Source organism: Haliotis rubra, unplaced genomic scaffold (genome assembly GCF_003918875.1).
Source record: "Haliotis rubra isolate DU_JTF1 unplaced genomic scaffold, ASM391887v1 Scf1056, whole genome shotgun sequence".
In the NCBI taxonomy this organism is placed as follows: Eukaryota; Metazoa; Mollusca; class Gastropoda; order Lepetellida; family Haliotidae; genus Haliotis; species Haliotis rubra.
In genome coordinates this window covers 107,147-251,325 of record NW_025764955.1, presented here as the reverse complement: position 1 = coordinate 251,325, position 144,179 = coordinate 107,147, and the positions used below count along the sequence as shown (strand labels likewise).

Below are 144,179 nucleotides of genomic sequence, written 5' to 3'. Positions count from 1 at the left end.
TCTTTTATAGTGCCCTGAAAAAAGAATGTGAAGTTTCTTTTTTGACTCAGTATATATTCATTTCTTAACTCACCATATTTGAAAAAATAGATGTTAATGATAACCAGAATCATGAATACAAATACAAAGACGCCCATCTGTCGCTCTTTTATAGGAAAAGCCATCATTCTAGAAAATGTCACATAACAAAACTTCTCAAACAATCAAATCGTTTCTGCCTGTCAAGAACCTGGGGAGGTAACTCCACGTTACACTTGAAGGATGGGTGTTAGTTTCGTGTGATTGTCAGAGAGTGGCTGAGGCGATCGTAAAATGAAAAACGCTGTCGCGGCCATTCTGAAACTCTGACCAGACAAGGCTGGGTCTTAATTCTCAAATTTTATGAGTTTTTTGTAACGATACACTGCTCGCATCAATTGTCAGATTAAATGTGTTCATCATGCGTTCTCTCGATATATTACGAACGCCTCAGCCATTTTCTGCCACTGAAAGTCACTACAAAAATTTCCACCTCAATCCTAAATAACACTATGAAGTGGTGAATTTATTTTTTACCACACAGTGGATGTTAAATAGTAGAGTAGAGCAGAGCAGTACATAGGCATGACTTTGCAACTACTTTCCCGCTGAAAACTGGCAAGTGAGATATTTGCAAAAACAATTGTAGTGTTTTTGTTTTTGGTCAGTATTTGAAATGTACAGTCTACTGTTTGTTTGTATGTTTTGTTTTGGTTTTGTTTTTGCTTTTTTCTTGTTTTGTTTCTTTTTTAGTTTTTTTATAGTTTTGTATTTATTGTTTGGGTGTTTGTTTTGTTTTTTTGTTGTTGTTTTGTTTTGGTTTTTTTGGGGGTCAGGGGTGCGTTATTGCTTTTTATAATGACAAAATATTTCCATTTTATTCATTGAAAGTATGGTCGGCAACGTGTGTTTCGGAGATAAGGGGAACATGATATATGCCAAAGCAATGTATTTCATAACAGCTTTCTTGTTCTGTCACAGTGGGCGGCATTTGTGAACAAGAGGGTGGAGAACGGTTCTGTCAGGTTCGACGGTCTTTGTATCCAGTTGTTGCAGGAACTGGCAAAACAACTCAATTTCAGGTTTCAATGTGCAAACTCTATTTGCGTGCACATTTGTGAGTGAGTGAGTTAATATTTATCATCACATCGGTAATATTTCAGCCATACCGTGACGAGAACAATCAATTATCATCAATATATTTATAAATTCAAAAACCTCTTGACGAGGAACAGTAAAAATACTAGGTTATCACAGGGAATATTAAACTAGCAGGTAATCATAAAACGATATTATCATAGAGAACAATGCAAAATAAAAATGGGCTATAGATCACCAGCAACTGAAGGTAGATCACCATACTAGGGACCATGGGGACCGTGCACATTTGTGTTTATGTTTGTGCTATAATGAAGTGTGGTATATTGCCTCCTAAATAGCACTATTAATTTCAATAAATTAAATCTACCACATCAGAAAAACCCAAAGGTTCACCCCTACTTGTTTTGTTGTGACTCAACTATACCTGTGTTTGTTAGCTACAACCTTGGTGGAGCCAGAGGACAGAGAGTGGAGTCGGATACTGAACGGCAGTTGGACGGGGCTGGCCAAGATACTCGTCAATGGGGTATGTTACAGTCAGATATAGTGTGACCTAAAGAGTCTCTTCAGTGTGCTGACATGAATTGTTTACACACCATTCCTCCATTGTGGTAGTGAACACGGGTTCTGATTGGTACGTTATTGAGGTCCAACATGATCGGTCACTTTCCTTATTCTTATCAACGACAAGCAGAAGAATCTCTGCTCTTGAAATCAGCAGTCGTAATTCAAAATGCACATATCGTATTTAATAGTTCAAACAACTGTTCAAACAGATGTTTCCCAGCTATTGAACCCTTCACGCAAAATCGGTTGTTTGGGGCTGATATTTGATACTGGTTATTTTCTTGTATTGTTTTACACATCGTTAAAATTGTCAGTGTACCGAAAGTTCCAGCCAAGTAGCATCAAGTCACATTCTCCCCATAACATGAAATTACACACAGTTTCAGTTGCCTGAATATTTAGGATTTCATATTTTAAAGAACTTCAAATTATATAATATAGGGAGTTGCAAGTAGCAATTGTAAAACTGAAAATTGAACGACTTGTAAGGACTGCTAATGTGACCGAACATTGTCCTCCTTATAACTATGCGCATTTTAAAGATGGCTATGTCCGTACTTCCAGGAAGTTGATATGATTGTGGCACCAATTACGATGACTCAGAGCAGAGCCACAGTCATCGATTTCACTGTGCCATACTTCTACGACCATTCAGCTCTTATTCTCGGCAAACAAGATCCCAACAGCAACCTGACCCTACTATACCTGTTCCGCTGTGAGGTTCTCATCTGTATCGTCGCCTCACTCATCTTCTCCACTGTCTTCCTCTTCGCCATGGAAGAAGTGGCACCAGTCCGTTCATGCACGGACGAAAGACCCACGGATATGCAAACCAGATATGGAGATATATTCTGGTATCATTTTGGAGCTCTTGTGGTGAACGGTAAACCAGCATTGTTCAAGAATATTGTAAAATGACAAGAAGTGTGCTTTGACTTGTTATATTTACTGAGTAACAACATATGTGCATGTATACAGTGACGTTAAGGTTCTAAAAAAGTAGCCGTTTTAATTATACTATTCAGCAAAAGAAACGTCAGTTTGGACTTTTCCTTCGCGGAAACGGATAACTGTTAACTCATTTAATGTGTTGATTGTACATTTTTGACAACATATCCAATTTTACCTGAGCAAAGACATTCCTTCCCAAACTCAGAATTGAACCCAGGAAATGGTCTCAAAACGCAACCTTACCTCGGAGGGTACGGTGTTCTCCATGATTTTCATGCAATTCATGCTGCACGTGCTGTTCATAACGACCAGCCCTATTAAATGCACCCCCAAACTTGGTTGAAACATTCACATTACAAGTCTTTCTAGCGCATGGTTCCTCTGAGCTGTCGTGAGTTGCTGCATCCGTGATAATTACACGATCTTTTGGAATTGGTCCGTATATAGCCTTATAGTACCAACACCAACGATACTGACTGTGTCGTTTTTGTTAAATCCAAAGCGATCATTTGCAAATGCACTTGAAATGCAATTAATACGTGGAACACGAATACGAAAACTAATACTGACATCCCAAGATCCATGTTCTCGACTCCGAATGTTCTCGCTGCCTCGGTTCGTTGGTACATCCCAATCTGCTGACTGATATTGGGAAAGGTCAGGCCTTCTGACACTTTGGGTAACGCAGAGGATTGCAGTCTGGGGGAGTCGTCACATCCTCCGAGGCGTTCTTTTGTGTTCGGCGCCAAGTCCCATTCACTGTCTTCTCTGCGTGTAGTGTTGGCAAGGGTTCTGACTTTGTGATGAGCCTTAACAGGATCATCCGAACCTTCTTTACATATATTTCTTTTAGTCCTTACATAATAATGTATAACTACACTTGTGCATTGATTGTTCAGTACATCTTCCACTATTATCCAGGAGTAGCATATATTCCCACCACTGGTTCCGGGCGTACAGTGCTTGCCTGCTGGTGGCTTTTCGCAGTGATACTGGCTTCCACATACAGAGGAAATCTTGTTGCGTTCCTTGCCGACAGACGAGAGAAACCCCCCTTCTCCAACCTGGATGAGATGGTGCAACAGGACACGTACAAGTGGGGTTTTTGGGAGGGACATTACTGGATCATCTCTTTCAGGTCAGTATGAGTGCGATATGGGTTGAATGGGTTTATCGCAGATTCTACCATGACCATGAAGCATGATTCTGCCCCTGTCTACTTTAATTTGGTGAGCGAGTTCACTCAATGACTTTGATTAATAAAATTAGTTCACATTTAGTTCACTCAATCCATTAGTAGGGAGTTATTCATTTTCTTGCATAAACTTGCATGCTATAAGAATGTTGGAAATGACAGTTTTCATCATAATTTCAACTACTTCAGTTATGGCAAATGCATTATACTTCGAGTTTCTTCTTACTGTTCGCGGTGAAGGATACCTTTGTGTAAATGGTTATATTTTCATTGTGAAAAAAAAAAAGGAAAAGGGGAGAATTGATGTCGTGGACATGCATTCAGAAAGATTGCAGATCCACAGTCTCAACTGTGAACGACATAATTTGTAAAATACCTGGAGAACACAACCACGGACCTGTACACAATGAGTCAAGGTAAATCATTTCGACTGTAAAAAACGATAATTTTTAAAAAGATAAAAAAAAGTAAAAGCAAAATCAATCTGGAATATATTGTGTATTCCTCATTGCCTAAAATAAAGATTACTTTAATACATATTTATACTTTGGATATTTAATCGTTTACCGTTTAAAGAACCACTAAACTTTGTTTTTTGTTACTCTTTTAACCATTACATATGAAAGATTTGTGGTTAGTCTTATGCGGAACACCAAATTTATTCTTTAAAAACTTGTGGTTAATTAATACCGAGCGATTAAAAGTGGCCAAAAAGTCGCCTGCTTCCCTCTCGCCCGCCAACGAAACCACAGACAGGTTACGTAACTCTGTCGCCAGAGCACTGCAGTGACGTCATATGAGGAACGATTTTCAGTTAGTTGTATAGAAAGTGTGTAGCACGCTCATCATTTTGATGATTTCTCGACATAAACGACGACATGCCGAATCGTTGCTTTGTCGTCAATTGCTTCTAGGGGTCGGGTGATGGTGTCACCATGCACAGATTTCCACAGGACCCCGCAGTTCGTGCTAAATGGGTTATGTTTGTGAGTGCGAAGCGAGCGTTAATGGAAGCCTGAAACGATATCTTACTTGTGTTCAGATCGCTTCACGGAAGTTAAAGAATCAAAACTACTTACTAGTTATAGTAAAATATGTATATGATTGATGACCATAAAGATTTTCCATAACACAACTTGTAACATAACGATTTCTTCCTCGGAAGTGAGGTTGTGGTCGAAGTAACAATAATATTGTAAGTAGTATTATGTTGACACCCACCTCGCTGCCAGGAGAGAAATTGTTATGTTATACGCTATGTCATGCAAAATCCTATTGGCCATCAATGAAATACATATTTTACTACCAGTAGAAATTAGTTTTGATTTTGTAACTCGGTGAAAACAAACCTAAATAGCATTTATCCACAGACTGGCGGATGTTCCCGACAGGGCGCCGCCATTTTTGAAAATCGATAAGTCTGTTAGAATTAATGAGATTATAGTTTGTTTTCATCAAGTTAGAAAATCAAAACTACTTTCTACTCGTAGTTAAATATGTATTGGAATCATAACCAAAAGGATTTTGCATGACACAACTTATAACATAACGATTTCTTCCACGGAAGCGTGGTGGGGGTCGAAGTCACAATACTGCGCGATAAATTTCTTGCTACATTCACATGGTTAATGTCCACTCACCAGTATGTAGATATTAGTCAATGTGCGTCTTTATATTTGGTCTTATAATCCTAATTAGTTTATTATCATACTTTTATGCATTTTGAAACTAAATAAAAAGCTGACGATCTGCTGATACTTACAGTGAATTTATAACAGAACTGTAATATCTAGACATTTTATAGTTTGCCAATGTGAATCATAATTCGCACACACACCCTAGTGTATGTTGTCTGTCTCATTACACTTCACGGCGAAAACAATGATTCTGTTGAATGCTACGACAAATGAATAAAAAACAAAATGCAAATATTAAAATTAAAACAGATTAAAGTTATAGGAACAATATCAGGCCATTACCTTGTTTGAGGAATGTATCCATCAATATCCACAAAACCGTTCCAAATGATTTGTCTTTTAACAGTTTAATATACGAAAAAGTGATAAATCTTTTCAGGTATTGGTGTATAGTCTCATTGGTCACCCAAGATAGCACACCTGGCAACTAATTGCATAATGTCCGCCTTTCATTAAAAACAGTAATGTAGTTAGCCAATAATGGGGAATCAATCAATGTATTGCCGGTTAATCCTTTGAAAGAAGGACGTTGTTTTTACGCAGACACCGACACGGCAGAGTGTATTCAGTATAGATTAGTAAATCTACATACATAAACACTACCTTTTGACAAATCCGCTGTGTAAGATAAAAGTAATTAATCAATCAGCGTGTTATCGGTTAATCCTTTGATCGATGTTTATAATGTTGAATATTTACTCCAGACACAAGAAATGCCAAATGGGAACCTTTGTCGGGTAATCTAAGTGTGTTACCACTAATTATACCTGTTATAAATTCATTAACTGACCATCAAGTGAATGATGACAAATAACATGTGTAGGTTTATACCAGCTAACACGGGTTACAACAAGGGACTATTAATTGCTGTATTGCATGTGAAAACTTATGGGCCGACACTGTTTTGAGAATACAAACAGATTTTACATGACATGATTAAATATCGAGGTAAAAAAAACACAGAAATGGGATCAATTTGGATCAGTCATTATACAAATAGGGCCTAACGACACCAATCAATTGTGACAGAAGCGTCTATGAAAACAAGTTGTAACTCGGAAACTAGGCAAAGCAGGAGACAAAATTAAATGCCAGTAGATTGTGAGAACATATAGCTTTCATTTTCCACAACAATTGTCACGATTTCAGGTTTATACAAGCCTGTAAACAAGATAATTTACCCCTAAAATGTAGATGAATTCTGCATCGGCCCCCAAAGCTATTCCTCATATGACGTCACAGAGTCGCGCCGCTCTGATTGGTTGAAATTTCGTTCGCGGGTGAGAATTGTGCACTGTTGTCAAAAAGGTCGATTTAAGTCAATTAAAGGTCGAAATGAGTAGTTTTAATGACGGGGTTTCATTTATAACGATGCCAGTTAGTGATTTATGTATTTTTACCCCCTAGGGTTTATGTGACCTTTAACCCATTTATTCACGTAATAATGATGGGGTTGGCAAACAAGCATAACCATGCTTATATCAATGCCGCTCCCTAAAAGAATACAATTATATATATGCAACTTGTCGACCTTAACGACATACCGCAGCAAATCGACCAGTTTGTTTTTACATCCATCCAATGTCGTCAAGGTCAACAAGTTCTTGACAATGGGCAGTTAATGTTTTTACAACGGTACGGTTAATACTAAAATGTTCACCGAAAAAAAACTGAACAAGAATCACGCTGTATAATGTCATTTCTATTTGTACATTCATTCGGACAGTAATTTATACTAACTACTTGATACATAATACACATACATAAAACACAATATATATAAATAGGCTATAGCTCTAAAATAAGCATCTTTTATTTAAACATTCTTGATAAACATGCATTGTTAACGTAAAGTTGATAGGTGTCATTAAAAACCATGACATACAATACACAATCTAACATTATTTACATAAGATGTTTATAGCACTACAAATGACCATTTGCTTTTGAGTTAGTGAGTGAGTTAATATTTAACGTCACATCGGCAATATCTCAGCCATATCGTGACGAAAACAAATTATACAACAAGTGAAAACATATTCTCAACGTCATTGTTGATTCTTGTTGATGGTGCTCTGCAGAAATTAGCGTCAACCAAGCGACATGCTGTATTTCATGTGATCAACAGCTGGTGGCTGCATCCAGTTTATGTGCAGTGTGTTGAGAATAACAGCTAACATGCATCCTTGATTGAGGCCTTCACTTGCATTAATTCGTCTTGCCTAAAAAGTGCAACAGAACGCCTTTCTCTGCTGTCATTTCCCATATAGAACCGTCAATGTAGGTTCTTGAATCAAAATACAGATACCCTTAACAGTGGATGAACAGGGATGGCACAAACCATTTCTTAGCCAAAATGACTGTGTGGAACTAACCTTCTACAGCCATCCTTGTTGTTTAGGCTTGAGGGTCTTTCCAAAGTGCTACCAAAATATGTATGGGGCGTCATGGAAAATGAAAACTAGAAATCCTTGGAATTAGCCCGTATAGTGAGTGAGTTAATATTTAACGTCACATCGGCAATAGCTCAGCCATATAGTGACGAAAACAAATTATACAACAAATGAAAACTTTTTGAAGAGTAAAACCTGTCGACGATAGACAGTACAAATACTAGAGTATCACAGATATGAATATCAACCTAGCATGTGCAACATTTTAATTAAAGAAGACAATACAATATAAAACACGGGTTATAGATAGAGGTACTGAAGGTAGATCACCACACTAGGAACCATGGGGACTTACATTACTTCTGCTTCCTGCATGGACCCAAATTGGACCACTTTCTTTTGAATGTGATTGATCATTTCACTTAAATTAAATAACTTTATCATATCTTTGCAGAACTTCTCGTAATTTACCTACCTTAGTTCTACTGAATATGCTTATGTCATGAGCAGGTAACACACTGTTTACAAATCAAACTACACAAGAAACTCTAAGTGTATGTGCGTGTGTGCAGGTTTTAAGGTCCTAGTTTACGTTCGCGATCGGTCCACCACATTCTTGAAATGTTTAATTGTGCCTTTTTTTAAATGTTATATACAACATATATGGCATGTTTTCAGGACTCCAACATTTCCGTCTATCACAAGCTATGGCATGGTGTGGAGGAGATAATGGCAAACGAACCTGATTGGTTGAGTCTGGGTGGAGACGAGCACATGCGCCGGGCGGTCGAAAACCAGTACGTCTACTTGGCAGAGGAGTCTTCTTTGGAGATGTGGGACGACCCACGTCGGTGTGATTTGCAGATGTTACATGACAACTTCTATTTTCATAAATACGCAGTTGGCCTTCCCAAACACAGTACATACGCACAACTCTTCTCCAAACGGTGAGTGAAGTATTTTCTGATACTTTGTTTAACTATCAAGGTTTTCAAGGTGTGGGTAAATGCTTTGCACTGACCTAATTATGATGAAAAACATTTTCCATAACAGGTGCTGAACCTACCATGCTATGATAACGATGACAACGTTGGTATCAAATGATACCATAGTAAACGTTACGCAAATAAATATTAGCATGTATATCATTTTACTGTTTCGAACATAAACAATCATATCCATAACACGTGCAAAATGACTGACTGTGTAGAATATACTGTGCTATCATTACGGTAACAACGTTGGTATCGAAAATGAGCAGGTGCTCCAGCAAGTGTCACACCTGAAACTCTCTGTGGCTTTAGGCTTTCATAGGCATACATTCATTTAAAGAGTGTCTACGATATATGACTACGTCCAATATATGTGGGGAAATTGTAACAGCTGTAACATGAATTTTTGCATGGATATAATTTTACTGAACCCGAACAGATGATGCTACATTCGTGTCGAGGAGAAGATAGTACCTATCTTGCTTCACTCCCTTTTTTCCAGAATATTGCGAATATACGAAAGCGGCCTCCTGAATCTGTGGTGGGATCGATGGAAACCGAAACATCAGTGTCCACCTCCAAGCAGAAAAGCAAAGCGAGTCGACGTATTAACCTTGCAAAGCGCCTTCTATGGCGCAGGGGTTGGCGTGGGCATGGCACTCTTAATACTTGTTTGTGAAATAATTCGTAAGCGGATATGACGAAGACAGTCTGAGAGTGTTGAAGTGTCCATGATGTCTGATGCTAACTTGATAATATTGCTATATAGTTTTCAATATTTTCTTCTTGTCGTTTGGTTTTGTTTGTATAATTCATTCAGATAAATCATACGTTAGATATGTTTATTTTTAACAACCTGAGAACGATAGAATTACATGATGCTCTAATGGTTTGACTCTTCATTGAATAAAACTTTAACAGTTATAAGTGTCGGTTTGTCTTCTGTCATGTTCTGCTATTTACTCCACTTTTTCCAGCTATAAATGTCATGACAGGGGACACGGGGAATTGTCTGGGTATCTCAGTGGCTAAAAGAGCGAACACAATATATGCTCTTCCCTAACCTAGCACCTGACACTTTCTGGAAGAAACTTTGATGTTAACAGAGCAAACAACATTATGTGTTGGGCAGTACCTCAAGTTTCCTTCTGGTACAATCTTCTGTTTCAAGAAAACCTTGAGATGTTCTGAAATTATATCATATGGGCCGTTATAGTTGTTCTACGAGTGGATGCTGAAAGGTTATTTACATCAGCTTTTTGTAGCATATTCCAGATTGTACTATCTAAACATATTACAAGGTCTAAACATAACATATCACTGTTCCCCACTTACTCTACAGGTACAAAGCATAACAGTTTAAACATTGTTACACAAGTTAAAACGCTGCCTCATAATAGGGATGCCTATCCTGTCAACGAAGGACAGTAGTAAAATAACTAGAGGATCACAGATATAGATATAAAACTAGAATGAAAAGTTAAAAGCTTTTAACTATAGAAGACAATACAATATAAAAACAGGCTATATATTGCCAACAACAGAAGGTAGATCACCATACTAAGGACCATGGGCAGTTAACTGAGAAAACAATATGGGAAATGCTTGGATTTTCTCATACAATCGAGCAGGCTATATTTATCAAATAACGCAAGAGAGGAAACGTAGAGGACATTTCCAAATTCGACGTGTCAGGTCAGGTGAACACCTGACTAGCCTTTGAATGTGTTTATGACTCTTGCCACTCGTAGGGCAGAATACGCTCATGATCACCTTTTCGCGAACACAGGTTATCATCCCTCTCTGATGGTGTTTCATAAACATACCGTCGTAATTGTGATGACAACTCTACTTTGGAGACATTTCTTATGGATGTGGAGAGGGTTTTGTCGTGTATATTTACACTGAATGACACTGCCACAGAACAGAAGCATATGCAACATTTAAGTTATAATTAAACAGCTCAAAACCAAGTTTCGGGTGATCCTGGCGGTTCAAGTTAACAAAAACCTTTGGGATAAAGGCAAGATAGTCCAACGCTGCTGCTATCTACATTACCCCGACTGCCAAAGGCCTGTGTTCCTGGCAGTAAACCCGGGTACTCCCCCCAGTATCAGTCAAGAGATTAGGAGGTACCAAACCCTATGTATCTTGGTCAATAGGGATTCACACGACCTGGCACTTTTGATGTAGTCGCGACGTACGCATATCTACCCAGTTTTTCTGCATCTTGTCGCTCAAATTAGTGTCAAAAGTGACAGAGATTGCAAAGCATGGCACAGACGGTAATAGAAAGATGGAGATATTGCATAAAATAATGCGTGTGTGCCATCCCTGGACGTCCGCTGACAACAAAGTCAACATTGACACTGAGTTTATGTTCAACATTCTGGATCAATTAGGTAAACTGTTGAATGCCTTGTTTTCTCAACAGAAATGTATACATGTTCATATTTTGATACACGTGCATGATACAAACTGTCACGGTGCTGGATCTGAGCTATGATATACTCACTGGATACATCAGTTACAAAACTAATGTCATGTCATGTCTATCAGCTAATTCTTTTGCATTAGTCACACCCCTTTCAAAATCACCTAGAACCAGTTTTCTTTTCTCTTCTGCTGTCAAATCTGCCATGTCAACAAAGGAAGCTTTCCGCTACACCAGGGGAGATAACTCTTGATGTAGTAATGTTCATTCTTAAGCCTACAAGAGTTGCCTCGCATATTGAGTACCTTTCTACATTAAGGAACCTTTTCAATATTTTACTATCAGTATTAGGAAGCAAGGATTTTCTCAATTATTTCTAGGAAAACTGTAGTGATGAGCCTATTACAGTTTGCCTCTTAGCAGCATATAGTTCTTTAATCTCTAAAATTGATGTATGCATGTAATGATGATATTTGTGAGAGGTATAGAATATTTGACAATGATCTGAATATGAGAAAAGAGAGGTCAAGTAGACCATTATCTAAAAGGGGAAGACATATTAAAACTAATTATTAGCATTCCGATGTTTACAGTGTGTATGAAACAATGATATGATGATTATGACAGTTGTAAGTCAGTAATACAGACCCTTATGAATGACAGAAATGGGTCCATTAATTGTGTGTATTCCTATGTTTAACGTCCGATGATGCTATTAGGTTCGAGTATGCAATCAGAACACTTTTTTCACTAGATATCTTGCTGAACATCAAGGCCTATGAGAAGTGCCTCACATCCTGTTGTGAGTCAATAATGAGTTAATGGTGACCAACTGGTTCATCTCTGCTGGGGAGCAATTTGCTGCTTCAAAGACGGGTAATATTTGTTCACTTGGCCAACAGGCGTAATTCAAACTTCACATTATCGTTTAGTTTAAAGAAAATCAATAAATACAGTTCCAGCAAAGGTTATCAATTACAAACAAATTATATTCATTGATAAAACGGATAAAATTACTTTCTAAATATTTACGGGATTTACAGGGTATGTTTATCCTTTTTTGCTAACATCTGTTGTCATTACATATTTCCCGTTTTCCACTCGGGACTGCTTATCCTCTTTTGTTGACTTACGAATATAGGCTTCTGTGAAATATCACTACGTTTTCTCTAAGCATGTGTACCTAAAGCACATAATACATACATCTGCATTTATTTCTCTGCACTTAGTTTAGTCTGTGGCATTTGTCGCTTAGTCTTGTGACCAGATGGTCTTTTTCCCCAAACGTCAAAAACAAATGCTTACGAGGCAAAACAATGTGGATCGATGGACTTTCTCTTTGATTTGGGGGGGGAGGAGGGAGGTGAAAGACGGGGATGAAAGTTGGAGATAAAATATCTGGCAAGACGAAGAGGTGAGGTGAGGTGAAATTGGGTTTAACGTCGGGCTTGAGAATATTTCGCTCATATGACGACGGGCATGCGTGTGTATGTGTATGTGTGGTTGCTTGTACTAGTCCAGACTGAAGCTGGTTGTATAGTGCTAGCCCACTGACATACCACGCCGCAGTGAAGCATGAATACCCCACTCAGACACATTATACTGACTCCGAGCCGACCGGTCCTTGTTGTACCCATTAATGCCGAGCGCCAGGCGGGGACCAACAAGTAGCATATTTTAACGTCTTTTGGTATGACGCGGTCGGGGATCAAACCCGCGACCTTCCGCTCTCCGGGCGGACGCTCTAACCACTACACCACGGAGGCGGTCGCCCTCGACGAGGGTTGAAGTACCGTTAAATCATTGTCCCCCTGAAAGAATATGTTAGTCTATGTCTCTCAAGCTCTTTTTATATTTACCAGTTTTTAATCGTAGTATTTATGCTATTTTAATTTATGGCTAGATTCGTCTACAATTGCTAACATCTGAAGGGATGGTGTAAGTCCAGTTAGGGTCCATACAGGAAGCGAATGTACTGAAAGTCCCCGCGGTCCCTAGTATGGTGATCTACCTTCCGTTGTTGGCAATCTACAGCCTGTTTTATATTGTCTTGTAATCTGTAGTTAAAATATTTTCGATTTAATCACTAGTTTTAAATTTATATCTGTGATATTGTACTTGTTTTTGGTTGACAGGATTTTATAATTTACCTTTATTTATTATGAATCTATAACTTGTTTTAGTCACGATATGGCTGAAAAACCGTCGGTCGTCATTATTCAACGTACTGATATACAAACCCATGATATGACATTAATCCCATCTATTCTATATGAGAACTAACTCCTGCAAATACCTGTCCATAAATATTCACATCATCTCGAACAATACTGCATCTACAAACTAGTTACAACTATATATTTTTCTGTGGCCTAGTTTCAGCAGTTACACGTTTACGTGAGATCAGTACATGGTGATGTCATGATGACAACATCTCTCTTTTCTGTCAGCATCTCTTCAGTCCCACCTCCCACAGGGACGACTTCAACATCAGAATCTGTTTCTTAGTCTGTCCTATCCAGCCACACAATATACATGTATATATCATCCAACGTGACAAACACAAAACAGGCCTACTTTGATGCTCTTCAGACCCAATTCCACTGAAGTTGCCATGAGAGGCATTACTCCAATGCTCAGCAAAGTGAAGTGGAAAACGTTGGTTGTTGTAACTTCATCTTATCGAGAGAGGCAATAGAGCACTCCATGGTATACAAAACCCTGATGACAACGATTAAGAAACACGATCAGATTATACACAATACATGTCAAAGCTACTTTGTATAAATGACACGATAATAGATATACAGGCAACATACAAATTCGAATACAACAGTCAATTTAAGATATTATATACCTTTTCGTAGTCAGTGGTCAATTATGAATAGATCAATTATGGGTTCCGTACTCAGTAGCAAATTAATTGTATAAGCGACAATTTAGGATAACTTTTCATAAAACAATGATACACCAAATACAATAGTATTTGCCTTATTTTACCACTAACTTGAGTCATTCACTATCTAAATGCATGATCAATTGTAATAGTTTCCACGTTTGGTGTATGATTGGTTTATTGAATACGTCACCGACAGCTGGTACCTTACGTACTAGTACAAGTTTATTTATTTGTGAAATAGTTTTTACACCACAGTTACCAAATAACACATATATGTATATTCTTAGCAAAATAAAGTTAAGTACCACTAGTTTTCGGGGGGATGGTGTCATTATTTTCCAAGGTTTGAACTTTGAAATTATGGCCCCAATCTACCACCATAGCTATCTTTCTCCACACTGCTTGCTGACCATGTTGGACGTGAAAGTTGTAAGATGATTGTTATAAAGGAAACACACGGATTTCCACAGACAGACTTTACATGTTAGGGTTGCTATAGCGTACACAAATCACATTGATTGACCGTCTTTTAATCAGCTGTGTTCTGTAAAACATTATCAAACTGCAAAATGCCCATCAGAAGACACTAAACAACAGAAGAAGCGGCCCTTTTTCTTTTGGACGCCGGTCTTTCCTTAAGAAAGTCGGCAGACGGGTTAATGTCAGTCAAAGCGTGTTCAGGAGACCGGATCAGTTAAGGAGAGAGCAAGAAGCGGACGTCCTAGGAAAACGACTCCACGCCTGGACCGACAAATGGTATGCATTTCCAAAAGGGACAGACTGAAATCGGCAAAAACGATAAATTTCTGAAGTCATAAATGTGTGTGGCATTCGGACCTCTGATCAGACCGTTATGAATAGTCTTCAGAACCACATTTGCGAGCCCGTAGACCAGCCGTTTGTCCTCCTTTTTGAAGTGTATCACAGAAGAAATTGACTTGAATTTGTACGATCGCATGTGAATGTGGATAGGGCTTCATAAAGGAACATTTTGTTCACAGATGAATCCAGATTCTGCCTTGACTTTCATGATGAAAGGAGACGTGTGTGGAGGTCGAATCAAGACAGGTTTGGTAGACAATCTATTATGGGGGAGGGACATCACTTGATGGCTCCACAGACCTGTATGTGGTAAGGAATAGCAGTTTGAATGCTGTGAGATATCGGATCGGGATATTGAATCCCATTGGCAGGCCATTTGCTCGTGCCATTGGCTCGTGCCATTGGCAGTGATATCATCTTAATGGATCACAATGCTCGAACTCACAGAGCAAGAATCAATACCTATTTTGCGAAAGAATCCATTATTCTCATGAACTGGCAAGTCTACTCACCAGACTTTAATCCTAATGAACATTCTTGGGACTTGCTTCAAAATCGGCTTTCACTTACTGAACTCGCAGACGCCCTTGTTCATGAATGGCAACAGATTCCCCATCAACTGTTTCAGAACCCTGTCCTTAGCTTTACAAGACAGTGTCAAACGTGAATTATGCACTAGGTGGGTATACACGCCATTGATGTGGCTTTTGCTCGGGTTCCATGTGGTTCAATAAAATTTGGTTTCCGAGATAAGGTACCTGTACATTTAATGACATCAGTATTTTTCTGAACACATCTGTATGTTCATTTTTTTTTCATTTTTTTTATGTCCATAAGGTTCATCAGCAAATTACTCAAAATGAAATGTTAAAGACACATCATTATGAAAGGTGGAAAACAATCTCATAGTCCTAAGGTTTTTTGCCGAATATTAGGTTGACCAAAGACAGTAAATGCTGTAAGTGAATGTCTCATCCCATTATCAGTAAGAAACGTTATTTCCCATTAATGCCGAATGACGGTTTTCACAACACTGTCTGGAGGCCGGCTACCGCTTTATATGATAGATGCTCCCACCAATACACTTGAAAGTATTGACCTCACCGGCGTCCACGAGCTGCCTCAAGTGAATGACCTCAGCCTTTTTGGGATGTGTCCCTCGGACTGTAAACAGAAACTCTTGAAACTGCCGGATAGATTTACTTAAACCGGTACCACTAAACGTATTTTCTGCGCATGATCGGAAGGAAGCTTAAGGTCAGGGTTAGGGTTAGCAGGGTTAGGGTTAGGGTTAGACTTCTATATACAACAACCGGAAGTAACCGGTAGAAGTAAAGTGCTCCGTACTACCCTCCACATGGAATGAATTGTGGAAGCCGCGGTGGCTGAGTGGGGTACATGACCTACTTTGTGTACTGGTGTACTCCGAGATCTTCAAGGATTGAACTCTAACACTAACACACACACTAACACACACACACTAACTAACTAGAATCTGGAAAATGTAATCCCAAATTTAACATTTGTTACAAAACAATAGGCTACATCGGGCAAGATGATGCAGTGGAGATAAAGCATCAGTTCTATCATGGAGGCAAATATAGATTTCACATCCGAACGTTAATTGTCGGGACTCGGGAGGTATTTAAACTGCACTTCAATTCTGTGTTGCTTTGTTCTGTTGTGTTTGTTGTAGACAGTGCACTTGAGAGAATCATTAATATTCTGCCGTTCGTTTAACATACATTCATATTCTGTGTGGTTGAATGTAATATATTGATTTATTCATGTCTTGTCAGGATCGGATTCACTGAACATATAAACATAGCTAGCTCTGTTGAGCAGCAACTGGGGATTGGGGGGTTGGGGGTGGTGATTTCAGCTTGCTTTGAACCATGTTTTAGTACGGGCATTAACTGTAAGAACGGAACAGTTTGGTGAATGCGCTCGAAAACATACCAAGAGATAGCTTTCTTCTGAATATGTATTACCATTGCCTAACCCGAGAATATGGTGTCAATGGTGTTCTCTAAGGGTAGGAAATTTGGAGACCTATTCAGCAATTAGACCCCTGGTTCTTATGTTGAATTCCTTTCTTAACCCTAAGGGGTTTCCCATATTTCCCTTATTTCCCCATTTATTTTCCAAATGAACCATGTGCTAGCCTTTTCACATGATTATGACGTTCCTCGGGTTGGGCAGTATGCGCTCACCTTTTCAAGATCTGTATGATAGTGATTCATAAACACAAGCATATGCTTTAGTACGCCAAGCTTTGAGGAGAGATTTCGTCTGGATGTGGAAATGGTTCTGTCGCTGTTATCACAATATTGGAAGGGAGACCATGAGTAGCCTACTGCGCTTTTGGTAGACTGAAAACGCCTCACAGGAGGCAAATACAATAGTGAAACATAATTATATGTACGTGCAGAATGGTGCCCATCCTTCACTTCGCCCAGGACAGCTCATGGTGTTGATTTCAGTGTTGCGATGTACCTAGCTGTCAATCACTGTCGCTGGATACATGGCAACGCTGTAGTAACGTTCACATGGCTTTGCGTGGTTTGTATTTAATCAAATTTCTGTCAACATATTTATATATGTGTATTGTTACCAATATGTATCCATGTATATTATTATTGTATATATTACATGTATTTACATTAATGCACGTTAAAAAGTGGGTAAATATTCTGCAGGTCTTTTTATTGATGAATGGGTTAGCAGGTATGTATTCACTGTGCATTATTTGTTTAATACAAGGCTTTAGGTTGACACTTCTGCACTCAGTTATTCTTATGACTGACAGCGGTCAACTGTGACCTAAGTCTGGGGTTATAAGTTATGTGTATTAGGTTTTTATTATTATACAAGGTTTTAGGTTGACACTTCTGCACTCACTTACTCTTGTCAAGACTGACTGACAGCGGTTAACTGTCACCTAGGCCTGGTGTGTATATTATTTGTTTATTATTTATATCCATTTGGTAAGTGTGGTAGCTTGTTCAATATGTTAGTGTTTATTTATTTGTCATTTTTATAATCATGTTTATGCCATGTATGAAATATGATTGTGTTATATTAGCTTAGGTCAAACGTTAGATTGTGCAAATGTTTCACCCTAGTGTGGCCAGGTTGCATTTCAGCATTGAACGCCCGCTGACCGTACAGATTATTTCGAGGTATGCCATTTGCCTTAGTTTACTGCTGGTACATTTCTGTTATCTTGCCTGCAATGTAGTGTGTGTGCATCTGTAAGTCTGGTAGTGTTAGATAAGGGTAGCTTACGCTTAGCGGCTGAGTTGCCTGTCCTCCGGGGAACGATATCGTTCACTTGGTTCTGGTTTGTGAAGCCTGTAAGTCCGGTTGCTGACAATATGCCGTCCATTTTAATGCTCTGTCCTTCATACGAACGGCAACATTCTACTGGTCCGCAGTCAGTATATTCGGCAACGTGGGGCATTCTTCACGATCAACTGGCGCTCTATCCTTCTTCGGACAATGGGCATCGCATTCTGCTGCCGTTGCCTCGCCCTGTCAGCAATGTGTAGCACAGTGTTGTTTGGGTTGGTATCAGTTCTCTATCGGTGGTGGCTGTGGTTGATCGTATGTCTCGGGTCTTCTCTGCCGCTCAGGTGTAGACTCGTCACATGGGCTCTAACCTCCACTTTCTATCCTTTGACACATATATAAAGTTTGTCTTATCCATAATAGTGGCAACTCTTTAGCTAAGGTTATACCGCTACCATATACGTACCTATAGGTCAGCTTGGTCTTACCTCAGGTTGTAGTACAAGAGCAAGAATACTGCAGGGAAGGCTCGAACACTTATGTTCCTTTCCCAACTGTATTCGTTCCAAAAATTGGGTTATTTATAACTTGTACTAACTTATCATATATTAAGTATGGTTGTTGGATTATTTCAGATAATCCAATCATGCCACCAGTATTTATTAATCTGTGCTCTGAGGAGGAACTCAGGCTTATTACGGGAATAGGGATGAAACTGGCCCGGAAAATTGTGGAACTCAGAGAGACCCTAGGTGTACTGACGGAGGAGGATTTCAGTAATCTCCCCTCTATCAGGAACCCTGAACAGGCTCTTAGCGCCATCTCCTTTGCTGTGGAATATCCTGGTATTTCAACTGCAGGCTCTTGGTCTCCGAGGATGGTGGAGCAACGGGCTTCAGGGCAAGCTGCACCATCCCAACCTAAATCAGTCTTTGGACAGTTTACTCCTGTCACCGAAGGTACACCAGGTAGATTGTCCGATACTGACCAAAGGTTCCAGAAACCAGTCACCATTACTGATGCTGATGCTATTCAGTCCAACTTAAGACAGTTGGAACATGCGGAAACCAACTTGCAGGCCAGGCGTAGAGGACTTACTCCAGAAAGTCATAGTGCTCTCTATGACCAGTGGCAGGCGGCCTCTTATGATTTCAACAGGGAAATGGAAGCTTTTTCTGATGTTCTTGCCAATCTGGAAGTCAGTGGCCCTAAAGATCCGGTATCTGGTCGTCTTGCCAAGGCACCCATGCCTAACCCTCATTCTGTGGTTCATGGTATGGACGTGTCACGGCAGAGTTCAAGGACAAAGCCCAATACTGAGGAGATCGACCCTCGGGTCCTCCAAGGTGCTGACGGGAATGTCCATCAGAGACATGATCTAACCCCTGGGTATAGGGAACGGAGGGGGATAGGCCAAACCAAAAAAATGGCACCTCAACCAATCCTATTTAACTCAACCCAGGAGATAAACACACGTGAAACCCCATCCATCTACGCTTACGAAGCAAGGTAAGCACCTTTCCCTAGCACTAGGCTTTCACAACAATGGCGCTGTGAACATGGCGCTGTGAGGGAGATATCATTGCTGATGAATGTATTCCAAAAGCCTCTACAGTCCCACACATTCGTAAACCATGGTTTAACATTGACTGCAAACAAGCTATACAGGCGAGAAAGAAGGCGGGAAAATATTTCCGTCGACATCCAACTGTTCATAATTTGAACCAATTTAAAATTTCGAATGCCAAGGCTCGTCGCACATTTAAGCAAAATAAACGACAGTCATGGCAAAACTATATTTCTAAAATCCACTCACGAACACCAATTTCTAAGGTTTGGAATATTGTGCAGAAAATTAAAGGCAAAGGATCCAAATGTAGTGTCCATCATCTTAAGGAGGGTGACACTCTTCTAACTGAAACCTCTGGTATTGCAAATAAAATTGGTGAAACGTTTGCTAAACATTCCTCCTCGTCTAATTATTTACCAGCCTTTAAGAAATTTAAAGACCAACAAGAAAAAAAGAAAATTAATTTTAATTCAGACAGCGGGGAGGATAATAATGATTTTTTTTTCCATTCATGAGCTCCATACTGCCCTTGGGCAAGCTCATGACACTGCTTCAGGGCCCGATAATATTCATTATCAGCTACTTAAACATTTACCTGAATCGTCTTTAGAAACATTATAGCCTATCTTTGACACTATATGGACTTCTGGTCATTTCCCATCATCATGGCGACATGCTATTGTCATTCCTATCCCTAAACCTGGTCGGGATCATACTGATCCTTCTAACTACCGACCAATATCACAAACTAGCTGTGTTTGCAAAACTATGGAACGTATGGTTAATAATCGCTTAGTTTGGTACCTGGAAACCAACAACCTCCTCAGTAACATTCAATGTGGTTTCCGCAAAAATCGAAGTACCATCGATCATTTGGTACGTTTAGAATCTTTTATTAAAAATTCCATGTTAAATAAACAGCATGCTGTATAAATTTTCTTCGACCTTGAAAAGGCATATGATACGACATGGAAGTATGGAATTCTAAAAGATCTCCATGACTTTGGTTTGAGGGGCCGTTTACCCCAATTTATATCTCAGTTTTTAGAAGATAGACAATTTCAAGTCCGAGTCGGTTCTACCCTGTCTGACCATTCCAATCAGGATCAGGGTGTCCCACAAGGAAGCATTTTGTCTGTTACCTTGTTTAGCGTTAAAATCAACAGTTTATCAAAGTTTTTAAATGATTCGATTGATGGATCACTTTTTGTGGATGATGTTAATATTTCTTGTCATGGTAAAAACATGAATTCTATTGAAAGGCAGTTGCTGTTGTGTTTAAATAAGATTCATAAATGGTGTCTTGAAAATGGTTTTAAATTTTCAAAAGCCAAGACCAACTGCATTCATTTTTGCAGAAAATATAAGCCACATAAGGACCCAGATTTATTACTGGATGGAGCTCCTATCAAAGTTGTGAAAGAGGCCAAGTTTCTTGGTATTGTTTTTGATCAACACTTGACCTTTCTACCGCACATAAAACAGTTAAAGACTAAATGCCTGAAGGCACTGGATTTACTCAAAGTAGTTTCAAATTCCAAATGGGGAGGGGATCAGAAGACCCTCCTCCAACTGTACAGATCACTCATCCGATCAAAACTTGATTATGGCTCCATCGTATATGGTGGAGCCTGCAAAAGCAACCTAAAGCTATTAGATTCAGTCCACCACCAAGGTCTAAGACTTTGTCTTGGATCTTTTAGAACTTCTCCTATTGATAGTCTCTACGTTGAGGCAGATGAGCCATCTCTTGCACAACGCCGTATAAAACTATTTTTACAATATATTACAAAACTGTACTCTAACAAACCTAACCCTGCATATAACTGTGTCTTCACTCCCCTCTATGAGGATTTATACAACCAGAAATCTTCCCTTGTTCCGCCTAAACCATTTATTGCTGCTGCCGGAATTGAGCTGGAGAATATATCTTCTTTCTTCTCCTCCTAGGCAATTGGTGAGGCCAGACGTTGACTTAACATTAACCATATTTAAAAAATCCGAAACTAATGATTTACCGTATAAACAAGAATTTAGTCAATTAAGAAATAAATATAATACATTTAAATCCTAATTTACAGATGGATCCAAGGATGGTGGCGCGGTGGCTTGTGCCACTGTCATTGGATCCAGAACAATATCTTCTCGGCTACCAAATAATAGCTCTATTTTCACAGCAGAAGCTAACGCCATATTAACAGCTCTTAAATATATAAATAAACGCCGTAAATATAAACAATACATTATCTTTTCTGATTCTCTTTCGTGTCTTCAGGCTATTAAAAATCTTTCTTGTAAACATCCACTTTTATTAGAAATTATTGAATTGTATAATGAGCTTGCTACTGGCCAATGCGACATCGTCTTTTGTTGGTTACCCAGCCACGTTGGCATTTCTTGGAATACACTGGCTGATCTTGCTGCTAAGGCAGCACTCAACAAATCTGTGACACCACTTCTTATTCCATACTCTGATTACAAAGCTGGCATTAGAACTTACATCCGGGATCTGATGCAAAAGAAGTGGGACACCCAAGTAGGTATTAACAAATTACATGAAATAAAACCCCATATTGGTTACACCTGGTTGGGTTGTCAATCCAGGTTTGAAGAGGTCATCATGCGACGATGTCGCATTGGCCATACAAGATATACTCATGCTTACCTATTGAAAGGTGAGGATCCTCCGTTTTGTATCCCTTGTGATGAGAGAACCACGGTCAGGCATGTCCTGCTTGACTGTGTTGAATTCTCCATCATAAGGAATAGATATTTTAATGTCAAAACAGTAAAGGACCTTTTTAGTAACGTTAATTATCATTTAATCATTGATTTTTTAAAAGAGATAGATCTGTTAATTGAATTTTGATATATGTGTTGTAAATAGATAAGGTTTTATAATTGGTAGTTTAGATTATCAACTTCGATTGTTAGTGGCTGTACCCTCAAAGGGGGTTGAAGTATTGTACAATTATTGTCCTCCTGAGAGGGTACATAAGTCCTGTAACATTTAGAGTAAATTTAAGCTTGCCACGTTTTTAATCGTAGAATATGTGTGCTTTTAGTTTATGGCTAGATTGCTCTTCTGTCGCCAATGGCTGAAGGGATGTTGTAAATCCAACTAGGGTCCATGCAGGTAGCAAAAGTAATGTAAGTCCCCATGGTCCCTGGTATGGTGATCTACCTTCAGTTATTGGCGATTTATAGCCCATTTTTATACTGTATTGTTTTTTCCCCCTATAGTTAAAACGTTTTAGATTTAATTACTAGTTTTACATACATATCTGTGATATTCTAGTTGTTTTACTGTCCTTCGTCGGCAGGTTTTTTATAAGATACATATATTTCATTTCAATATCAAATGTTCTCGTCACGATATGGCTGAAATATTGCCGATGTGACGTTAAATATTAACTCACTCACTCACTCACTGTGAGGGAGAAATGGTGTATATACTGGACTCTTAGTTCTATATGAAAATCAGGGATTGTTACGTGTTGATCTTCTCATAAAAGAAAAGACAACACGAGGCATGGAATCCGTGGTGGTTCCGAAATCATTACAGCAAGAAGTGCTAAGGTTAAACCATGATATAGTGGCTGCAGGACATCTTGGAATGGCAAAAACTATCTACAGAGTCAATACCAGGTTCTACTGGCATGGCCTGTACCGGATATCAAATCGTATGTAAGCACCTGTTCAGCATGTAGCCGAAACAAAGGACCTGTACGACATGCCCGGTCACCAATGATCAACTGTCATGCAGGGGCACCCATGGAAAGAGTTCATCTTGATTTCATTGGTCCCTTGCCCAAGAGCAATTTGGGTAACCAATACATCTTGATGATGGTTGATCAGTTCACCAAATGGGTGGAGTGCATAGCTTTGCCTACCCAAACGGCTGAGGTGACAGCCAAAGCTGCCGTAGACGGTTTTTTCTCCCGATTAAGATGTCCTTTCCAAGTATATACGGATCAAGGAAGGAATTTTGAGAGCAAATTGTTCACTGAGTTTTGCACATTACTTCAGATACACAAAACCAGGACAACCCCTAATCAACCCTCTGCAAATGGACAAGTAGAGCGATTTAATCGCACTCTCTTGCAAACCATTCGTTGCCACACTGACGCAAACCAGACAAGGTGGGACGAATTTCTACCACAACTGGCAGGAGCATTGAGATCTGCAGTAAATCAACAAACGGGATATACCGCCAATATGCTGATGCTAGGGGCACATTTCCCAGCTGTGCCAGATTAAAGGTTGGCCATTACCCCTAGACGCCACCAACCTGTCCTTGAAGAGCTCGGCTTGCCTAATTCATTGGAGGATCTTGGCATCATTGTTAAATATTACATCTGAAATGGTCAGGATCCACTTCAAGAACTTTGGAACCATCCTACCACTGGCCAGTCCATCTCCGGTTGTTCAAGCCACACAATCAGCAGAGCCTTCGGAGATGCGGACACCTCCACCTCCACAATCCGTACAACAACGGCACAAGCCACCAACTCTGGAGGGACTTCCCAGGGGTATTGACACCCACTTCCGTCCGGACAGAATGCGCAGCAGGCTCCACCTGGAGGCTGCCACGCCCCTGGAAGAAGTCCTGGATCAAGCAGGTCAACCGCTAGACGAATCCTCCTTTGATTTAGTTAGAGCAGTCCTCCAACTTGGCCCGAAGATCCAACCTTTCATCAATGTTGGAAGATCGCCGTTGGATTACATCCAAAAAATGTGAGCTCCCATCGCTCCAATCGACTAGACAAACTCCAGAGTCTGCTGTCCTCGCCGAATGTGATCGCCCTTGGAGAAGTTGGCCTTTATTTCACAGCAGGGAATTGGGAACAGCAGGGCAAAATTTTGGAAGAACTTTTCAAGATGGCTGACACCAACAAACCAATTATCCTTCACCTCCGTGGAACAGCCGAAGACAGGTATCAAAGGGCCCCACTTGAGGAGTGTATTAAGATCGCACATGTAGCAGGAATTCAACCTAACCAGAAGTTCCATCTACACTGTTTTTCGGGATCCTGTAAAGAGATGGCCCTTTGGACTAAGAACTTCCCGGAGACGTGGTTTGGGTATACAGGAATGGTCGCCAGCTTTAATGAACGCCAGCTTTCAGCCCTACGGTTCCTGAATGCAAAACGGTTTGTGCTGGAAACCGATGCCCCCCTACCTATGGCCTCGCCCAGGTCACCGAGGGATTAACAGCCCAAGACTACTCGGTGATGTTGCAACTCTGGTGGCTGAGGCTCGACAGAGTATGGTAGCCAATGTCCTAGAGCGCGCCAACATCAATGCTAGGCAGCTCTACAGGGTATAAAATGAACACTCTGTGAAATGGGATTCCCTGACTTGATCAGGACTGAAAATGAGTCCATCGATCCGGTTTAGATTCTAGGACTAATAGACTAATTAATTTATCTAATAAGTTATGTGAACCGACTCGGTTGCCACCAAACAACCTGGTTGGGGATTTTCTTATTTAGATAAAATAACCCTAAAATAACCATGAGTTACGTGAACTGTCTCGGTTGATAGCACAACACTGCTGCCCAACCCTGCAGGGATTTTCTCATGTCCTGATGAGGTCACCTGTTGGATCCTCCCTAAGCCAGACCGACTCACTGGATTCCAAGTGGGGATGCAAGTCTAGAAAAGAGGGAGGAAAGTAGTGATCAGTGCTTCCGCACTCGTACACCGGGTTTCATCGGATTGGCCATCCAGTGATACTCGCATGTTTCCGGGTGTGATCGGGGCACGTGATCAACTTACTCGCCAAATCTGACAGGTGACAGCTGACAGATCAAGACAAGACACTGACCAGAACGGACGCTAATTGCAGAACTGACAGAACCCTTCATCTCCCCATCCATCTACGCTTACTAAGCAAGGTAAGCGCTTTTCCCTAGCACTAGGCTTTCACAACAACATCACGCCAAAATTAAGATCGTGTCTGTGTGGACATATTTCATAATTCAAATGACAATGTTTTGTCATGGCCTTTTAAACATCCGGATCTGAGCCGGATAGAGCATTTTGAAATCGATACATAAGAATTTATGACAATTAAAATAATTTACTACTTTCAGTACTAATGCAGAAATGATTCATTTTTTACAAACGGATGTGAAAGTAATCGATGTTCTGATTTAACATATTTACTTAGCAATACTATTGTGTGATCTGCACTCCTTTGTTGATGACACGAGTGTCCATGAAACAACGATATGTTGAATTCAAGCAATTATCACTTCTTTATGTACACAAAAATACCTGAGTAGACACCTGACAACACCAACGTGTCGTTAACGTCAACAAACCTCGTCATAACTCTGTTTCAAGTGGGTAACCAGCCTTACTACCGAGGATACAGGATAATAAAAATGATCCACCGCACTAATGGACGCTGCACATACTGACGGATGTCAACATGGAGGTGTAAAGTAGGTATATGTCTGTTTGTGTTTGAAAAAAAAAAGAATCAATTTTCAGCATTGTGTTCTGTAAATTAAATTGGGTGTTTTCATCTTGTCTTTAATCGACTATTTTGTGAGTATATTTACTGACAGGCTTCCAGTGGGGTATTCCAAGAACAGTAGTGGTGACTTTATGTAAACAGGATGTCGCTATGCAACGGCGATGTCAAATCACTGCATCGCATGCTACGGTCATTATCAAGTATCAGACTTCGTCCAAACACACTGCTTCTAAAACGGCCGTACGCGGACAGTAATGTGTACCATGCGCAGAATCATCTTACTGACGTACACATATTCGTATGTTTGGGCTCTGTCTCTGGGTGAGTTAATTCATAATGCCACTGTTGATATAGTTTTATTTACACGAATTGCGTATTGGGATCTTTGAACTATTTAAGTGCACGAATAAACGATATGATATATATATAATGGCATGTTTCTCAGTTGTCATTGTACTTTTAAACAAACCCCATAGCCAACCATGCATACATGTACCATTCGTTTAAGTATTTTGACAATTTGTAGCTAAATATGCACGGTGATTGTTTTCCTGATTTTTGGCGTTCAACGTAAAGAAAGTTCTTTCATAAGCTAGCCTGTTTTTATATTGTATTGTCCTTTATAGTTAAAATGTTTCATTTAATTAATAGTTTTACATTTATAGCTGTGATTTTCTAGTTGTTTTAATGCCCTTCGTAGACAGATTTTTATAATGTATCTTTAATTATTCTTAAAGTATAACTTAATTCAGTAACGATATGGCTGAAATATTGCCAAAGTGACTTTAAATTGTAACTCACTCACTCTTTCATAAGGGCATTAGGATTTCCAGCATGAATATATGACATACAGCATGGTGATTACGAGCTTTATTGAGTTTAGGTCAGATTGTACGAGGAAAAGGAAGTAAGCAATATATTTAAAAGCTAATTGTGTATAATCCTATGTTATAGGTGAGTAAAACTTTCGATGATTCTGGTCTGAATCATGTAACCAGTTCGCTTTTCTTACCAGATATTTTGCTGAACATTGAGAAATGCCCACATCCTGTTGTGTGCCATAAAAATGACTGGGTCAGGGATCAGTTAAATGTGACAAATTGGCTGATCTCTGCAGGGGAGCAATTTGCTGTGTCGAAAACAGGTAACGTTTGTCACTCATCTGGAAACTCAATAAAATATATGCTAACAATATTTCTTTTTTAAATTTTTGATTCAATCTGTTAATGATTTCTTTTCATCCATTTCATTAAAATCGTTTTGTGGTCCCTACCGCTCCAAGACAAAATGTGGGAAGATCCGTTTACAAGTCATGTCAGAACGTCCTTTCATTCGACCAACCATAACGTTGTCAATAAGATCGTGAAAGTAGAGGTCCTAGGACTGTTATTCTAATCATGCTACTTTAAACAGGTTATCGTGGGCCTTTCCTGACTGATGCCTTCCAAACAATCGTCTGTCTCACTTCAGTGCGATTCAAAAAGACACGCTGGACGTTTTGGTTTAGTTTAGTTTACAGTTTTAATTGTGAATTTCGTCAAAAACCTTTAATTGGTAGCCTGGAATTGATGTTTAATGCTCCAGAATGCTGCTGTCTGACTGGGTACTGTCGACTTCCCGTCGATTTCATTGTCTGTCACACTGAACTCATCAGGGGTTGTCCTTCATTGTTGTGCAGTGCTAGAGAGATTTTCAATCAGATAGTGTATTCATATATGTTTTATTCATTTGTCGTTTTATAGTGTTATTACTGAACTTTTGACAGTGTGGTGACAAGATATGTATTTACATGTCCTCGTCGAAGATCAAGAACAAGTTTTATGGGAGGGCAATTTGGGAAGATATACAATATATATAAATTTAGGCATTAGCACCGGTTGTGCATCCCTTCAAGCTGATTTGTTTCTTTTTAATGAGGAATAATTTCTTCTCGAATTTGGCGAAACGTTCACAAGGGCATTACGTATAGCTGTAGGTATTTCGATGATCTGACACCAGTGAATGATTATATTGATAGCCCCCTACCAATCTGTCCTGTTGAACTAGTGAAAAGGGGGATTGATATCTAGATCCTTTTTTTCCATGTTAAACATGTGGAGGACATTACTGATGTATCAATAACAAAATTGATGTCCGCCATTCCATTCTCCGACTTGTACCATCGGTTCCCATGTGTGTTCAGTAGTACAACTGACTTGCATTTGCTTGTACATGTCACTCATACACAGGTTTATGGTATAGCAATCAGGAAGGGTTCGTTCCTTTGTTGTTGTCTCTTTCTGTTGCTTTGCGAAGCGGTGGAAGGCGAAAGGTCAGAGAAACAAATATCATTTGGACAAAATACTTTCACTGGCATTGCAATGGTGGGATTTTAAAGTAACCATGATATATTAAATGCATATTTCCATCTATTTGTTTTATGTATTTTAATGTACTAATAACTAACTGCTTCAATATGGATTCGGTGTATATCAACATGTTTTAGTTTAAAAGTGAATGTTGTTATAAACTAAATACAGTGGTAAATTGCTCCTAGTGACGATGTTATAGCAACACCGTGTTTTGAGTTTCAGTGAGATCGGTGCATGGAGATATGGTGGTCCTGGCATCACTCTCTCCCTGCCAGCGTCACCTCAGTCCCTCTTCCAACAGAAATGACATCCCTATCAGTCTTTGCTCCATTGTCTGCACGACGTTCCTATCCAACCACACAATATATGTCCAGTCAGTGTTAAACGTCACAAACACAAGGCAAACCAACTTTGATGCCCTCGTCAGACCCGATTCCGTGGAAGACGTCATGAGCGGCATCACCTCAATACTCTGCTATTTGAAGTGGAAGACGTTCGTAGTTATAACTTCATCTTATGACGGTAGGATATAGTATACCCCGTATTACCCAAGCCCTTGAGGATAGTGATAAAAAAACGTTGAAAGCAACAATTTGTGAACATGCGATTGCAAAACACAACAATCAGCTACAGCCATACTTTAAAACGTCAGACACAAGAACCGTGGCACAACTGACGACTGTAATATACAAAAGGATACAAAAGTCTATTGTTGATATAACAGATAAACATGAATCTTGTAACTGAAGACCACCATTCAATGTATCAGCAAACAAAACTATAACTGGTATTATGCTCACTAAATGGCGATATTTACCTTTTTGACTGCTCTGTTAACAATTTGCATCAACGAACGACAATCAAGATAATATGTGAATACCCCATCAGCACATTAGTAAAATATCAGCCTAAACGTTCATATCCCGTGAACTACTTTCCAAATGTCTTTATTTACAGTTTTGACAACACTATCTGGAGGTAGACTGGCTTCGATCAAGGTACTGCTGTACATGATAGATGATCCCACCAAACCACTTGAAAGTATTGACCTGGCCAGTATCTACCAACTGCTTCCAGGGCAGGACCTAAACCTTCTTGTGATGTGTCAAACCGACTGTATACAGAAACTCCTCAAACAGGTAGTGTCTGTAAACTTCTGGTATGTTCCCAGTTCATTGTTACATTCTTATTGGAATGATTCGTTTCTGGAAACTGTTTAATTTTTCATCATTGCATAGGATATATGACAATACCAGAACGAGTATTATCTACTGTATAAAGTTGTGCGGATTCGTATTTCAAAGCAACATAATGGGTCATTTATTACGAACTTTATACGAAATATGTAGTAGTTCTTTACGTATACCACAAATTGTGTTTAAAATATTAAATTAGACTAATTGGAAAAGAACATATTTAATGACAATCATATTCTGAATTCAATACTGCATGAAAGAAAGATTTTTGTTTAGGCAAAGCAAACAGTGGATGGTATGAAGTGCATACGTGTTTCTCGTCAGGCTCGCTGGATGGAATCAAACCTGACAATGACGGAAGCAACTGGGAGCTCAAAATGGCTGGTGGTTCCTTCAGCTGGAAATGTTATGGATATTGCTCACAGTCGTGAGCCATTCAAAACTGACGATGTTGTGTTTCTGGAGTTCATTCCCTGCTCGAGGTATTATACACCACTGGTAAGCAACTGTTCGGTGTAGGCATATTCTTGTGCTATTGTTGTAAAGTGATTCCTGTGTCAAAAAGAAAATATATCACTCTGCATCATTCCAATATGTAGATTCCTTTACACCCTCCAAGGATAGGAACTCGTATCATGGCTGAGCTTTTAGCACCCGTTTTAGTGTTACTTCAGACAAATTAACACTCTTTGAGAGGCATTTTAGAAGTTGTGAAGATGAAGGAAAACTAAGTTCTGTGGATAGTCAACTTCTTTATTGCAATGAGTGCGACGTTTCGGTGTAGGTACTAACACCGTTATCACTAAGTTATTAGATGTATATGACGTCATGTTTATATCTGTTAGCTCTAGTCATGTTTACAGAACCTGGAGATTATTGCCCAGCAAAGAAGTAATATCACAGAACAGGAAGCTGTACAGATACCGAAGGTAAATGTTCTCAACATCCGAGTGAGTGAGTGACCGTTTAGCGAAGGTGGCACACCAGAAATGGGTTTCACACATTGTACCCATCTGGTGAATCAAGTGCGGTTCATTAGCGTGCGTGAACCACTTTGACCACTATTATTGGTTTGTATTACAAGGGGTTAAGAACAGTATTTGGAACAGTGTAACAAATGCACGTGCGGAGCGTGATAAGAGTTTTTTTTAACTTAGACAAACCCTACTTGTTCATGGAGTTTCATTTACTGTGGATACTCCCTTGTAATACAAACCAATAATAGCGGTTTGAAACTATGATCGTCTGTTAAACAACTTTTATTCTAAGTTAAATAAAATTCGGATATTTAAATGTTCAAATCGCAAGGTAAAATTATGAGGATTCGCAATCTTTATTTCACTTTATTTGATTTACTTTTTTGTTTAAAGTGAAATTCATCAATACGTTTTCAATGCAAACAGACTATATGCATTTGGCTGATTGTATCGCAGTTTATCAACATCGTTCGACTTAGTTTCAGACACAACCAGAGCACTTAAAATGTAAAACCCAATGATTTCACTGTAATGAGTGCGTTTGCCTGCATACGCATCATGACAGTATGATCTGTAACTGTAACTGTAATCTCTTAGTGAAGATGAAGTTGACAAATTTTGTGGATTTGTTTTGTATGTACTACTTTACTTCAGTGCTATTTCTTTAAGTATACAACAAATTGTGTTTAGAAAACGTCGTTAGACATAACAGCATTGGGTATTTTATATATCTTATCTTCTCAATTCATTACTTCATAAGATGAATGAAGATATAAATGCATACACTTGCAGTGTACGATCGTTCAAGCTAAACTTCAAGTGCTCAGCAAAAGCAGTACTGGAACAAAGGTTGAAACCGTTGGCTATATTGAGAGAGATGACTCCGTGGAGGTGAAGCAGCAGCTCTATAGTGTCGGCAGTTATGGATTTCACAACCGAACGTTAATTGTCGGGACTCTGGAGGTATTTATATTATACTTCATTAATGTGTTGCTTTGTTGCGTGGTTGTTATTGTAGATAGTGCGCCTGAAGATCATATTGGGAGAACTTATTTTCCGATTTAACATTAATTTTTGGTAATGTGGCGTTGTTGCTTTGTTCCGAAGTGTTCAGTGAAGAAAGTGCTTTTGAAGATAATACTGAAAACGTTTATTTTTGGCCTGTCACTTTAAATACAATGAAATTATGTCAGTGGTGGCGTGTTATTGTGTAGATATATTCTTCTGTGCATCAGCGCCGGGTATTTATATCTACATACCAACTGCATCGCGATCCCACAGTTAATGTAAATGTTTTATTATTCCTTTGACCTTCTATAAAAGATTATCAAAGTTTCTTTCATCAACGAACTTCTTCATCGAACATTTACATAGCTATGCGTTAAGATGTTGACCTCGCGTTCTTTTCAGTGTGTGCATGAACGCCAAAATCTGTGTTTGAATTTGTGGGCAGTGTATTCTGGCAAAACAGGTGCTGCTTTAATCTAACATATTTTCAAACGCGAGATCCTTGTTATTGTAATACACAAAATGAAACTCTGTCACCGTTGATGAAGTCGACATTACAAAGCTGTAGTTTTTGTGTCTGTACCAGTTTTGTATAATATATTTGAAGAACGACTGACGCATAAACTGCAGTAGCTGTGATCGTCTTCACGTATTCAGTCTCTAAAATGTAACACTAATATGGACATGAGTGGGTATAGGATTCAAAATAGGGACAACTAAATCTTCAACTCAATTCAGCCTTTATTGCTTATTTATTTTTTATTTTTTTCACTCTTTATGGGCAGAACTTCACATCTTTGGTTTTCGAACAGTTCTTGGTGTTCGATTAGATTGAACATGACAAAATGCTTGAATGTCCTTTAAATACATGATTGATGGCTTAATAGACGTTGAATAGATGTACACTTGTGTCTTAGTTGAATAAGTGCAAGCTTAAACAAACAGAAACACAATAATAAGTAACTGTCGAAAATACTACAAGAAAAAAATTACAGCTTTCCGGATTTTAACATCGAAAATGACTAGTGCACTAAATCTTAGAAATTCTCAAGAAATATTTACTGATATTACTTTAGGCAATTGGATATTGCATTTAGGTTATATTGACAACATTATTAGCATACTTACACATTTATATGCGCCCTTAAACCCCACATAAAGTTGAACATTCTTCTCACATGAAACACATGTGACTGGCCGTAGCCATGATTGTTTTGACTAGATAACCGGACCAAAACCGGGAATAACAAAAAAACACTGGAAAAAATGCTAAATGAAGCACTCATAAAATGACATCATAGGCCATGAAACTGAGAAATAATGCTTGAAATCTAACAGTGGGTGTATTCAAAAGTTAAACATTTGATAACAAGAGAGTATAATATTTTCCACAATGTTATATATCTTGCAAGTCCGACTTCAGTAAAACTTCAAAGGACTGTTACGAGGCACCTGAAACCAAAGGTTAACCCAGATATCGATTCGTGCAGAAATAAATTGTGAAATCAATTAATAACAACACAAGACGATAAATAATTAACAAATGATGCTGAAACATTAACAGTTTTAGGTGACAATCGCCAGAATCAATACAATGGGTAAAAAAGTGGCAGCAATCAGTCAGTAAGTAACAAACTCTTCGCTCATGAACACAGAGTACTGTTGGAAGCTGGCATGAAATTTGTGTTTTCATAGAGGTATTCTTTTGAAATGACCTCAAAACGCCCTTATCTTGCTCTCATGCAACTTCACCAAGAACCTTCTAAAACGTAAAAACGACACTTGTCTTTGCCCTTGCTGTGCTTAATTTCTAAATCCCGCCTCATTAATGTGCGATTTCTGTTCTTCACCTGATTGCATCACTTCCCAATTGAGGTAACTCTGAACAACCTTCCAATGCAGAATGACAAGCAGTAGTGAGTGAGTGAGTTGATATTTATCATCACGTCGGCGATATTTCAGCCATATCGTGACGAGAACAATGAATCAGTATATTATAGACCAACCAGTCTCAACTGCCACACACCAATATGAAGGTATGAATCGCAGCTCTGTATAAACGACCAGTGGATTTTAGAACATGGTTCATCGTTATTTGTGAAAGAATTATGGAATTGTTGAAGTTAATCACAGGACAAGAAATATGACATATGTATATGAAATATTGGGAACAAAATTTCCATAACATTTCATGGTATTTTGATGGAATTTCACAACGACGTTTCCGTATTGATTCAGTGGGCGCCATTTGTGATCAAGAGGGTGGAGAACGGTTCTGTCAGGTTCGACGGTCTTTGCATCCAGCTGTTGCAGGAACTGGCGAACCAACTCAATTTCAGGTTTCAGTCTTTTAATGTTTTGTTTTTTATCTGCGTGCTCGTGAGTATGTGCGTACGCGTCGTTTTTCGGGTTAACTATACTTATATAACTCAGCCGTGTAAGGTGCAAAGTTTTACTAAAACTTATTGAACGGTTGTGACTAAACTTTGTTTGTGTTTGCTAGTTACAGACTGATGGAGCCCAAAGACAAGGAGTGGGGGCGGGTACTCAATGGAAGTTGGACGGGGCTGGTCAAGCTCCTTAGAAATGAAGTACGTTGGATAGTAGAGAATCTGGATGACTAACAATAGATCTTCATAGTAGAGACGTGGATGACTAGCAGTAGGTGTTCATAGTAGAGAACGTTCACCACCAGCAGGAGATGTTCATTGTAGAGAACGTGGATGACTAAAACAAGATGTTCATTGTAAGGAACGTTGACCACCAGCAGGAGATGTTCATTGTAGAGAACGTGGATTACTAAAAGTAGATGTTCATTGTAGAGAATGTGGACGACTAGCAGATGTTCATTGTAGAGAACGTGGATGACTAAAAGTAGATGTTCATTGTAGAGAACATGGACGACTAAAAGTAGATGTTCATTGTAGAGAACGTTGACCACCAGCAGGAGATGTTCATTGTAGAGAACATGGACGACTAAAAGTAGATGTTCATTGTAGAGAACATGGACGACTAAAAGTAGATGTTCATTGTAGAGAACATGGACGACTAAAAGTAGATGTTCATTGTAGAGAACATGGACGACCAGCAGGAGATGGTCATTGTAGAGAACATGGACGACTAAAAGTAGATGTTCATTGTAGAGAACATGGACGACTAAAAGTAGATGTTCATTGTAGAGAACATGGACGACCAGCAGATTTATAATGGCCAAGAACGTCTTGGTTATACATACACAGCGTTTCATGGCGTGTTGTTGTCCATTCACTGAGTAATCAAGGACAACTATGTTCTCTGTTGTATTGGACAACTGTAAATGCGACACTTTGTGTCTGTGTCATTACTATAAGCAATATGTTTGTCTAAATAACAGAGCCAGCAGACAGAAATGAAATATTTGAACAAAGACTGACGATTTTAAGTGCATATCTACAGTTGACTTATAAAGCAAAGTTTAAAGGTTGTTATTTCCGTACTTTCAGGAAGTTGATATAATTGTGGCACCGATGACTATTACAGACAGCAGGGCGACAGTCATCGATTTCACAGTGCCATACTTCTTCACCAACTCAGCTCTTATTCTCAGCAAACAAAATCCCAACACCAACAAATGGATGACTCTACTCTCCCCATTCCGTCACGAGGTTCTTGTTTGTATTCTCGTCTCACTCATCTTCTCCACTGTCTTCCTCTTTGTCATAGAAGAAGTGACATCAATTCGTTCGTGGGCGAACAACAGACCTACGGATTTGTTGACCCGATATGGGGATATACTATGGTATCATTTTGGAGCTCTTATGGCAAACGGTAAATTAGCAGTGTTCAATAACAAGCATTCTGAAATACCAATTGCAATGTTTTTGAGTATATAAAAGTGACGATAAGTCATGATGCTGTAATTGGTCATTTTGTAGTTCCTTTTTCATATGTATGTTTCTGAAACAGAATCTGTGAATAAGATAGTAATGAGTTTTTTAGCTTTGAGTTTCATTTTAAGATCAATATGAATAAATGCAGCACAGATGGTTCGGTCGGTCCTGACTAGGCTCCCTATAAGATTAGGGACCTTGCCACACACACACACACACACACACACACACACACACACACACAACCACCCCCAACCTCAATGACGTACCCCAAATTAGATAATCGGAAGTGGGACTTGTTTGGTCGGTGTTCGATTTGATTTGAAAGTTTCTGCCCTGATACTAGACTCTTTGTAAACATGTTCATCTTTGTATATTTGTATTCAAGGAGGAGCATACCTTCCCAACAGGGTGTCCGGACGCACAGTGCTCAGCTGTTGGTGGCTGTTCGCTGTGATAATGGCGGCCACCTACAGTGGTAACCTCATAGCATTCCTCACCGACGGACGAGAAAAACCGCCCTTCGCCAGTCTGGCTGAGATGGTGCAGCAGGACACGTACAATTGGGGGTTTGTGGGAGGGGCATCAGTGGCCTCTGTCTTTCAGGTCAGTTTGTGTGAGATGATTGGGTTTATCGCAATTTTGATTGATGTCCACATTTTGATGGCTTTACAATTCTGTGATAAAATTCCGCAGATAACCTAACATTTTACCGAGACAGGGTTAAAATAAGTACCATATTTGAACGTATTTTGGTATAATGCGACCAGGGCATCGAAACAAGGGCCTTCTTCTGGCCGAGCAGACGTTGTATCTACTGGTCCACAGATACGGTTTCGAATTTGTCAGACGTATCTGTTTGACAAATGTTTGATCTTTCCACACTTTGTGACAGTGCAGCGATTGAAAAGGGATCTTGTGCTTGACGAGTCATTAAACATTATCCAGCTTAACCTTTATTGCCAATACACATTACCACGTAAAGCAGCTCACATGTTGCCCGATCTGGAGATTCAGGTTGTTGTGTATTCATGCTTTATTGACGGCATGGACTATCACGAAATAGAAAACATTCTTACCAGGCGATGACAATACTGGCAGTTGTTCCTAGAAATCTGTGGTTTAATCAAATTACTATAAGCTGTTATTTATCTGTAAACGGGACACTCCAGCTTGTTAACATTGTTTGTTGATGATATAACATTATTTATGATACATACGAAAAATGTTTTCAGAACTCCAACATTTCCGTCTATCAGAAAATATGGCAACGTGTGGCGAAAATGACGGCAAACGATCCTGATTGGTTGAGTGAAGATGGCAACGAGCACCTGCGCCGAGCGGCAGAGACCCAATATGTCTATATTGCAGAAGAGTCTACTTTGGAGATGTGGGACGACCCACGGCGGTGTAAGTTACAGATGCTGAATGAGAACTTCCGTCCCATGCAACTTGCAGTTGGCCTAACCCAAAACAGCGAACACATTCATATCTTCTCCCAACAGTGAGTACCACATGTGTTGCGATGTGCTTTGTATTGTTGTTTTGTTGTTTATTTTGTAACCTGACTATAGCTATGTCAGTGAGTGGATAATACATCAACTTGACATCAGTGTTGTAGAGTCAGATTATTATGTTATCCCGCCCGATTACTAACAGTGGCCTCGGTTTATGGTCTGTGCTGCTAAAGAATCACATATACACCTTTCATAATTAGCAGAATATAAACTCTATTGCAGAATTTGGTAAACATATACCATGATATTTACTGTACAAAGTAACATGAGGGAGATAATATCCCTTGCATTTTCTTTCCGGTAATCGCCTCTTACGACAAGCATGGGTTGCTGAAGACCAATTCTAACCCGGGTCTTAAGATGCCAATCCCTTTATCATAAAATGTGATTCTCAAAATAATTCGAGTTGAAGATATAATCTTATTCGCCATTGTAAGTTTAGAAAATGCGTAGGAATGTAACAGCTCAGTGAACCCTACCTTAATAGTGCCAAAAGATTTACAACAGTGCACTCCTACATCGATTCAACAAAACGTAATTATTTGGGTGACGTTGTGCAGAGGTTGTTGTTAACACCAGGCTTATGTAGTGGTTTATACGACATATCTGATGTGAGTGAGGTGTTTATTTCAGTAAAGGGGCCACAGGCCCATTATACATGTTGTACCATGCGCACAGTTTATCAAACGCCAATATAATAATTAACGTGGATGCTACGGAGCAGGATACACATCAGGATATAGAGATATCACAATCGCTAAAATGTATTAAGTTTTTTATGCGCTAGATATAAATATTTTCCCAGATCATTAATGACAATTATATTCTTTGACATGAACAGTTGAGACAGCTTCTCATGTGACGGGAGATTATAGTAATATTTGGGAATAGTATTTTTTCTAATACCATTGTAAAATGGACACTCAAGGCAGAAATGATATTCATTTTCAACAGTGGGAATGATACAGAAAGGACACAAGCGATCACTTCGCTCAAGACTAAGGCGTCTGCCGTATTCAATCATCAACATATGACTGGAGCTTCGGAATTTACTTACAGCAATACGAAATACTTTAGTCTTGATATGGCTGATGTAAAACTCATAAGAGACATTATCTCTAATATTATGTAGAAAGTCGAGTTTTGAGAAGCACAGAAGATCATCCTTCCATCACTTGTTATTGTGGTCGATACATCTTTGTTTGAAAATAGACATGAAAACAGTGATATTTCCCACATTCTGGTAAAACCAAACATTTCCAAATCCATAACGTTTTAAAATATTTTCACATTATATCTGATAATTATATTTTCATAATAAGTCACACTTACTTATAAAGCAGTTAAGTTTGAGTTATATCAGCCTAAACAGCCTGTTTACGCAGGTGATACTTGCATTGTATACTGTCTATTGTCTTTTCCAGAATATTGAGAATAGTAGAAAGCGGCCTTCTGGATCTGTGGTGGAAACGGTTGAAACCCAAACATCGGTGTGAGTCTCCGAGTAGAAGCGCAAAGAGAGTCGATCTATCAGCATTGCAGAGCGCCTTCTATGGTGCAGGAGTGGGTGTGGCAATGGCACTCTTAGTCCTCGTGTTTGAATTGATTTATAAACGTTGATGTAAACAAAGAAAGCAAACAAAATCTTAGAGTGTTGCAGAAGACTCCATGAGATCTGATCCACACATACTTTCTAGCACCTGAACCCTATATCGGTTACACTTACTTGGGTTGTTAGTCCAGATTTGAAGAGGTCATCATACGACGATGTCGTATTGGCCACACAAGATATACTCATGCATACCTATTAAAGGGTGAGGATCCTCCGTTTTTTATCCCTTGTGATGAGAGTACCACGGCCAAGCATGTCCTGCTTGACTGTGTTGAATTCTCCATCATAAGGGATAAATATTTCAATATCAAAACAGTAAAGGACCTTTTTAATAAAGTTAATTATCATTTAATCATTGATTTTCTAAAAGAGATAGATTTGTTAAATGGACTTTGATATATGTTTTGTAAATAGAGAAACTGTTATAATTGGTAGTTCAGATTAGATTGTTAGTGGCTGTATCCTCAAATTATTGCCCTCGTGAAAGGGTACGTAAGTTCCAAAAACTTTAAAAGTCAATTTTTCTCAACCATACTTTTTAATCGTAGGATGTTTGTTATTTTAAATTTTGGCTAAACTTTTCCTACAATCGCCAGCGGCTGAAGGGATGGTGTAAATCCAACTAAGGTCCTTGCAGGTAGCAAAGGCACTGTAAGTCCCCATGTACCCAAGTTTGGTGATCTACCTTCAGTTGTTGGCGATCTATAGCCCGTGTTTTATATTGTACTGTCTTCTTCAATTAAAATGTTTTAAATTTACATTCTAGTTTTATATTCATATCTGTGATACTCTAGGAATTTTACTGTCCATCGTCGACAGGTTTTACTCTTCTCAATGTTTTCATTTTTATATTGTATAAATTGTTTTCGTCACGATACGGCTGAAATATTGCTGATGTGACGTTAAATATTAACTCACTCACTCTAGCACCTGACCGAGGACAGTGCTGTACAGGGGCCCTACGAAGCCTTATCACCTGTAACCCTGTCTTGATTATGAATGATATATCCATTAGCTTTCTAGTGTTAGACCTTTACTTTTATTTTACTTTTACCTTGACTTCTTTGGTCGCGCCGCCATATAGCTGGAATATTGCTGAGTGCGGCGTAAAACTAAATTCACTCACCCACTCTTTGGTCGCGTGTCATTTGTGTTGCTAAATCATTCAGTGTTGGTTATTCAGCGATCAATATGCACTATGTACTACAAAACGCTGTATCAGTTTTCAGAGTATAAATGAACTGTCACAATCCATGGTAGTAATGAACTACTGTGATATCACATACTACTTTTAAAACAAAATATGCTGTTATATGCAAATTCTAAAGAAATGCTAACCGTTTAGGTCATCCAGCTGCTATGTGTATACTTTTTCTAATTCAATGTAATGGTGACTTAATAAAAAATAAAGTATGTGTTATATATTCAATAAAAACTCAAGATTGTCTGCCTTGGTTGAATGCTTCGACGTCCCTTCGCGTACATACAGCAGTCAAGTCTTCATTTGTGCAAGACTTCCATGGCATTTACTGCCGGCTATGGTAACAAACAACTTATGATATGGGGAATCTGGTTGTTCCCAGTGAACTTGAGTTCGCTATTCAAATGAAAATTGTGCATTTATTCAGACAATAATCCTAGCATGTCTTTTATTCTGGCTGTAAATTCTTCCATGAAATCCTCTGAGACCATACGAACCAAATTGTTTAGTTTTCTTTTGGCCAGATACCGATCAGATGGGCAAGGATTATAGCACAGTTGGTCTCCATGGAGATGCCTACTTGTCTCACAGCCAAATTTCACGTTTATCTGTGCAGAAGTCTAGCTCTACACATATTCTTTTCTCAGTAAATTGCAAAGGACATAAGTTTTCATATTGAGAAAATGTCCTGAAACGTTGTTGATAGAAATGTAAGTGTATGTATGGTCACCAAGTGTAGTGACACCTGTCAGTGATCAAGGATTGAGTTTCCCTTTCAGGTTTTCGAGCTTGGTAGTGTTGTACAGAGGTGAAACGTTAAACGTTTGGATGTTCTCTGTGAGGAATTAGATCATGTCGCGTACTGTTTCGTCAGAAACATAAGGTGACAATTTTTAAACATTTGTAGCTTTATTCTCTTGAAAAGCCCGTGAAGATCAAGGTTTCGAATTGATCTTCAGTTACCCATGCTTGTCGTAAGAGGCGACTAACGGGATCGGTTGGTCAGGCTCGTTGACTTGGTTGACACATGTCATCGTATACCAGTTGCGAAGATCGATGCCCATGCTGTTGATCACTGGATTCTCTGGTCCAGAATCAGATTGTCTGACCCACTTCAGTTCAGGCCACTGTCGTCCAATAAGTCCCAGCACAATATCTACTTCCGAGTCTTTCATCTACGTCCACACACAGCTCGTGTCACTTTTGACATATTTTATCATTCAAATGGCAATGTTTTGACGGACTTTCAGATCAGAGCCGGATACAGCACCTTGGAAATCGATGCATAACAATGCATGCTAATTGAAATAATTATCTATTTTCAGCATCATGGATCATTCATTGAAAAAGGAAGTGAAAGAATCGATTGTCTGATTTAAAAGAGCCCAATTATCCGCATTCCGTCGTAAACAGGTTTACATGTCAATCTTTACTTAGCAATACTTCTGTGTGATTTGCTCTCCTTGCAATTGGTTGAAGACATGAGTGTCCATGAAACCATTATATGTTGAACACAAACAAATACGAGAGTACACACCTGACAACACCAAAGTGTCGTTAACGTCAACAAACTTGATCATTACGCTGCACATACTGACGGATGCCAACATGAAGGTGTAAAGTAGGCGTATGTCTGTTTGAGTTTGACAAAAAAACAGAATCAATTTTCAGCATTGTGTTCTCCAAATTAAGCCGGGTGTTTTTTTATCTTGTCATTTATCGACTATTTCGTGAGTTTTTTTACTGACAGGCTTCCATTGTGGTTCTGATATTCCAAGAGCAGTAATGATCACTTAATGTAAACAGGTGTCAATATGCAACGGCGATGTCAAATCACTGCGTCGCATGGTACGGTCATTATCAAGTATCAGACTTCTTCCAGACACACTTTCTCTGAAACGGACGTACGAGGACAGTAATTTGTATCATGCGCGTAATCATCTTACTGACGTACACATATTCGTGCGTTTGGACTCTGTCTCTGGGTGAGTTTAAGTCATAATGTTTTAATATATAAGAGTGATATAGTTTTATTCACACACATTGCCTATTGAAACGTTTTAAACTATTGACGTGCATTTACAAACGATAGGATACATAAAACGGCGTGTTTTCCATTTCTTTGAGAGGCATTTTAGAGGATGAAGGATAAAGAAGTTTTATGGATAGTCAACTACTTTATTGCAATGAGTGCGACGTTTCAGAGTTGGTACGACCACCGTTATCAAGCAAGTGATGTAGAACTTGGTTATCTCTCGTGTTTCTCAAATGTCAATATACTTTTAAACAGGCCCCCATAAGCAACCACGCATACATGTAACATGCATGTAAGTATAGATGTGTTTAGCTCAATATGACTACTGTAGATGCACGTTGATGTTTTTATTTAAACAATTTCAGCATAAACAGTATTTTTTCAAAATATTATTCTCAGCGTGAATATAAGAGATATGACATGCCGATTTCGAGATTTAGTGGGTTTTGGTAATGTCAAAATTGTCGAAGAAAAGGCAATATGCAGTACATTTAGAAGCTGCTCATCTAAGTGTGCATAATCCTATGTTATAGGTGAATAAAACGTCTGATGATTCTGGTTTCAATTATGTAACCAGTTCGCATTTCTATTCTATACCAGATATTTTGCTGAACATTGAGGCGTACGAGAAATGCCCAAATCCTGCTGTGTGTCATAGAAATGACTCGGTCAGTGATCAGTTAAATGTGACAACTTGGCTGATCTCTGCTAGGGAGCAATTTGCTGTGTCAAAAACAGGTAACGTTTGTCACTCATCCTGAATCTCAATAAAATATAGGCTGACAATATTTCTTCTTTTTTCTATTGCATTGCTTAAACCTGTTGATTTTTTACATTTCTATCTATTTCATTAAAATCATCTTAGTGTTCCCTACCGCTGCAAAACAAACTGTGGGGAGATCCTGTTACAAGTCATGCCAGACCAACCATAACGTTGCCGATGAGATCGTGAAAGTGGAGGTCCCAGTGGTTTTATTCTGATCATGCTACCTTGAACAGGTTACCATGGGGCTTTCCTGGCTGATGTCTCCCAACAATCGCGTATATCTCACTTCAGTGGGATGCGGTTGTTATAATTGTGAATTTTGTCAAAGCTTATGCAAAGGTAGTCTGGAATTGATGTTTAATGCTCCAGAATGCCGCTCTCTGACTGGGTATTGTCGACTTCCCGTCGACTTCATTGTCTGTCAAACTTAACTTGATTTGGGCGCAGTGCTAGAGAGCATTTCAGTCTGAATTTAATGAGATAGTATATTCATATATGTTTTATTCATTTGTCGTTTAATGGTATTGCTACTAGGGTTTTCACAGTGTTGATATATGTATTTACATATCGTTCGTCAAAGGTTTAGAACAAATTTTTGGGAAGCAATATGGGAAGTGATAGAATTCGTTATTCATAACATCTATGTGGAATTTGGGACTTAGAAATTTAGGCATTAGCACCGGTTGTGCATCCCTTCATGCTGATTTGTTTCTTTTTTATGAGGAATAATTTCCTCTTGGATTTGGCAAAACGTTCACACAAGCATTACATTTAGCTGTAGGCATTTCAATGATCTGATACCAGTCAATGATTATATTGATCAATCATTCCACCGACCTGTCCTTCTGAACTAGAAATAGAAGGGATTGACACTGTCTAATCTTTATCATATCTGGATCTTTGTTTCATGTTAGACATGTGAAGGACATTACTGATTTATCAGTAACAAAAGTTATGTCCGCCATTCCATATTCCGACTTGTACCATTGGTTTCCATGTGTTTTCAGTAGTACAACTGACTTGCATTTGCTTGTTCATGTCACTCATACAGACATGTTTATGGTATAGCAATCAGGAAGGGTTTGTTCCTTTCTTTTTGTCTCTTTCTGTTGCTTTGCGAAGGAGTGGAAAGCAAAAGGTCAGAGAAACAAATATTATTTGGTTAAGATACATTCACTGACGTAGCAATGGTGGGATTTTAAAGTAGCCATGATATATTAAGTACATATTTCCATCTATTTGTTTTATCTATTTCAGTGTAATAACAAATAACTGCCGCAACATATATTCAGGTATATCAACAGGATTTATACTAGCCACATAAAGAAACTGTGCATTGTCAAAATATTACCCCAGTTGATAAGTACGATAACAATGTCAAAGGTACATAATGGAGGGATCATGAGACATAACAAGTCGGGAGCATTTCAACTGAAAAGTCAATCACAATGACGTCACGAGTCCACAAGCGGTACAGGGGTCAAACGACCATGTCACAAGCGGGTATGTCCACCATCGGCATTGAGAACAGCAGTGCATCGACGACGCATAGAGCCTATCAAACGTGCAAGGAAGGCTTTTGGGATGTCACGCCAGATTCTCTCAAGTTCTGTTGCAAGGTCAAGGACGTTATCTGGCGGATGAGGAAGACGGCGTAGGCGTCGATCCATCTCGTCCCAATCATGCTGTATCGGGGAGAGATCCGGTGAATTTGCAGGCCAAGGCAGTAAGTCAACGTTGTGGTGTTGCAAGAAATCCATAGCAACCCTTGCCGTATGAGAGCGGGCATTGTCCTGTTGGAATGTTAACCCAGGGCCATGACGTTGCAGAAAAGGAATTGCCACAGGTCGAAGAATCTGATCCCTGTAGCCCATCACCAAAGGAGTTCTTTGGCGTGCTGTTATTTCACCCCAATCATCACGGAACCACCACCAAAGCGACTCCTCTCCAAGACACAGGCCTGTTCATAACGTTCTCCCACGCGTCTGTAGGCACGTTGACGTCCATCACTATGGGAAATGTTAAACCTGGACTCATCTGTAAAAACCACATTTCTCCACCAAAACAAGTATCTGCGGACGTGGTTTCGGCACCACATTCGGCGAGCTTGTCGATGACGTTGTGTCAGGATAGGCCGTATGGCGGGACGTCGTGGTCTGATCCCGTGATGACGTAAACGTTGTCGAACTGTGTTGGGGTGGATACGGCGAAGTCCTGGGATGGTTCGGGCAGTTATCACTGCAGTCTGAAACCTGTGGCGAAGATGGGTCACCCTTATCCATATGTCCTGTCTTGGCGTTGTTACACGTGGACGTCCAGAACGTGGCCGATCGATGACGTCATTTGTGTTCTGGTAGCGTCTCACCAGTGCGAAACTGGTGTTCCGGTGGCAGTGGAAATGTGCAGCCACTTGTCGTTGAGACATTCCCCCACGGACCATCCCAATGGCAGACGTTGTGCAGACGTGAGCCTTGGCATGCTATGCGTTTTAATAGCCGTTTAATTTTTTGAACGATCGCAAGGGCAGGGGTTGAGCTTTCCAAGGTGACAGTATTGTGTGGCATTCATTTGCTCTGTTCGTCTTTGCCGGAATGCACGTGCAACAACGTATTGCACGTCTCAAGGACGAACCCACTGACGTCACGGAACGTGGCACGTGCATGCATGTTGGATACATGTCACTAATCTCTGAGTTTGTATCCTTATGTGTCTACACAGGTTTGATAAATTTAGATTTTAAATTTTTGTATGCACAGTTTCTTTATGTGCCTAGCATAGTTTAAATGTGAATGTTTTTACAAATTAAATACCAGTGACATCGTTACTCCTAGTGACGATGTTATATGAACACCGTGTTTTGAGTTTCAGTGAGATCGGTGCATGGAGATATGGTGGTCCTGGCATCACTCTCTCCCTGTCAGCGTCACTTCAGTCCCTCCACCAACAGGAATGACATCCCTATCAGTCTTTGCTCCATTGTCAGCACGACGTTCCTGTCCAGCCACACAATATATGTCCAATCAGTGTTAAACGTCATAAAAACAAGGCAAACAAACTTTGATGCCCTCGTCACACCCGATTCCATGGAAGACGTCATGAAAGGCATCAGCTCAATACTCAACTATTTGAAGTGGAAGACGTTCGTTGTTATAACTTCATCTTATGACGGTAGGACATAGAACACCCCATATAAGTCAATATTCGATTGGAAACACATCGAGTTACAGACATACTTTACAACTTCAGGCACAGAGACGAATGTAATATACAAGAGAATACATGTACAAAAGTATATTGTTGATATACCAGATAAAGATATGAATCTTGTAACTGAATATCACCATTCAATGTATCAGCAAACAAAACTATGACTGGTATTATGCTCACTAAATGACGCTATTTACCCTTTTGACTGTTCTGTTAACAATTATTTGCACATTTTGCGTAAACTGAGGGCAGTCAATATCATAAGTGAATACCCTGTCAGCAAATAAGTAAATAATCAGCCAAAAGGATACTTTCCAAATGTCTTTATTTACAGTTTTGACTGCACTATCTGGAGGTAGACTAGCTTCGATCAAGTTACTGCTGTATATGATAGATGATCCCAACAATCCACTTGAAAGTATTGACCTGGCCAGTATCTACCAGCTGCTTCCGGGGGAGGACCTCAACCTTCTTGTGATGTGTCCCTCCGACTGTATACAGAAACTCCTCAATCAGGTAGAGTCTGTAACCTTCATTGTCTATTATTGCATAATAGGATAGAGCGGGTTTGTACCACGAGTATTACATCTACTGTAGGTATAAAGTACTTAGATTTGCTCCTTCATTTTTCAAAGCAATATAATGTGCCGTTTAAGTCATTTATATCAAGTAACAATAACAATACACAACAAACTATCTTTTCAAAACAAATTACTTTTCCACAGCTAGGGTTATTTATAACGGGCCTTATACGAATTATGTATCAGTTCTTTACATATACCACAAATTGGGTTTAAAAAGTTGATTAAACATAATTCAAAAATATACCTTTATGCTAGTCATGTACTGAATTCAATGTTTCATAAAAGAAAAGAATCTCTTTTGGCATATCAAAGAGTGGATGGTATGAAGTACATATGTGTTTCTCGCCAGGTTCGCTCGATTGAATTAAACCTGACAATGAAGGAGGCAACTGGGGCCTCGAAATGGCTGGTGATTTCTTCAGCTGGAAGTGTCATGAATATTGCTCACAATCGTGAGCTGTTCAAAACTGATGGTGTTGTGTTTCTGGAGTTTATGGCCTGCTCGAGGTATTATGCACCACTGGTAAGCAACTGTTTGGTGTATTCTTGTGCTATTGTTGTGAAGTGATTTCAGTGTCAAAAAGACAATATCCACTCTGCATCATTCAAATATGTAAATTCCTTTACACCCACCAAGGACAAGAACTCGTATCACTGCTGAGCTATTAGCATCCACATTAGTGTTACTTCAACTTAATTAACACTCTTGGAAGTTATTAGATTTAATGACATCATGTTTCGATATTTGTTAGCTATTATATTTACAGAACCTGGAGATTATCACCCAGCAAAGGAGTAATATGACAGAACAGGAAGCTGAACAGATACCGAAGGTAAATGTTCTCAAAATCCGAGTGAGTGAGTGACCGTTTAGCGACGGGGGCACACCAGAAATGGGTTTCACACATTGTACCTATCTGGTGAATCAAGTGCGGGTCTTTAGCGTGCGTGAACCACTTTGACCACTATTATTGGTTTGTATTACAAGGGGTTAAGAACAGTAGTTGGAACAGTGTAACAATTGCACGTGCGGAACGTGATAAGAGTTTTTTTTAACTTAGACAAACCCTACTTGTTCTTGGGATTTCATTTAATGTGGATACTCCCTTGTAATACAAACCAATAATAGCGGTTTGAAACTATGATCGTCTGTTAAACAACTTTTATTCTAATATGAATAAAATTCTGAGATTTAAATGTTCAATTCGCAAGGTAAAATTATGAGAATTCGCAAACTTATTTTCACTTTATTTGATTTACTTTTTTGTTTAAAGTGAAATTCATCAATACGTTTTCACTGCAAACAGACTATAGCTTTTGGCTGATTGTATCACAGTTTATCAACATAGTTCGACAGAAATGTTTCTCACACATTGTACTCATGTGGGGAATCAAGTCCGTGTCTTCAGCGTGAACCACTTTAATCACTAAGCTACCCTCCGTCCCCAAAGCTAAAGAGTGACTCACATGGTTTGGGTGACCACAATATGGCGTCATTTAGCTTCTGGCTAATTATATCACAGTCTATCGACATAGTTTGACTTAGGCATAAAGTTTCAGCAACACCAGAGAACTTACAGTATAAATCCCCATGATTTCACTGTTGCAATGAGTGTTTTTGTCTACATATGTATCATGACAGTAGTATCTGTAACTGTTTACAATATGTAAGTTAAGATAAAGCTGAAACACGGAGAAGGGAAATTTGTACATGTATTGCGTCAGGTTTTGTGGATTTGTTTATATGTACTACTTCTGATCTTCAACTCTATATATTTTATGCATCAGTACCATTTCTTTACGTTGTGTTTAGAAAAATTCATAAGACACAAGAGCATCGGGCATTTATTATATATCTTATCTACTCTGTTGTATAAGAGGAATGAAGATATGAATGCATACATTTGCAGCCTGTGATTGTAAGAGATTCCGCCGCTAAACTCCATGTGCTCAGCAGAAGCCAAACTGGAACATATATAGGGAGAGATCACTCCGTGGAGGTCAAGCATCAGCTCTATCATCTAGGCAGTTATGGATTTCACAACCATACGTTAACTGTCGGGACTCTAGAGGCATGTAAATTACACTTCATAAATGTGTTGCTTTGTTCTGTTGTCGTTATTGTAGACAGTTCACTTGAAGATCTTATTGAGAGAATCACTTTTTTTCTGATTTCACAACCGAAAGTTAATTGTCGGGATTCTGGGGTTATTCCTGTTGTGTTGCTTTGTTCCGGTGTGAAGAAAGTGCAACTGGGCATAATACTGGAAACATTGATTTTTGGCCTTTCACTTTACTTTCAAGTCTATCAGGGATGGATAGCCTGGTTTAATCCTATGATTACACAATGCCATTTAGAAAGTGGTCAAATGTAACATATCTTATATTTCGGATTAGAGATCCATGGCATTGTAATACACAAAATGAAACTCTGTTACCGTTCATGAAGTCGACATTACAAAGTTGTTTGTCTTTTTCTCTGTATCAGCTGTTTATAACATGTTTGAAGAACGATTGATGCATAAAACTGCTGTAGCTGTGATCGTCTCTAAACTATAACACTAATACGGAAATGTTTGGGCGTTTTCAAAAGTACAACATTTGATAACAAGCTGGTATAATGTTTCCACGATGTTATGTAAATTGCAAATTAGCATCAGACTTCAGATAAACTTAAAATGATTTTTACGAGGCAACTGAAATCAAAGGTCAACCCAGACATCGATTCGTGCAGAACTAAACTGTGAAATCAATACATAACAACACAAGAACAATAAATAATAACAAGTAATACTGAAACATTAGCAGTTTTAAGGTTACAACCACCAGAATCAATACAATGGGTAGAAAAGTGGCAGCAGTCAGTCAGTAAGTAACAAATTCTTCGCTCATGAATACAGAGGACTGTTGGAAGCCGGTATAAAATTTGTGTTTTCATGGAGGTGTCCTTCAGGAATGACCTCAAAACGCTCTCATCTCGCTCTCATGCAACTACACCAAGACTGTTTGTTGGTTGTTGTTTAACTCAATATTCCGGCTATATGGCGGCGGTTTTAATACACAAAATGAAACTCCGTTGCTGTTGATTAAGTCGACATTACAAAGTTTTTGTCTCTGTACCAGTTGTTATAACATGTTTGAAGAACGACTGCATAAACTCAGAACAACAGTTGCTGTGATCGTCCTCGCGTATTCAGTCTCTAAACGATAATACGGATACGGAAAGGTTTGGCTGCATTCAAAGCTAAAACAGTTGATAACAAGTGAGTGTAAATATTTTAACGATGTTATATAAATAGCAATTGGCTTATGATGACCGGTGCCAAATTAGGATCAGACTTAAGTAAAATTAACTAAATAATTAACGAATAATACTAAAACATTAACAGTTTTAAGGCCATAATCGCCAGAATCAATACAATGGGTAGAAAAGTGGCAGGAATCAATCAGTAAGTAACAAATTCTCCGCTCATGAATTCAGAGTACTGTTGGAAGCTGGCATAAAATTTGTGTTTTCATAGAGGCATCATTTCGAAATGACCTCAAAACGCTCTCATGCAACTGCACCAAGAACCTACTAAAAAAAGAACTTTGCCCTTCATGTCTTTGCCCTTGAAGTCTTTGCCCTTGATGTGCTTCATTTCAAGATCCCGCTTCATTAATGTGCGATTTCTGTTCTTCACCTGATGTTGCATCACTTGTCAATGACACCCCAATGGAGGTAACTCTAAACAACTTTCCAATGCAGAATGACAAGTATTACATTTTACGATATTTTACGGGCGTCTCAGCCAATCACTGGAGACACACCAGTCAGTCTCCTCTGCCACATAACAATACGAAGGTATGAATCGCAGCTATGTATAAGCGACCAGTGGATTTTAGAATATGGTTCATCGTATTTTGTAAAAGAAATGTGGAATTGTTGAAGTTAATCACAGGACAAAATATGAAATATATACTCATGGAAACAAATAAGGGAACACATACAAGTACAAGTGTTCCTTTATTCTTTTTCAGGTTTCTTCACAAGGTATGCATTGCACTGTGACTGAAATTCTGGAAATGAATAAAGGAAACTTGTACTTTCACGCGTTCCCTTATTCGTTTCTATGAGTATACATATGAAATATTCGGGACAAAATTTCCATAACATTTCATGGTATTTGTATGGTATTTCACGACAACGTTGTCATATTGATACAGTGGGCGCCATTTGTTATCAAGAGGGTGGAGAACGGTTCTGTCAGATTCGACGGTCTTTGCATCCAGCTGTTGCAGGAACTGGCGAAACAACTCAATTTCAGGTTTCAGTATTTTATTGTTTATTATCTGCGCGCTCGTGTGTGTGCATGCGTGTGTACTTGCGTACGCGTACTTTTTCTGGTTAATCATACCTGTAGTATAACTCAACAAAGGTCAAACAAAGTTTTTCTAGAACGTATTGAAAGGTTGTGACAAGACTTTGTCTGTTTGCTAGTTACAGACTGATGGAGCCCAAAGACAAGGAGTGGGGGCGGGTACGCAATGGAAGTTGGACTGGACTGGTCAAGCTGCTTAGTAATGAGGTACGTTACAATCATAATACACAGGGCCGTGGTGGGTGTGTCTAGCATGCTGGCATCATCTGTTGTTCCCAGCTGAAGGAGATGTTCACAGTAGAGAATGCGTACGGCCAAGAGATGTTCATAGTAGAGAACGTGGACGACCAGCAGTAGATGAGGATAGTAGAGAACGTGGGCCACCAGCAAGAGATGTTGATAGTGGAGAACATGGACGACTGAGAGTAGATGTTGATTGTAGAAAACATGGGTGACCAGCAGCAGATGTTGACAGTAGAAAACGTGGGCTTCCAGCAGGAGATGTTCATAGTAGAGAACGTGGACGAACAACAGAAGATGTTCAAAATAGAGAACGTGGATAAACTAAAAGTAGATGTTGATAGTAGAGAACATGGACGACCAGCAGATGTTCATAGTAGAGAACCTGGACGACCAACAGAATTATTACGGCTAACAACGTCTTTGTTGTAAATATACAATGTTTCGTAACTTGTTGTCCATTCACTGAGTAAGGAAGGGGTACTATGTTCTATGTTGTATGTAGGGTAATCAAGTTGTATGTTGTAATATAGTTAGACAACTGTAAATGCGACACTTTGTATCTGAGTCATTTCTGTAAGCAATATGTTTCTCTACATAACAGAAGGTCAACGAGCAGACAGAAATGTATTACTTGAACAACTTACAAAGATTGACAGTTTTACCGAACATGGAACGTATTTTACACGCATATCTACAGTTGACTTACGAAGCAAAGTTTGAATGTTTGTTATTTCCATACTTCCAGGAAGTTGATATGATTGTGGCACCGATGACTATGACAGACAGCAGAGGCACAGTCATCGATTTCACAGTTCCTTACTTCTACGCCAACTCGGCTCTTATTCTCAGCAAACAAAATCCCAACACCAACAAGTGGATGACTCTACTCTCCCCATTCCGTTACGAGGTTCTTGTGTGTATCCTCGTCTCACTAATCTTCTCCACTGTCTTCCTCTTCCTGATAGAAGAAGTGACACCAGTCCGTTCGTGGACGGACGACAGACCCACGGATATGCTGACCCGATATGGAGATATACTCTGGTATCATTTTGGAGCTCTTATAGCGAAGGGTAAATCAGCAGTGTTCAATAACAAACATTCTAAAATATCATTTGGAATGTATTTGGGTATATAACATGACTTTAATTGAATAATTTGTATATTCATATTCGATTCACTATTTGATAAGTCATGATGGTGTAATTGATTATTTTGTAGTTCCTTTCTTCCTAGTTTTTTTTAGATTTTAATCTCACTTACAGAATAATTTGAATAAATGCGGCATAGATGGTTCGGTTGACTAGGCTCCCCATACGATCAGGGGCCTTCACACACACACACACACACACACACACACACACACACACACACACACACACACACACTACACATATCCTACCCCCAGCCCCCTCTGACGTACCCCATCCTAATTGCGCAGATCGATGCTCATGTTGTTGATCACTGAATTGTCTGGTCCAGACTCGATTATTTACCGACCGCCGCCATATAGCTGGAATATTGCTGAGTGCGGCGTAAAACTAAACTCACTCACCTTCTCTGACGCACCCCAAATTAGACAAGCGGAATTTTTTCGTCGGTGCTCGATTAATTTGAAAGCTAAAAATCAGTGAAAGTACACTAGGAGCTCAAGCAAAAGACACAGATCCGTTATTAAAGTCTCAAATGTTTAAATATTCAAATTGTTTTTTTAATGTTCCGATGATTTTATTTCTCAGTGAAATAATATGCCAATAAGAAGTTAACAGGCTGCGACGTTTCGATCCTGATACTAGACACTTTGTAAATGTAGCGGCCATAAAATTTCCGAGTCCCGTGCTCGCATTCGAACCACGGACCTTCTGGTCCGAAGTCGGATGCCTTGTCCACATGACCAAAGAGGTTAACCCCGTCAGCAAGCTGACAAGGTAAGGATGTCACCTGTGGGATGACACCACGCCCTGCTACATAAACATGTGCATCGACGTATAATTGTATTCCAGGAGGAGCATACCTTCCCAAATCAGAGTCCGGACGCACGGTGCTCAGCTGTTGGTGGCTGTTCGCTGTCATAATGGCGGCCACCTACAGTGGTAACCTCATAGCGTTTCTCACCGACGGACGAGAAAAAACGCCCTTCTCCAGTCTGGCTGAAATGGTGCAGCAGGACACGTACAAGTGGGGATTTGTGGGCGGGACATCACTGGTCACTCTCTTTCAGGTAGGAAGATAGGTTTTTATGTCACGTTCTAAATTACTGCGCTTGTGCAGCCACGTTTGAACAGGTGCGTGTGTAGCATCTTGTATTGGTCCGCATTGTTGATGGCTTTACAATGCTGAGATACCATGCCACAGATAACCTAACATTTTACCGACACCAAGCTTCAATCATTGAGCTGGGCGCGTGACGGTAAAAATAAGTACCATCTTTTAACATATTTTGGTATAAAGCGATCAGGGAATCAAACCACAGACCTTCTTCTTGCCGAGCAGACGCTGTATCCACTGGTCCACGGGTGCGGTTTCGAATCTTTGAGGAACGTTTTGTCAAAAGTATATCTGTTTTCATGTGGGATTTGCAATAGGTAAGCCATGTCTTGGCAGACTTCACACGTTGTGGCAGTGTCGGTATCAAAATAGGATCTTTTGCTTGACGAGTCATTAAACATTATCCAGCTTAACCTTTATTGCCAATTACACATTACCAGACAAAGCAACTCACATGTTGCCCGATCTGGAGGTTCAGCTTCTGGTGTATCCATGCTGTATTGACCGCAAGGACTATCACCACATAGAAAACCTTCATACAAGGCGAGGACGATACAGGCGGTTGTTACTAGACATCTGTGGTTTAATTATTTACTATTAGCTGTTATGTGTATGTAAATGGGACACTCCAGATTGTTTACATTGTTTGTTGATGATATAACATTATTTATGATACATACGAAACATGTTTTCAGGACTCCAACATTTCCGTCTATCAGAAAATATGGCAACGTGTGGAGGAAATGACGGCAAGGGATCCTGATTGGTTGAGTGAAGATGGCAACGAGCACCTGCGCCGAGCTGCAGAGACCCAATATGTCTATATTGCAGAAGAGTCTACTTTGGAGATGTGGGACGACCCACGGCGGTGTAAGTTACAGATGCTGAATGAGAACTTCCGTTCCATGCCAGTTGCAGTTGGACTACCCCAAAACAGCGAACACGTTCATATCTTCTCGCAACAGTGAGTACCACATGTGTTGCGGTATGCTTCGTATTCGTGGTTTTCTTGCATTGATTATATTTCACACATCGCTATGGGTATGGGAGTGAGTGAATGTACCCATACATCAACTTGACAGCACTGTTGTTGAATCGGATTATTATGTTATCCCGCCTGACTACTATCAGTGGCCACGGTTTATGGTCTGTGCTGTCAAGGAATGGGATATATACCCCCGTTAATTATTAGCAGAATTTAGACTATTTGCAGAATTTGGTAAATATGTAATATGATATTTACTGTACAAAGTAACACGAGAGAGATCATATCCCTATATTTTGTTTCCGGTAATCGCCTCTTTCGACAAGCATGGGTTGCTGAAGATCAATTTTAACCCGGGTCTTTACGTGCCAATCCCTTTATCATAAAGTTTGATTCCCAAAATAATTTACGTTGAAGATGTAGTCTTGAAGATCATTTTACGCAACTGGAATACGAGAAAAGCAACATGTATGACATAACTGCCCGATCCCGTTAGTCACATCTAACAACATCATTCCTTGCTGGAGGCAAATTGCAACCTTGCACAATGCTTCATCTTTTGGGTCTGACCGCCTCAAAGATGAATTAAATAACTGTTATAGAAATCTTTATTCTTGTAAGATTGTATGATGTACAAATTTTCTGTCAATATATAATCTTTATACTTTATATTTACCTTCACAGAATATTGAAGGTATTCGAAAGCGGCCTTCTGGATCTGTGGTGGAAACGGTTGAAACCCAAACATCAGTGTGAGCCTTCAAGCAGAAACGCAAAGAGTGGATCTATCAGCATTGCAGAGCGCCTTCTACAGTGCGGGGCTGGGGGTGGCTATAGCACTCTTAGTCCTTGTGTTTGAACTGATTAATAAACGGAGATGTAAACAAAGTCAGCAAACAAAATCGTAGAGTGTTGAAGAAGACTCCATGAGATCTGATCCAGACATACCTTCTAGCACTTGACCGAAGACAGTGCAGCTGCACGGGGGCCTTAGGAAGCCTTACCATCTGTAAACCTGCCTTGATTATGAATTATACATGTATTGGTAAGACGTTACCAGTTTGTATTGCTAAATCATTCAGTTGGTGGTTCAGTGATCAATATGCACTGTTTCAAAACGCTTATAAGTTTTCAAAGTATAAATGAACTGTCACAATCCATTGCAGTAATGAACTACTGTGATATTACATACTACTTGTTAAAACTTAATTTGTTGTTACATGTAAATTCTATGGGCATGCAAACCTTTTTGATCATCATCTACACTATTCAAAAAAAGAAACGCATAACCCAGAAATCTGTTGCGAAAATGTTGTATTTTCAAACACGTATAACTCGCCTACAAATACACTTTAGTTCATGAAGTTTTACATCAGTTCAGAAGAAGGAAATGTCTATACAACCAAATGAATAATTTTAGATAACGGACACGTTGAGCGCGATGGTGACGACCTTGCACGGTCCCGATGTCGGGGCTCCTGGCTCTCAGTCCAATCTTTCTTAACCTGTTCCGTACAGTTTGACCGGATATCCTCCGAAGCCCAGGCACCCTGGCTGCTGTGCTCTCACCTGTGGCAGTAGGATCACGCAAATGTAGTACCCGGATGTACCGATCTTGGGCTGCAGTGGTGACTCGAGGTCTGCCTGTACGGGGACTGTCATTTGTTGTACCTGTTTGGTAGTAAGGAGCTGCAAATCGTGATATCGTTCTCAGACAAACATTCAGACGCTTGGCAACAGAAGATTGTTAATCTCCAGCGTAGATTCTTTCAATGGCGATGTTCCGTGTCGCAGCGTCAAGACGTAGCGTAGTCATTTGACCTTGAAACTCCTTCAAAAAGAATGCCGATTTCCGAAAGTAACCTGGATGTTTATAGACAGACAATGCATGCTGTTTGCTGCACAATGTCAACTGGACGCTGATTGCTGTTGCCTTTTTAATCTTTGTAACAAATCTCATCAAAATCAACATTTTCAGGTAAAGTCGATTTTTTACTTGTGCAATTGTGTAAAACCATGTTATCAACACTTTTGTTACATATCTTGACGATTGTCTGACCACAATAGGTAATTAATAGATTTCTAAAAATACAAAACGCATATGCGTTTCTCTTTGGGATAGTATATTATGGTTTTTCTCTAATTTAATGTAATGGTGACTTATACAGTATGTGTTTTATATTCAATAAAAATTCAAGATTTTCTGCTTTGGTTGAATGCTTCGACGTCCTTTCGTGTCCATACAGTGATCAAGTCTTCATTAACACAAGGCTTTCCTGGCATGTACTGCCAGACATGGCAACAAACAATTTATGATAAGGGGAACCTGGTTGTTCCCAGTGAACTTTAGTTCGCTATTCAAATGATAATTGTGATTTAGTCAGACAATAGGCCGATCATGTGTTTTATCTTTAGCTGTAAATTCTTTCTACGTAGATTCTCTGGACATATGATTATTACTAGACTATTGCCCGATATGTCACCGTGGATGAAACCGTCCTTGAGTTAGTAATACATGGATATTGGCTGCGTATTTGCACCAGCTTTGCGAATTTTGTACTTCTTCAATATTCATTTCTTCGATTTGAACCAAATATACGTATGCATGAATTAAAGACAATGTGTCATAAGTATTGTGCTTAAAATTGACTATATGCTTATAAAGTTTGAAGGCTCACGACAGGACTGCTGTCGAATGGGATAACAAATTATGTACAATTGGATTTCGAAAGCTCAATGTAAGAGTTGATGTTCTACCTTAGCTATGGTCCGCAGATGTTTGTAGCAAAACATTGTGAGTGATATATAAAACATATTGTCTACACCCACGCCCTCCTTTCATTCTGTGTGATATGAGTTATACGACGATAATCACCACCTCACTTTCATTCTGAATGATATAATCACATATCCGAAATACACCCTCTCCGACCATTTCTTCTGAGTGATGTAATATATCCGATATACACCCTCTCCGACCATTTCTTCTGAGCAATGTACTATATCCGACAAACACTCTCCCCAGCTTCTCACTCTGAATGATGTATATTGTGTTCTCGGTGATATATGTGTAAGATATGCGGTATATGGTGGGCGAGCTGTCTAAGGTGTCAGGCTAGTGATCCAGCGACCAGGTGTAGAAACCTTGGAGTCAGCTTTATGTGCAGACTCTTTCAGTGTTGTCACAACCGCTAGTGTACAGTACACAACCCTGTGCACTTAACAGAACCCACGAATCCGTTGGCATATGACCAGATGGTGGCCACATGAATACGTGCAAACACCTAGTTGTGGGTACAGCAACGTGCAGTAAACTTGGTCAAGGTACTGTGACTATGTGTCCCAGTCCACCCAGCTGTGAATGGGTACCTCGAAAGGATGGCAAAGCCGTAATAACTCGGTGCACCTAGTGGGTGCAAGTGTTGTATGATCCCCAGGGAGTTGAGATTGATAATAAGATATGACGTTGAGATTGACATCCAATGATGGAGGGAAAAATACGAGCGCCTTGAGCATGCACTAGTGCGTGGATACGTGCGCTATATAAATATCCTATAATAATAAAAAATAATATATACCATCCACCACAGATCAGTCAAAGTGGTTATATGACATATTTGGTGCTGGTCTACCATCCATTTTCTGTAGCTGTCGGTTCGCATAGAAAGCATTTCATTCGGAACGGTATACACGAAACGGTAGATGATGTGTACAGTCCAGCCGCTTCAGTAATAACAAACTGTTTAGGATACCATTGAAACATGCACCTAATTTAAAGTATAAAAAGCATATCCAAATTTAGCAGAATCCCAAGGAACAACAACTAGCGATACGTTGCTTGAAATGATATATGGATATGATGGAAAAAATATAAATATACTAATATGGCTTCGCTTCAGCACAACATATCCATTTAGTGTTGATAAAGTACTCAGTTTGAAAAGAATGAAGTCAGACGTGCTATTAATAAACTTCATTCAGAAAAAGATACCTGCCAGTCAGACTTAGGGTATTCGATGCCGTGTACCATGTTGACATTAAATAGACTATTCAAGATTTTGGGTTACTTTGCAGTTCATCGTTGTCATCGGATACAAATAGACTTTTGCCGTGCAATCTAGCTGTCGATAATCTTGGCGGGTTGCTTGGTCTGGCCCTGTGGATCAAGTGTTGTAGATACAAACATTACGTAATGAGATGTTACCGATCCATATACACACACTTGCGTAAAATATTCATGCATAGCATTGATTGTGAACGAAAGTTGAAAGGAACCTCTACATCACGGGTGTGGAAAAAAAATATCCATTGAATTTCTTTTCAGGGCGTTTGCAACAGAAAGGCGAGTGTTCAGATCATGTCAAAAGAAGAGTATATTCAGCCGCAATCTGTGTTCCCGGAGAATATAGATTTCCGAGAAATCGAATGACGAACAGTCCTGGGAATGGCGGCTGGTTCGGGCCATCGCTATATCGCCCTGACTAGAAGATCGATTATTTACTGTCTGACCTTGAAATATAATGACCCTTGATTGTTTGTGTCACTGTCCACCAACAAAAAGAGAGCAAGACAATGGAGTTTGTTGTTGTTGCTGTTGTTGTTACAGATTTTTTGCAAATAAACAGCCAAATATTTGGCCAATTTAAGTACTAATATGTGGAAACTCCTCTTGAACTACAAGAAGCATGCAGTGGAAAAACGATGATGCTCTTTCAGATGAATTAAACTGTATGCAATTGTTACAAGTCATTGCTATTGATTGTAATAAAGGTAGCGTATGTCTCCTTCTGTTCAAGCTGAATATTCAATTTGATGGTGGCAATGTTGAAAAGCCACTTATGGCTGTGCTAGTACTGATTACATTTAATCACTTTTGTACGATTCTCCGTCAGTCCATCCTTCTACAGAAGTTGGCTATAGATCTCTGGTAACAGTCTTTTCCAGAAAAATAACATTGCATGATCTAATAGTAATGGTAGCCAATTAAAACAAGTGGTGATTATAACCATGCTCGGTATCAAATCAAGATAATAACAAAGAAGGCGATATCAATATTTATTGAGTTAAACCTTAGGCTCAGATTGGCACACACTCGGTTTTCTTGACAACTAATATAATTATATAGATAACTCGGATCAATATTATCAACAGCATTTTGTCAAACACGGGTTCAATCTGCAAAAAGGCAATATATGTTATGAACAATTTCTAGCAATGGTGGGATTATATTTTGTACATCTTCACACTCATCTCAATATACATAGGGCAATCTGAGCAATCTTGGCTTTCATGGACATTATAAATATGACCTTAAGTAAGTCTTTATCCATATACAGGTTATCAATAGCTTAAATTTTAACACTTTCAAATTGTCCATATAGATGTTTTATTTCTTAATGAAATATATTTCGTGTCTTAGATGATTTCCATTTCATATACATATATAAAATATTTCGAAATATGGATAGCGTTAACTCAAAGACACACACTCGCATTATTAGTATCTGAAGTAAATGATCGAATACTGATACTAGAAATGTGAAAGTTCACACAAAGGCCAATTCGGGTTCCTCTAATATGAGTTACAAAAGAAGACTAGCGTTTATTAGAACATCTACACTGCAAACACTGCAAAATTCGACACTTTGGATACTGTTGCTTCAATCAACAACTCTAGGAAGGGTTTTATCTGAGCTCCACTGGGTGAAGTAGTTTGTTTTCCTGTGAGGCATCCTTGCGTGTCCTGGACCCATGAACAAGGCAGGCGTGCTTCTGCCATTCTCTTGAAAAGCAGCAGGTGTCTCGTCCTTAATTACTTCTTGCTTGCTGAAAGCCGACCCGGAAGTCGTCTCCTCCTTTACTTCTTCCGTGGTGGATGTGCATCTTGCTAGGTATACAGGATTCGTCTGCGTATCTGGAGTGTTGTCTGGCAAATTCCTTCAAACAAAAATGTACACCTTAAATATCGACGCCACAAAAACGCACATTTAGACACGTATTGAGATACTATCAATGTGAAGTGTGCAACATATAAAAACAAACTGTAAACAAGTGATGACTGTCAGATCTGCCTAATCAGCCAAAAGCCCAATCAGATATTACCATGTCTATTGCGATAATTTAAAAGAAAAGCCAAAGTAATAGTGAAAAAATGCTACTTACCAGACCTTTGATTGGTGTCGAATGTGTTTGTACTTGCGACTTATGTAAAAGGTAACACCTAAGCAGGGCAGAAGAATGCAGACAAGTATAGCAAGAATCTTCGGGATGTTCAGGACACACTCATAGGTCGCCAGTTTGTCTTCGCAATCATACAGAAGGGAACAGGTGGCCTTCAGACATTCGTTGATTTCCTTCTCGCAGAACTGTCCTTCGTAACCAGCTACACATTCACAGTGATAGGCCTGAAAGCTGCTTGCTCTGTCTGGATGTTCACATGGTAAAGACGGGGTTCTTGGAGCACAGCTACCATGGTAACATGGGTTGATGAGGACAAACACGTGGATGGACAGGGCGTGGCTGTAGCTCTTATTCGTATCAACAGTGAGTAGTGAGAACTGGATGCTCCCGTGGAATTCCTTGAGGGTCTTCAGCTTCAAGTCATGTTTGGTGATAGTGTTTCCTGAGTAGATCATGGACATGTTTCTGTATGTCTCTCCATCTTCCCCAGCCGCATCAACCTGTTTAAAAGTAAAGTTGGCTGCCAGACCACTTACATCCTTTTGAATGATTGTCAAATCTTCAGGGTCATCAACATCTGCGACCCAAAACGAACCCAGAGAGTGATCCGTTAGATTGCCTTCAACATATACCTTGTGAATACTTTCAACAAATGATGGTATTGGTGACTGGGTGTCCCTCTGGTAGAAAGTGACAGGTGGATCATTAACATTTGACACGTTGATGTGTATTCTCTTGGTAAATGTAGCTGGTTGTATTCCCAGATCATGTATGAATACCTCGGTTGCATTTACAAGAATACTATCATAGCCATTAAAATCTTTCTCTGGTCGGTAGGATAGCATTCCCTCTGCTGTGAGGTTGGCTTCGCCGTGATGAGGATGCTCTTCTAATGTAAATGTTAAATTGTCATGCTGCAGATCGTGGTACTTGATGACTTGCTCCACAAAGCTGTCCTCGACACATTGGATAACACTGGTGTCAATGATGGGAGGTGTATTGTTCACATGTTTAGACACAATTGCTCCGGAAAACATTCTTGGACTCGAGAAAGGAAGCGTTGCCCTCTTCGCACGTGTATTTGATTTTGTCAAGCTTCTCTTAAATACTAAATTGCAGATCTGAAAACAAAGAGATATGTTCATTATGAATAGGTGATCGGAATAGGCGATTTACATCCGCCACTAATCAATACTATCATAGCCATTAAAGGGAGATTTAAACAGTATACCACATGAGTTATAGCATGATAATGTGCCCGAAAACCTAAAGGTACATTGGTAAAGACAGATCTGATAGAGGTCATCACACGTGCAGATCGATATCAAACAGGACGTGACATCCCTCAAAAAGTCCAGTTTCAACACAGCCTAAACTACACTTAGTTCAGCAAAAATAAAGTAGCGATTACGGCGCGCAATCTGGATGCAGTGTACCTTACGGTTATAAATACGTCGCTGTTAAACAGCTTTTGTTAAAAAATGACTATTGTCCGAGTTATTTTCCCTATTCCCGATGGTGAACTCTGACCCAATAGCCAACAGACAAGGGCAACGCCATGTTTTTGAATACTGAAAATAGCACCAACCTGCATAACACATTCGTTTGCTTTATCCTACCCATATGGTATAAAATTTGACGTGAAGCCATACGTTTTCATTCTTCATGTTTTTATTTTTGAGTAAGAAAATTGAGTCTTTCGTTGCATATAATATGCACGTTCTAAAATGTAATGAACCAACTGAGACACGTAGAAGATATAAATTGGATCAGATGGTATATTGTCCTCGACATAAATACCATTAGGTGCCCAAACATATATGTATATGCACCAGTGCATACCGACATATATAACTCACCTGTATTGCATGAGGATCACGCGTGGTGGCGTTGCTCTTGAAAGGGACAATACCGCAGATTTCACTGACATGGCGCCAGACCTTGTCACCTGTGTACAGAAAGGAACTCGATTAGTATCATAATGAACAATATTCAGAATGGGCCGCGGCAGGATAGCCTAGTGGATATAATCGAATTCGAAAAAAGACTGGTTTCGACCCCCCATTGGTAAATTAAGTGAGCCCATTTTCGCCATCCTGCCATAAAATGTGAATATAGTTAAAAGTGGCATAACACCATACCAACTCGTTCCTTTCAAAATGCGAAAGAACGCAGATATGCTTAAAGGGTTTTATACAGTTGTATTTGTACCTGAGTCCCACAGAATGATCGCTGATTCCTGGTGTTCATCAGCTGGGGATGCTGGCAAATCAACGTTGATGTCTTCTGTTAGTTGTACATTGCTGATCGGCGACAGGTAGAATGCAGGACTAACAAAACTGTAGACTCTGAACAAACAAATTAAATGAACATGCTTAAAATCTAAATAATGATTATTTGCTACACTATGTCATGCTGCGGATGTGAACATTTTTGTAGAAGTGGTGTTGATATCCCATGATTCATGTGAACAGAAATACAATGCATTGACAATTCTGATATGTGTACACGCACTTGCTTCAGAGACAAAAACACAAAACTTCACCTTCCAGTGAGAAACCGGGACAGCTGTGTCGAGGTGATGTCGGGGCTGACGATGTAAGGGGAATAATCCACGGCGGCTGGAGCACCGTAGGCCATGTGTTGATCTGTCTTGCTCAGTACACCGACCGCTAGGGCGCCACTGGAAACTACACAACAGTATGGGTACATTGCACATATTGCAGAACATACAGAAAAACAAATACCGTAATTGTCTCGAAATTTAGGTCGGATCAAACCATGTAAATACATTAGTATTAACTGCAGAGTTTGTGCTTGACGGAACTGACGCTACTATCTAATCATCTGATCACCTTACCTTCCACTGATATTGTGCAAACAGAGTGATTGTTCTTTGCCAATGACTCGGAGATGACAACGCCGTCAATCACAAGTGTTTTGTTGGTACCCTGTTTCACAATCATGTCTTTCTTGCCTGGACAATACAAAAGCCACATCATAATAAGTAAATAAGTAACTGATTGCACATTTAATATGAACGATAAAATGTTGTTTGTAATGCCTCTCGGGAATATTTTCGCAAAAGCTGTTTATAACTGAATCTGGACTAGGCAAACCAGTGAAGGATATAAATCCATAAGCCATCCGTGTTGATTACCCGGAATCAGCAGAGGCTGAATAATGTGTTGAAATATGTTACAAATATCAACATATACCTAAAGAAAGACATTACGTTTAATGCAGGTCTTCTGTGACGTCAAATCCTTTCTCTTGTGAGCTCTACTGACAGAAGTCACGGTTTGGATGACACATTTGCCTGGTTCCAGCATGAGTGGACTATTCTTGAAGTCGGCACTCTTAAGACCATCAGAGAAGTTTCTGTTAAGGAATTCAGACACTGAAGCGTTGACAGCGCCATGCGAAAGACTTATATCTCCCTTCAGGACCTCGACACGTCGAGTTGTGTTGGAACCGACTCGCATTGTTGGATATATTTCGTCTGCTGAATCCTCACTCGCCAGCTGCCAGTCTTAAACATCATTTAAATGACATAAGCATAGCTGTGGGAAAATGAAACGTTTTTAAAATTAGAAACAGATGGTAACCTTGAACCATGCACAATGTTTGAGGTTGACAAATCAAGGATCATAATCAGGAGACGTATTGGGTTCAAACTGGGGACTGGTGGATCCCAGCGTAGGTACGAAATAGATAGAAGTACGGCATTTCAGAACACCTGTCCAGTCGACCCAATAACAAAATGTTCAAAGGGAAAAACACCAAAGTGATCGAGCATTTCAGCTGTTCCAACTTTGACACTGTATCATCTAATATAACATATGCATTTAGGTACAAAGAAGAAACAATAAGTCAGGGTTTGTCTCACCAAAATAGTCCACATCACTATGAGGATCATCCCACTGGATTCCAACTCGATCATTGTACTCGGTAAGTGAAACGTTAAGTCCGGCTACATCTTCTGCTGAGACAAACAGTGGCACTGGTTCAGTAGAGGAAACTGTGGGAGATTTAATATCAATGACAAATGGACAGCACGCAGTGTGGTTGAGACCAGCAGAATTTATTACGGTAACACCGACAAAATACTTTTGATCCTGTTGAAGACTTTCTTTTGTTGAATTCAGTGTTACATTCTTCAGTCTGTTTTGAAGGGGTATTTGAACAATATCATCTAGTCCACATTTTGTTCCAATTCCAACAAAGACAGCGTTGATGTCACTGAAATCCTCTGATATCTCCCACTTAGCACTGACAGCATGATCATTTCCAATGTAGAGTGCAGGTTCATACAGCGAGTACTCCGGATCAAAGCAAGTGACATCAGTCACCACTGGGGGTGTTGTGTCAATGATGATTGCGTTAGACTTGATTTGTTTTTCATAACCAGCATGATCAGTTACTTTCACATCAAAATAGTAGGCACTGGCTTGGGAATCAGTGTAGTTAATTCGATCAGTCATCCGAGAGGGAATCAGTGTCAAGTTGCTGAGTTGGAAATGCCTTACTGATAATCCCTGTTGGTCTGTACTCTTGGAACAGGAACCTTCAAAGCCACAACTTTCTTTGCAAAGATCTTTGCAAGGAACACAAAATGACATTTGTTTCGTATAAGGTACTACGTTTGCAGTTGTGTTCTGAGAATCTGACAGACCAATGGAAATATCTTTGATCCCGCTCTGTGAATCATAAAATGCCCGTCCGTACCTACATGGGTGTATTTGCGGGAGCGGTAGTCTCAGTGATGACAGGAGTAGGTTAGTTGTGAATGGGTCAAACGGATCATCCACTTGTGGAATATATCCATCATTGTTCCAGGAGAACACAGAGGCGACAACGTATCCTTGAATGTTCAGTCCAGCATGTTGACCTTTCAACTGACCGTTGATGAATAGATTTATATCCCACGAAGCTGTTGATGGTGTTGAATCATTTATTGCTTGAAGAGAAAAGTCGTTCAGTGAGAAACTTGGATCAAAGTCTACATGGACATTATGAACTTTGATTCTGGATTTATCCTTGGCCCAGAACAGAATTAGGGGTTCTGAGATGTTATTCATAGTCAAGAGAACGCCAAGGTTCCAACTCTCGTCATCAGTTACTACAGTCCTGTCGCCGTTAGAACATGCACTGCCATTGCAATTATCTATAAATATCTTTGCATAAGCCTTTAAGATATCATCAGGATTTGGAAGACTTTCTTGAATCAGACCTATCATAGATGAAACGTTGTGTCGTGCTGTAGCCTGAAGAGAAAATGAATAGTTGCCTTCTGTCAGTAGCGTTGGGTTTGTTTTGACTCCTCCTTTTTCAAACAGTTGCAGCGACGGGTCAAGTCGTGCATATATCTTGACACGGTTATTATCTACAATATCAACAGCGTGCGATTGGAAGACATCATCCAAAATCACTATTTCCTTTTTATAGTTATTATTCAGTAGTTCTCTTTCAGTTTTACATGTTGAATCGTGTATGTTGGTATTGATGAGAATTGTGCCTTGTAACAGGTTCGTATCGCCCCAAGACCTTGAACTGTACCTCCAATCTGACCCAATTTTTATGTTTCCAGCAACTGGAGGGTTGTAATCTGCTAAAATAGGTTCACTTGTCACAGTCGTCTTCAAACCTGCCTTATTAGCTGCTGTAACCTGTATATAGTATGGCCTGGTTGTGTCTAACATGAGATCGTTGAAGTGGGCATCGGAAGTTGAAACAGTAACAGAACGTAAAACGTCTTTGTCTTTGGGGGATAATGACATTGAATCAGTGCAGAAAAGTCCCCCTAATAATGCCACCGTGTAGTAATCTATGGAACTTTCTTCATCTGTAAATCCTGTCATGTTTATATGTACAGAGTGCAGTTGAGTGGCATATAGAATACCAGATGACCGTCCACCATCAATGATCACTTGTCCTGGTTGCGGTGGTGTTGTATCAATTGTAATTGCTTTACTGGATGCAATCAGACACATCCCTGCCTCATCTTCAGCTTTGACAAGGACAAAGTAAACCTCAGAATGATTTAATTGAAGACCTTTTATGGTTTTGATTGTGTCTTTGTTGACAGACTCAAATGCCACAAGTGGCTGAAAGACAATAGCGTGACATTCCAAGCTTGTATTTGACTCTGTATATTCTTCAGTGTCAACAGCAACCTCATATTTCCGAATGTTAAAGTCAGATATAAAGTCAGACCATGATACTTGTATTTCACTGGAGCTGGATTGGTACTCAGCAACTTCGATATCTCCCAACACGATGTCTGTTCCAAATCCAGCTCGGATTCCATTTGAAAAAGATTCTTCATAACTTCCAGCAGAACTGTATGCCCTCACTGTGATGTAATATGTAACTGTTTTTGCGGTTAGATTTAAATGCTTAAAGACATAACTTCTGTTGAGACCAACGTTCTCAAAGAAATGAACATTGGATCTCCTGTCTTTATATCTTCTGTCATTCCCTACAGCCACTTCATAGTATTCAATTTTCTGTGATGGGTCCAAATCATTCATTTCTCCAAACGGATCCCAGTTTGCTGCAAGGTAATTTGTAGGTAGCTGGTAGTTGATGTCAGAAGCAATGCCATCTCGAACATTCCCAGGAACTGGAGGCTGAATCTTGACCATTACCCCATCAGATCGCCCAATCATGGTGCGGTTGAGGGCATCAGTGGTTCTCACAATGACTCTATATGTCTTCATATTCTCCAATGTCAATTCATCATTGTAGAAGTTATGACCATTCCCAGGGGTTTGTTCAAAGCCTTTGATAATCTCCCCTGTGATGTCTTCTACTGCCCACTCTGCTGATATCACTGGACAGGGATCAGAGTAACCCCACCTTCCCTGAATGGTCGTCAGATCATGTTGACTATCAACATCATCAGATCCTGGTCCATCCCAAACAAGTAGGTAGGGTTTTGGGCTGATAGCCAACGGGTTACTTTCTTTCACTGCGAACAGACCGGCTTTGTTGAAAATGCGGACAGTGACAAAGATGAGGGCTCCAGATTCCAAGTGTAGGTTTGGAACTACAAACAGTCCATTGGACAAAGTGACTTTTGTGAAAGGAAGAACATCTGTCAGTCCTCGCTCACTTCCCAGTCCTGCTTCATACCTGAAACATATTACAGTTTTAGCATTATGATTATATAATCGATAACATATGAGGAAATGTCGTGGCTGTAAGGGATGTTTCTGCATAAATCTTAACTGTGAGTTTTTATTCATGTAGCAAAGTTGTAATTCACCTGTCTATCTGTGATTCGGGATCGTTGAATCTATTCACAAAGACAGACATGTACGTTGTTTGTTGCTGGCAGACTACTTCCTCTTTGGATGATGGATTAGATGATGTAACTACTGAGAGTTCCCCGTCGGCTGGCGGTGTCTGATCAAAGACAATTTCTTTAAAGAATTTGCTGCGTAGATGTGCACCATTTTCAATTTCCAGAGTTATATACAGGAATGAAACTCCATCTTGCAAAACTCCCTCTGTGTCAAAGCTCCAGCGTCTCTCAATTGCCGACAGCCTGCTAACCACTAATATATGCGAGCTGCCTTGTCCTGTACGTGCTGTGATTGTTACGTTAGTGATGGTACTTTCTGCTTCTTCGAAAAACCTCCAAGAACAAGTGACAATTGTTGACATCATTGATACAAAAGGTGTACACTCATAGTCAATAATAGAGACGGGGGTTTCATCAACTGTGATTGGCGGTGAACTCATTAAAGCCTTGTTGCCTGCCATATCAGAGCCATATGTTGTCACGAAATATGTGTTGTTTGCTGAAAGACTTATGTCCCATGGATCAAGACCCGACTTTGAAATATTAACAGTGTGTTTTTCACCAGAGACTGGGAGGCTCCCTATTGACCAGGAAATCACAGGCATGATATTTGCATCCTCAACAGACCATGATATTGGTAGAGTTGTTGTTTGGTTTAAAAACAAAAGTGAGGAAGACATCATTTGACCTCTGTACTGTTGATTTATAACAGGAACTTCATGGTCAACCGTTACACCATTTGATGATGATACGATGTACGAGTCTGGACATTCCACACCAGTTATAGCCCGGACTGTAACATAGTACTTCACATTGTTGAAGTTTGTATTTGTTATTTCCGCATATCCTGAACTGTCGCTGACCATCGTAAGTCCATAGTTTGTGTAATGCATTATGTCACTCAGGTATGGCTGTGTTCCAATCGCCCAGTCATAGCCGGTTATTCCACACGCATCACTACCAAAGCCATCGAACGACATGGATAGACTTGAAAGATCTTGCTGGAAATCTGTATCTTCACTGATACTTCGACCATCATAGACTGTTCCAGGGGAGTTTCCCTTCTCTACATGTATTGGCTTTGATGAAGCTTCTGCTGTCAAGCCTGCTCCATTTGTTACTCTGATAACGACAACGTACTGAGTCTTGTCATCTGATATAAGATTGAGAGCTTCTAATGTTACAGATGATGTGCTTCCATAGTTGGTAAACTGCTCACTTCGAGTGCACTGTATGACATTGTTCTTCACACAAAGCAGATTTTGAGAGATACCACTCTCAGGATCACGAGCTGTCCAAGACACATGCATCGGTTGATCCTCCATATGGATTACATTTCCGAAGTCATCAAGCTCCTCCTCTTGCCCAGGGAGACCGATTAGTACCTACAACACGTGAAGCAACTGTTCAAATACCTAATTACAGGTGTATTGGCTTCAGGCATGCGTTATTATATTGCACAAATGAATACGTTTTATATTGCAGAAAATTCTCAACAGGAACAGTTTGTGTGCTTATAAACTTGCAAAAGGTTTTGAAAACCCTTCCATACACTGGATATGCATGATTGTTCCTGATTGCTGTCTTGAAAACAGAATAAAATTAATCATTGGTGATTCAAACTTCCTTGCAAAATAAAGTTTATACGATGATGGATACTCACTTTCTTTACTGTGGGCGGTGTTGTGTCAATAACAACTCCACTTGATTCTACTGACGTTGCAAGAAGGGCGTTGTTGAGTGCAGTGACTGATGTTGTATATTGGGCCCCATTTGTAAGAGGAAGGGAATCCAACTGTATGTCTGCTTTTTCAACTTCAATGACAGCAAATGTCTCATCCTTTGGCCAAAACTTTTTCTTCTGACCACCAATCTTCTCAAATATAGTGTATCTGTATTCCAAGATGCCTGACTCTTCATCTGTAAAATACCACTTAACGCCAAGGTGTGAGGAATCACTTTGGTATTTCCCTGTCTGAGAATCTTGTATATACATCATGTTTGGCGGTGTTTCGTCAACCATATACCCATTACTGTCTGCTTGTGTTTCAAGTCCTGCTCCATTTGTTGCTGTGACTTGAACTCGGACATGGTCCTTGTGTTTAGTGTCAATTGTATGGTCAGTGTAACTGGTCATGGATCCAATATGGAACTTCTTTTTCAGTTCATCGTTTACATATACCATCATTGTGTACTCTTGTACATGGCTTTCTGGGTCAGTGAAGTTGGCCCAGGCACTTTCAATAGTAGCTGTCTGAGAGCTGAACTCCACATCATTCACAATATCAGGACCATCCTGGACAAACCCCAGCAGTGGAGGTGTTATGTCTACCAGCACTGAAATAGAAGACAATAGGTATACCCGCCATTCTTTCAGAATGAAATCACAATACGACATCCATATGTACACTATCTACTATACAACAGTATGCCATGACTTTTGTCTGTCTGTCTTTAAGAATTGTCACAATTTTGTTAGAACATTTTCAAAATACCAGCCATATTTTCCTTTTCTAGAATAAATGTCACACGTCATTGTCAAGATGTTTATATATCACATATAGGGGAACTAACTCTCAGTACGTTTGTGTATTCTAACTTTTTATCCGGTCCTAAATTGTTCTGCAGATGGGTTTATTTCCTGATTAGCTTTCTGCACTTTCAGACCCTCTTACGGACCCTTAAATATGGCTTATGACATCATAAAACAATATGTACGATTAGCAAACATACCTCCATTAGATGTTGCCTGAATTTCCTTCTGATTGATTGCCCCATTGAAAGCGACAACTGTTGAATAGTATGTTGTATTGTGGTGCAGAGTTGTGACGTTGCACCAAGATTTAACTTGATGCGTAAAATTTGTAAATGGAAGAATGTCATCAGCTCCAGCAGTCGTTCCAACACCCCAGAGATAACTGAAAGTACAGGTATATTGCTACATTGTTCTTAAGCACCTAAACAATCACTATGACAGATGAAATACCATGCTAGTGTTGGGGCTCGTGTAGATCGTCAATGCGAATGGTATAAACATGCGCATATGTTTAAAGTGTTTCATTCACACATTGGTGCGAGATGCATACAGGTACATTGTGTCATCACAGACAAAGTAGAATTTGAGAATTGACTTCACATACCTGTCAATACCAGATTCTGGATCATAGAAGTCGACCCACTGTGCACAGATCATCTGTGTGTTATGCTGGTATTCAACATCTTCGAGCAGTTTGTCCCCATCAAGTACTTTACCAACGACTGGCGGTGTAAAGTCAATGAGTATCGGGACATCACCATGGCTTGCAGTGGAGAGATCCACTATTAATAACAAACAATAACATGTTATAAATATTTGTCTCACGGACAGTTACAGTTTAATTTTAATAATTTTAAATGTGTCTGTCTATTATGTCAATAGTTTCTCCTTACCTGAATTAACGGCTCTGATTCGCACCCAAGCCTGGACACCAGGTGTCAAGCCAAGATCTTCTATCACAAGGTATGGGTCAGCTCGGTTCAGGAAGGGATGACGGCTGTAAGATCTAACAAATACATCATACTTTGTTTTGCCCAGACCAAAGTCCACCCTGGCAATACCCGATCCAGAGTCCGATACATTGAAGTAGACGCCCAAGATATCAAAATCCTCATCAAACAGCAAATCCCCTACCTCATGTACTACGGGCTGTGTCGTGTCAACTGTCACAGGTGTAGAGTGACACACTGTTGTAACCAAAGCTCCTCCGTGTACAACATTGTTGATAGCTTGGAAGGTGATATAGTACTGACCATCAGCCAGATGGAGATTCTTGCCCAGTCCGGTGTAGGTCCAGTCTTGCCTGGTTTGTAGTTGAGCGTGAGGATCAGTGAACTTCACAACATCAGACCCACACACAGACGTCCCAGCTGCCCACGTGTAGCCCCAAATACCACTTTCGTCGTCGTGGAAGCCATCGCAGTTTCCTGTAAAAAGTAAACACAGTAATACAAATAACAACAAACCACACAGAACAAATTATCCACAGTTACATAAGGAAATGTAATCATTACCCAATGGGTCTTCCGCAGGCATTGTATGTCAGATTTTCATAGCGACACTTGGCATGTGTGTTTAAGTAGATTACCTGAGATATAGTTGTTTGCGAGTGTGTATTTCGTATCGTCAAGAGGTTTGTTGCCTCCAAAAACCGTTCTTCCAGCACTCCCATCAATGATTTTTCTGTAAAAGACATCACGTCAATAGAATAATATTCTGTTCGGATGTTTTAACATGTTTATGTTGTCATAGTGCAGAAGGCAAAGGTGGCAGTTTTACCTGTGATTGAGCTCCTTGGTGACATCGATGCATCTTTGAGTCACAGCTGCCTTACATCCATCAGCTGTCAACACATCTGAAGCAGCTTCTCCTACAGGACCAGGTTCAGGTGGAGTAAAGTCAGCTAGAGTCCCAGTTGATGGCAGGTAGGCAACATATCCTAGAGTGTTGGTGATCTTTGCATTTATAAAATACTGGGCGCCATGTTCGAGGTTTGAGTGAGAGAACTCCCGAAAAGCACTGTAACCAACTCCAAGTCTTTCATAGTGAAAATAGGAAGCAGCAGCACGAAGTTTCGCCTTAGCTCCGACAACTGTTTCCTGGAGATCACAAGACTGAGTATGCATTTCATAGTCAAAGGAAATGCACTTTGAACCTGTCTGCAAACACAGTCTTGCACATTCAATATCATTATCTGCATGAGCTGTAGAAAATGGAGCAGAAGACAACTTTCCAGGCTTAGATGGGGCAAACATTTTCAATTCGGACATAACACCTTTTCTCTCATTTGTGTTTTCCAGGTACAGAATTTGCCAATCCAAAATTTCTTTTCCGAACTCCCCAGGACTGTATCCAACGGCAACTGAGTGATTAGGTGTTAGTGGAGAATCTTCGAATACGACAACGTTGGCTTGGATCACCGTTCTATGACTTGTAAACTGATAGGCAGCATCTACCCTCCCATCTGGAACTGTATTGTCATAGGTGTGGAGCATGCACATAGCCGTTGCCTCAATACCTTGAGTGTTCCTAGCCCTTATTGTCCAATACAAAGGTACTCCATGAGGCAGTGAAACTGTGGGCAATGTTAAGGAGGGTCCTCTCATCTCCACCAGTGACTTCACATCTCTTCCACCTCGAGAAGTACCAATACTATAGTGTAGAGTGAGAGGGCTGTTTTCATCCCCACTGTCAACTTCCAGGATGAATGCTGTGTCACTGGGATGCCTTCCATCAAGTTGCCGGACAGAACAGCTTCCTGACAATGACCTCTTCCTGTGGTCACAGTTGGGGAATCTTGGTGGAGTGTTATCGTTTATATCATATTGGTGTTCCCACATGGTGCCAGTGTATGTGGGGCTTCGCCAGTGCCAAATGTCAAAATGCATGTTGATAATGAAAAGTATTTTTACCCATGCTCTTAGTCGTAGTTCAAGTGGTGTAAGCTCGACATTAAGTTTTTTTCTGAAATTATAGATTGAATCTATTATCGTTTCACAATGATATGGGTTATATGATAGTATATAGGCGCAAGTAAAACAAAAGGCAACTTACTGATCAATGACATACAGCATAGTGGAAGAACAATTAGGGGTACAAGAAACGCATGCGGATTGTCCAAACACAGGTACCTTTGAAAATATCATACAGCAGACGCTAATTTCACAACACCCTGCAAAAACACGATGGTTCACACAAGAATTGGTGAGGAAGAACGTTGTTCCACTTTTTACCTCAAGATCTGCTAAACAAGTACATGTATGTTAACTCCAACTAAAATGCTTCCCATGGGAGGTCCTGGCCATGTTCAGTAGGACTGTTAACATTTGTCCGACTTGTTTCCATTATGCTATCATCCACAACAATTATGACCAATAAGTGGAACCATAACAAGAGTGATTATATCTTATCCCTAAAGCATAAGCCAATCACAACATCCTGTCAATAATATGGAGATTCTACCCTACAAATCAGACTGTGATGTGCACCCGTAAAGATCCGGTGGTTTTCAGCAGCCGACTTGTTGTAAGAGGCGATCAAGGGGATCGGATGGTCAGGCTCACTGACTTGTTTGACGCATTTCATCGTATCCCAATTTCGTAGATCGATGTCCATGCTGCTGATCACTGGATTGGTCCAGACAGATTATTTATAGATCGCGGCCATATAGGTGGAATATTGTTGCTGAGTGCGACGGTAAACAACAACCACACAAACAAATAGTGTGAAGTGATACTGCTAGCAAATCATTCCTTCAGACACGTGCCTGCCGTTGATGAAGTTTAGAATTATCTTATAATTTAGTTGCATAGTAACCCAATTTTCTAAGCTGTTCCAGTCATACATATATATACTCATATGGTCTCCTGATAGACCAAAAAGGCGGTAGCTAAGGCTGCTGAATGGAATGACTTCCACGGTATGTCAGGAATAAACCGTATTTCGGATGTTTTCAAAGGAAATTGTATTTGAGTGCTTTTGGACAGTTTACAAATGCAAATTTATTTCTTGCATCATTCGAAAGTTCCGACACTGAAAAATATAATAATCACCAAAACGTCAACGATTTGATACCACAGAAACTATGCATAGAACATGCCCCATACCTTATCTGCGTTTGCTATAATGCAGTGATTAAAAAATGTACTCACGTGGCAACTGTTGGTACTTTTGCGTAGTTCATCTCCAGTACGAAAGGAAAACTTGTTTTCATCAGCCATCCAGTGAGAGATATTCCAGCAGATGCAATTATGATCGATATGCCAAACGATGCTTTGACTTTTCCGGCAACAAATGGACCTATACTTGTCTAATGCAAAACAGAACGACAAAACATTAAATAATTCTTATTTCAAGGAACTCATGTCCATGTTTGTAGTAACATAATGTCAGAGAACAACTATTTTTTTAGTTACACTTAACCAAGTGAGGCAGTGGAACAACCGCCTGAGTTCATATCCATTTCCATTCACTGTGAAGTATGTCTACCCAGTTTGCTTCCAGTTGTCTAAATCCCATTCACTGAAAGTTTAAAGAATCAGAACTTTTCTCTTTTTCATTACATTACTCTTAAGTATCTTTACATACGATTTTGTATTTCACTTACTGACATTGTTGATTTGACAGTCTGTACATCCACGGAAATCTCTTGCCCAAGTTCTGCTCCAGCATCCAAAGCTGCAAGGAAAACGGTTATGACCATTTTAGACATAATATCATCATGTCAGACACTTAAAGGAAGTGCATACTAATTCAGATAATAGAAGAATGTTATAATCATTTCCGGTGGTGTAATACCACCGCTTCCGTACAGTCTGAAAGAAACTGCCAGTTGAAAAGCACTTTCGGTCGAATAACCTTGACCCAACTCATGATCTATGAAAACATTGAACCATATGTGTTGCTACAATATGTTTCTAGTATTCTGTGTATTCTAGTATACAGCCAGAATTTAAAATCTGCAAATATGTTAGTGTGTGAATGATCTCGATATGAACATGACAAAAGTGTGTTTTTTTCTTTGGAAGTAATACGAAATTTCTATTAGGATTAGAATTCCGCATATTAAAAGAGTCATCAAAACAAATTGTAAAGTACAAATCATCTGACAGTTCCTTAAAGTCCTACTTGATGAGAGATTTTTCTGTCTCATTTGGATTTGCAGCTTTGTACACAGGGAAAATGCAAATTTGATTAATTCCTAATACCAAAAGGCAGCATTAGACATCCTGGCTTTTGTGTGTGTGTAGTGTCATGAAAGAATGCTTAATACTCTTTCGCGATATGGTCCTGACAAAAACAAAAATCAAACATGCTAACATATAGAAACAAACACAACATAAATTCTTAAGAACAAAGTAGCACAAAGGCACCATTTCACAACCAGACCTTTGTGTGCACACAGGTTGATGAAAGAATACCTATTAGTTTTAGAGATATGGTTCAGCCAAACACATCACTGTGAACAGAATCAAAGTAAATTTGGTGCCATGGAAACAGGAAACAAATATATTTTCTTAAAATTCCTAAATAAGAAAAGGCGTCATTGGTTACAGCATGTAGCATGCTGGAATAGAAAGAAAAATATAAATGTTTAAATTCTGCAAATAGCAGAAGGCACTGCTAAGGATCTGTTTGATATATGTGGCAAGTTTTGATAAAAGATATTGAACGGTTTTCGAGTTGTGCTCCGAAAATTTAACTTGTTTCAATGGAAACAGGGAAAATAGCGAAATAGCAAAATGCACTACTTCCGACCATGGTTAATACATGTACCAGGTTGGGATGAAAAATCTTTCATGCTTTTCAAGTTGTGCCCCGGAAGGAAATCCACCCCTCCTTTGGAAACCAAGTCCAAATTGTTTTAATGGAAATCAAAATAAATAAAATTGCAAAAAATCCGTGAGTACCAAAAAGCACCACTTTAGGTTCTGTTTGAAACATATTACCGAATTTCGTTGAAAATATTGAACGGAAATATTGACAGATAAGAACGAGGCGTTGACTATCGTTCCCCGCATTATATGCCTGGGGGATAAAAATGGACACTTGTCAAAGGTGATCGGTGTTTGAGTTAAACACATTAGGAAAGTGTGAGCCAATTTGACAATCCGATCTTTTGTGACCTTCACCTAATTTGGTGTTCAATTAATGGTTGATCTGATACCCGTGAGATGATTTAGAATAGAATAGAGTAGAAAAGAATAGAATAGAATAATACTTTAATGCCTTTTCAGGAATTTGTGTTACATCAGCAGTGCTACTGACACATTAGAGAGATACCAAACATATTTACATAAATTCTTTGATTTAGGTATCTTCACATTTGCTTAAGAGAGATATGGTACTTGGAATAAAGGATGTACGGGCTCTCTTAGTTTTCACAATTGGAACTTTAATTTGTAGCGGCGGCCTGAAGGGAGGAGGTTGTTTTCCGAATTTAAGGAGTGAGTACGGTCAGATATATCATTTTGACAGCTTGATTCACGATTTGCCGCTCATATATTGATGATAAACATTCAAATCTGACTCCAACGATTTTACTTACAGTGTTAACAATTTTGTCTATTTTTTATTTGAAATGAACTGAGAGAGACCCGTACCAACAATGGAAGGAAAATGTTAAAATACTCTGAATAAATGCTACATAAAAAGATGACATCACAGATGGGTTAACATTAAGAGATCTTAACACGTTTTGTATAGGGCTTCAGTGTTAGAGTTCAAGTTCAGCTTAGAGTCAATGAAGGTTCCCAGATACTTATACTCCGACACTGTCTCAACACATTCACCGTTGATTATCACTGGAAGCATTTCTGTGGGTTTACTCCGAAAGTAAATTATCAGTTCTTTTGTTTTAGTGACATTTACGAGTAAGTGGTTTTCTGCACACCAAGTCGTAAAATGAGTAATGTCCTCTTTATACAGTTCTTCAGAATCAGTGTCGTTCAGTTTGCTGACAATTGCTGCATCATCTGCGAACTTTACAGGTGAACAGGTTAAATTCGAGCTTGCACAATCATTAGTGTAGAGGGTGAAAAGAACAGGAGATCTTACACAGCCTTGTGGTGCACCAGTGTTGGTGGTCCGTTTATTCGATACAGCCCCGTTAATTTTCACGTACTACTGTCTGTCCACAAGAAAGTTTTCGATCCACTTGATGAGGTATGAGTTAACGTCCATGTCTAACAGTTTCTGTATCATGATATATGGCTGGATAGTGTTGAACGCAGATGAAAAGTCAACGAAGAGGATCCTGATGTATGACTTAGGTGTCTCTAGATGTTTATAGACATTATTAAGGAGTGACAGTGTGGCATCAACAACTCCTCTCCTTGACCTGTAGGCGAACTGTCCAGTATGTCGGCAACTTCCTGACGGAGATGTCTCAACAAGATGCGTTCCAGCGACTTCATTGCTATAGATGTGAGAGCAACTGGCCTGTAGTCGTTGAGCTCTTTAGGATGTGTCCTTTTAGGAACTGGTACAATTTCTGATGTTTTCCAGACCAAAGGAATAATGTGTGTATTCACTGAGAATTGAAACAATCTAGTGAAAACTGTACACAGTTGAAGTCTGCACTCCTTCAACACAATGCCGTCAAGGTTTTCAGGTCCTTTGGCTTTTCTGATGTTAATTCTGGAGAAGCTTTGAATGAAGTCAGCTTCTGATATATGGATATGACTTTCACTATCCTGTACGGCTTCACTAGCTTGAGCTCTCTCATTGGTAAAGTCGTGACAATCAAAGCGGCTGTAGAAATTGTTGAGGTCCTCAGCAAAGGTTATATTATCCCCAGCGTTGGTTGTCTGCGGTCGCCTGCTCTTGCCAATCATCGTGTTCACGCCTTGCCAGGCTTGTTGCCGATAGCTTTGCTGAAACTGTCTCTCAACTTTCTCTTTGTATGCTAGTTTACAGTCACGAGCTTTAAGATGTCCTTCTGTATGCATTTGAGTTTTATTCTATCTTTCTTCATGTATGCTCGTTTCTTTTCGTTTATTAAAGATTTCATTTCTTTTGTGATCCAGGGCTTGTTGTTTGGGAAAATTTTGGGATTTTTTTATCTGGTATTATGTTGTTGACACGAAAAATTATATAATCCGTAATGACGTCACACATATCTTCTAATGTTTGTTCTGCATCATAGAGCATGTCTCAATCTGTACACGCAAAACATCCTTGTAGGGTTTCAATAGATTCTCTGTTCCATGATTACAATAGCCTTCTCTGTTTTTAACTTTTGACGATATCTGGGCAGCAAATACACAGAATTATGGTCCGAAACTCCTAGGGGTGGTTAACTATATGATTTGTAGGCGTTCTTGATGTTACCATAACACAAGTCAAGGATCTTGTCTTTCCGTGTTCAACATGTTACATACTGATCGTAGGTGTGGAGCACAGACTTCAGGGTACATCCATTAAAATTTCCAAGTGTGAATTTCGGCGCATCAGGACAAATCAGCTCTAGGGATTGAACATGATTATGAACTACATCAGCTGTTTGTTTGTTATCGGCACTGGGTGGTATGTAGACACTCACAGCAAAGATCTGGCCGAATTCACGTGGTAGATAAGTAGGCCGCATAGACACTGATAGAAGTTCCATGTTTGGTAAACATATCCTTTCTCTCACAAGATAGTTACGATACCACTTTTCATTTACTAGTATATACATACCTACACCTCCTCCAACAGATTTACCTGTAGCATCTGAATCTCTGTCTAATCGAACTGGAGTACCAAATCCTTCCAAATAGAGGGTGTTACTGTCCACGGAGGGTGATAGCCATGTCTCCGTGAAACCGAGAATGCAACTGTCTCTGAATTCGTACAAATATTTTGTGCTTGCCGTAAGTTCGTCAAGTTTATTCTCAAGAGACCTAATGTTTGATAATAGAACAATTGGAAGAGGTGGTCTTGATTTGCTTGCCCGAACCATCGGCGGACTCCTCCCCGCTAACCTCGTTTCCTAGTAACTTTTGATCCTGAATTTGAATTATTCCCCTTGTCTGATGCACATTCCGGGAGCAGTCTCTAAGTCCTTTCAACTCCAACGCGGTTTCCTTCAGCGCCAGCAGCTCTTCGCGTCCATACTGGTGCCAATGACGTCCATCTTTGTTCAACGTTACGGAGTCATCTAACGGCCTCCAAGACGATGACACGCAGCGCACAAATATACTTAGCGTCATCGCTAAAATCACACACCGGTGGAATCCACCCATACTTGCAGGGTTGTTAAGCACAAAGATACGGTTCCTCAAAACTTACTGACTTGTGTAAATATAAAAACAATGGGAGCTCTGTTGATGTCTGTCTGAGTATGCATATTTTCATTGATAAATACTCATGTCATGAAAACGATAAAAACACTCATGTATTTCCGTGATTGATAAGGTGAACACTTAACATGCCTATGTATGTGTTTATGCGGGGTGCAATCATTATTTGTTTTTGTTTGCAACCACTTGGTTTAATCGCTATTTGAGTAAAGGTAATGGAAATAAATGTTAGATGTTCGGTTGAGGAAACTGATTCTCGAAGAGGCGGCTGAACTTACACATGAGCAAACAGTGATGTGTTGATATACCACTATTAAATCCTGTTGTTGTTGTTGGTTTTATGTTATTTTGGAAATGATATTAACATATATATATTTGAGGAATACATGCAATAGCAGATTTTCCCATTTCCGAAGCCAAGTCTCATGACTGACGGCTGGTTGAAGCATTGAGGCGGACATATCGAACTACAATATTTATTGAGTCGTATTCAATATTTGATGCAGGCTGATTATGACACTTTGTGATGTTTTAATATCCATGAAGTTTGATAATTAACGCGCACTATCGCTGATTTTTTCAAAATCTGAAATATGCTGTTTCAAGGATTCACTTCACTAGTCTCATCTCAATCTTTCTCAGTCATCATCAATCTTCTTTCAGGGGTTACTTACATATGACAAATACAACTGGCCCTGCTGGATAAGGGAACGTCATGGCGCCTGGTGGGAAGAAGGGAAAATAGAGGGGTTTTCCATTTGGATAATCCTGCTTGTCTTCATAATCATCTTCAGCTTTCATCTCCTCCGTTAAAGCCCCAACTGGGTCAGCTTTTGCTTCTGTTATCTGGAAAGAAATTTTTTTATTAGAATACCATTTTGTATGGGTATTCACACTATTCTGTAAGATACAGCTTTCATATAAGCTTTTGAAATTTGCCAAACACGTGGCATTCATCAGGCAGTTCTCACTGCATGATTCCACTGGGTAAAAATATATGTTTAATACACTTAACACCAGGACAAGTACCAAAATGAATGAACAGGACTTTGAAGCGTCAAACAAAATACAACATAAATGGTTGCCAAGGGTCAAATTGTGACCAACAAGACATCGTTTCGTTATATTCAGTGACGTCCTATCCAATGTATTTATCGTAAAATGACGCACAAAGCTAAGAAAGATACGCCAAATATAAATTTGCTTTATTTCTCACTCCTCAATAAAATACATTCTGAAAAGCTAAGATATCTTCCACATAACGCCCATTACTTATAATTTTCATGAAACCACGTGTCGCACCTTTGTTCGTATTCCATCCAACATTTCATTCATCTGTCCTACGAACTCTTTGCCAGGGATATTGAGGTTAGTCAGCTGATCCGTGATTGAGGATAGGTCCATGTTTTCCAGGCTGGTAATGCCGTTCTGTATAGTAGCTGTTTACAAATACACACGTATGGATAAAGACAGGAGGGCTTAAGATTGATTAAAGGAACACATAAATAGACTACTTTCTGTCACTTCTTTAAAACGCGCATTTTATATCATTCAGGACATGACCAATGAACCATTTTTTTTATCCAGTACAGTTTCAACCCAAATTATCTATTTCAGAAATATCTAATCGCCCCATTATGAAATGATCGGCTTCTAAAAAATGATCAGTTTCAGGTTTTGGGTGTTCTGTAAGGCAGTGAGTAGAAAACTGAATTTGAAATATATCCATAATATTATTGGAAATACGGTGGTTCAGGATATTGATGAAATTAGCCATAACTCTCAGGGACATTTTAAACATTTAAGAGTGTGATATCAAAATATGAATAAGAATGTTTAACAAAATTTAACTTCATATGTCATCTATTACCCGATAGATATATATCACGTTATACAATGTGTCAACATCTGTCCATTGCCTACATCTGTACATTAAGATTCAGTCGATATGTATAATTCTCAAAGACTTTTAAGGAAATCGGTCCCCAGGATATGTTTTGTCAAGCCAGTTTGGAGGCAGTTTTGTACTGGTCATTTGAGTGAGTGAGTGAGTTAAAATTTAACGTCACATCGGCAATATTGCAGCCATATCGTGACGAGAACAGTTGATATCCATATTCAAATCAACAAATGTATAACGTAAAAACCTGTCATCGAAGGACAGCAAAACTACTAGAATATTACAGCTCTTAATTTAAAACTAGTACGCTATCATACAAATATATCAGGAGAGACAACAGTACAATATTAGAACGGGCTATAGATCACCAGAAAACTGAAGGTTGATCAGCATCCGGTCATTTGAAAACAGGCGGTGACAACGTTAAACAAAGAATAACAACGGTATCGTTAGTCTACCCTAAACAGCCATCAACATAAATGCATTGTAAAACGACGTACCAGAAATATCCCGCTTGTGCCTGTGATGAAAAGCTAGGTGCTTGATGATTTTGATGTCATGAAGACACATCGATCTGTAGCATGGCTTGACAGATAGAGAGACTACCAGTCCGCCTCTCTGTATTTCAACAGAACTCTGGAGACTGAATGAGACTGGTCCAAGTCGAACCCCAGTCCTGGAGACACTGTTACCTATTACAGAGACACTATTACCATATGTTATACAACAATGTGGAAAGGACGTTATCAATCATTATGCCAAACTTTCATTCGTTTCTATAATTCCTATAGCATATTTTTTAGTTTTGGTTTTGTTATGTGGGGAAAATAATCTATATGCTAGTTTATATATGCAATGATAAGATAAGTGCATGAATACAATCGATAAAGGCAACATCTTGAGAAAGAAAAACATATTAATCTAATCATAAGAAATATTTGTTAGGCAGATGCTGACTAAATCAACTGCATTGATATATCAATAAGTGTAAAAAAGTGGCCAACTGCATTGATATATCAATAAGTGTAAAAAAGTGGCCACATCTGGTATTCGCGAAAACGTGGGCATATCCTGTCCCTCTGCCATCAATTACAAACACAAGGAAAGCCAGGTCAATTGTCACCATAATTTATAACATGTCTACCATTACTTGCGAATTTAAAATCCATAGCGTTACCTTTAGGAGCAATCTTTCCTTCACCGTTCAGTTCAACATCAACCTTAGCCTCAAGAGGATGAACCCTGACTTTCAATGAGATCCCACCCTTGATACGGCTCAGCGGTATATCAATGTGACAAGAGAATCCAAGACAATCTTCATTAGCTGTACACATCTGGTCATGTCCAAACAGGAAGCCAGTCTTGAAATTTTCACACACTGAAACCAAAATGTGACAACATGAATCCAACTAAGTTACATCGATATTTAAACTTCATACTAAAGACTAACTACTATGAAATTTGGAAAAGGGTATATTTGCTCAAGTGTGAGGAGGCACATCGGACAGCGGCTCAGTTGTACCAGTTGGAGTTTAACGTGTTTTGAATAATACTTAGTAACATGATGTACTCATGTCATCTTGACTTTGGATGAAAGAGTTTAAGAGGTTGGGTACCGTGGTTTGTACGCATACCGTATGCGACGGGATGTGACAGTAGGAGAGCGTATTTATGTTACGCAGTAATTTCCCTTTATCTTACTTCTAATCATACTTCATGATATTTTGGCCACACAAACATTTATCCTGAGGTAAACCTGGGCGAGAGTTATCTCCCCTTATCAAATTGAATATGGGTATGCTGTTTTCATTGGAGATAATGTTGATTCTCTCTGGTAATATAATTTTTTTTCATTTTTGAATATTAATGTAGTATGAATTTACTATATATAAATTCATTTTATACAAAGATCTTGTTATATTAATCTTTTTTTCATTGATGAATCACTATTTCTTTTGTAATTCCTGTTTTTTAAGAAGTTAATGTGTCAAATCCTGCATACTGCCTTGGAAATTGATTTTCCTGCTTTATTTCATTTCAATACTGAAATATCTATATAAAAAAACACATATTGAATAACAAAAGTTAACAATTTACTTTTAAGAGAACCTTTATGACATATTACTTTTTTACAGACGGTGCCACAAGGGGGCGCCACTTGTCAAACAAATGCCGTGGTGACTTGCTATGTTTATTACATAATTAGATTCGGGACACATTTTTCTACAAAATGAACCAAATTTAGCAATTTCTTGACATTTTGTTATTTTGTATCCAACCTCCTTAAGTCATTAAAGCCCTTAGCGTGTACAGCCTTGGTAGAAACTCATGAGCAAGGATGTGGTACTGGCAAATCAAGGTGCATAATTACGACGTATCTTTGCCCTCCGAAGTACACCGCCTTGTTCCACCATTCAACCACAGATAACGCAAGTCATATTAATGACATGAAAAGTGTATTCGTGAAGAGTCAAGTCGTAATAACTACGAAACTAGCAACATATATTATATTTGGAATTATACTTTCTTAGGAAAGTACATATTTTAGTACTTTTGTTGGGTTGAGTCCACATTTTACCACTTTCTAAATGACATTAATATTGTGTATTCACTAAGCCATGCTATTTCATATAACACATGAATAATGTTTACCTTAATCAAGGAGTTAAACGGTCTCTAACATACATATGCAGGGTTGCTATATTAATTTCTATGGATTATGAAACTTTAGAGTTTTATTGACATCGTTGTGGGGGTTCTTACTTTTAAACATGGAAGTCTTCAGGAGAGACGTGCTGGCTAATCTCCCTCCTTTGGGTAGAATTCCAAATCGTCCAAGATGTTTACCAAGACCACCAGTAGCAAATGTTTTCAGATTCCCGATTGGTACTTTCTTCAGTAATGACGTTGCGTTTCCAATCAAACGAGACAGTTTTGGAAAACGGCTCTTCAAGCGGTCATTTGCCATTAACATTCCAGAAAATGCTCCAAAAGCCTTCCCCTTGACATTGGCTTTTATTGTTGAGAGGAAATTATTCATATGGCCCCTGAAATATATTCATCAAAGATTTATTGCTCACACTTGAAAACATGTAAAGGTTTGTAAGTTGAAAAATGCTTTTGAATATAATATGACAGAAAACAAATTATGTTTTCACAATTATGCAAAGTTCATCGCAATCGCACACAGAATAATTATGGTAATTACCCTAATCCTGTGAACAGTTGTGTTACGTCAGACAGAGATCCGAGCTTACTGCTTATGAAGCTCATGGCCTTCCCTAGTTCCGAATCTGGGGGAATGATTTTGTTGAGCAGTTTAACAGAATACCCTTTCAGCCAGTCTAGTGCTTCTCGCTTCAGCTTTCCGATGACCTCTGACAAGACATTTGGCATCGATATCAGATCTGCAACCTGTCCGATGTGTTTAAATGTGAAGTCTTTGCATTCTTGATGCCAGACAGGTTTTAGTTTCAAAGTATCGACAAAGGGTGAAGGGTCCATGTAGAAGCACAAGTCATCACCCGGGCCTTGGGATTTCTTCTTAACAGCAAGATGGATGTGAGGCCAGTCACACCCGTTGTTGCCTCCCGATGTTCCTATTACCTGTGCCTGTTCAAAATGTTTATCCTCATCGCCAACTGAGGGATTAATGTTGGCTATGATAATCTCATACTGTTTGAAGTCTGAATCAGTCGGTTTGATGGTGACCTCAGACGCGCCAGTCTTGCGAACTATACCAGCTACCGGGTTTATGACCTGGTGAAGGAATAGTGCATATAATAATAGCTTTCCATATATACTCACAAATGTGTAAATAGAAACTTATCTTTACACAATTGGTTGATACCATTTGACCGCTACGACTGTTTGAATACCTGGAAGTATAATATTTGTGTTGGTTTCCAGCATGGAAATTCACACGATTAGAAATGGAATGGCTTTAAAGTTCCATTTTCTGTGCTCTCAGGAAAACAGTACAAGGGCACTAGATGCAGCTTGGTTGCCTTTCACCGACTTCTTTTTCCACTCATTAGTCAGAACGTAACCATCAGTTACTCTACGAGCGAAAAAACAATACATTTACAAAATACTTTTTACCATACTGTCAAAATTACATATATATATTTGTATATTGGTTAATGATGACGTATGTATGCCATCGGCCAATGTCCATAGGCTGGGAGGAGTGTGTTGGTCAACAAAACAGTAAAGACGAAGTATTTGCATGTATTTCACACAGACATTGAATAGGTTATAACAGTGTTCAGTTAAACCCTCTTCAAATACTAGACACACACTTATTTTCAAAACTGAAGAACAGAAATGTGTTGTAAAAATAATTAAACCTTGTAACAAAACTCCATACCTTCCATCCTTTATTCAACACGAGGTCGATCCCTGCAGTTCCATATTTGCTCCTGGTGTCAGATGGATATGTCCCTTTACCGCAACTAGAATCTGAAGGACGTCTTTGACCAGGAAATGAGGGATGAAACTTCGATCCAAATAGTGACTGTATGGTCGACTTTATCTTTTCTATACTGAGGATTGTAAGTAGAAAGTTATATGTACTGCCTATGTACTTCGCTTTTCTGGTACACATTCAAAGCAATACTATAAGAATTACGTCAATATAGAGAGACTACTACAGATCACAAACCTTCTTCAGGCGATGTTCAGGCTGGTTGAAGTGTATTGGCCATAAGGAATGGAAACTGGGCAGCTGATAAGCAATAAAATATGTTTTCCAACAAATTTAATCATATATCCATAAGAATGAAGTTTTGGTTTTCATTAATATCCAGCGAACGTGCTACTTTCCGAAATCTAGAGATAAGATATCTTGGCAAAAGAAGGCATCTCCTAATGTGATCGCCTTCATGTTCTTGGTGTTATGGAATGAAACCATGCCCTTCAAGCTGCTCATAAAGTTGACCAAATGAAAACGAGGACATCTGGCAGAGACGAAATAACCCAGGTTTTAAGTATCTCGAGGATCAAATATCGTTTAAAAAAATTATATAGGTTTGTGTAAACCAGTGAGGTGCTACTTACGCCTCTTGAAACAATTGGAAGTTCTTTTGTATTGTTTCAGTGGTGAGTTTTTGATGGCCAAGTCCTTCTTGGAACGCTTGCGGTTCTTTGTCCCTCAGGGATTCCAGATGTGAAATGACTTGATTGGTCTGTGTCTCAACTTTCCGGTATATTTCATCTGATGAATCACCCTGTATATATGACTTCAATTTAGAGTGATATTACTGCTGATGTTATTCGCAGAATTCTTTAATCAAATTATACCAACATTCGATAGTAAATAGGGGCCTGTTACTGCTGCCCGTTATTTGAACCATCATACTGTCTGTTGCAATTGTAAACCTAAAACTGTGTTTTGATATGGTCTGTTCATTGATAATTATTGACCATCTATGTCATTTATTAAATTGTATTTAAACTTTTAAATCTGTACTAGCCGATTTCTGGGTTAGTTTCTGCATTTCAGTTTCCAAACATCCTCATACGAATATATACACTTGTCAGTTGACCGTTTTACCACTGTTGAATGATTCAGTTAAAGATACAGTGAGTTTGTACGTACCACTTTGTCGAGGAGATCATTAACCTGATCAAACGGTGACGGTGTTCTCTTCCTTCTCCTGTGTCTTTTGAACCCAGATGACAAAATGCTTTTTACTGAAGATATGACGTGTGTAATCTCGCTTCCTGTTGACATCCAGGATGAGCTTTGCCCTTCAACAATGTATCATCATCCTGATTTATGCTCTTGAAAAAGTAGGTGAGCCTGAACTTTCAATGTAGATAGGAAGTATAATCTTTTCAACGACAGACATCGTATGAACGCACCATCACTTTTCATTGTCATAACCCTAAAACACAGCGCAAGGGATGCACGTGCACTACATGGAGTGACATTGTTAATTTTGACAGTTTTGAGGAAGGTCGATAAATCACTGTAGTTCATTAATTTTGGAATCATCTTGCATCACACATGTTTGAAAATGAAAATCGTACACATACAAATTCCACGACATATACCAATAATTTCGAAAAGAGCATGGAGCCATAATGTCTGTGTTTACTCTCATGGAGAGTATACAATACTATAACCATAGAGATTCCCCTGTCTTTACAGCCTTTCTCGACAATGCAAAAGCATTCGACAGAATTTGGCATGATGGTTTATTCTATAAGCTTCATGAACTTGGTATTAGAGGTAATACATGGAAACTGTTACATCACTGTTACACCAATAGCCAATCATTTGTTGCATACCTCGGCGAGCGGTCAGATATGTACTTGGTCAAACAAGGTGTTGGACAAGGGAGGGTTATATCCTCTTGGTTTTTTCTCATTTTTATTAATGACCTAATTACATCTTTAAGAGAAGCTGGCTTTGGTATCCGTGTCTTTGGTATGGACGTTCCAGCTGTCTTGCTTGCTGACGATACTACACTCATAAGCACATCCCCTAATGGCGTACAGGTATCACTGGATATTGTCTCTTCATACGCTTCTAAATGGCGTCTAACATATAACCCATCACAAAGTACCATCATCGTTTTTAGCAAAAGAAAAGGCTATGATGTAAACGTCCACTGTAGCATTGGTAACATCCCAATCCCCTTATCAGAATCTACCGTATATGGGGGTGTACTCTTTACAAGTAACCTCTCAACAAAAACTAGAAGTGAAAAGTATTGTCAGAAAGCAAGACAGAATGTAAACTCACTTAGATCTATTGGACTGAATGATTCTGACCTACATCCAATCACTTGTGTTAAAATATGGCTCAGAATGATTCTTAAAACTAGTCTCTATGGCTGTGAAGTATTACCAAACATCAAAGTCCAACAGGCTGACACCTTTGAACAAACACAAAGATACTTTGCTCGTCTTGTGCAAGGTCTTGATAAGAGGTCATCATCAATATCTACCATTGCAAATTTTTGGATTATGGTCACTAACTGGGTATATCGATAAATGTAAACTACTATTTCTTGGGCGACTATGTAACACTGAGTGTAACAACTTTGCAAAACATATCTTTTGTGCTGCTATTGCAACTTCAGTAAAATCGAACAACATCTGTGATGATCTTTTATCAATATCTGAAAAGTATAATCTAAATACATTTGTTGACAATTATATTGCTCAAGGCATAGTTCCTCCAAAACGGGTATGGAGAAGAATTGTAAATGCTACTGTACATAGTTATGAAGAACAATTATGGCGATCACAAACTCTCTATCGTTCAAGCATGTCATTTTATGCAACAACTCATACTACACTCTCTTACCATACTTTCTGGCAACTGGCATATAAACACCCTAATTATAAATATTCCTTGCAATTTTGTGTCAAAATATTATCAAGAGGTAAAATCTCGAAAGAGTGTGCTCTTTGTAATAAACAAACATTTGACTATGATTTCCACATACTTCTCCACTGTGAAAACCTAATACAACAACGAAATGATTTCTTTGCATACTTAATTGATAAACTTGATGTTGAAACTTACGTAATATTTGAAATGCAAGGTGAACAAGATATGTTGTCATTTCTCTTCGGAGCAGAAAACGACTTTTATAACTCTATAGATTCAACACTATGGGAAACGATACTGTTACGCTTTTCTTTGTATGTATATGACCTGAAACCACACCTTGTGAACTGTTATACAGAATGATTCTCTTCATGTCATAAATTTCTGTACATATATCTCTAAACATCCAATTATTAATATTCATGTACGTGTTCTAATATAATATGATGTTTTTGTTTGTAATCTTCGGTAACTACTGGAGGAAATAAAGACTCTCTCTCTCTCTCTCTTGCATCACACATGTTTGAAAATGAAAATCGTACACATACAAATTCCACGACATATACCAATATTTTTTTTAGAGCGATTACTGTGCAAACAATTAAGGCCATAAGGAAGTGCAAATAGCAATGCACCCTAAACATTCATTATTTGCATATCAACATTGAGTGACTCCGATATATTTCAATCGTAAATTATAAAAAATGTTTCCCTACTTTTTAAGAGTATTTTATAATGGTGATTCCCTGCTTGTCCTTTTCTTTTTGGGAACTTTATTCCATGCATTTTCTGTGACGATTTTCACTGACAAAAACACTTATACGATGAATAATATATTAACTGTAAATATAAACATAGGTTCATTATTCGAAATTCCCAACTCTAGAACCACCATGACTTTTAATTTATGATTACACATTTTAAAGAATGAAGTTACCTTTCAGCAAAGAAGTTGCTTTCCTGATGACAGAATTTGCTGAGAATATTCGACCCATTCCAAGCTGGAATCTGAAATGTATATTTGTCAATTAGTAATGTCTTTAAACGTAGGTCACAGATTCGCGGAAAAACAAACGAAACTTCAGAAATAAATTTGCCAGAATATATATTCTTTAAAAAAACATTGGATATGTCAAACAAGACGATTTGTAGATGTTCGGGTTTGTTGACACCTGGTGTCTGAATTGATATCCTATTAACACATTCAGATTTCATTATGATAAATAATGTCCTTGAAATTATTCATATTTACCCAAGTTTGGCTTTTTCTAAGTGTGAGAACGCTTGCTTTGGAAATTTGGCTATTTTGCCCATCAGGCTGCTTGCTGTGTTGACACTGTCCATTATTTCCTTTTCTCCCACCGGCAAGGCCACGATACTTCCATCAGATATTTTCTGTAATTTCGAAACTAATACATGAGAAGTGTTTTGGCTACATTTCAAAACACGAGCATCTTCTTCCCTGTCTTCACTCTCAGGCCCAAAATCTTCCACATAGGAAACATGTAGCATGAACCATTTTAACTTTATCAGGTGCCTGTTGACCTAGAAAATTGACGTTTTGTTTGTTTCGCACTTTATTTGCACAATAATCGATCTATATGACTGCTGTCTGTGAAACAAAGTATGAAATTATTCTATTTCTGTTAGCCTAACAAATGCAGGTAACAAACAAGTTGTATTAATATATTACTGCGACATAGAGATACCTGGTTACCTTGTAGAAATTGAGGGCATCAGTGTTTATTCCTTCTACCAATGCTTGCGCATGGTCCACGGCTTGCTGAAGACGAGTCACCCAGGGCATACTCTGAAACTGCTGAGTCAGCGTATTTAGTTCCAAAACCGAGGAGAGGGCCGCATCGGTTTTCACTGGGAGATCTTTTACTGCTTTTGCAAGAGGCTCAAAGTTGCTCTTCGTTGTTTTGCCATCTGGTTCCAAAAACTGAGAGGTCATCCTGGTGGTTTCATCAGTCATGGGCTTCATGATCTCTTTGGCCATGTCATCGAAGGCTCCTGCAATGTTCTGGACTAACCCAACGCTGATGTCCTGAAGTGGAAAATAGTTATATGAGGTATTATCATATGCTTGTTACATTGCGAGGTCTAAGTACTACATGGAAGAGAAGAAGAGACTTGGTACTTACCTTAAATTTGTTTGCATTGTACTCCAGTCTGCCCTTGTAACATAGTTCAATGAGGAGGATGTCGATGTGAATGCCAACGATACTAATGTGTGCCTCAGCCCATAATTTGTCATGGATATCGATATCCACAAAGCCGCTTAGAGGTCCTAAAAGTAGATTACAAACTATAGTGAAAAACAAAACACATTACACAAAGTTTATTTATTGTAAATATAGTTTTTTAAGCATTGATTTCAGTGACAGAGAAGTTGTTTCAAACAAGGCAAAATGGTTATTGGTCGAACTACTAGACAAGAAAAACGTAATACATAGCGCAAGTGAATTACCTGGGCTTACCCCAAAATGCCAAAAGTGCAATTCCTTTGCTGATTAAAAGTCATTTACGATAGAGAGTGTAGATAACGCCAGTCAACTTATTTTCTTGATGGCCTTTCTCAAGTGCTGTTTGATAACTGGAACCAGGATTTAACTTATTATCAGCTGCTTGCTGTTTACAGAACTTACGGAAAACTGCTGACATTTCGTTTTCAAAGAGGACACCAAAACTGGCCCCAATGGCACTGTTCCCTATCTCTTTTTTCCAGTCCACGTGAGGCAAAGCTAATCTAAACTGGAAGAGAACAGCATCTAACACGCTTCTCCTCATTCTGGCAATTACTGGCCATGCGTAAGAGTGGCTGAAACAAAAAGCAAAATGCGCATTTCCGGAATTACCCTTAGGTCGTCAAGATGAACGTGTTCAATATAATTGTGGCAAAGAAAATGATTCACAGAAACTGTTTTGAAGTAATTGTTGTATCAGTCTTTTCGATTGAATGAAAATGTGGTTGTCGAAATGCTTTGCACATGAAATCACGTTATTAGTCTATAATAATATATTTCGTTGTACGTTCTTTGCAGTATCCAGTACCTCAGAATAATGTTCTGTTGTTCATGTGTTAAGTTGTTTGCCCTTGGATGCTTGAGGTACAGGTATCTGGCTGCTCGTCTAACACTCTGCTTGGCATCTCGAAGAGCACTCTCAAGCAATGCTCCCGCACTCTGTTAAAATGTTATCAAAATTCACAAGTCGTGCCGTGTTGTGTATAAATGATTACAACTGAGCAACTGACTGACAAGGATCAATCAAAAATCAGGAATAATTTAATTTATTCTATACTTCTTAAGGCTTTGAGGTTATCTAGTGGATCCTAACATAAATTATAGTTATTTTAATTTGTTTGATAAATTCAGTAATGACAAAGTGACAAGGTATATACATAGCAATGTATATATGTAACCTACGGGTTATAACTTATTTCTTGAGTGCGCCCTTTCGATACAGATTCTCCTGCTTGACAACGGTACAAGAATCTGTATCGAAACATTTAATATTATACGGTTTATATGCTCATAATTAATGACTAAAATACTTTTCAGAGTATTATGGACATTGTTATATTTGTAAAACCTGCTCTCTGTCTTTACAAAACATGAACTTTAAGATATATTTCTTTGTTGTCTTTGTACCTGGTTACACCGATAGTGCCTTAGTGCCTCAACTGCCGCACGTCTCCAGTCGTGGTGACCGTGTCCAGGTGAAGTAAGGGAGATAATTCTGTTGAGTGATTGTGGATGACCAGCATTTCCAAGGCTGTGAAGCAGTATCTTCTTGGAGATAATGTAGTGACTATCCTTTTCAATACGGACTGACCTTTTGTGCCTGTAGTGAGGATCTATGAACGAAAAACACACACTTTTAAATATTGCTGTGTATCATAGGTCCCAGTTTATTTGAGGTGGTTTAAACTGTATTCCTGTTATAAGACGGTCTGTTAGCCTTTTGATAGAAAGCCGGAAATACTGCAAGACATAGACACATGGCTTCATGGCATAAATTACCCTGACGTGTGTACATTATGGTTTAAAACTGCAGCGAAAGATTTTTCTCCTTTAAACTCTTTGACATGTTATGGCTGATCGAACAATAAACATTATTATCAAGATGTCCTGTGTACTAGCATCAAAACACAAAAATAACAGACGCATCTTATATATCTTAAACTATCAGTATTTTGTAAAATATTGATGCCAGTGTATAATTCAGAGTACAACAATGAGAGATGGTATCTTTACGCATTTCGTGTTTAGTGATCCATGACTCGATCTTCTCAACCAGTCTGACAGCATCTGAAGAATTCGAGTAGAGATGAAGGTTCCTAGCAAGAGATCCCACAGCCAAACACGCCCGAGTTTGTACCACTGTCAGATTTATTGAACCTGTCAAACATACATAAGAAACATTGTTAATAAAAAGATTGATACATACCCCAAGAAAGAAAGAACTTACAGTGTAATATATGAACGAATTGCTTTTTCTTATAATAAGTAATATACAGCTGCTTACTGTCAATGTTTCAATGACATACCATGATGCTGATCTCCAACACCAAAGCAGTAACCCTCTACAGCACGGACGACTTGCTAAAATGTGGAAATATATCATTTATTGGCTAGAAATAGTAATTACACACATCTATAAGCAATACACAGATTACATGACCTATGATAAATTCAGTTGTTAACATTAGTATCATTGCTTGATCAACACTACTTTTTGAGGTCAAGTTTCTTCTATACTCCATATGTTCTATATAACCATTCACGGTTATATGCACATGTACCAACCATGATCGGCTTCGCTATTGCAATGCAGTGTATAAACACATGTCGTAGTTCCTCTTCGTTGGGGTCTGTCCTGTTGAGAACATGTTTGACGATAAGTTCTTGAGATATTTCATCAGCAATTCTGGCGACAATATCTATGAAGACGAGTCTTTCCACCGAACAGTTGGACTCCGCTGCTCCACAAGACACGTTAAGAACCGAGTTGACGAACTCCTTGTAGTCCTCTGGGTGAAGTGCCTGTAGAATCTCCCGGAGTTCCTGTACACACTGGGTTCGGTTAGCGTCACCTATACAACAGGTCAATATAGTGGAATATGAGATATTTTATTGTACGTGTAAATACAAGAAAAATGGTCACGGTGTTACGCCCATAAAAACACTGTTTTTAATGTTTAGCAAGCACCTCCTGTTTAATAAATTTGCAATTATTGCATGAAATATTTTTCGTTTCGTTCAATAGAATTTACCACTCTCACATTCTTTTCATTGTGAGAGCAGGATCCTCTTTACTGGCAAGTTTTACCTTTCGCGGGATACATATGCACACACTGCAGGTAGTGAGATATGTTCTGTTGCACGTCGTGGATTCGTTTATGCACCTTTCTCTGCAGTGACAAAAATCATCACATTGCTGTCAGTAGAGAAAGCAAATATTGTTTAACAGCACTGAGGGATATTCACCTCATCAGCGAAGCAAACGATACTTGGGACTATATCCAAAGGCATATCATTTGAGACTGAAACACTTTTAACCTCAAATAGCACAATCACCACAAGACTAATATAAGTTACCAGGGACCTGTTCTGTCCCAGAATACCAAGGACACTTTCGAGTGCACCCATCATCCAACACAAATTTCAAACCTGTGCACTTTCCACATACCATTTTGATTTCAAGTGTGTCCTGTGCCAGACCCTGCACATCTTTATCTATCAGTGGACTGTTGACACGGCTGGAATGAAATACACCATAAGACATATACCCTGTTTCCTAAGAGTAAACATCATCATTTATTACCGTCCACAAAACAGAAGGTTGTATGTATGAGACGATACTTATTAATAAACGTTCAAGTCGTCCTTTAGTTTCAGACACATTTTGTGACAACATTTCCATAACAAACCTCTTTCCGTCCAGGTGTATGTTGGTTGTCGAAGCAGTCCATATATCAGGGAAATCTGTTGAATTGAAAAATGGTAAATGTAAATTATTAGCGTACACATGTCTATCATAATTACTTAACTTCCATGAAGATAAATACAGTACAACCAGAAATTATTGAGAATTTAAAGATTGTAAATTTATTATTTTTTTCACTCATTACTCACATATTAAATGTGAATATTAGCAGAACATAACTCCAGATTCAAAGACAGGTGAACAGTTAGTATTTTGTCAAGTCACCATGGGCAGCAATGCAGGCTTCAATGCGGCGGGGCATACTACTGATCAAAGAAGTTAGAAAGTCGTGGTCCATGCTGTCCCAATATCGGACTACCTCTTCTTTCTTTTCAGCAATATTTGTCAGATTTGTCTTATTGACACTTTCCTTCATAAGTCCCCAAACATTTTCTATGGATTTAGGTCAGGGCTATAGCTTGGCCAATCTAATAATGTCACATTTTGGGTTCGAAACCAGGCCTGTCAATGCTTTGAACGATGTTTTGGATCGTTGTCCTGCTGGAAAATCCAAAAATTTCCATAGAACACGTGAGCAGATGGAAGTAAATGTCCCTCGAGAATATCTGTGTACCGCTCACTGTTCATATTCCCTTCAAATACACAGAGGGGCGTTGCCCCTAACACAGATATGCCACCCCACACGTTAAATTTCGGACTGTACTTTGGGCGCTGATACAAAGGTTTTTCAGTTTGTTTGGTCTAGAATTTCAGTGTATTAGAAAACAGCCACACAGAACTTTCATCTGAGAAAATCACATTGTCCCAGTTAAAATTTCTATGCTGTAAGCACCAGTTCAACCTTCGCTCCTTTTGTTCAGGTTTCATGATCGGTGATGGAATTCCTCGACTTTTCTGCCAACCCATTGCATGCAGCTCAGTTCAAATTGTCTCCTTACAGAAAGTCACAGTTCCTCTATCAATCATGTCCAGCCTTAAGTTTTCTAAACTCCTTCGCTTGTTTTCAGAAACAAGAATACCAAGCCGCCTCCTGTCACCGACAGTCAATTTTCTGGGCCTACCTGCGCCTCCCTGGTGCTCAATGCCATATCCATTTGCAATATTTTTCAAAATACGATAAACAGTGGACAAAGGGATGCCTGTTCTACTTGAAATCACTTTAGCTGATCTGATGTCCTTGTTATAATACTCTAAAATCACCTACCTCTTCTCTAAATCATCCATACTGAGGATCACTGAAAATGTCGTCTGCTAGCAAGTAAACAAAGGGGATAACTCTTCACAAACTAATGAAAAAGGATTAACGGAGTTGTTTCTCTTGAATGAAACCAAGCACTTGATAGCTGGTCAAGGTTGTTTATACTAGAAATCCAATTAAACATATTCCTAAAATTCTCAATAATTTCTGGTCATACTATATTACATATGTTTTCATGATCATTCTCATAATGTAATACATGTATAATGCATAATGAAATGAATTATGTCAGCTTTAGCACCTACCTCCGGAGGTTGATATCTCGTGGACCTTCTCGCCCGGTTGTAAAGCTCTTGAAAACAAGATAAACCCATCAGCTGCTCCAGTATTCTTTTTAAATGATTCTGTGGATACTTCATTGTCTGTTAACTCACTCACTCACTCACTTTATATTCTGTACTGAGAAAAATGACACGCTTCTTTTCATGCACATAAGTTTTTAAAAAAAATATATCATATCTTATTTTTACCAAAGACGTAAGAAAATATTTTAAGACACATGCCATTGAAGAACATCAAGATCACTTAGAGAGATAGTAGCCGTGTTTTTCTGACCTTGCTTTTTCCTTTTTGACGTGTTTTTCCTTCAGGAGGATCTTGTCATAGGCATGACCTCTGTGTAACGTCCCGTCGTCATGATAGTGTAGAGTCTGTGCAAATAAAACATGTGTTATATTTATAAGGCATATAGAATAATAGTGCCTTAAATGTTAATGTTTTTGTTTGATGTTTGGTTCATTCCACCACACGATGAAACAATGCCCAAATCTATGACCATATGTCCGAATAATCTAAATATTTTAGATATTTAAATACTTACCTTACCTCGTGGTAATGTGCATGTTACCTTGCTCAAAGATTGGGAACGTGATCGATAAGTATCCTTGTTGAATTCTACCATGAAACGGAAGCACGCCTTCAATCCCGTCAAGTGACAGTGAGAACATGTAGTTTTATCCTAAATCCTGAGGTCCGGTCAGTGAGGAATGTAATGTGCGTGTTGATCTGACAGTAGTGAGTGAGTGGGTGATGTGAGGGACAAATTATCATCACCGAGAGAGATAGGAAGGCTGCGTTCGTTGCTGAGCTACCGCTAGCGGACCAAAGTACTGAAGTCCCTGAACACCTTAGACAGCCATATCCCTGGCTGGTGAAGACTGTATTAGATCTCCAGAAACAACCCTCCATAATGGTTGGGACTCCATAATGGCATGGTAGACGCCAAGGCCCGAATCTCATGTGGGTTGATGGCGATGGGGGTGATGTGAACCAGCTGAGTCGTAGGCTGCAAGGATGGTCCAGCGAAGCCACAAAGCGATGATGTTCATGTTTACCTCACCCTTGGCCACAGAGGAGAATGGGATTAAAAAATGTCTCCTTGAGCGTCTCTTGGCTAATGATTTATCTGTGTCCTCTTTGAGGGCTGTGACAGGACACAGGACGAGTTCCTCTGCATCAGCTCTTCCCACTGTGGAGGACAAAGAAGGAACAACGAACATTCGGTCCGTTTGTGGACCAACTGGTTCTTGGCAAAGTCCCAGAGGAAACCCAAATGGTCGGAACCATGATGTGTCTGTTAGAAGCGAATTCTCGTTACTTCTATGTGATGAATCTCACTGACTCTGGCTGCCGTAGCGAGAGCCAGGAGGAAGGCTGTTTTCCTGTACAAGTCCTCAAAAAGCTGCTCTCGTAAAGAGATCCACGAAGGTGTTGCAGAACCATGTTGAGATTCCAAGCTGGAGGTCGGAAGTTGAACTTCAGGTCCTCCAACTCAAAAGCTTTCACTGTGACCAGAAGTTCAGCGATCTTGGAGACGTTCCTATTAGACTTGGCGGCCAACACAGATTTGAGGACTGCCAAGTAGGGGGAGATTGTACCACCCTTCAGATGACGAGTATTGCACAGGTAAAGGAGGAATTCCGCAATAAAATGAAGAGAATCTTTGACTGGGTTCTTCAAACGCTCTGCACAGAACTTCTCAAAACGAAGACCATTTGTCATCATACAGGTTTTGAGTGGAAACTCTTCTGTTTAGAAGACTCTGCCTCAGACATTTCACTACATCATCCATCGCTGAATGTAATAGGGGCAGTGGTCGTCTAACTGGATGAATGGTGAGAGGAAACGTTGCATCAGTCTCCCTCTGAGAGTAAGATCTTGTTGGTGGTGGTGGAATTGGGTTTAAATTCGTGCTTGAGAATATTTCGCTCATATGACGACGTGCATGCGTGTGTATGTGTATGTGCGGCTGCTTGTACTAGACCAGACTGAAGCTGGTTTTATAGTGCTAGCCCACTGAGATACCATGCCGCAGTGAAGCATGAATACCCCACTCAAACACATTATACTGACTCCGAGCCGACCAGTCCTTGTTGTACCCATTAATGCCGAGCGCCAGGCAGGGACCAACAAGTACCATATTTTAACGTCTTTTGGTATGACGCGGTCGGGGATCGAACCCGCGACCTTCCGCACTCCGGCCGGACGCTCTAACCACTACACCACGGAGGCGGTCAGTAAGATCTTGGAGGGACTGCCATTCCCTTAGTGTGAGCGGTTGTGACAGTCCCCGTAGAGCGAGGCCTAGAATCTTCTGTACGGTGGAACCCTCATGAGGTCTTAGCCCATCAGGAACAAATCCCTGGTGAATGTCAGTTGTTAATACAGTTCTTGGTGGGACATTTTGCGGTTGATAATCCAGCCGAGTTGGTGGAGAAGCTTGAGTGCAAAATCCCTTGGTCTGCGTAGCAGCTGACACTACATCAGACAATCGGCGATGTACTGGTCAAACTCAATCCCCAAAAGATTAAGGTAACAACTGATTGGTTGATGCAATTTCTATACTTCGAATTTTATACAATAGATATCATACTATGTACTTGAACTTTTATTTCCCAAAAATTAACTTGAATTAGGTTTGTTTCACGATTTGATCTCCTTAGTTCCGGGGGGCGGGCGATGGCCAAGTGGTCTTGGCGTTTGATCGTTCCTCGCACCGAGGGCCTGAGTTCGGCTCCCCGCGTGGGTACGGCGTGTGGGGCCTATTTCTGGTGTCTCCCCGCTCGTGTTGCGTAGAGCTAAAACTCACTCAATCACTCACCTACTCACTTCTTAGTTCTTGTCTTAACCATGGGGCAGGCAGAGCCTTCTGCTCTCAGAGAAATTGCTCGTGGCAACCACGGAGTTTTCTTTGTTCTTATTTTCTTTATTACCTTATGTTATAATAAAACAAAAAAACACTTTCACTTGGATACAGAAACACCATTTACGACCAGGCAAGTTACGATTACTCTAAGATTCTCTAACTATGGATACAAATAACAAAATTAGCATAGTTTCAGGTAATTGTAGAGGCCTAGCCGAAAAAGGTAAACGTAAAGAAGTCATGAATTTATATAGAAAGAAGAAATTCTCAATCATATGTTTACAAGACATACATATTTCTGCAGAGTATGAGAACACAATGAGAAATGAATGGGGTTTAGAATGTGTCATTGCTCCATATAAGCCAAACTCAAGAGGTGTTGCCATTCTTCTAAATAATAAGTTTGAATATGAAATACACAATGTTTCTAAAGACGAAAATGGAAATTACATAATTTTAGATATAACTGTTGATGACATAAGATTAACCCTTACAAATGTATATGGACTGAACGCTGATAGTCCTTCCTTTTATATATCTTTATTTGATAAGATTGTAAATATGGGTAACGATTCAATTGCAGTATGTGGAGATTGGAATCTTGTCTTAGACCCCTCCATAGACCTTGAAAACTATAAACACATTAATAACCCACAGGCTCATAAGACTGTCTTGGACCAAAAAGACAATTTAAACTTAATAGACGCATGGAGAGAGTTAAGCCCTAAAACAAAAAAGTATACATGGTGGAAAAAGAATCCTCGCCAACAAGCCAGATTAGATTTCTTCTTGGTAACTGAAGACCTCTTTAACATAAATAGTAATATATCCATCATACCTGGTTATAAAAGTGACCATTCTGCTGAAACGTTATCTTTATCGACACAAAAAAATAAGGAAATGGGAAGCGGCTATTGGAAGTTTAACACATCATTATTGAGACGAGAGGAATATATAACACTAGTAATTGACTTACCTAATGAAACAAAACGAGAATACGCAGACCCTACATATTCAGATGAAGAATTAAACGAGATTAATGATGAACACTTACGTTTGACTATCAGTGACACTCTATTTTTAGAGACATTTTTAATGAAACTTAGAGGAAAATCCATCTCATACTCTTCATATCTTAAGAAAAGGAGAACTGCAAAATATAAAGAACTAGAGGAGAATATATGTCATATAGAAGATGAAATAAGAAGTAACTTCCAAAACGTCAATGAAACACTTCTTGTTGATTTATCTAAAAGTAAAAATGAATTGGAAAAAATAAAAGAAGAAGAAATAAAAGGAATCCAAGTTAGAAATAGAATCCAGTGGTATGAAGAAGGGGATAAACCTACAAATTATTTTTGCCATTTAGAAAATAGAAACTATACAAACAAACTTATTAACTCCCTTATTCGTGATAATGGTGAAGAAATAGCAGATGGACGAGAAATAATAGTGGAACAAAAGCGATTCTATGAAAACCTGTATAAATCAAATTGCGACATAGATGAAGACATTAAAGCTGTATTCGAACATATTGCTACTCCTTCTTTAAATAAGGAACAGTCAAATGAACAAGAGCGCGATATTAGTGTTGAAGAACTTTCGCATGCTGTTAAATCAATGAAAAATAACAAAAGTCCAGGTTTAGATGGCTTCCCTATCGAATTCTTAAAAATGTTCAGGAAATATCTGAAAATTTGGATTCACCGATATATTAAAGTAAGTTTCAACCAGAATCCTATGACTACGACAATGAATAGAGGAGTAATTACATGTATCCCTAAGCCATGTAAGGATAGAAGATACCTAAAGAATTGGCGACCTATCTCTCTCCTAAACGCATTGTATAAAGTTATAAGTACTTGTATAACAAACAGGATTAAAAAAAATTTGAATTTTCTTATAAACGAAAATCAAACAGGATTCATTCCAGGAAGATACATTACGGAAAACATTAGACTTCTTTATGACATTATGTTTGAAACTAAAAGGCAAAACATAAAAGGTTTACTAATCTTAATTGACTTTGAAAAAGCTTTCGACACCATGTCAAAATTATTCATTAAGATGGTCCTAGACAAGTTTGGTTTTGGAAGTAACATTCAAAGATGGGTTAACATATTGATTTCTAATGCATCCTCGTGTATGATACAGAATGGTCACTTGTCCACGTTTTTCGATAATGAAAGGGGATGCAGACAGGGTGATCCCATATCTCCATATTTATTCTTATTGGTAGCAGAAATACTAGGAATAATGATCAGAGACAACCACAGAATAAAAGGAATTGTTTTCAACGACATCGAACATGTTATTGGTCAATATGCAGATGACACTGAATTATTTTTGGACGGTTCCGAATCCTCTCTTAATGAAGCTATGAAAGCTTTGCTTTCCTTTTACAAGATGTCAGGTTTGAAAATAAATATTGATAAAACAAAAGTAGTATGGCTAGGCTCAATGGCAGGTAGTAAAATAGTCCTATCCCAGGACTTTCGAATTTCGAAGTATTGGGAATCAGATTAAATGCTCATTTAGAAAACTTATCGGTAATTAATACAAAGAAGAGACTCGAAAATATAAAAAGAATTCTACTGAATTGGAAAAGACGCAATTTAACGTTGATAGGGAAAATAACCGTCGTTAAAAGTTTAGCTTTATCCACGATTGTCCACATCTTCTCTTCTCTCCCTAATCCCCCAAAAACATTTATTACTGATTTGAACAGATTATTCTTCAAATTTATATGGAATGATAAAATTGATAAAATAAAACGAATTAATTTAGTACGAAGGTACGAAGAAGGTGGTCTAAGAATGGTCGACGTGAAAACCTTTATCGACTCTTTAAAACGTTCATGTTTGAAGAGATATATTTCAAAACCTAAGAACTATGCTCTCGCCGGTTTCCCTCTACAAAACCTTCTTTTCTTAGGAGCCAACATCCCTAAACATTATAATATTAAAAATCCATTTTGGAAAGATTCCCTTGATGCTTGGCATAGATATGTTAAAAGATCGGTATGTAACAATAACGACATTAATGAAATACTCATGCAGCCACTATGGTTAAATCACCAGTGTAACCAGCCAAGTTTGATCATTCATAACTGGATTAAATGTGGAATAGTTTATGTTAAAGATATTTGTAACGACCACGCATTTCTAACATTCGCAGAACTTAAGGCAAAAGTTGGTATTAAAGGTACTGTACTTGACTTTAATCGTGTTCTCCTTAGTATACCCAAACAGTGGAAAGACGTTATACGAACAAATAACAATTTGAATATACCGTCGTTATCTATGTGTTCTCCTTGGAACGATTTGATTAAACCTAGTAAAGGTTCAAGGATATTCTATGATAATTTTATATCTGATTATAACATTCCGAATGTGTGTCTCAAATGGAACGGGGAACTAAATGAGTTGTTAAATTGGAAAACCATATTTTCACAATATAGACAATGCACTAAAGACACGAAACTCTTAGATTTTCAATATAAGTTTTTGCATAGAGTCATTTACACTAAACGAGAATTACTAAAAATGAAATTGATAGATAATGACCTATGTACATTATGTGGTTCAGTAAGTGAGGATATTTACCATGTATACCTTGATTGTCCAACCATCAAAATGTTCTGGTCAGAATTTAAAAATTTTATAACTCAAGTCCTTGGTAAAACGTATGAAATGTCAAACCATGATATTCTATTTTGTTGCAGTAGTAACCACTTACTCAACCACATGATACTATTGGCAAAGCGCCATATTTTCGTAATGAATATAAAAGGACACAAACCTAGCTTCACCATCTACAGAACATTATTAAAAGATGTCTACGAGATAGAGAAATTTATCGAGAAGAAAAACGATAATATGAAACATTTTTACAGAAAATGTCCTAGATGCAGTCCTATGGTTTATGTTTTAGTCTTTTAATTCTCTGTAATATTAGCTAGCATCTCAATTGTTAATCTATATTCCCAGTACCATATGTTATACACTGTCTGCTTTTTATTATGCAACCTGTACCATTCTACTCTACCCACATATCTTGTTCAAATGTAACCAAGTAAAGTGAATAAAAATACTTTACAAAAACCCAACTGATTGGTGCTGTGATCCGAGTGAAAAGCCACGGGGCCGTAGAAATGTAAGGACTTTCTATTGGTAATGTTGGTCGTCGAAAGTGAACCAGATGAACCTCCGGTGAGGTTCGTCGATGGGTAAGTGACCAGCCAATCCTGTGGGGACAGCTTGGAATTGTGGAAATGTGGCGTCACCCAAAGATACAGCTTGTTGAAAACCGCCTAGTTCTGTATCATCCGCATCTTGTCTGAGTTCTTCTTGGGGACAAAGAAGATGGAGAGCAGAACCCTGGGGAGTGTCTGGGCTCTAACAGTTTCTCTATAGCACTCTTGTGACCAGGGCAGGTTGGTCAGAGGCGGTGACTTGGCTATTGGCAACTGGTAGCCCGTCTTGAGGATATTGGTTACAAAAGGGTCTTCCAGGAATGTCCAGATGGACCAGAAGACCCTGTGTCTCCCGCCTACGGATATATCGTGGATATGGACGACTGGGGCGGGAATGTCCTGCATATCAGCGTCATTTGTATTTAGGCTTCCAAACGGGACGACGTTAAAAGTCATTGAAACGTTATCTGTCGCAGGGTTTCGGGGCTCCACGGACCACATTCCTCCTTGACTGGTAGAGGTTGAAGGTTCTGGAAGTCGTTGATGACAGGTTGGCGAAGTGATGAAAAGACCTGAGCACGTTTGCGTTATGCTCCGATCTTGTCTACAAACAAAGTCTCTTCATCAATTCCTCCTGCCAGTAAGGAGTAAGCAGCCCAGTCCTCCGAATCACAGTGGTGGTGGCAAGCACTAAACGGATGTGACCTACCACGTCGGAATTGGCACATGCCAGAGGAACATGGTGGCTAGGTGATCCAAGAGTGAAGTATTGTCCACAGTTAGATCCTGTGACATGGCCTCCGTGGCCGAGGCGAGAACTGAGAGGCCGAGGCTTCAAAGTCCTGTGTAAATCAGTGTCTATAGTAACACCTTCACATTCAGAATTGTATATTGGTGCTGTATGCCTATTGCAGTGTTGAGGCGAGCGTCTGGGAGTGCAGCACCGAGCGTCATGCAATGGTGGAGAAAGGAGAGAAAAGGGCACCAGAAATGGTCAGACACAAACACAAAGTCCAGACTAACCAAGGCAGTACCGAAAGTGAATAATGACACGAGGCGAGAAAAACAACCAACCAAAACTGTACAGCAAGAGAAAACAGCCAACTGTTTGTAGAATTGTTAGATAATAGTTGGATGACACAATAGGAAAACCATACCATAGCAAAAACCAAAGATACAGTAAAATAAGCAAAATTAGTTAGTTTCCCACGATTCACGTCCAAAGTGTAGGTGATAAAGTGACGTGTTCTCGTTGTCACATGATTGTATTGGGGGCGTGCTTCCTCTCGCCGAACGAGATCGAGTCATTGGTTTCATGATAGGATACTTATCAATTACGTTTCATATCTTTGTATCGGATGACAAGGTAATATGCACATCACCATTAAGTAAGGCTAGTTAAAAAATTGTTATTTGACTAAGGCAAAGGGCCAATCGCGTGACTATATTTTTCTTCACATACCAGTTTCCAGGTCGTTTCGTATGGCACAAAATACAGATTCAGTCTGAAGTGAATTGACGATATATTTTTCAACCAAACCGCCACCACCCAACAAACATCACCAACAAAGGGTGCCGGGGGATATTGGAACGTATTCTTCCGTCCTTCGTTGCTTCTCAAAGGGGTCATAATTCCAAACAAATTTCTCAAAAGCTATTTAAGTTGGAGACTTTGATGTAACTGGTCATGCTCTAATATGAGTTTGAAAGTATGTGTCTTAAATTGATGTTTTACAGAGTCATGCCCCTTGCTCTATGCTTTTTAGCCCACTGCAAACGCGTTTGAAAAAATGGTGTCTTAAATTAGTTTATACAGAATTAAATGGCCCTTGCTGCATGTTTTTCATGATGATGCAAACCGCATGAAGCCTTTGAAGTTACATGAAGTTGCATGCATATGAAACAGGTAATTATCAGCTCTTAATATTGCCCGGAGTTACTTCCCTTGCTACCTGTCTTTTCTGAAATTAGTCTTATGGCCCATTTATTTGTCTTTTTGTCTGAGTGCATAGTTTTTAAAGAGGACACATATTCAAGAACGTTATTCAAGACTGCCTTGAAAAGTCGGCGCTATAAATTAATATTTCCTCAAGGCCTTTTGCCTGTATCTATTTCCTATGTACTTGTTTCATCTGATGGCATAAAGGGATCGTAGTGTCTATCTGTTCTTAAAGCTTTATATGTGTGTTAATAGTTTACATATATGTATACTTTCATATTATTCATTACTATATGGACAGTCACAATTCTAATGTGCCCCGCGGGCGGGGAAAGTGACAAGGTTGTTTTCTTGTTGACAATAGTGTGAATCACAGAGTGGTCTTACCTTGTGGTGAGTTCTCTCTGCCCTCTCATGACTGAAGTGGGAACGAGTCAGTGTTCTTCCGGACGGCGTCGTAACCACGTTGTACTTGTGCGTTAGATTTCCTGGAATAGTAAACCAAAGCATGTGTTATAATTGAACTACCTTTTAGTTTTCAATTAAGCCATGTAAAATGCATGTCAGCTGTGCCAGAGAGCATGATTTTACGCCGATTTTACACAGCGAGGGATACCGGGAAAAGGTTTGACACACTGCACCCTTATGGACCATTATGGTCTTCAGCTTTAACTACCAGGTTCTTCAGCTTTAGCTATTACGCCCAAGCGTCCCTGTATCTGTACTGAACGTATGCACGTCATACTTGTACCGTTTGACTCCTGCTCTATGATACCGTCCTCAACTAGCGATGCAGTTCATCACGCGGCTGTTTTCTACATGGAGTAGCGGCGGTGGGGTAGCCTAGTGGTTAAAGCGTTCGCTCGTCACGTCGATGACGAGAGTTCAATTACACACATATGTGAAGCCCATTTCTGGTGTCCCCCGCCGTGGTGTTGCTGGAATAATGCTAAAAGCAGCGTAAAACCATACTGACCCACTCACTACAAGGGATAACTCACCTAGGTGATCTAGATCTGTTGTCTCATAGGAGTCCGTCCTTTCTCCTGATTCCTTGACAACAATGACACAAAATGTATATAATGTATGTAGAACTACGCCGCTTCACGATGGGATTAAGTTAACATTAATCACCGCAAACGTATATCAGAACAAACTCATACTTTTATTATTGAGAAAAAACATGGAGCATAAAGTATGCCCAGCAAAGTAGCCAGTGTGTCAACATGTTAAATCTAAGAATTTGATTTTGTACAATGTACAATTTTGTAGCTAAGCTCAGGCAAGAGTTTATAATATTATATATGTTTTCATAGCATTTATGTGATTTTCATGTCAATTTGGCCTTTCACACCAAATGGCATCAGTTTGGGCAGAAAATCGTGGATGCTTTTTCTCTGACATTGAAGTTTTACATATAGTATCACAATGTATACCCTGACAGTAACAGAGAAAAGACTGGTGACAGCTTTCTTGATGACCACCAGCTCGTCCTCGTCTTCAGGATGGACACGGACCAGGTCAATAGATCCTTTAGTACTAGTCCGAAACAGGAATCTGCAAGGAGAGTAATAAAAACCTGTAAAGACGTCTAAAGAATCAGAAGAAGTCTCCAGCAAATGTCACCCAGTGACAAGGAGCAGGATCAAACACGATGGTACGATCACCATGATGCGGGTGTATAAAGAGACAGGTGCTATACACAAGTGGACGAAATACAATTGTTTGATGACCCATAACACATACAAGATCCTAAAACATCAACACAAGAAAAAAAATAAAACAAATGAACAGACTCATGCTCAACAGCATTCTTGGGCTGACGTCTCAAGGCATGAAGATGTTTCCTTCAAGAACACCCCTTACGTGTTGGATGGGGTTGCGGTCAGGTGATCTCGATGGCCATTCCATGACGTCAATACCCGCGCAGGATATGTGTCAAAACAGCTGTGTGTGGTGTGGCCTTGTCATGTTGGAATTGGAGGTCTGGACCATGAGCAGCCACGAACCAGCTCCAGGTCAAGGAAATGGTCACGATATCCCGCTGCATTGACGTTCCCACCAATTACGAGAAGACGTGAGGGCACGTTCCCGCAGAAAGCTCTCCATACCATTACGATACCACCACGTAATCGGTCAACTTCCTGTTCGCAGCACTGGGCGTGACGTGACGTTCACCGCACCGACGCCTCACTAGCACACTTCCGTCGGCAAATCGCAGTGTAAAACGAGATTCGCCTCTAAACGCAACCCTATTCTGTTCTCTTTGGTGCCACCGCAGGTGCAGTTGTGCCCAGCGTAGATGTTACTTATGTCATCAGCCAAATATAAGGACGTCGGACACGTATATAAACAGCGCGCATGCGGTTTCGTGTGGTCTGGGCAGTTAAACGACCCCTAAACAGCCAATTCCTGGCGGTCATGAAACGATCACGCAAATAACGAAACAGAATTTGATTGTCATCTACATGCATGTGATGTCACACGTGGCCGTTCTGACCTGGGGCGATCAGATGTCGTACTCGTTCGATGCACACGTGTCCTCAGGTTTTGAATTGTCCGTCTACTACATCTCATGGAACGTACAACAGCCACAGTAGACTGGCCAGCCTGGAGCATGCCAAATGCATGTTCACGTTCAACAAATCTCAAATCATCCAAAGGCGCCTGTTTATTACTAAGCGTACCTATATGACGTGTATCATTTAGAGATAATCAACGGTTTGGGAGTTGGGAGAACGGACATCCGCACTGACACATATGCCCACCTCACACACTCCTCCACCCCCATCACCATTTCAGTCAAAACAAACATTTGTCTATTCCAAACTGATGTAAAGAAACATTATATCGATCGTATATCGATTAGTGCCATTCAGAAGGATTTACGTTAATCTAAACGATCCGTTCGGTGATATGAAAATAGTGCCCGCTTATATTACCTGCTATTTATCATCAACTCACTCAGTTCAGTGCTTAGGGTCATTCACTTCTATAGTTTTTTTTATGTAAACATAACCATTTCATGACAAAAGCACCAGGAAGAACTCTGTGATGGTATCACGTGATTGCTACGTTGACCACCGCCAGTGGAACACAAAACCATAACTACATGTCCGTAACAGGTTGTAAAGATACTCACATTGTTTTCAAATTCCAACCTTTGGGGTTACTGAAGTCTGCAAAATAGGAAAACATATTTGTTTTGAAAGTGTGTTTTCGAAAATGTGTATTCACTATCAGGTAGGTGACACATTGCGACCAAATGAGTCTCATTTCACTCGGCTTTTACGATCATTATTATCTGAACATTTATTATGAAAGGGTTTATCTGAGGATTGTATACTGAACAAAGAGAGAAACTTCACATTTGGAGAAATGAATTAAATTGAAAATGGTTAGTACAAGGTAGTTATTGTTTTGTTGTTTAACGCCGCTCTCAGCAATATCACGACTATATCACGGTGGTCTGTAAGTAATGGAGTCTGGACTAGACAATCCAGTGATTTACATCATGAGCATCAATTTACAAAATTTGGATACGATGACATGTGTCAAACAAGACAGCAAGCCTGTCCATCCGATACCGTCAGTCGCCTCTTACGACAAACATGAGTTGCTGGAGACCACTTCTGACCTGGATCTCCAGGGGTCTACAAGGTAGTTAATGTGGTCAAATACCATGAAGCTAAGTCTGACCTGGATCTTCAGGGGTCTACAAGGTAGTTAATGTAGTCAAATACAACAAAGCTATGTCTGACCTGGATCTTCAAGGGTCTACAAGGTAGTTAATGTGGGCAAATACAACAAAGCAAGGTCTGACCTGGATCTTCAGGGGTCTACAAGGTAGTTAATGTGGTCAAATACCATGAAGCTAAGTCTGACCTGGATCTTCAGGGGTTGTACAAGGTAGTTAATGTAGTCAAATACAACAAAGCTATGTCTGACCTGGACCTTCAAGGGTCTACAAGGTAGTTAATGTGGGCAAATACAACAAAGCAAGGTCTGACCTGGATCTTCAGGGGTCTACAAGATAGTTAATGTGGGCAAATACCATAAAGCTAGGTCTGACCTGGATCTTCAGGGGTCTACAAGGTAGTTAATGTGGGCAAATACCATGAAGCTAGGTCTGACCTGGATCTTCAGGGGTCTACAAGGTACTTAATGTGGTCAAATACCATAAAGCTAGGTCTGACCTTGATCTTCAGGGGTCTACAAGGTAGTTAATGTTGGCAAATACCACAAAGCTAGGTCTGACCTGGATCTTCAGGGGTCTACAAGGTAGTTAATGTGGGCAAATACCTCAAAGCTAGGTCTGACCTGGATCTTCAGGGGTCTACAAGGTAGTTAATGTGGGCAAATACAACAAAGCAAGGTCTGACCTGGATCTTCAGGGGTCTACAAGGTAGTTAATGTGGTCAAATACCACGAAGGTAGGTCTGACCTGGATCTTCAGGGGTCTACAAGATAGTTAATGTGGGAAATACCATAAAGCTAGGTCTGACCTGGATCTTCAGGGGTCTACAAGGTAGTTAATGTGGGCAAATACCATGAAGCTAGGTCTGACCTGGATCTTCAGGGGTCTACAAGGTACTTAATGTGGTCAAATACCACAAAGCTAGGTCTGACCTTGATCTTCAGGGGTCTACAAGGTAGTTAATATGGGCAAATACCACAAAGCTAGGTCTGACCTGGATCTTCAGGGGTCTACATGGTAGTTAATGTGGGCAAATACCTCAAAGCTAGGTCTGACCTGGATCTTCAGGGGTCTACAAGGTAGTTAATGTGGGCAAATACCTCAAAACTAGGTCTGACGTCGATCTTCAGGGGTCTACAAGGTAGTTAATGTGGTCCAATACCACAAAGCTAGGTCTGACCTCGATCTTCAGGGGTCTACAGGGTAGGTAATGTGGGCAAATACCTCAAAGCTAGGTCTGACCTGGATCTTCAGGGGTCTACAAGGTAGTTAATGTGGGCAAATACCATGAAGCTAGGTCTGACCTGGATCTTCAGGAGTCTACAAGGTAGTTAATGTGGTCAAATACCACAAAGCTAGGTCTGACCTGGATCTTCAGGGGTCTACAAGGTAGTTAATGTGGTCAAATACCATAAAGCTAGGTCTGACCTGGATCTTCAGGGGTCTACAAGGTAGTTAATGTGGGCAAATACCATAAAGCTAGGTCTGACCTGGATCTTCAGGGGTCTACAAGGTAGTTAATGTGGGCAAATACCATGAAGCTAGGTCTGACCTGGATCTTCAGGGGTCTACAAGGTACTTAATGTGGTCAAATACCATAAAGCTAGGTCTGACCTTGATCTTCAGGGGTCTACAAGGTAGTTAATGTTGGCAAATACCACAAAGCTATGTCTGACCTGGATCTTCAGGGGTCTACAAGGTAGTTAATGTGGGCAAATACCTCAAAGCTAGGTCTGACCTGGATCTTCAGGGGTCTACAAGGTAGTTAATGTGGGCAAATACAACAAAGCAAGGTCTGACCTGGATCTTCAGGGGTCTACAAGGTAGTTAATGTGGTCAAATACCACGAAGGTAGGTCTGACCTGGATCTTCAGGGGTCTACAAGATAGTTAATGTGGGAAATACCATAAAGCTAGGTCTGACCTGGATCTTCAGGGGTCTACAAGGTAGTTAATGTGGGCAAATACCGTGAAGCTAGGTCTGACCTGGATCTTCAGGGGTCTACAAGGTACTTAATGTGGTCAAATACCACAAAGCTAGGTCTGACCTTGATCTTCAGGGGTCTACAAGGTAGTTAATGTGGGCAAATACCACAAAGCTAGGTCTGACCTGGATCTTCAGGGGTCTACATGGTAGTTAATGTGGGCAAATACCTCAAAGCTAGGTCTGACCTGGATCTTCAGGGGTCTACAGGGTAGGTAATGTGGGCAAATACCTCAAAGCTAGGTCTGACCTTGATCTTCAGGGGTCTACAAGGTAGTTAATGTGGGCAAATACCATGAAGCTAGGTCTGACCTGGATCTTCAGGAGTCTACAAGGTACTTAATGTGGTCAAATACCATGAAGCTAGGTCTGACCTGGACCTTCAGGGGTCTACATGGTAGTTAATGTGGGCAAATACAACAAAGCAAGGTCTGACCTGGATCTTCAGGGGTCTACAAGGTAGTTAATGTGGGCAAATACCATGATGCTAGGTCTGACCTGGATCTTCAGGGGTGTACAAGGTAGTTAATGTGGGCAAATACCATAAAGCTAGGTCTGACCTGGATCTTCACGGTCTACAATGTAGTTAATGTGGTCAAATACAACAAAGCTAGGTCTGACCTGGATCCTCAGGGGTCTGCAAGGTAGTTTATGTGGTCAAATACCACGAAACTAGGCCTGACCTGGATCTTCAGGGGTCTACAAGGTAGTTAATGTGGGCAAATACCACAAAGCTAGGTCTGACCTGGATCTTCAGGGGTCTACAAGGTAGTTAATGTGGGCAAATACCATAAAGCTAGGTCTGACGTCAATCTTCAGGGGTCTACAAGGTAATTAATGAGGTCAAATACCATGAAACTAGGCTTGACCTGGATTTTCAGGGGTCTACAAGGTAGTTAATGTTGGCAAATACCATAAAGCTAGGTCTGATCTCGATCTTCAGAGGTCTACAAGGTAGTTAATGTGGGCAAATACCTCAAAGCTAGGTCTGACCTTGATCTTCCGGGGTCTACAAGGTAGTTAATGTGGGCAAATACCACGAAGCTAGGTCTGACCTCGATCTTTAGGGGTTACAAGGTAGTTAATGTGGGCAAACACCATAAAGCTAGAACTGACCTCGATCTTCAAGGGTCTACAAGGTAGTTAATGTGGGCAAATACCATAAAGCTAGGTCTGACCTGGATCTTCAGGGGTCTACAAGGTAGTTAATGTGGGCAAATACCTCAAAGCTAGGTCTGACCTGGATCTTCAGGGGTCTACATGGTAGTTAATGTGGTCAAATACAACAAAGCTAGGTCTGACCTGGATCTTCAAGGGTCTACAAGGTAGTTTATGTGGGCAAATACCATGAAGCTAGGCCTGACCTGGCTCTTCAGGGGTATACAAGTTAATTTATGTGGTCAAATACAACAAAGCTAGGTCTGACCTCAATCTTCAGGGCTCTGCAAGGTAGTTAATGTGGGCAAATACCATGAAGCTAGGTCTGACCTGGATCTTGAGGGTCTACAATGTAGTTAATGTGGTCAAATACAACAAAGCTAGGTCTGACCTTGATCTTCAGGGGTCTGCAAGGTAGTTAATGTGGGCAAATACCATAAAGCTAGGTCTGACCTGGATCTTCAGGGGTCTACAAGGTAGTTAATATGGGCAAATGCCATAAAGCTAGGTCTGACCTGGATCTTCAGGGGTCTACAAGGTAGTTAATGTGGGCAAATACCACGAAGCTAGGTCTGACCTCGATCTTCAGGGGTCTACAAGGTAGTTAATGTGGGCAAATACCATAAAGCTAGGTCTGACCTGGATCTTCAGGGGTCTACAAGGTAGTTAATGTGGGCAAATACCATAAAGCTAGGTCTGACCTGGATCTTCAGGGGTCTACAAGGTAGTTAATGTGGGCAAATACCGTGAAGCTAGGTCTGACCTGGATCTTCAGGGTCTACAAGGTAGTTAATGTGGTCAAATACCATAAAGCTAGGTCTGACCTTGATCTTCAGGGGTCTACAAGGTAGTTAATGACCTGGATCAAATACCACAAAGCTAGGTCTGACCTGGATCTTCAGGGGTCTACAAGGTAGTTAATGTGGGCAAATACCTCAAAAGCTAGGTCTGACCTGGATCTTCAGGGGTCTACAAGGTAGTTAATGTGGGCAAATACCCTCAAAGCTAGGTCTGACCTGGATCTTCAGGGGTCTACAAGGTAGTTAATGTGGGCAAATACCACAAAGCTAGGTCTGACCTCTGACCTGGAATGTGGGCTACCATGAAGGGGTCTGACCTGGATCTTCAAGTCTACAAGGTAGTTAATGTGGTCAAATACCACATGGAAGCTAGGTCTATGACCTCGATCTTCACAAAGCTAGGTCTGACCTGGATCTTCAGGGTTAATGTGGGCTACAAGCAAGGTAGTTAATGTGGTGCAAATACCATGAAGCTAGGTCTGACCTGGATCTTCAGGGTCTACAAGGTAGTTAATGTGGGCAAATACAACAAAGCTAGGTCTGACCTGGATCTTCAGGGTCTCTGCAAGGTAGTTAATGTGGGCAAATACCATACCAAAGCTAGGTCTGACCTGGATCTTCAGGGGTCTACAAGGTAGTTAATGTGGGCAAATACCATAAAGCTAGGTCTGACCTGGATCTTCAGGATCTTCAGGGTCTACAAGGTAGTTAATGTGGGCAAATACCACAAAGCTAGGTCTGACCTCGATCTTCAGGGGTCTACAAGGTAGTTAATGTGGGCAAATACCATAAAAGCTAGGGTCTGACCTCGATCTTCAGGGGTCTACAAGGTAGTTAATGTGGGCAAATACCATAAAAGCTAGGGGTCTGACCTGGATCTTCAGGGACCTTGATCTACAGGTCTGTAGGTTTAATGTGGTCAAATACCTCAAAGCTAGGTCTGACCTGGATCTTCAGGGGTCTACAAGGTAGTTAATGTGGTCAAATACAACAAAGCTAGGTCTGACCTGGATCTTCAAGGGTCTACAAGGTAGTTAATGTGGGCAAATACCATGAAGCTACGTCTGACCTGGATCTTCAGGGGTCTACAAGGTAGTTAATGTGGTCAAATACAACAAAGCTAGGTCTGACCTGGATCTTCAGGGGTGTACAAGGTAGTTAATGTGGGCAAATACCATAAAGCTAGGTCTGACCTGGATCCTCAGGTGTCTACAAGGTAGTTAATGTGGTCAAATACCATAAAGCTAGGTCTGACCTGGATCTTCAGGTGTCTATAAGGTAGTGAATGTGGGCAAATACAACAAAGCTAGGTCTGACCTCGATCTTCAGGGGTCTACAAGGTAGTTAATGTGGGCAAATACCATGAAGCTAGGTCTGACCTGGATCTTCAGGGGTCTACATGGTAGTTAATGTGGGCAAATACCTCAAACCTAGGTCTGACCTTGATCTTCAGGGGTCTACATGGTAGTTAATGTTGGCAAATACCATAAAGCTAGGTCTGACCTTGATCTTCAGGGGTTTACAAGGTAGTTAATGTGGGCAAATACAACAAAGCTAGGTCTCACCTTGATCTTCAGGGGTCTACAAGGTAGTTAATGTGGGCAAATACCATGAAGCTAGGTCTGACCTTGATCTTCAGGTGTCCACAAGGTAGTTAATGTGGTCAAATACCATGAAACTAGGTCTGACCTTGATCTTCAGGGATCTACAAGGTAATTAATGTTGGCAAATACCATGAAGCTAGGTCTGACCTCAATCTTCAGAGGTCTACAAGGTAGTTAATGTGGGCAAATACCACAAAGCTAGGTCTGACCTGCATCTTCAGGGGTCTACAAGGTAGTTAATGTGGTCAAATACCACAAAGCTAGGTCTGACCTGGATCTTCAGGTGTCTACAAGGTAGTTAATGTGAGAGAAAAACCACAAAGCTACGTCTGACCTGGATCTTCAGGGGTCTACAAGGTAGTTAATGTGTTCAAATGCCATAAAGCAAGGTCTGACCTGGATCTTCAGGGGTCTAAAAGGTAGTTAATGTGGGCAAATACCACGAAGCTAGGTATGACCTCGATCTTCAGGGGTTACAAGGTAGTTAATGTGGGCAAATACCATAAAGCTAGGCCTGACCTCGATCTTCAGGGGTCTACAAGGTAGTTAATGTGGGCAAATACCATAAAGCTAGGTCTTACCTGGATCTTCAGGGGTCTACAAGGTAGTTAATGAGGTCAAATACCTCAAAGCTAGGTCTGACCTGGATCTTCAGGGGTCTACAGGTAGTTAATGTGGTCAAATACAACAAAGCTAGGTCTGACCTGGATCTTCAAGGGTCTACAAGGTAGTTAATATGGGCAAATACCATGAAGCTACGTCTGACCTGGATCTTCAGGGGTCTACAAGGTAGTTAATGTGGTCAAATACAACAAAGCTAGGTCTGACCTGGATCTTCAGGGGTGTACAAGGTAGTTAATGTGGGCAAATACCATAAAGCTAGGTCTGACCTGGATCCTCAGGTGTCTACAAGGTAGTTAATGTGGTCAAATACCATAAAGCTAGGTCTGACCTGGATCTTCAGGTGTCTACAAGGTAGTGAATGTGGGCAAATACAACAAAGCTAGGTCTGACCTCGATCTTCAGGGGTCTACAAGGTAGTTAATGTGGGCAAATACCATGAAGCTAGGTCTGACCTGGATCTTCAGGGGTCTACATGGTAGTTAATGTGGGCAAATACCTCAAACCTAGGTCTGACCTTGATCTTCAGGGGTCTACATGGTAGTTAATGTTGGCAAATACCATAAAGCTAGGTCTGACCTTGATCTTCCGGGGTTTACAAGGTAGTTAATGTTGGCAAATACCACAAAGCTAGGTCTGACCTGGATCTTTAGGGGTCTACATGGTAGTTAATGTGGGCAAATACCATAAAGCTAGGTCTGACCTGCATCTTTATGGGTCTACAAGATAGTTAATGTGGGCAAATACCATGAAGCTAGGTCTGACCTGGATCTTCAGGGGTCTACAAGGTAGCTAATGTGGACAAACACCATAAAGCTAGGTCTGACCTGGATCTTCAGGGGTCTACATGGTAGTTAATGTGGGCAAATACCATAAAGCTAGGTCTGACCTGGATCTTCAGGGGTCTACATGGTAGTTAATGTGGGCAAATACCACAAAGCTAGGTCTGACCTGGATCTTCAGGGGTCTACATGGTAGTTAATGTGGGCAAATACCATAAAGCTAGGTCTGACCTGGATCTTCAGGGGTCTACAAGGTAGTTAATGTGGGCAAATACCATAAAGCTAGGTCTGACCTGACGCATCCATCCATTTCAACTGTGGTAAACCACGCGGGGTGCATGCAGCACGCTCTTTTGTGAAATCGCGACCCTGCACGTGTGCGGGTTCACGTGACCACAGTTTCATGTTCCTTGCTACCAACCAGTGAAGATCCAGGTTAGAGTTGATCTTCAGTTACCCATGCCTGTCGTAAGAGGTGACTAACGGGATCGGGTGGTCAGACAAGCTGACTTGGCCGACACATGTCATCGTATCCCAATTGCGTCGATCAATGCTCACGCTGCTGACTGCTCACTATATTGTCTGGTCCAGACTCGATAATTTACAGACCGCCGCCATACAGCTGGAAAATTGCTGAGAGCGGCGTAAAACTAGACTCACTCACTCCTAACTGCCAGTGTACTGGCTAGAGTACTGTGGCTGTTACGCGTGCCCTGAGATGCAGAAGACAGATCGCCCCAGGTCATGATCAGGACGGGGGCGTGTAACGCCACATGCCGGCTACGTCAGTTGATGACCGCAAGGTGAACCAGTATCGCACCATTTAGGGGACTCGAAACTGTTTGGCCGATTCTGACCGAGGTAAACCGTAAAGAATGTCTACGCTGGGCACAATTGCACATGCACTGGGACCAGGAGAATGAAATCGGGTTGTTTATACGGTTTACGCCGCGATTTGCCGACGGAGCGTGGCGTCGGAACGCTGAACGTCAACTCCAGTGCAGCTACATGAAGCTGGTCAATTTCGTAGCGACAGCGTAATAGTTTGGGGAGCTTTCTGCGGGATCGTGCCCTCACGTCTTCTCGTAATTGGTGGGAACGTCAATGCAGCGGGATATCGTGACCATTTCCTTGACCTGGACCTGTTTCTCGGCTGGTCATGGTCCTGACCTCAATTCCAACATGACAATGCCACACCACACACAGCTGTTTTGACACATATCCTGCAAAATGCGGGTATTGACGTCATGGAGTGGTCATCAAGACCAACTGACCACAATCCAATCGGACAAGCATGGGATGCTCTGTGAAAAGTTTTCGTGCCTTGAGACATCAACCCCAGAATGTTGAAGTGCTGGGCGCCATGTTGGTACAGCAATGGCACAGGCTGCCTAATGCTGTGTTCATGGGTGTTCAATGAGACAACGTTGTCTTGCTGTTGTGAACACGAGAGGGGGCATACGCGGTACAGAACAAACATCAATACAGATGAAATAAAAAGGTGAACCTATCATCCTACCGTTGACTTTAAAGGGTGCACCTGACGCAGCTTAATGCCTAATCATCGATAACCCGGATTTATCCACTAGCAACACACTATAGGGGTTCCGCCTTATAGCCGGAATATTGCTGAGTGCGGCGTAAAACTAAACTCACTCCCTCACTAAAACTAAAACTATAAGGGTATGTTTGGGACATAAAGTGACACATGTGAAGTTTCGTTTTTTGTTTTGTATATATGTATCAAGATGTTGTTGGACAACAATAAACGTGAAAAAATACTCACATCTGCCATCTGCAAACTGCACAATACTGATCACACGTAACGAATGCAGTCTCCCGCCATCCCCTGTCGTATTGAGGGCTCTGATCTTGAACTGAAGGTATTCAAAAACACCCATGCGTTTATTTATTCCGTCAAAGTATTCTAGTTTGGCTTACAATTTTTTTGGGATAATTTACAAGTCAGCGCCATAGAATAAGTTTCGATTATCTCCGAAACAGATTTCAATAGAAGTAAACGGCATATCTGTGATGAAATTGGTATATTTTACAATATATGAAATTACTGAACTGTTCAAGCTTGAGTCCTATATATAGTTAAGTGGTGTACAAGGCTGTGGGAAAAGCGTGTCGCCCACTAAGTTTGCATGTCAGGAGCTGAAGGTTTCCAATAAATATTGAAACTTTGAAAATGCATGTTCACATTACAGGTTAATAATTACAACTTACCTTCAGAACAGTGGTGATATTTTTATGGCCGAACAGTTCCGACATAGAAGAGTAGGTATACTGATGGTCGTAGTCGTCTTGGAAGAAATACCCCTGACTGTATGAGCACAGTAGCAGGAGGGTGGCTCCTACCCAGCCAGCGCTCTTCATGATAGCGGTGTACGCGCAGCTCTGGAGGAACCTTAGCTAACAGCCTACTGTATATACTGACAAGTTATTTTTATTATCCAATGCACTTACAGCAGTTTAGCAGGCGTTACAAGCAATGTGAGTGACAGAAAGATAACGTATTCAGTTTGGCTGGGTTTTATTTAACTCAAAACCAGTGCGGGGACTGTTGTCGAAAGAATACATTCTGTCTTATCAAGCGTATATAACAGATCATGGCGTACAGCTGAACACACCGCAGGCTTGTCATGTTGCGTCTGGTTTTCTTCTTTGTTGTATCGGGGCTGTTCCCACACGACAGTCATTCTACCGACAACTCCTTCCACCACAACGTGGACTTCACAACTGACGACAACGGAGAACGGTTCAAGCTTCACAGTTCTGGTGTCCTCAGTGATGTTGTTGATCTTGATGGTGTTGATGGACTAAAGGTATGTGGGTATGAACGGTTGCAATGAATTTGTGTGTACATATATAGTTTCATTGAACCGATCTGATACTCCATGCAGAGATACCGGTGGTCCTGCCAAAACTAAGACGCCACAGTCCGTTGCACATTTAAAGTTGCGTCCCGCATTCGTGCCAGGATCCGATGGTCGAAATTGATAAAATGCTATTCAAAGCGATAAAATTCAGAACATATTCATATACTCGTCTGTAACATTTCACAGATGACAGATAGCATTATGGATTCTTTAGCACAAATTGATTTTTGTGGAGACGTTCTGGTTCTAATTTCTGATAAAGTAGATTAAAAATATGATCATATGTACATATGTACCGAGTACCAAGTGGCCAAATCTGGCGTGGGCTGGCGTGTCTTGGGGCCAGTGGGTACACAGGCGATACTGACATTTCAATTCCATATTGCATAGTGATTTACTTATACGTTAGGAATATCTTTCTTTCAGGCCTGATATTGGTACAATTTCTTTTTTCTGCTTATTAGTGTATATCCCCGACAATATGCTGTTAGTTGGAAACTAATTTTAATAGCCACCCTACAAGGCTTTCATATTTATGATTCATTTTGTGGATTTTGATTTGATTTTGAAAATATTAGTAGAAACTCGACATCTACTCATATTCATTTTCAATAATTAGTAACAAGAACGATCACGAGAGGACGCATGTTTTCCAGCGCCTCGTGTGTGTGGATGACAGGATCCTGTTGGTGACCACTCAGAAGGATGTGGGCAGGGACTGGAGAGTGGGTCAGCTCATCCTGGGGAGCACAACATGGAGGTGCAATGCGTCACAGGGATCTGGTGGAGATGGGATCTATGCTAAGATCTCCAGCATCTACTTTCCTACTGAATATCGTATTTCCATACATGTTGTCCCTGCTGGGTGAGTGATTTGATGAGTTTTATACATGATGTTCAGAAATTAAATTTGATGAAGTTAAATGTTCAGCAAATGAAGATTTCTTAAAGATCCAGATTGGCTTCTGGTTCAGTGGTACAGGTTCATTACATCTCTGTTTCTCTTAATCTAAATCTTTAGAAGGAAAACTGAAATATCACGTACACCCTAAATTAGGCCAAACTGTCGGGATCTCGCATACCTGTGGTATAATGAATACTTCCCCCTCAAATCAGGAATGCAACATTTGACTTGATCATATAATTTCGACAATTACCATGTTATGATCTCCCATTATATAACACCTTTCCCTGCATAGTACCCAGGAGTACTTGCACCGTCCCTTCAGCTGTTTGCGATTGTTAAGAAAATTATATTAAAACAACACATACTCTACCACAAACGTGGTAGGGATACCAGTACTTCGAATGACGAAGTCGTAAATACACTCTTCCGTGGTGATTTGAGGGTATCAGTGTGTGTTGTCCGGTACGACTGTCCAGTAACACTTCCTTTCACAAAAGGGGCTGTGAGGTAGCCTGACGCTCAAGGCCGATTCCCCTCATGGGTACGACGTGTGAAGCCCATTTCTGGTGTCCCCCGCTCTGATGTTGCTAGAATATTGCTAAAAGCGGCTTAAAACCATACCCAGTCAGTCACTCCTTTCACAATATGTAGTGGTGTTCGTTCAAAGTGATTTCACCATACCCGCCAAATCTGTGATGAATCTAGAGGCTGACGCTGGCCGGATGTTCCTTTATCTGTGAGACAAATTGTGCCACGCAATGCCACCATAAATGTGACCAATGATTAGTCAGATCGGCAATTAAAATTAGAATATCTAAACTAACCGCCCAAAGGTCCTGTTTACCCTATAAATCAGCTCTCAGTAGCGCGTTTGTGATCAACATGCAAACACAGACACACACACACACACACACACACACACACCGGGTAGTCTCCTGCTATTTTTACGTGTCTAGATGGTTGCCAAGGATACATGCTACCATCATTGCTTAGTTTCTGTATAATTGCCGCTCGTTTCACATGTGGTTTATAATGGTAAGGTCTGGTGGTTATGGTCTCCTGCTAGCAGCCGCAACACGATGGATATCGTCTATGTCGATAAAGTCCAGTCCGGCACCAGCATTCATACACATCCGTTTGTCATCACTGCAGCTCACATCGTGTCCTAAAGGAACATAGCAATCGGTTCTTCCAGCTCAACTGATCCCACGCCATAAGATTCGCTCCCTATAAAACGGTCATATTCGACAACATTGTATTCCTGAAATCGTCCTCCTCATTCGGGCACGACGATCTGTGAGGTCTAAACAATTTCTCGATCAGTGAATAGCAATGGAGGCCAATCCTTGCCTATACCGTAAACCAGATTTTCAGCCCAGATAGTGTCTGGTTGTGATATCGGGTGGATGAGATGTGAATACATGGATCCGTGACGGGAGACCGGTCTCACGTCGACGATGACGTACTGTTTGAGTAAATTTCACGTTAAAGTCATTTCCGTGTGACGGATTACCAAGTTCTATGGATAGTCAAGTTCCCCTCATGGGTACGACGTGTGAAGCCCTTCTTTATTGCAGTGAGTGCGACGTTTCGGCGTAGGTACCAACACCGTTATCAATCAAGTGGTAGTACCTACGCCGAAACATGGCACTCAATGCAATTAAGAAGTTGACTATCCATAGAACTTGGTTTTCCTTCATATTTCAACTTCTATAATGGCTCTCAAGGAACTAAATCATTTCTGTGTGCAGTGACTGTGAAGACGTGGTGACGTTTTGCTGAAAACAGGAGAACTGTGTGCAACGATTCTATCAGGAAATATCCAAGCACAGGTTGTCAAACACCCCAGACACATCGTGCCCATGACTGCACGTCTCTGTCTGTTCATCATCAAACAATGAAACCGTAGTGACACCCAATCATTTTGTGACCCGTGAAGATCCGGGGTAGAATAGGTCTTCAGCAACCCATGTGCTTGCCATAAAAAAGGCGACTATCTTGTCGTAAGAGGCGACTAACGGGATCGGGTGGTCAGTTTCGCTGACGTGGTTGACACATGTCATCGGTTCCCAATTGCGCAGATCGATGCTCATGCTGTTGATCACTGGATTGTCTGGTCCAGACTCGATTATTTACAGACCGCCGCCATATAGCTGGAATATTGCTGAGTGCGGCGTAAAACTAAACTCACTCACTCACCCCAATCATTTTGTACTGGGATATTTTAGTCATTATCCAATGGAGTGATTTTTTTTCCATCATGAAAGCGTAATCATTTGAGTAAATGACAAAAACGAAAGAAAACCGAGGTTTTTTCATGTTACTGACAATTTAAAGAACAGGTGTAAATGTCAGTGTGTCTATTGAACCATTTCTCATTCCTTTAACAGTTTGTAAAACAAAATGAACACAGGGCTACATGCACATGTGCGCGATAATGGGTTGTGGCATTAGTCGCACCAAATGTTACAAAGCAGCAACACTGACAATTAATGTCAAATAGTCTGAAAAGGATTCGATTAAAACTCCCAGTAATTAACCGTGAAGTGTATGTATTGGACCTTTTTCGCCCCTCTAAGAAAGATTGTGTGAGTGAGTGAGTTAATATTTAGCGTTACATCGGCAATACTACAGCCATATCGTGACGAGAACAATTCAATTTATATCAATATTAAAATCAATAAATTTAGAACGTAAAAACCTGTCATCGAAGGACAGTAAAAATATTAAAGTATCACAAATGTAAATTTAAAACTGGTACGTTATTGTAAAATTAAATCACTATAGACAGTACAAAATAAAAACGGGCTACAGATTACCAACAACTGAAGATCCATGGGGACTTTCAGTACTTTTGCTACCTGCATGGACCCTATCTGGATTTACACCATCCCTTCTGCCGCTGGCGATTGTGCTGAGTTTTAGCCATTATTAAAAATAACAAATATTCTACGATTAAAAGTTTGGTAGAGCTAAATTGACTTTGACGTTTTGGGACTTACGTACCCTCTCAGGAGCTCTAAGAAAGAGAATATCCGATACGATTACAGATGTTTCGTACTAAAATAAGCATTTTTGGAGATATAAAACTCCTTCGCGTCAGATATCACCTTTTTGAAGGAAATGACACAACAGACAAAATGATAAATTAATATAATCATGACGCCTACCGGGGAATACTTGGAGATAGTAAAACGGATGACAACAATTTAGGAGGGTCTCCCTGATAACATTGAAGTGGTGACAGCGCAGCTACTCCTAGCTTTTGAGCCTTGATAATGCCTGCAGTGGAGGCTCGGCTCTTTTGTGACTGAACCGCTTTCGTAAAATGTAGAGGAATACGACCAGAGACAATCATGGTTACTATATTATCTTGAATTAACTAAATTTGCATATGGTGGCAGTCAAAAAATTAACCAGTTTCGTTTATCTGCCAAACAGAAACAATTTATCGTAAAAGACGGCAAAATATGAACGGTGAAAATGATGTGGATGGATGTTTGAAAATCTGTGATAACACTGTAAAGAGGTGTTCACGAAAAGGGTACCTGCCCATTGCCCTACACTGGAATCGTATTGATGTTTCGTATTGTACAAGTAGAAACAGTATCGCCTACATCAGCACCATATAGGACTATCCATCAAAAATTATTTAAGTGCACATTGGAGCAGTGTTTGACTTCGGACTATGACAGTGTTTTTGGTGTTTGATACGCCAAGTCTAAAGTAGCAAATTAACAAAATTCAATGTACATACCCTTTGAGACAATCCGGAACATTTGAAGCACAAGTAACGTCCGCTTTTGTCTGATTAAATCTTTAATATGTCCAGCAGCTTCTTGATTTACATCAATACCAATAGGAGAAAGTGGAATACGTTATATGTTTTATAGCCAGAGGGAATGTTATAGGATTGCCGACATCATGAATACGTGCGAGCGTGTGTAAGCGGATGTCCGAGTTGGATTAAACGTTACTTTGCAGTTTTGTTGTTTCCCCAATATAGGCAGGGGTATGATATTGAGAAACCTACAAAAGGTTCGGACCCACCATCACAAATACTACCCATACTGAGCGAAGTATACACGTGTTAATGTATATTCATAACTGTTTAGTTAGGTCATGTTTGCACGGTGTGAAACGTTCATACAAAGTCTCTACAACAAATGGAAAACCCTTCAACTGTCTAAAGTGGGAGATATGATTTTAAGCTGTCGAATTTCTTATCGACTTTCACAAGTAGCAGATAAGTTGAATGTGTTCAAGACTATGATAACAATTGTCTCACGTAGGCAACTCAAATTACACGCTGGTTGACGTGTAAAGAGATCCGTCAGTAGTGTAACGTGTAACCGTACCATATATTCCTCAGCACCAGCAATATGTCCATGTCAAGCAAAATATTGAACCATCATCAAGCATTGATTTGGTCACTTTTAAATGACCATGCCACCCACCGTCGTTTGTATTGAACCTTTCATTTCTTTTACACAATGTGTTTGTCCTTATTATAGTGCCTGATTCTGACAGATGCCTTAACTACAGGTAGTGCAATAGGGCATAGATCGAGAGTGAACACGACTGAATGATTAATGGTTAAAGCCACAATACAATACGTTTAAAATTTTATGTAGCATTTTTATTGTTTCCTGAAAGAACTTCAATTACCGTCGACATCAATTGTCGAGGAATTCGGAAACAGGGAAGTTATATGCCGATATGTCTTGTTTTACTAACGTACAATACGATGCTGTAAATGTATGTACTAATTATTTTACTATAGCACTGTTTAATTAATTGAGTGCTGAAAAACTCCCCTCCACCCCTCCCACTCTAAAAACACCCAACCCCTTCCCCCCCAAAAAGAGAGGCATAAAAAGAAGTTCGATTTTGTTCTCTTGTAAGACGCTGCCAACTTCTCTGTTAATTCACGGAAATACGAAAGGGTAGCATAACTAACCATAACTAAACTTAATGACTGTTCTTTCATTTCAAGGCCTTATGACATGATACAGGAAGCCAACATTCACTTCCGCTACAGCCCTGGACGATCGGATCTGCCCGTTGAAACCAAGCGACGTCATCGCCGTTACCTGTCGAATATCCTCACCAAAATACTCGGGAATCTCGACTGGCACGCCAATTTCTCAACCAGAATTCCGTTCAATACACATCATAATCAAAGCAGTGCCCCAGACAAATACTTTGCAGTCCACAAGACCTCAGGTGCGAGACAGTTAAATGTGACATTTTCTCCGTCGCAAGAAGACCTTCTCATGCTGAAGGATGACTTCACTGTGAGGTGCATGGATTGTCATGGAGGAACAGACATGTCATATGTGTTGTGAGTATGTTGATATATTGCATATCAGTGTTGATATATGATATGTTGATATATTGTATATCCATGTTGATATATTGCATATCATCAATGTGTTCAAACAAGCTGGACTGCAACAAGAGTTGTACTACATGACTAGTAATTGACCTGAATGTTGACCTGACGATCACGTGATTGATAGTGTGGGTACTCATCCACGCCTTGGCGGTATGATGACAGGTAATTAACCACGTCATTGACCCTGACCCGTTACCCATTTTGGGGGTCTGCGGACCTACAGAATCATTAAAATATCGGTAATTTGACATTCTAACCTAAACAAAATGTCAAGTCAACACCGATCACGGATGGTCAAATAGCAGAGACTTATTGATTAAACGTCTCACCTTAAGTTTTACATAGTTTGAGGTTAAGGCTGAGGTCCTACCAATAGGAAGAGTTGCCAACTTTTTAAGCAGGGCAGCCAGCAGACTCAATGATGGGGGTGGGGGAGGATGGTATTCTGTTTCTGGATTTCTTTTTACCAAGCGTTTGATTGACCCACCCATTCAGGTAGATGAAAGATATTCCACTGCTTCTTCTTTACTTTCCGACCATTTGTTTTGCCATATACACTGACAACGCCCATAAGAATTGTATCATTATGGTCCCAATTCATAGGAGGCTGCTCACGATATTTTGGTCCTTGTTGGCTAAACGACAAAGGTATTTATTGTTACAAATCACTTGTGATTATATCAGCAGCAGGTTGGTGGCAGTCGGCGAGCAGTTGGCAGCAGTTGGTAGAAGCATGCTGTGAATGGTTCATTATTGGTGAATACAATTAGCACTTTTTGTTCATCTGATATACTAAGGATCCCAATCATGGCGAAATAGACATTGTAATGTACGATCGGTGCATCGTTGAAGCTGGTGGACTCAACTCGCTATCAAGAATCACCCTACCAGTCCGTGATATTGCATATCTAGAGTATCTTGAATTTGTCAAGAAGATCTTATACTTTATCATTACAGTGAACTACTCATAAAGAAGGTAAACAACAAGCCGAAACTGGTGAAATACATATCACAGGTGAGAAGTATCAGTATGTTACCATTTCTTCGAAGAAGAAGTTCATTGTATTTTACGCCTCAGGCCCACATCCAGAGTAAACAAAATATACATTAACTTACACAATTAGATGTTACATGAATCATTGTGGATCCACAATATGTTTCAATACATTATTTCTTAAGATTGTTGCCCCCTGAGAGGGTACGTAAGTCCCAAAACTTTGGAAGTCAATTTAAACTTACCCGGATTTTTAAACGTAGTATTCTTGTTATTTTCATTTTGGCTAACATTTCTTATAATCGCCAACGGCTGAGGGGATGGTGTAAATCCAACTAGGGTCCATGCAGTCAGCAAAGGTACTGTAAGTCCCCATGGTCCCTGGTATGGTGATCTACCCTCAGTTGTTGGCGATCTATAGCCTATTTTTATATTGTGTTGTCCTCTATAGTCAAAATGTTTTAGATTTAATTGCTAGTTTTACATTTATATCTGTGATGTTCTAGTTGTTTTACTGTCCTTTGTTGACATGGTTTTATAATCTATCATTACTTGTTGTTAATCTTGTTAACTTGTTTTAGTCACGATATGGCTGAAATATTGCCAAAGTGACTTTAAATTTTAACTCACTCACTCACTTAAGATTGTTGCATTATTTAGCTTAGCAGTTATTACCAAACCTTTCTCTGCAATGTCATACTTAAATAAAATATTGACACAGCTGATATATTCTCACCGAAATAACAGACGCTACTCGATAAATATGGATGTTCGATACACATTCAAATATATAATTCTTGCCCTACAGCTCGAAGGTGAATCCCAACTTCGGGCTGATATTGAAGTAGAGTTCAGCCAGGAGATTGGCGTGAACTACACAACACCCTTGTGGGAGACTGGGCCGATAGAACTCATCCGCATACCCGTGGCTGTAGTCAGACGACTACCTCCAGTGGAGCTATCGCTTGCTTACAACACACAAGCTCTGGCAAGCGTCTTTGGTTACTCCAGAGGCTCTGGCAGAGGCAGGACAGGGTTCAGAGCAAGTGGCAGATATACAATATGTGAGTATATGTGCAGTTTACTGTGTAGATTAACGTATTTACTACCAGGTGAAGTCATCTGAGAGTATTTGTGTACTAATGTCATGAATGGGATGTAGACATAGGTCCTTGATTGCAATATGCGGTGTCAATATTGTGAAGATTCAATTGCTATATTTTCTCGTCTCTATTGTATGACACGACAAAGGAGGCGATACACTTAATATATTAGCGATAATATTCTTATCTTTTGCCTGTCAATGGTGAATGTGTGGTCACTACATTGATAACCCTACATATTTTCTACTTCCGTTCAGAAGTGTGTCACCTTTAGCTTGTCATAGTATGAACAACCTAAATGAAATTGATAGATTTCTCGTTTGCACCTCAAATATTGTTTAAACGTTTCTGTTTTATCATATTTTTTGTAAGACATTTATCAATATATTTTTTAAAAATACGTGGATAGATACACAATATATCAATAGATCTGTTTGCCTATCATATATGAGCCACATATTAGTCATATGTATTCAGACAAGGAACTTTATGCTACGTTTTTGGTGAAACAATTATTAACGTTATCTTTGATTGTATTGTATGTTTGCATGGTGTACAGTTGGAACATTTGCTTCAGCCTTCAAGATCTGTATCGACACCACACAGCCTGTAGTTATAATGTCAATGCTTAACCCTTTGTAGCGCAGCAGTTTGAGGCATCATCATCGCTACACGGAGACATCACATCTCACGCCTGGACATCGGATGGACAGGACACAGTAGAGATGGCTGTTCCTGACACATTCAACGTCACTGTAGATGTGTTCCAGAAGGTAGTAGTTGAATGCACTAGTTGATTTGTTTTAGCATGCATGTACCATTTGAGCATACATGTACCATTTGCCTTGGACCGTCACTGGCTATGTTGTGTACAGGATTAACGTGTTGCAATGTCACTAAACTATGGTGTGGATTACGTGAAGAGATTTACTTCTGTGTCCCATAGAAGATGAACTTCAATAAACAGATATATAAGTCAAATGTGAGGTGAGGTGAGGTGAAATTGGGTTTTACGTCGTGCTTGAGAATATTTCGCTCATATGACGACGTGCATGCGTGTGTATGTGTATGTGCGGCAGCTTGTACTAGCCCAGACTTAAGCTGGTTTTATACCACTGAGATACCATGCCGTAGTGAAGCATGAATGCCCCACTCAGACATATTATGCTGACTCCGAGCCGACCAGTCCTTGTTGTACCCGTTAATGCCGAGCGCCAGGCAGGGACCAACAAGTGCCATATATAAACGTCTTTTGGTATGACGCGGTCGGGGATCGAACCCGCGACCTTCCGCTCCCCGGGCGCACGCTCTAACCACTACACCACGGAGGCGGTCTCAAATGTGAAGGTATACCACTAGTATATGTATTACCATAAACATATCATGATAACAGCAACTGAGACTGCAGATTGGCATGTATCTAAACAACATGCTGTCATCTTTTCAGATTTTCTTCAACGCATCTGTTTCCTGGAAAGTAAAGGACATAACCATCAACCTGTACCCGCCAATGGAAATAATGTACACATGTAAAGCGTGTTGTGATGTGTCGGTCTGTTCAGTGTATATAGGCCTGACAGAATACAGAATAACTAGTAATGAAAAAATCAAACAATTCGTTTGGCAGATGAGTAAGTAATGCCGTACATATACGCGTGTTCTAAATGTCGACTACCAACTTGTCAAGTCGCCTAACAATATATGTACACTGCAATATGTACCTTACCATAACACGGTTAATACAGTATTGACTTTGAATTTACAGAGTGAAGCCAAGCATGAAAATGGAATCTGTCATTAGTGGACTTGAAGTATGCACTGAAGCGACACTTGCAGTAGATGGATTGTTCTCTGTTGAAAAGTCAGTTCTTTCCGTTGAAGCATTTGGATTGAACATATGGTAAGCACCGAACTTGCTGAAATAGAGAAGTCATATTGAATAGGATGGTACAATCAGCACGATTTCCGAGTTATTTTGGAAATGCCACCTTGAGACATAGCGTTATGTTGTGACATGAACTTGCATTACCAGAATGTCAAAGTAAAAGTATTTGTTTCAGGGATGTTATGTTAAATCCAAAAATCACGAAAAGAGAGACACTCACAGAGACCAGTCTATCCCTGACATGTTTGGCCCATTGTGACGGCCCTGCAGAACTTGGGCCTCCACTCACACAGGACCAGGTGTGTGACGAAATGACTGACAGGGTTGTACGGGGCAGCAGTCTGTTCAACAAGTAAGTTGACATATTTGAATTATTCTGTCCTTCAGCATAATCGATAAAGAAAAGAAAAGTAATTTATGAAGGTAGCTTTTCTTTATTTCTCTATTACCTGTGCGCCATGCGAACTTTATGCTTCTTTTTGATGGACTCGAGATCATAACATCGGCAGCTCAAAGAACAAATTTTCGGTTATTTCTGTTTAAGGACTGTTCATTCCGTTGTAGGTTCGAGGTTTTGGAAGGAACAGATATTGTGTTTGCTGCTGAGGAAAGTGCTCTTTGTGAATTGACGCCATCAGCATGTTCAGTATGCAACAACCATTCAACAAGCATCTGTTCAAGTAGATATGTGACACCTCGGCTTGCCCGTGCAATCACTAAACTGAGTCACTTGGTCAGAACAGAGTGGGCAAACGGTATGTATGTGGCGTTTCTCGTAACAGTTTAAACTTTGGTTCGGCGGTATATTTAAGAGAATAGCGTTTTCAATGCACATTAAATTACTGTAACATTGATAACATTCGATAAATTACTCTGCAAACATTTTTTGGGCAATTTAAAAAAAATATTAGCAGCTGTTCCCAACACCAGGAATTTGTAATAGCAACATGAGAAAACTATGTCCAAGAGACCATGTGTGTGATAATACTAGACTGTATCTCCAATAGCAACACTCATAGTACTAGCTGCCTGGGATGAGCCAAGCCCAGCCTTTCCTAATGGTCACCATGGAAACAATTCACTACACTACGAAGGGAGAGCTGCTGTTGTAACTTTGACAGGAGTTCCAGGTATGTCTTCATAACTGCTGTAACAGACATTGCCATGTTGTTGTTTGGGCACCAAACACATCACTATAATATTCCGCATATTGTCATCTACGATCATGTATCAAGGAATACATATATACTGAGTCAAAAAAGAAACTTCACATTCTTTCTTCAGGGCACTATAAAAGGACAAGAGATGGTAAGATGGTTAAATTGTTATTATTTCATTGCTGAGATGTGTGTGATGTACTCGATACACTGACAGTGCCATAATCAGTTCCATTAGGCTACACTGTCGTTCCAAAACATGGGTATACAGAATGTCAAGTCACAAGAATAAAAATGCGAAATTTCTCAGTTCAATATCGTGTATGGCCGCCCCGCGCATACACCACTGCCAAACACCGTCTCCTTATCGACTGCCTGATGCTTGTGAACACGTGGTTGGGGATTCTGCGCCATTGCTCTTGCAAGGCAGCGCCAAGTTCCTGCAAATTCTCAGGTTGGTTCCTAAGACCACGAAGCCTTCTCCCAAAGTGCATCCCAAACGTGCTCTATTGGATTAAGGTCAGGGGACCCCGATGGCCAGTCCATGACGTTGTTTCCAGCGTTTTGAAGGAAATTTCGTGTCAACATCGCGGTATGCGGCCGAGCATTATCATGCTGGAACTGTAGACCTGGGCCATGAGCCGCCATGAAAGGAAAGAGTTCAGGGGGACGTTGTGACGTTGGACCCACAGCTGACGTTGACGTTGATGAAACGGCGTCAATATTGGCCCTCGATATGGATAGAGAATGGAGATTGGCAGCCCGCAACCGATTTCGAATGGTCTGTGAGGACAGTCGACCTCTAAACATCTCAGCCCTGGTTCGTGTAGCCGGCAAAAATTTGTCACGTAGGTGACGTAGGACGATTGGACGGTCTTCTGCTCGTGACGTCACACGTGGACGACCCCCACCTTGGGCGATCAGAAACGGTAACAGTTTGTTGTAGACGACCTCGCAAGTCATACACAGTACGACGGCTGCATCCCATTGCTCTTGCGACGTCAAAAACTGATCTTCCCGCTTGCAACATGCCAACGGCACGTTCACGTTGCACATTTGACAATCGTGGCATTTCAAGTACCGTTAGAACTGTGGTTTAAAAGTGTTTTTTCAATTCTTGAGGCCAATGCAAACACGTGCATATGAAGAAAACTTCGATGCGAAGATCACGTGATCGACTGCACGTGCAAAACCTGATTTGGCACTAACGTCATTTGCACGAGGAATGGATGGGTTTGAGTGGGTTTTGCTAACGTTTTTCTAGAGTGGAAAGATAGGGATCCCATTTCGGATACATAGATGTATCATCAGAGAAAAATTATTCATTATTTTTCAAAATTACATTTTGTGAGGTTTCTTTTTTGATTCAGTATATTATTTCAGGTGAGACAGTTGTGTACAAAGTTAAAACGTAAGATGTTTGTCAGGATCGAACATTTTTCATTTCTTAGGTTACAAAATGCGTAAGCAAATATTTGTATGCTTTTTATGAATCACCTGTATCGAATAACTTATCTGAATAAAAAGTAAATCTCTCTTTGTAAGGATTCTGTTTAATCGTGGAAGCAGGGGTTTGGGGCCCAGCAACATATCACTTTCTGTGCGATGTTTTTTCTCTGTGCGAGATTAGGAATCCAGGGCCTAGATTTAGCTCTCTTAGAGCTAAGATAGTCGTAAGTGCCATTCATTAACAATAATAACGCAAATGTTTCCAGATTTCAGAGTCAAATAGTAAACGTCTTCACGGTCATGTTAAACGTGCCCTTAGAAACAAATACAGACAGTACTGCATATATATGTTGCTTTAGGATAACCTTTGCATATAGTTTTGGTTTCAAGAAGGCAATACAGTAAGATATCACTAACAAACCATATCTTAAGTGTGAATACCATCGTTGTATTCTACTATAGCCGCCAACACAGTTGACAACTCGACCTTTGACAGACTGGGTTCCCTGTGCGTCTGTTCTGGATTCGACTATGTCAGCATCAACAGAGACCTCGCTGTTGTACACGTGGCAATGAAGAAGGACGGTGTGATGAACATAAGTACAGACAGAGCGATGTTTGAAGATCTTATTGCTGACGATGGTAAAGGTTGATACATGTCATCACTGATTTGTTTTGATCTGTTCAATATATTTTCATTACACTTTTTTGTAGTTTGTCCTCTTAAAGTTATTTCGGCAAACATTAGAGACTATTGTTCTTTGGCGTTGACATTTTAACAACCCTACAGGCCTAAACTAGTCTTAGAATTTTAGTCCATTGCATATTGTTGTTTCTGTCATATGATATTATCAACGTTGTTAAGTAAACGTATCTCGTCACAAAAGAATGAGTAAGCACATTATAAAACACAACGTACCAAATATTTGTATTTTTAAATATACATGTATGTATTTTTAAATATACATGTATGTATTTTTAATATCTTCCAGGTGATGACACTCGTTTGCAAAAGTGTGCGAAAGAGGCCCCTACTCTGAATGTAGGCGACACCATACCATCCGGAGAAGGCGTGGATGAAGCATGTGGGCCTCCTCAAGGTGCTCTGAGCAGGTTGAACTCTGAAGATATGGAAAGGTATGAAGATACAACACTGCAGAGCTTCTGACTACCCCATGCTTAAACTGTATACAAGAGAACATGTTTATTCTGTACACTAATAATTCCGATATTCTGTTCTAGGCTGTATCACTACGACATGAGTGATGTTGTGTTCAGGCCTGAGGGGAGTCCCAGCAGTGTGTGTGGATTCTCCACCCGAAGATGTAGAACACCTTGTCTTCCATCCATGAACCAAACAGAACTTTGGTCATATTGTAGCACCCGGCTAATGACTCCAAGGATGGCACTCAAACTAAGACAACTCGCTAAACTAGCACATACAGAAGGCATAGGTACATCCATATAACAGACATGATAATATTTCTATATTATATTTGTTTGTTTGTTGCTTATCCCCGCACTTAATATGCCAGCTATATGACGACGACGACATATACATAATCGAGTTTGGACAAGAAACTCCAGCAGCTGATCATGAGTCTCTGTATACAGTTGGGATACGATGACATGCACCGACCACGTCAGCAAGCCTACATCCCGATGAAGTCAGTCGTTTCCCACGAGCATGGTTTTCTGTAGACCAATTTTATCACGGATGTTCACGTGTTGGACAGACTTTCACAAAACTAAACGTCAATAAGAGTATTTATTGTTTTATTGATATTGAAGTGTCATTGAAAAATACTGTAGAAATTTATGTATGTTCCGTGTGTATATTTTATTGCAGGCGTGAACGTTGAAAGGGCATTTACTGAGCAGTCAGACATGCCACCGCACTTCAGAGAAGGAAGGTATTTATCATTTGTTTTCCATGAACTACTTCATCTACTCAATAATACAATTTGCAGGAACTTCATGTCCAAGATCCAATGTTAATTTACTTGGTGTTAAGAATACACCAGGGACTATGACCATTCAGCATCGCACCCTTGATAAAGCCACCTCTTCTCATTTCTAAATCTATTTCAGTATATCTGTAGACGGTAGAGATAGTCAGTTACTGTATTTGAAAACTAAACGATTCCAGGGACCTAAGGTAAATTATAGGTATAGTTCTGAACAGCAACATGAAAATCATGTATGACTTCAGACGTCTAATATCTGATATAAATATATGTAGTTTTTAACCAGCCTGGACGAAAATGTTTAGAAGCCTCTTATTTTGCTAGTGTTAGCGAAATTGCACAAACAATTAGTACTGTCGTCGGCAATAAATAATTATACTTTTATCCGGAAAGGTTAAAATATTTTGTAATGAATTCCCTCATGAGGCAGTACTACTTTGTTTTCAGAGGGCTGCGTCTCACAAGTTCGCCAATTTCAAGTTTAAATAGATTGGCAGTTTTGGCTGCATGCTCTGGTTTCGATTTCATGAACTTTTCAAGCCCCCAATTTATCGAAGTGTTTGTCAAGAGTCAGGAAGATTTCATTGGAATACGGGTAGAGTTTTCTCATGACGACATTGCTAGGCTTGCAGTTGGCCCTCCTCCAAATGAACAAACAGAATATCTGTACCCGGAATCGCTAGAACATGAAGCAATATTGCCAAATCTTTTTCTCGGCGTTGACAAAGAGACCTATCTCTCTGAATACTACACCATCCAAGATATGAGCTGTCCAAACAGACATAATTTGAGGGTTGACTCATCACTGCTCATGTGTCTTGATCTAATTTCCGAGGAATATGGTGATAAAGTAGAAATTGTAAAAGGTTCTGGGTATCGTACACAGTCCGTAAACATGGTGAATTTTGACATTAGGCATGTGGAGGAAATGTATAGATTCCAAACAGGACAGGCCGTTGAGTTGAGGCCACCCCGGTATCGACATAATTCCGAATTAGTGTATTTGGCTAAGACGTTGTTCAGATCCTGTACGCCCTTTCTGAGACAGCAGATGAGGGGTTTGGGTGTAGGGTGTCACCAGAATCGACTGTATGTGGATATCAGACCTCTTCAAGTTGGGAATGAACTGAACTACATCACACTGTGGAACACTGGAAACTCTACCTACTACAGGCAGATATTGGACATACAAGAGGAGTTGCTTCAGGGTGAGATAAAGATATAACGTCTGGTGATGTGATGGTTCTGTCATAGTACCACTTACAAATTTACACCAACAATAAGCCTTAATAGTGAACTTGTAGGGCAGGACGTGTTTTCCCTTGTTTTCGAACAACCGGTGTCATTACTGATTCTAAGCTATTTGCTATTTTGCCCTTTACACCAAACGGAATGTTTTTGAAGATAGTCAAGACCGAATATTCTTTCGCGCAGACGTTTAATATTTTCAAATATCTTTATTTATATCATTTCATGTTGCATAATTATTATTTTCAAACTAATGTTTTCTAAGGTGGTCCTGTTATTCATCCTTTTGACAAAGGGATCTGCGACATGCATCCTCTAGGTAGTGCGAAACAATACCTCACCTTCCAGTTTCATCAAAATGGGTATGTAAGACTGAATGATTTCATGTGATATTGACAGTATTATATTAGAAATACTGTTCACGTATTAAAATTCAAAATGAGATTCGAACACACGAACAATGATACACCTGAGTGGTGCAACAGTCTACAGTGAATTATGGCACCCCAGACGACTGGGGTGAGGTGAGGTGAAATTGGGCTTTACGTCGTGCTCGAGAATATTTCGCTCATATGACGACGTGCATGCGTGTGTATGTGTATGTGCGGCTGCTTGTACTAGCCCAGACCTAAGCTGGTTTTAGCCCACTGAGATACCACGCCGCAGTGAAGCATGAATACCCCACTCAGACACATTATACTGACCACGAGCCGACCAGTCCTTGTTGTACCCATTAATGCCGAGCGCCAGGCAGGGACCAACAAGTACCATATTTTAACGTCTTTTGGTATGATGCGGTCGGGGATCGAACCCGCGACCTTCCGCTCTCCGGGCGGACGCTCTAACCACAACACCACGGAGGCGGTCAGACGACTGGGGCATACTCATTGTAAAGAGTAACTGTCTTGAGATGAAATGCATATCTAGTGCCTGCTTGAAATTGTATGTTCAAAAGCTATATCGCCAGAGTGTTAAAAGCTGTGTGAATGTTTCGCCAGACTCTGCTCCACGACAGAGCAGCCAGCATTCTGCAGTCAGACTTTAACATTCCGCAAGGAGGAGGCAAGAAAGTTGCAGGAGCGAATGACTTCAGCTGCTGGATTTGGTCGTCTGCCCAGAGCGGACCTCAATCCAGACATACAGAAATGTCTTGTTGATTTGTGCGGGGGATGTCCGGCGACAGGTAACTTGGTTTATGTTTATGACATACACGGTACATGTACGTCACAGACCAGTTACCATGATGGATAAGAATAGTAGTAGTTATCTACTGATAATTGATGTCTCCATTGTAACGGCAGAAATCTTAATGTGACGAAGTGATGTCAAAGCCATGTCTACGTATTTTCTATACATATATTTGTTAATTTGTTTGCATGTAATTTGATTCTTGTCATCTCAATGACAAGTTGGTTTTGTGGTCGGTTGTACATTCACAGGCTTCAACAAACTTGTTTCCAAGAAGTACAACTCCTTAGATAGTTTGTTCTGATAAACTGAACTATTTGCTACACGTTTGTGTTTCAGGTCCACTGTGGGATGGGAAAGTGAAAGCATGTTCAGTGGTTGTGGACAAGTTCATCAACAGAGCAACCAGAGCGTTCCCTGATCTGACAGACCGGGCGACCTTCTTTGACACCGAGACGGCAGAGTCCAGCGTCCACTCCCTCGCCTGTCATGACGGCAACATCTGTGTTGAAAACATTCAGCTGTACTCTTTGTTAAGTGAGATTTCTTTTCACCCAAATTTGTGAGGTGAGGTGAAATTGGGTTTAACGTCGTGCTGGAGAATATTTCGCTCATATGACGACGCGCATGCTTGTGTATGTGTATGTGCGGCTGCTTGTACTAGCCCAGACTTAAGCTGGTTTTATAGTGCTAGCCCACTGAGATACCATGCCGCAGTGAAGCATGAAGCCGTCCAGCCCTTGTTGTACCCATTAATGCCGAGCGCCCCAAATTTGTCTTTACGTATGCTAAAAGGATGCGGTAAACATTGTCAATAACCATAAGAATCTCGATTGTTTGATTCCAACTATTTGGTGAGCATGTATGTGCATCAGTACCAAATAGTCATGGCACCAGGTACCAGCCTGCAAAAGCAAGTCTATTGTTCATCCAACATAATACACGAGAAGACGACTTTCACATGTCTACTGTAAACCCTTTTGAGAGATGTAGTACGGCCTTGAGGTGGATGTCGCCCCTGTTGTGATAAAGTCATATGGATAAATAATGACATCATCATACGTGAAGAGACATTGTGTTTGGATGAACATAGTTTTTGTTCTTTCAAACTCAATGAGGATTCATGGAAACGATTCTCTTAAATGAACACATATTTAATAATTAAAATTCAATGATTTATGCCTTAAAATTGTTCTTCGCGGGAACATTATTGCATCACTTTATTATATTATTAGCCAACCTGTAATATTGCTTGGTTCCAGTGCCGTTGATGACGTCACGTTATCCAACAGAGCCTTCAGGCAGTATTGAGGTTTTGATGTTCAGCTCCGAGAAGAATCCGATGCCATTGATGGAACTGGTGGAGCAGGAAATGGCCTACAGGGCTGCGGGCAGGGTTCGAGTCTTCGTAGATCACCAGGAAGATATTAAGAGTTTAAAAGGAATTCTGAAGGTAATCACGATTAGGCAGCATTATAAAACACATTTATCACAAATTTATGGATGATAAAGTTCGTACAAAGAAATATACTGTGTGCATTTTGTATTTCTAATGTTCACTTCAACAACGCCGAGACTGTCATCAATTACAAGTCATGAGCGAATTGTGTGTCTCCACGTTACGGATAAATATGTTATGAGCTAGGCTGAATGCTTTCATGTCCGTATCGCAGGTAGTGTTGTGTAGTTTCGCGTCAAGGCATAGGAATAATAGTCATCCAAATAGTGTCACCTTTAACTGACAATGATTGATATGAGATTAGTTGCTGTTTGTAAAACATTATGCAAACGAAGATCACCGGACATGCCCTGTTGCAGATTAAGCCATGAGAGTAGCTTCCCCCAGGATGTGCCAGAAAGTAGATTCAAAGAAAATGCTCCCTGTAACTACGCATTGTGATGACTCTCACATACTGCACAGTTAATTTCTCACGGGTATTTTTTCGAAGGTTCTCATGGTCTACAACAAGAACGTATCTGGAGTCGAGTTCCATGTCTATGATGACCTTGACATTGATCTGATAAAGGCTGACGTGCAGCGCAACCTGGACGTGTGGGCAGGTCACACGTGTTCCGATCACAGCAGATTCGCAATATCACCCTTCACATTTCACCAACTGAGTCACTCCCGGAGGAAGAGAAGCCTTGCAAGAAGTCAACACAGGAATGAGGCTCGACAGAAAATATTCGACTGGGAGATGGAGTGGATGATGAAGCTTCTGTAACCCATGAAATACATTTTGATATGATTATTGCACTAATATATAGGTTATTTTGAATAAGAATCAACCAAAGAGAACAATCTGTAAAATGGAAGGACACAGTTGTACCTGTATATGTGCTGTATGTTATCAAAGGTTACCTATCATAAGGACTTACCTAAACTGGCATTGCATTTACTATTCTTGGTTGGATAACACAACCAGAGATTTATCAATATTTAAGCTGATTGTGTGTTACAGACAACTTTGTATCATAACGTATTTACCCACAAGTGAAATAGCAGATGTCTGATCTAAAGACTAATAAAACCTGTTATCAGTCGGATTTCAGCTAGTTGTTTTTATACCATATATGGTCTCTTTCACAAGAGACTTGCTTCAAACAGGACATTATATATAGGATTACAGTTGTGAGTGAGTGAGTGAGTTGGAAACTGTATACGTTTCCAGCTTAAACGTGTATGGTGCGACTGAAAGAAGACAGAAGGAACGTGGGGTGGCTTCTGTTGTAACTATAACTGGCAGTGCCATCACACTGTAACGAATCACATCATTGGAATCAGTCTCATTCCAGCCTCAGGAGAGATCGAATTCATACCTTACATAGATCATCAATACTACGGCGTCCTTGAGACAAGCATCTATTAGGACTAGACATTCTGTAGCAGGTTGGGGTGAGTGGAACACACTCGAATGAACCTTCAGTTGATTGAGGACGAGTGAGATCAGCCTCCAGCACAACGATGATGATTATTCCATCAAGGTTAAAGTACAATCTGGGGAACAATAGTGGGTTACACAATTGGCACAGATGGGTAGGCATCATTCAGATCGTACGAAGGTTTGGGATCGGTTCATGACAACCGTGTCGACTTCTGGGGATGGAATGGACGGAACAACGTTTTGTTCAGGAAAGCTCGTTGTCTTCAAAGCTTACCTCGACGTGTAGCCGTCTAACCCACTCAACCAAGCGATTAGACGGCTGACTGTGTGTGCTGGCGATTAGGTGTCTGACTCTGAGGGTGTGGGTTCGAATCCCGGATAGGACTCAACCCAACAAAAGTACTAGAATTTGTACTTTAATGAGAAATTGTAACCCCAAATATAACACGTGTTATATACATCAAATAGCCAATTCCCTACCATTGAAGAGATATATCTACCTGAACTTGAAATTAAGGCAACATGTGAGTCCCCCTCAACTGTTTCATATTTATATTTATGCATAAAGATTAAGAGGGACAATAAACTCCCCACAAAGCTGTATGACAAAAGAGGCGATTTCAACTTCCCGATAGTCAACTTTCCCTTCATGTCGAACAATATTCCAACAGCTCCAACCTTCGGTGTTCACAATTTTTGAAGGGTCAATCAAGCATGCTCCTCTTTTAACCAAGATTTCGTACAGTTCTTGCTCAGAAGTTGTTTGATCAAGGTAACAAGATTCAAAGCCCACACGAAGCTTTCGAAAGGTATTATGATAGAAATGTGGAGGGCATTTTATAATTTGATGAATCTGTGAATAAAATAAATGCCCGATGTAATTCTATGTTTAAACATGCACCATCAGTTCCCAATTATCTTCAGGTGAACTGTTGACTAGGTTTTGTACATGTTTCTGACCAGTACAACAAGAGGAGCAGGATACGCTCAACCTTTCAACACCTGTTATCGTCACTATTTGATAGTGATTCATAAACACATGTTCTGTCACTGTATATTATGATGTCAATCACTTGATTGTCTGGTCCCGACTCGATTCTTTACATACCGCCGTCATTTAGCTATAATAATGCTGAATGCGGCGTTCAACAAGCAAACAAACGAATATACAAACACCGATGATATGGTCAGAATTGTACAATTGACTCTGCTTTCAGCAGTGATTGCTTACGTATGTGGAGTGAGTGAGTTAAGTTTTACGCCGCACGCCGCACGCCGCACGCCGCACTCAGCAATATTCCAGCTATAGGGCGGCGGTCTGTAAATAATCGAGCCTGGACCAGACAATCCACTGATCAACAGCATGAGCATGGATCTGCGCAATTTGGAACCGATGACATGTGCCAACCAAGTCAGCGAGCCTGACCACCCGATCCCGTTAGTCGCCTCTTATGACAAGCATGGGTTACTGAAGGTTCATACTAACCCGGACCTTCACGGGTTCGTTTCTGGAAAGGGTTCAGTCGCTTCTATATTAGGAATAAGAAGATCCGGGTATTTGCGCAAAGGGTTATATTACTTCACAAATGCTTTGTACACGCTATGTTGTGAAGGCTGCTTTGTGCAATCATACATCACGTAGTTTCCATTCAGTTCCTGCAATCTCATGCCTGCTGACGAGCTAGCTGACCCTTCTCGTGTTGCAGTCAGCACATCGATTGTTTAAGACACGCACGCACACACACACACGCACACACATATATAAATTTTAACTCACTCAATCACACACACACACACACATATATATATATATATATATACATATTGAAGAAATTATATCTGTACAAGGATGTTCAGACTTTTGTCTCTCTCTCTCTCTCTCTCTCTCTCTCTCTCTGTGTGTGTGTGTGTGTGTGTGTGTGTGTGTGTGTGTGTGTGTGTGTGTGTGTGTAAACAAAAAGTTTTCGTTGGCGACCACGTCACGTGTATGTAAAGTACATAAGAGACTTAAGTGTCAGGTTAAGGTTCATTAATATACATGTAAGACCAGGCGACGTCATGACTGTAACCCAACCTTTCAGTGCTGGACGTAGTGCTCCTAGACGGGCATATATTATTTTCTGGGGACGTTTAAAGTCTTAACAGAAGGGTGTGTTGTGAAACATTAGGCAACACCGACCGACGTGCCACCCTGGCCGTTAATCTTAGAAAGCTTGGTATAAAACATAATCGATATGCCGTCCACTTCACCGTGATTACAGCGATATATGCAATGTTTACATTGTGAAGTCTAGTCGACGTTATCGATTGACTAAGATATTAGCGTCTTGCTTCAAGTAGGTAAGTATGTTACTTATCATTTAATGCGACCGTAACTCCATACGTGACTACACAAACATGTGGCAGGACAGAAACCGAAACATGAGGTTTGCTGATAAGTTTCGACAGACAGGAAGAGCACCTGGGAGAATTAGGATGTTTGTGCTTGTCTTTGTCTATGCATACTGTGACATAGGTAATCCTTTTAGAGTATATGAAACGGACTAGCGTGTGTGTAATTAACCTCCCATATCGTCCTGACACGGCTTTCATTGTGAGCTATCCCACCATTGTTTAGTTATAGAAGTATTTTTTATGTTGATTGATTATCTTATTGTTGATAAACCACTGTAATTCACTTTAGAGTGGCCAACTAACTTCATGAACTGTCGGTTAAGCACAGAGGATACGGATAGATAATGGCATTTTACCTCCCTGTAGAATAAAACGTGATTTGTATACCCCTCACAAGATTTCAGACACCAGACATTCGATGATAGCCTGAATACGTCATGTTATTGAGCATACACCAAGGTACCTGTTCCCTGTGACATCAGGGGTAGGGGTGGAGCGTAGCCTTATAGTAAGCGGTTGCACATAACACAAAGTGCATGGGTTCGACTCCACACATTGGTACAGTGTGTGGGCTCTTTCTAACGTCCGCCTCTGATATCAAAGAACTATAACTGGCATCTGATAACACTCACTCACTCACATGACACCAATTCCAGTGTTTACTGTGTCTAGTAAGCATATGAACTGTCGATTTCCGAGTCTTTGAGAAAAAAGATCATATCTTAATTGACCAGCTGGTCTCTCGAAAAAAACGAACAAACTAAAGGTAATACAAGTTTGGGAGAAATATCTTCAGCCGTTATTTTGAAGGCCTCGTATCCTGTCCGTTATCATTACTAGTCTAAGCAGATTTTACAAAAAAGGCATCATCAAGTGAGACTGGCAGATGGCAAGTCATGGGAATGCTAGATTCCGGTACCTCGCACGTCAACGTCCACAATAACACCTTGAATTTAAGAATGTATAACGTAATCAGCAGAACAACCACTTGAGATACCGTCAGCGTTGTGGACCCGTGAAGATCCGGGTTAAAATTGGTCTCCAGTAACCCATGCGTGTCGCAAGAAGGGACTAACGGGATCGGGTGGTCAGGCTCGCTGACTTGGTTGAAACGTGTCATCGTATCCAACGGCTCAAACTGTTATCAATGGATTGTGAGACTCAATTATGTATAGACCGCCGCCATATAGCTGGAATGTATGTTCCAAACCGTCGGCGTTGTGCCAACATCCAGATCCCTCTACAACGTTGGAACTCATATTCTTTCCAACACGTGGTGTCATCTGAGACGCATCTGGCGTACAAAACAGACTCCTCTCAACAGAAACGTTCTGAACCCTCTCATGTCACAGAACTTGTTTCCATATAACAAGTGCGCTCGCGTTACATTTACAGCCATCAAAGTTTGATTCTTAGTTACCATATGATATGGTTCTATGCTCTGTTGGTCCCATAGTACAAAAGTACTAGAATTTGTAGTTTACTCGGTGTAAACCCATATAACATATGGTACATTTGACCATTCTCTAAATGGCATTGTGTATTTCTGCCGTGAGAGCCGTGCTCACTTATCAGAGGGGTACACAAAGTCCGCAGGCTATAACCATTTTTCCGACTCTTTTGAGAAACAGCGGTGGCTGAGCGGTCTATGCGTTCACTTTGCTGGCCATTAGGTGCCTGACTCTGAGGGTGTGGGTTCTCCCGGATGGGACTATAAACCCATCAAAAGTTCAGAATCTGTACATAGAATTACAAGGCATTCGACACGAAGACACATTCGAAACAGCCCCCACCCCACACCGTCAACAATAAATATGAAACAAAAACAAAAGCCAAGAAACAAAACAAAAAGCCAAAACAACACAACAAAACCAAACACACCCCACCACCACCTCCACCCCACCTCGTTTGCATGCAGCGGAGTAAGACAGCATACATTTGGTTCGATAAGTGACTAAATATATTTGATAGTTTTCGTATTCACTACTAAAAGCAGGGCTGAGTGTGCGATTCCAACCACAGCAAAAGCATGTCTTTATTATATTGAAAATACCAGGTCTGAAAAAGTGGAATCAAATTGTGTCGAATTGTATTTAACATATGACGAAATGTTCCCCCTTAAAACAATTTATATATGCTTCACTTCTAAATAATTGAATTGCAACTCCCTTAACTCGTGTCCCTTAACTGAGGAGCCCATGTTATCGATTTCTTGATACGTTTGAATTTGGTTTGCCTGAGTGATAGACATCGATGACCTTCATATACACTTGTCATAACGTGGTTTTCTGAATGTCGTTGAAATAGATCCCTATTTGTTTCTGAAATTTCCAGGGAATTATATGATTAGCTGCAGATCCGACGTTCCTCTCACCGAGTCGTCACTTGAGTACATTGTAATTTATTTGTATTATGTTATTTGAACAGGATAGCTTCG

The 144,179-nt window shown here is 40.0% G+C and overlaps 3 protein-coding genes across 4 annotated transcripts; 2 read left to right on the top strand and 1 right to left on the bottom strand.

Moving 5' to 3' along the window:
• Nucleotides 1-51,548: 51,548 nt before the first annotated feature.
• Nucleotides 51,549-54,577, top strand: LOC124277161 (glutamate receptor-like). Its single transcript, XM_046712826.1, has 4 exons — nt 51,549-51,671; nt 52,090-52,414; nt 53,345-53,562; nt 54,305-54,577. The coding sequence occupies exons 1-4, from the start codon at nt 51,549-51,551 to the stop codon at nt 54,575-54,577; spliced, it is 939 nt and encodes a 312-aa protein (XP_046568782.1).
• Nucleotides 54,578-59,636: 5,059 nt separating this feature from the next.
• On the bottom strand, nt 59,637-118,672 carry LOC124277142. The gene is made up of 47 exons (XM_046712802.1): nt 118,515-118,672; nt 118,069-118,159; nt 108,780-108,816; nt 107,074-107,194; nt 106,639-106,690; nt 106,025-106,125; nt 96,914-97,008; nt 96,604-96,650; nt 95,084-95,138; nt 94,843-94,912; nt 94,483-94,564; nt 93,960-94,246; nt 93,701-93,755; nt 93,408-93,551; nt 92,802-93,007; nt 92,203-92,333; nt 91,797-91,969; nt 91,293-91,438; nt 90,863-91,195; nt 90,398-90,540; nt 90,083-90,153; nt 87,400-87,551; nt 86,859-87,028; nt 86,170-86,344; nt 85,009-85,559; nt 84,564-84,847; nt 82,978-83,178; nt 82,301-82,492; nt 81,203-81,339; nt 80,575-80,746; nt 75,226-75,296; nt 74,771-74,928; nt 72,399-73,583; nt 72,208-72,302; nt 71,513-72,046; nt 71,224-71,401; nt 70,817-71,001; nt 69,747-70,420; nt 68,045-69,468; nt 64,664-67,911; nt 64,010-64,306; nt 63,635-63,751; nt 63,320-63,464; nt 62,986-63,122; nt 62,634-62,722; nt 60,757-61,895; nt 59,637-60,531 (listed from the first exon to the last, which is right to left on the bottom strand). The coding sequence occupies exons 1-47, from the start codon at nt 118,662-118,664 to the stop codon at nt 60,255-60,257; spliced, it is 14,577 nt and encodes a 4,858-aa protein (XP_046568758.1). The 5' UTR covers nt 118,665-118,672; the 3' UTR covers nt 59,637-60,254.
• A 154-nt stretch (nt 118,673-118,826) lies between these two features.
• LOC124277125 lies at nt 118,827-139,007 on the top strand. Of its 2 annotated transcripts, none has more exons than XM_046712784.1 (21): nt 118,827-119,113; nt 119,824-120,032; nt 125,071-125,418; nt 126,430-126,487; nt 127,275-127,530; nt 128,212-128,342; nt 129,017-129,090; nt 129,335-129,469; nt 129,630-129,806; nt 130,019-130,209; nt 130,462-130,584; nt 132,523-132,708; nt 133,053-133,197; nt 133,303-133,514; nt 133,910-133,973; nt 134,475-135,235; nt 135,541-135,637; nt 136,274-136,458; nt 136,803-137,000; nt 137,726-137,916; nt 138,413-139,007. In XM_046712784.1, exons 1-21 carry the CDS (start codon nt 118,931-118,933, stop codon nt 138,686-138,688), a joined length of 4,200 nt encoding a protein of 1,399 aa, XP_046568740.1. In that variant the 5' UTR covers nt 118,827-118,930; the 3' UTR covers nt 138,689-139,007. The 2 variants fall into 2 exon arrangements, with proteins under 2 accessions (XP_046568740.1, XP_046568747.1); XM_046712791.1 differs by having other exon boundaries at nt 118,828-119,113; nt 132,523-132,702.
• Nucleotides 139,008-144,179: the final 5,172 nt, after the last annotated feature.

What these genes read in the sequence shown, in the direction of transcription:
- LOC124277161 (XM_046712826.1), top strand. Translation starts at nt 51,549, where the DNA reads ATGGGTGACCAGCAGCAGATGTTGACAGTAGAAAACGTGGGCTTCCAG. An exon ending in TGGAGCTCTTATAGCGAAGG is followed by an intron (nt 52,415 to 53,344) that starts GTAAATCAGCAG and finishes ATTGTATTCCAG; the next exon opens with GAGGAGCATACCTTCCCAAA. An exon ending in CACTGGTCACTCTCTTTCAG is followed by an intron (nt 53,563 to 54,304) that starts GTAGGAAGATAG and finishes ACATGTTTTCAG; the next exon opens with GACTCCAACATTTCCGTCTA.
- LOC124277142 (XM_046712802.1), bottom strand. Translation starts at nt 118,664, where the DNA reads ATGAAGAGCGCTGGCTGGGTAGGAGCCACCCTCCTGCTACTGTGCTCA. An exon ending in CAATAGCGAAGCCGATCATG is followed by an intron (nt 93,756 to 93,959) that starts GTTGGTACATGT and finishes TCCACATTTTAG; the next exon opens with CAAGTCGTCCGTGCTGTAGA. An exon ending in CTGTCAAATCAACAATGTCA is followed by an intron (nt 74,929 to 75,225) that starts GTAAGTGAAATA and finishes GTTTTGCATTAG; the next exon opens with ACAAGTATAGGTCCATTTGT.
- LOC124277125 (XM_046712784.1), top strand. Translation starts at nt 118,931, where the DNA reads ATGTTGCGTCTGGTTTTCTTCTTTGTTGTATCGGGGCTGTTCCCACAC. An exon ending in ACAAGAGGAGTTGCTTCAGG is followed by an intron (nt 135,236 to 135,540) that starts GTGAGATAAAGA and finishes ATGTTTTCTAAG; the next exon opens with GTGGTCCTGTTATTCATCCT. An exon ending in TCAGCTGTACTCTTTGTTAA is followed by an intron (nt 137,001 to 137,725) that starts GTGAGATTTCTT and finishes GCTTGGTTCCAG; the next exon opens with TGCCGTTGATGACGTCACGT.